General features: G+C 39.9%; 2 protein-coding genes and 1 long non-coding RNA gene across 7 annotated transcripts in view; 2 read left to right on the top strand and 1 right to left on the bottom strand.

The window, feature by feature from the left end:
• Nucleotides 1–16748: 16748 nt before the first annotated feature.
• On the top strand, nucleotides 16749–17134 carry LOC116960743. Its single transcript, XR_004406540.2, has 2 exons — nucleotides 16749–16859; nucleotides 16970–17134. It is a non-coding gene; the product is annotated as an uncharacterized LOC116960743 (long non-coding RNA).
• An 876-nt stretch (nucleotides 17135–18010) lies between these two features.
• Nucleotides 18011–131408, top strand: USP22 (ubiquitin specific peptidase 22). 4 transcript variants are annotated; one of them, XM_032989043.2, is made up of 14 exons: nucleotides 18014–19061; nucleotides 60505–60637; nucleotides 73858–73971; nucleotides 74519–74563; nucleotides 79421–79522; nucleotides 103682–103851; nucleotides 110804–110951; nucleotides 118043–118148; nucleotides 119847–120005; nucleotides 122185–122311; nucleotides 125186–125277; nucleotides 126764–126826; nucleotides 128777–128926; nucleotides 130795–131408. In XM_032989043.2, the coding sequence occupies exons 1-14, from the start codon at nucleotides 18936–18938 to the stop codon at nucleotides 130835–130837; spliced, it is 1578 nt and encodes a 525-aa protein (XP_032844934.2). In that variant the 5' UTR covers nucleotides 18014–18935; the 3' UTR covers nucleotides 130838–131408. The 4 variants fall into 4 exon arrangements, with proteins under 4 accessions (XP_042654353.1, XP_032844936.2, XP_032844934.2 ...); XM_032989044.2 differs by lacking the exon at nucleotides 18014–19061 and adding an exon at nucleotides 59323–59414; XM_032989045.2 differs by lacking the exon at nucleotides 74519–74563 and having other exon boundaries at nucleotides 18013–19061.
• Nucleotides 131409–136686: 5278 nt separating this feature from the next.
• TNFRSF13B (TNF receptor superfamily member 13B) overlaps nucleotides 136687–137272 on the bottom strand; it is a 7697-nt gene continuing 7111 nt past the window's right edge. For both annotated transcript variants that reach the window (XM_042798697.1, XM_042798698.1), the window contains exon 5: nucleotides 136687–137272. This exon is cut by the window's right edge and continues 1188 nt beyond it. The gene's annotated coding sequence lies outside the window, so the exon portion shown is untranslated.

Here is a 137272-nt window from a genome sequence, read left to right as displayed (position 1 = left end):
CAATGTGACCTCCAGACAGGATCTCTGATGAGCTTGGAAGGCTCCCCGTTTGCGATGGTCGTTATTTTCTCTGTGTGTTGCAGGCTGCATTGACCTATGTTCTGTTCTCTCCCCTGATACCTCCACATGAAAACTGAAGATGGAGAAACTGGATGTGACAGGACTGTGTGCCATGCGTGACTGTGAGGAACAATGGGTGAATAGCTGTAGAAGGAGAAAAAGAGACATTTCTGCAGAGTCCCTTTCAAAGCCATGATCGGGGGAAGTCTGATCTCTCTGCTCTGAAATGAGCTCTCTGCAGTGATGCTCCCAGACTGCAGCAGGGGTATGGAAGCGTTTCAGTTTGTGATTAAACGGGGCCTGAATGTGCTAAAAGTTCTGTAGCTTTACATCTCCTCGTTGAGGTAATGGCAATGGCAAAGGGCCACAGAGCAATGCCAGGCTGTGGCAAAAATCTGACGGGGCTTTTGGAAACATGAGGCCCGGGTTGATCCCAAAATCCAAATGGACTCAGTGGTGGAAGGAGCTTTTGACCTGAGGAAGGAAAGGGTGCATGGCTTCCTCCCAGGACAGGGAGCTTTTCCACCTACTTGTTATGGTGTGTGTGAACAGAAGATAGATACATTTGCAGAGGCAGTCAGAAATACTTTAGCATTATCCAAAGACAAAGGCAGTTAATCCTAGATGTCTTTCCCTGTGAACAGCAGCGAGATAAAGGATAGCTTTTTATGACAGCTTTTTGAAAGACAGTTTTATCATAAGTTTTTATGATAACGGTGTTTTCTGTTCCTCTCTTCTAATAAGGAAAATACACTCACACAGTGAATTAATTTCAGTAAGTTTGCCATTAGTAAGGGATCAGTGTTTCAAGAAAAGGAGTAAAACATTTGATATCTTCCTAAAAAATCACATTCTGAAATGTCTGATTGTAATGCACTTTTCTGGCTTCAGGACCAATGCAAAATGAATGGATAGAAGCAATAATTTTATTTACACAAATGCTACTGAAAAACAAAACCCAAACGAAAATAATTTATGTCATGGCTACTTTAGTGGAAGCTGTAGTCTGTTCAGTCTTCTGAAAATCAGAGCTGGAAAAAGTCATTTCAGACCACCTTTCCCATCAAAGCGGCGCATGATCAGCTGTAGCCTAATGCACTCTCTTTCTTACAGGACAGCGGTTGCCCAAGAGCTCTGTCCAAGCTCCTGTGGTCAGTTACGTGGTATCTGCTAGCCTATTTATTTTAACAGGGAATAGTCTGTCACCAGACTGGCAAAGTAGCTTGAAACCAAGTGCTCTGCAGTGATTGTACAAGTGGCAAGTCATAGAGCAAAGGGTTAGACTGGATTTGCAATTAGAGAAGGAAATTCACCGAACTAAGGCTTGACTTTGTTGCTTTGATTGGGATTTTCTATTTTCTTAGCTTAACCTAGTATAATTAGTAACAAATTCACCATTGATTTAAACCTGCTGATTCACACATTGCACACGGGGTGGCGGTTAGGTGACTTATTTATGTTGACATGCCTTTGTTTACAGAAACGTTAGAGGGGAGTATATCCTGAATTGAGGATGTTTTGGAGACCATACAGGCCTGACTGGTAAATGTTGGTATAGTCCTCTAAAACTATGCCTGTTGTTTTAATTAGCATTCAGTCTTTTCTTTCTCACTGTGTCAAGCCAGAACTGCAAAGGGATGGAATCCTTTTAGCATTTTAACACTTCCTTGACAAACATCCTGCTGTTCTGTCGCTGCCCTCCTGAAGTGTAAGAGCTCTTTTCTGAGGAGAAAAGAAATCTCCAAACTCAAGGAACTATTTGCACTTGTGTTTGGTGACATCTGCTTTGCTGAAAGCATCACTGAATGCAGATCTACAGCCTTTTAACCCTATTCTCTAGGGCAACAATTTTGTGCTCTAGTTCTTCCAGGCTCTTATTTGTCACCTGTTTTTCAAGGAGTATAAGATATAGCTTCTCTCTTAAGAAAAGCTTTGGTTGCTTACCCTAAGAGCAAAGAGCTGTGCAGAAGTCCCCACAGGATAAAAAAACCTTCCCTAGGGAAAACATCCTTGAACTAGTTTGAACTGAAAGCTCCCAATTTCACAGTGCCTTTGGCTGGAAAATGTGAATGTTCAAAGGGCTGTGGCATGATTAAAGATTTTCTTGTCTCAGCCTCTGATGCAAGAGTACAGACCCTCCTCCTCTCTTCCCTGCTTGCATAGTTTGGGTTTATAGGAGTGAATGAAAACAGACTAGGGTGATACGGGAGGAAACGGAGACCAAAGGTGGAAAACAGAGAAGAAAGGGCATCTTGGGGCTTTTCCATTCTTTGCCCCTGCAGCTCTGTGCAGATCAGTTCTTTGTGCCCCTTCCAGGCAGTGGACCCAAGAAGATGGTTTTGATTTTTGCACCAGTTCTGGTTTGGAACTGGGCTCTGACTCAAGAACATCAGACTCCTTTTGGAGACCTCTTGCTGGACACCTGGTCACTAGTCTCTTAGCTCTTTCCTCTGGGAGGATTTTGCTCTAGGTTCAGTTCACAGCACTCACAGGGGTTTGCACCACCCGAGTCTTTTTTTTGTTTGTTTTAAATTAGTTTCTATGAGGTTTGGTTCTACTTGTTTATAATTACCGTCTTCTTCAGACCCTGCACTGCAGCATTTCCAAGCTCAGTATGAAAACAGTGTAGACTTAGTGAGACTGCATTTCTGATGTATTATCGTGCTGCAAATCCCTGATCTTTGCAGCTAACCCAAAAGCAGGGGAAGAGGGAGCAATATCCTCTCCTCCTGCTTCTAAAGATCCTCAAACATATACCACAACCATTTTAACCCAGTTGAGCACCTTCAGGGGAGATGGTGATATTTTGTCACATACAGAAATAGAGATGTGGCAAAGCTGAGGTACCATTTCCATTGGTTTAATTGCTGAGAGGACAGCTCAGGCCTGGAGTATAAAAGTATCTCCTACCTGCAGCTTTGCTGATCTTAGGATACCCAACCCCGTCTTTCCCTGCTGCCTTCTCTCTTTGGTTTAGAGTGGTAAAAGCAGGTAAGGTCTGAGAGCTGGGCCCCCAAGAGCTGTAAGGCAACAGGCACATATACAGGGAAGTGTATGGCTTATTCCCCTTCTGCTTTTCGGTGAGTTAGGAAAGAGTTAAGTGACAACAGAGGGAGAGGCTGTGCTATTGTTCAGGCATCCCTGGGTCCAGGGTGGCTGATCTCTATTCCCGGATCTGCCTCTGGCTTCCTGCATGACCTTGGACCGGTCACTTACCTTTTCTTTTCCTTAGCTTCCAAATTGTAACATGGAAATCATTCTCTTCCTGTGGTGCCTCATTCCCTGCTGGTTTCAGGGTGGCTGAGATTCTCTGGTGGGAGATGATGGGAGGAGGAGAACACATTTCCAATAGAGAAATATTTACACGGAGGGTTGCAATTTTTGGACATGTTCTTGTTCACTCAGATGCAGCGCGGGCTGTGCATATGGTGATATTTGTTTTTTTTAGTAGGCAAACCTGTGGTAAAAGTCAAATTCCATTTGTCGTTGATGCAGCTGCCCGAGAGCAATGCCAGCTGCAGTGATTCTTTTCTTCACTAGATGGTGCTTTTGATCAAAGATTTGATTAACAGCAGTTCTTTTCTGCACAGAATTTCCTAATTTTTCTTCCCTGGTCTCCATTCCTTCCCTTCTTCTTTCTGTGCTTTAACACTACGGGGGACACTTAATGATGCTGGATATGGAGCAAGACTAATCTGGTGGTAAAACAGGCTCCAAGCCACCCGCACCCACCAGCCTGCTTGTATACTGGGCTTTGGTTTCTGAAGCGTGTATCAGTGCTGCTGGGCTGTGGCAGAGAATTGAATTCTTTCCGTGTTTTCTATTCCCATAAGGAAAAAGCTTCAAAGAGCAGGTCCCCTCCCCCTCTCTGCTGGTGAAGGGCATTTAGGGAAGCTGGGAAAAAAAAAAAATCCAGCTCTGACAGACGCATTTATTTAACAAACCACTGCCTTTCCCTACCTCAGCAGAAGATTGGTTGTTTCTTAAAAAGGGAATTGCTGCTTTTATATCCATCTTTGTATTCAGGAGATGGTTACCTAGCCAAGGTCATTGCTGCTGCATGCCGGTATCAAGCAGCGAGCCAGCCTCCTCTTCCTTGAACGAGCACTGATTTCAGCAAGGTAGAGAATGGGAACAGGCTTGAATCTGCCAGTGCAAGGTCCCAAGCCGCTGCTGGGTAGAGGAAGCCACAAGAACAGCCTTTCCTTTTATAAAGGCAGCAGAGGAGATGAATGAAATTGTAATCAAACGTTTCCTGTGCAGACATGCACGGGGATGGGTTATGAGCTCGTACAGCATGAGGCACAGCGGGGCGGGGTGTGTGGCGGTGTGCTGTCATCATCCATGACAGCGGGTGCGGGGTAAATCGGGCTGCCTGCCCCCAGCACCCCAGTCTAGCACCCCAAGTCGATAACTGTCCTGCAGTGGGGCCCCCTCGGAGTCTGCCTTGAGGCTCTCACCCCTCCGGCACCCGCCTGCAGCGAAGACGTTTGCGGGTTTGTTCCCATTCCGGCGCTCGCAGGGCTACCTGGAGCCTGCTGCGCCCTGCGCCGTCGTGCCAGGCTGCCTCGCACGCTGCAGACGTGCGTCCGGACACTCCCATCGGGGAGGCTGCGAGGTTGCATCACTTACAGCTCCCTCCCCGTGGAATTTTACAAACATTAATGAATGGGGCTGGATGGCAGCGATGACGCCAATCAGCCATGCACAGATTTATAGTCTGAGGCCAGGAGAGATTATGCTTCTGCCTCTGGCACTGCACGAGTGACAGCAATTTCATGTGTGTGCTGACAACCCACAAGGCCAGTGCCCGCAGCAGCCCTGTCCTCACGTGCTGGATGTTTTGCTTATGGCAGTGACGTCCCCACAGCAGGGACACCAGCGATGCTAAACTGCAATGTGACACAAAACCCCTCTCGGGACTGGGAGCCGACAGTCATTTCTTTGTCATTCCCCTGTTGTCTTCCCATTGCACATACATTTGTTCATCATTAGTAAGATATTGCTGATGACTAAATGCTGGGTCTGCATCACAGAGAAACTGTTTGAAGGAGCAGCCCAGAACTGCAGGGTCCAAACTCGTTAGAAGAGTGAGAAGTGGGGACAGTGCATTTCCTCACATCTATTAGATCTGCAGAGCAAACCACTCTCCCAGTCCCTCCTGGCTGACAGGGAATTGCATCACTGGCATGTACAGATTTTTTTTTTTTCCTGAAATGTGCTTGTTTTTTTGTTTTCCTCCAGTTAAATTTGCCAGCACGTTCCAAATTATATGGTTCTGAAATTTAAAAGCAACATACCTGTGTGGGGGAGAGAACGAGTGGTTTTCACTTTGCAATCTGGCTCTTCCCTCCCTCCTCCCTTTTCCCCACATCCCCATGTGTTGTGGAGCCAGCTGCTCCCGGAATAGTTTGGGAATGAAATGTCACCGTTTGAAACTGGTGAGTCACACTTTTTGAGGGGAGGAGGGGGGGAGAATATGAAATCTTGCAGTGTGGCAAAGCATCTCCTGGTGAGTACAGAGAGAATTTTAAAACCACAGACTCCCTGATGATGGAGTTGAGGGGCTTTGAATAAAGGCTGCTGGGTGTGTCCATGCTGCTTTTTACAGGAGGATCTCAAAACCCTCCGCAAACTTTGTCTTCCTTAACATGCTTACTGAAGCTGGATCCTAGTGCCTCCTCCAGCAGGACTAGGCTGTGTCAGTCTGACAACACACCTACAGTGACTCTCTTAATTAAGTCTCCCCGCACTGCTGTGAGGTATGTAATTACAGTGAGACCTGACTTAAGCAACCACTCCAGGGACTAACAAAAAAAAAAAAAAATTCTTTACGGGAGCATGGAGGAACAGAATTTTACTGAATGCATTTTTGGGGGAAGTTTATTAAACAAAGGGGGGTTAATTATTCTGGCTTCTCAGTGTATCCCAATATTGGGATGATGCCTTTAATATACTGGGTGTTAACATAATCAGGGTTTTTTTCCTTCCAAAAGGATATTTGAGATCTTTTGTCTTTTAACAGAGATTGCTATAAAAAAGTGTCAATTAGTGCGAATGGTGGCAATGGTCTTGTGAAATGAACTATTGTTTATCAGAAGCTGAGTATTTGTCCCTCCCTGCCCAACCCCTGCCCAGCGGTAAAAATTTTCAAAAAGGGCAACATTCAGGATTCCTGCTCTAGGGTGTTATAACCACCTATTTTCACGACTCTACATGGCAGCTCTGCTTAGTAGGTACTGAGAATTGTGTATACTATATTGAACCAAAGTAGCACAGTAGTTGCAAAACTAACGGTGTCTCCCAAAGAACTGTAGCAGTTCCAGGCAGACTGATTTTCGCAGTCACTGCCCCAGCCCGCTGTCGGAGGTCTCTGTCCCAGTACTCGAGGTGGCAGGCGGGACTGTGCGTCACCATTCACAGCCCAGTGTATTAATTTAAACTGCCAACTATTTCAGGTTGCATTACTATTCCAGGCACTGAACGGTGGTGGCCACAGAGAAGATACGCCACCCATTTTGCAGCCTCTGCTTTAACAGTAATGATCTCCAGCTGAAGGACAGGAAGAAGCTGGAAATAGTAATATCATAAATAGTCCCGGTATGGGCTGGCAGCCCTCCCCTCGAGTCCCACCTTCAGCGGCATTCTGCATACGTGCTGTGAGTAAAACTCCCAAATTGCAAGCCAAGCTATGCAGCTAACTTGGTGGGGATTTTGCAAGCATAAGCCCTTGGGGGTTTGGTGCCATCGCCGTCTATTTTATTAGGAAGACTGAGCTAGTAGCAAGGTTTTATGAAGTGTGCATTTCTATCTCAAATTTTAGATCGCGTTAACTAGAAACCTACATACTCTATCGTCACTAGATTTGACAAAAATAATCTCTGACTGCAGAAATTTGCTGCAGAGCCTAAGCTTTTGTTTGATACAAAATGAAACAACCTCCGAGAGAACCTTGAGAAGTCAAATCTGGGTGCCATTCCATATGCCTTTTTCTCAGCAGCAAAGCCTACTTATCTGCCCCACTCTTTTCTCTTTTGTGCATCATTGTTGCCCTTTTTTTCTTAACTCAGACTGTTTGAGTGGTTTGGCTTACACTGTGAGTCTGCAAAGAGTTGAACCAGCATCACTGCAGGAGCTGGAAGTTGCAGCAGTGATGGAGGAGTGAGCCAAGAAACCAAGTAAGGAGGGTGCTCCGATGGGTACTTGCTACACCATCAAGTTTGAACTTTCAGATATTCCAAACCAGTAAGAGATATGAATGACAGTGGGTCCTCAGTTCTGAAGCACCGTGACATTATTTTAGTGCTTAATATTGTCTTCTTAGCCTCTGTTTCTTCTAGCAGAGGTGTCTGCCTGGTATATTAACCTCCCCAGATCCCTAATGGGGATTCCCATTAGCTTGCAGTTTCCTGCAGGTAACTCCCAAGATAATGCTGGGCATGATCAGTACAAATACTCCCTATTGAGAAGTAACTTACTTCTTAAAGCAAGGCTAGTGTAATTTTGAATTGAGTAACAAAAGATTAATTTACTGAGTATACAACTCACTGAAGTACTGAATCCAGTAAGCATTTGAAATCTCAAAGATAGGTGATAATTTCTTTAAAACTGAATGGATTTTTGCCTGAATCAAAGGATTTTGCCTCATCACCTACAGTGGGAGTTCCCAGGGTGCCTGAGACCACACATCCTCAGCCTCTTATACCTTGGCAAAACTGATATATAATGTGTCAAAGTTTTTCTAACACGAACAAGCATTTCAGTTCATTCTGAAAGGCCAAGATTACTACTGATTTGTTTTTTTGGTGGGGGGAAAAAAAGAAAAAATGACAACCAAAATGACGTTGGACATTCATTAGCAAAGCATTGTCAGAACACAATAGAAGAACAGACAAAAGCCAGTCCAGATTCTGTGGTATTTCCTAAAGGGCTCCCTCTGGCACATGGCTATTCCCTGCCAATCCTTTGGTATTGTTTTTGATAATGAATAGAAGCTGAACAGATGATTGTTGCATTGTCCACTAAGTGATTCATTTACATTAAATAGTGCTCCAAAAGTAGGCTTTGGGTGGACTTTTTTAGTCACTTCAGTTATTTGTACAGTTTAATTACCATCTTTTAACTCTCCACTGTACATCACTGTTTCCTGGTTGCTTCTGCTAAATTGCACGAGGTGTAACTCCTCTAAAGTCAGTGGTCCAACAAGCCCAGACATAAGCAGCAGCATATCTACATTTTCAGAGATGCTTCATTTTGAATAGCCACCTCTAGAAAACTGCTCCTGATTTGGGAAGGTGCTGAGGTCCCTGGTGTCCCTGGTCCCCATCTCTGCAAGTTGGGCTATGAAGCACAAACTTTGCTGCATAAACTGTCACAGTTCCATTGATTTCCTCGTTAATCTCACAACTCCTGCTGCATGTCTGCACCAAGGTTTCTTTATTAACCCAGGTCTTCCATTACAATTTCAGGCTTTTCTTACAGAGGTCAAAAGTTTTGTATTGTTTTGTTCTGGTTTGGTTTATTTTGCTTTGTTTTGCAGGGTGTGACAGATGTTACGTGCCTGAGGGCATACTGACAATATCACAGTTAGAAGAACTTCAGTGTAAGAAGCTATTTAGCCCCAAATCCACATCCAGAACTGCAGGTCCACTAATTTGGATGTACTAATGGGTGGGGGAGAATGACAGGTACTGAAGGGCATTTTTGATGGTTGAAGAATCAAAGGAAATCAACACCCTAGGCCATCTCCCCTTGTCTGAGAAGTTGCACGACTTTGTATTTGTTGAATAGCTACAGTTACATCTCAAAACTCCTGATTTCCTAGTTATTCTCTGTTCCCCATCTAATGTACCACAAGGAGAGGTTCCCTGTGGGCTTTTGGTTCTGCCTGTGTGAAAAGTAGAGTCTGGGGCAAGGCAGCCAAATAGCGATGCAGAGAGGGGAAGGGAGCAGTCCTAATAGTGTTGAGTTGTTTGTGTAATAGGGCCTAGGTATAAATCTCTCAGGGCAGAACAAAGCAGCCTCTGCAGTATTTTCTGAGATTTTTCTCAGACCCTTCTCCATTCATTTAGGAAAAACAAAATCACCCATCCTGTGTCTAGATATAAAAGAAAGAACAGAAGTTTGAAGAGTTTATATGCCTGTACCTGCTGAAATGAGGCAAGAAAAAGATTGACTTTTTGCAACCAGTTTCCTAACAACTCATAAAGCCAAATTAACAGGGAGGACAAGTATGCTGCTGTACCACTGTAGCCTTCCAACTGTGAAAGACATGGCACTACAGCTCCTTGCCATTCTCAACTGCCCTAGCTACAGATCCTGGGCAGAAGCTAAGGTTTAGGCTTTGTGTGTGTTACGTTTCTGTTACCCTGCTTCAGAAATTGGCTTTTCATGGTCTGTGATTAAAGCAAACTATCCACCCCTTAGGATCTCCCTGCGCGTTAGCTTTCTTTTGGGTTATATGGCATCCTCATAAACCCAGATGAAACTCAGCAGACAAACAAACAAAACCAGCCCTCCCTCTGCATAAAATCACAAAATATTGCTAGGGTTTCCCCCACTGCCTTCCACTTTAACCCTCCAGCATTGCTCTCCTTGTATTCTTGCTCTCCCAGGAGCCCACATTGCTCTGTGTTTAGTGGCAGGCGATGAAATCAAACTGTGCATTAGCAGCTCCATAATAGCTTTGCTCAGTGGAACCCAGCTTCCTTCATTAATCCAGAAAATGAGAGTTGTTTTCGTACATTTGAGAAGCTAATTATTTAAGTGCTGGGAATTAAGGCTCATCAGATATTGGAGACTGATTTTGGTTTTGCTTCCCAGGGGATGGAATGAGATGGAAGGAAGCTGGTTTTGCACAGGTGTGCAGTATGGTAACTCACCAGTACTTCGAGCAGGGAACAAGAGTGTGCAGATCCTTGTCTACCATAAGCATAAAAGCCACTCTCTTTGTACATGTCTTTTCTCCCAGACTTCATCCGATGATTCTTCCAATTCAAATAGATTTTTTAAGTCGCCACTGATCAAATAACTCTATAGCATCGGTTTTTCTCTACCATGAAAAGATGTACCCGCCTTGTGGTTCACCTAGCCTGAATATTTTGCAGTAAGACAATAATGCCTTGTCTCAGCTGGGTTTTTAGAGAGGGAAACCAGCTTGCATCAGTTGTCCTTCTATAATCAGTTATCCTTCAGCCTTACCTTTGATCACCATACCCAGAGAAGAGTTTAGATAGATCAGCTGCTATCTAACCTAGCAAGGGACCTTCCAGTGGCTTGGGAAACAGAAGACAAGTTGGGTGAAAACCCCCCATGTCTGTGGGAAACCACAGACGAGGACAGATCTGTTGTTATAAACGAAGTTTTTACAACAAAATTACTTTCAACAGTAGATGGATGCTTTTGACAATCTGCCCGGAAAATGCCAGAGAATCCATTGATGCTGTTGCCAATAACTATATGCTACAGAACAGGGATTTGGTTCCGATAGTGTCACTGGACGGATCCACTCTTTATTACAAGCAGCTTGCCAGGAACAGATTTTTCATTTTTATTGAGATAGCCAATGTCCTGTGTTGTCTTCAGAGACTAAGGGAGTGAACTTTTCTGTGTGTTCAGTTGAAGCCAGATGTTAAAGTATTGTCTGGATGTAATTGACTTGACAAATAGCAGGAGTGACATTTTAGCTCCATTTAAGTCAGTGGCAAAATTCCTGTTGAGTTCAACTGGGGCCAAGACTTCATCCTATGACAGCGCTGATGGGAAATCTAACAAATGATCTTCAGAAAAATAAGCACAGGCATTCTGCTTTTCTAGGACTCTTTTCAACCTATGGGCCATGATTTCTTGGAATTCTGTGCACTACTTTGAAGAGATCTGCAAAAGATCACAAAGACAAGGAAGCTTACTGTTAGTAGAGTTAAATTAGCTATACAGGGGTCCATGATTCCAAGGGAAAACTTGAGGAATCGATTACAAATCTCTAAGTCTGCTTGATCAGTTGAAATCCACCTATCTTTGCATTCCTTGGACTAACAAGAATCCTTCTGGCAGGACCAGTGCAGCTGAACTAATCTTTTGCCACTGAATACTGTGGAATCAAGAATCCGCCTTGTCCCCTATACTAGGACTGAGCCATGTGGAAACCTCCAATCTGGCACCTTTCAGGTGTTGTCACCAATGGATTGGGTTGAAAATCAAAACTTTGTTTTAGATAAGTTGGTATAGCTGGGACTGTACAACCAATTCAGTTCTGTATTAAGATCAGGGTACTTGGTCCCTGAGATAAATGAGCAGGTACATAACATTCTCCCAACAGATTGTCAGGTGTTTGAAGTAACTCCGATGAACTTTATTGGGAACTAAAGGCAATCAGCTTCAGGCAGAGTCTATCTATGATATCTCCAGAGCTTTAAGTCCAGTGGTCAGAGATAGAGCCTGATGTTCTTTAAAGGCTTTGGATTAAGTAATGGTAATACTGCTTGGATGGAAGTTCATAATGCTTAGATGAAAAAAGGCTTGAGCTAAGAAAAAAAAAATCACTAGAGATTTAAAAATAAAGTAATTTGAAAATGTTAAAAGTGTTCTGTTTAGGGTTTCATAAATTTTTCCATGTGGGTTTTGGTAAGCGAAGTTGTTCTGTAAGTTCTTTTCGACTGTAGGAGAACTTGTCTTTTTTAGAGTGCCTGAAAAAAAGCGGGAGAGGTACTAAGAAATCTGCCTGTATTATGTATCAGTTATCAGCATGGAGAATCCTTGTGCTTGCAGGAGCAAATAGACTCCTTGTGACAAGAACAAGATGCCATAACTTGACCTAGCATTTTAGCCATATGCACACAAGCTAACTTCTCTCTTGCTGGAAGACGAAATGGGGTTCACATCTGGAGACCTGGGTCCAGGGGAAGCCAAAAAGGAGTGAGTGCTAAAGTCCAGCATCTACCACAGAATACCCAAGCTGTGCTTCTCTCTTCTTATATGGAGGAGTGCCTACCTAGGAGTCTGCTTTGATTGTTCTACCAGAAGCAGGATGACACTTAACAAATACTACTTTGTGGCAACATATTCCTGAGTTCCTTTCTCTGTTCTACCAAGCATGTGAAGAATTCAGAACTTTGCAAGCTATTCGGTCCTTGAGTTTCAAACTGGCAAGCAATGCAAGCACCTGAATAGCCCCCTTCAAATCCACTTTTGGAGCCAGGGTCTTCAGCCTCTTGTAGGTTCAAACTTAAAACAGCTTCACTGGTCATACAAGTTTATGTGAGGAATCCTAGCTAAATCTTTGATGTTGCTCGTACATCTGATCAGAGGGAAAGGTTCCTGTTTACCTGAGAATTAAATTTTAACATATTATGTGGAAAAGCATGCCCAAGTGATAAAGTAACAATTGATTCATGGCTACCCAGCAGAGTCTAGAAGTGCCACCTTGGGATGACATGGATTGAAGATACAGTTACTTTGCTTTTCCATGTGAAGAATGCTGCTTCTTCCCAGCTAAGCTATCATGTAATGTAGATGACTCTCTGGAGGAAAAGTTTGCTGCACATTTGCGGTATGTTTTAGCTACTATCAACATTTATATTCCATTGGCATTTGAGGGTAAGCACTAATTAGCATAATCATCAATGCTTTAAAATTAAAAATTCCTCCAAGAGACACAGGAGGGATTGAAACCGTTTCCTGCCCCCAGAGGCAAATCCTTTCCCAAGCTGTCTCCTGCACCAAAAGGCTTTATTCTAGAAACATTCCCAAGCTATGCCCAAGAGTAAATTAAACTACAGCAAGCTTGTAAACTCTGTGTGTGTCTGTGTCTATATGTGTGTGTGTGTGTGTGTGTGTGTGTAGCAAGCAGGCCCTGATTTGACAATTACTAAGTGACAAAATGTTGTCACTATTTTTCACTCCTATTTTGTTTTGACTGTTGCCCTGTGCTGCTGTGTCACCTTTACTGTGTGGGCTGGAACAATCAAGAAACAAGCGTTTGTAGAGTCTGAAGTTTACTTCACAGGAAAGATTCTGGTGTCTTCACAAGACAGAAAGCAAGAGGTTTAATGACCCTGCCCCCTTCCAGAGCTTGCCTCCAGCTCCCTATGTGAGGAGCTGGCCTCAAAAAATCTTAAGAGCCATCTTTACTACACTATTTTAGAGTGGATTTTTACTCTTGTTCCAAAATTATTCATTGACAGCAAGAACCTCAGATTGAATTTCTGGCTTAGAGACCCCTATTTGTGGAGAATAAGGTACCAGGAAAACCTTGGGGGAAGTTTGTTTGAAAGGTAATGTCCCTATCTTTGAAATGTCCCCTAAGGGTTGATCTTTAAATTTCTACATTTCTGCCTTTGGGAGGTGACACCTCCCATTGATAGTAGGTGTGGTCAAGGATGGGTGTCCTACAGGGTGAATCCCTTGTGTCTCAAAGAATGCTTCTCACATCCTCAGCAGGTCTTGAAGTGGTGGGCCATGAAACCTTAGGGAGCAGGACTAGTTAAATGTTGTAATTGTTTTTGAGCTGGCCAGGGAGAAAAATTAGTGTTTTCCCAATGGAAATATTTCTTTGAGAGGAAAACACTAACAAATGCAGGTGCTCCTTCAAAGAAAACAATTGTGTTTATAAACTCACCATTCTTGTTATTTCTGCGTAAGACAAACACCACCACACCCTGCATTGAGTAAACATGGGGACTCTGCAAGAAAGAGTGTCACAGAAATCTCGCAGAATCTGCAGGGCACTGAACATATGTATTGTCTTTTTGGTGTTCTATTTTTTCACAGAGATGGACTTAAATTTCATTGGCAGAAATTCTCTCTTTTATCTTTATCTCCTGTTTTGATGCGGTAGCCATGGAGAAAAGCCCAAGATTAGTAACAGTAGGTTGTTGCAGAATAAGAGTAACTCTCTACTTGGATTTAGACTGTAGTAATATTGGGGGGTTTCTTTAACTGGAAATACTCAGATTGCATAGAATAAATACTAGATGCTGTTAGGATATTAATCACCCATCCCATTCACTTCTATGCACCTTGAACTAAATACTGGTAATCTTTAACTTCCATCTGTTCTGAGGGATATTTAGGTGTCTTTCACAGGGGAGGGGGTGGTGCTCTGACTAATGCTTTTGAAAACAATGGTTAGTTCTCCTGAAGGTCAATGTGTTTATACTTTTGCCCTGCTACAGACATCAGGGCACTTGGACCCTTGGAACTTGACTCACTTTAGCTAATAATGAATGAAGTGGGCCATATTCTGAAGCTGAGATGCCTTGAGCTCCACAAGAAAGCCAAATTCAAAAGTACTATTTTAACAGCAGTGTCTAGCAATGAGTTTCCAGATTCCCTCTGGAAGCCTGTAGTGAGAAACTTTGAAGAAAGGAAGGGGGTGGTGAATCTTTCCTCAGAGAACCTAGGAACAGACTGAACTCAACACCTTTGGCAGTGACGTGGGCTAATAAGGCGGGACAATGGTGGGAACAAAGACACCACACCTTGCTCTTGTTTGCTATTGGCAAAGCAGGCTATGGGTGGGACTAGGGAATGTTTGACCATAAAGTTTTATTTTCCCTAGCACAGCTGGTATCTGTGCTGTCTGATATGTTACTTGATTTGCCTCTCCTCAGCATCTCTGCACGTAGCCTCATGCACATTTTGCAACTTTTCTTTAGAAAACTATTTTGCATTTTACAGCCACATACAAACCAGAGCTCTTGCAGCATACTGAGGAAGAAAGGAATTTACACTGCTTTTGCTGGGATGATGTTCTAGGATGAGAGAGACTCATAGTTACCCATAGAGATAATATCATGTATTGTTAAGTTCATGTCCGGGTTTGATTCATGGTGATGGGAACTAGGCGTGGATGACTAGCTAATATTAAGGCTCCAGAGAAAAGGCTGATTATCTGAGACCAGGGTCTGCCTGAAGATTGGCTTCTGAATGCAAACTAAGCAGTCACTTCCTTTGATGGCCCTTTTGTATTTGGATGAGAAAGATCCAAGAGAACTCATTTTTTTTATTTATTTCCCTCCTTAATTTTAGCAGATGATGTCAGAAGGCCATCATGACTTATGTACTTTTTTTTTTTTTTGCGAACATAAGAGTTGTTTGATTAGTAAAAGATCTATATTTTCTGCTGGTTCTTCATTGCTAAAGATCTGGTAGATCTTAAGATCAATGCTGTTAAAAACAGTTTATGACATTTCTTAGGTCAGACACTGTTTTGGATACGTCTACTGTAGGTTTCGTGTTAAAACCAGAGTGATATTAAACAGTGTCTGATCACAGCATGTAAGAAGTTTCTTTGGTATTGTCTTTGTGACAGCATTTAGAATACAATTCTGTTACAACTGAAGTCAGTAAGGAATATTAATAGTGACTTAATGGAAATAGAAAATGATCATCACCAAATTCATGAGGCTGTTTTTTAACACCAGGAGGGCCTACTCACATCTAAAAAGGTTTCACTTTAGTACAGTTATTACTTTTTATTATAACACCTCATAACCCCCACCAATCCTCCCTGGACAAATGCAGAAAAAAAAGAAAAAAATCGAAAAAATCCCTGCTCCAAACATGTTAGGAGCTAGGACAAAATAAGAAAGAGATTTTGAGAGTTCAGGGAAACAATCTACTAACCATCAGGTAAACATTGGTATCGATATCCAAGTTGTTTAGTGAGACTCAGCTTCTTTGTGTGTGCTGCAAGCAAAGGGTCCTAATAAGCAGTTCAAAGGAAGGAAAGAGGAAGCTACCTAGGTATCATCAGGGAGCTTGTCCCAAGCATGGGAGAAAACAGAGCTTAATTGGTTCGTACTGCTTCTTATGTTTATAAAAGAGCCAGTCAGAGTGTGGGGAACGACTGTCTTAGCAAGACGTCCAGCCATTCCTTGATGTTGGAAATGCTTAACACTGGGGTCATTAAGCTGTATTCATTAGCATCAGGAAGGTGTCACGCATGTGCAGAGACCTTCTCATGCATAAAGGATGAGGGCTGAGAAGTCCTGTTACGGCTCCTAGTCTCTCTGGTGCATTAGGGTGAGTAGGTGGTGTCAGAGCTGCAGCACTGGAATGGCTGTGGTTGGAAGTGTTACGCTGCAGTGCCTCTGAGGCTGACAGGTTAACATGTGGGAAGTATGTGCAGCACCAGTCCTTGTTCCCTTTTCGAGAAGCGGTGTAGGTTGCATACTCACTATGATGATGATGTAGGGTCAAAGAGAGGGTAGAGCCTCACTCCAAATTTCACACGCCATGTTCTGAAACATTTAGTGCAGCTAGCAACTTCTACCAGCCTGCGTACCCAGTGGGATAATCGGACCCCTTCTTGTCTCTTGGCATCCTTTTTTTTTTTTTTTTTTTCCTCCTGTGGGGTAATTCTAGTTTTATTGCTGGAGCCGTAATCCCCAAACTGCACAGAAGAGGGATTTCAGTGAGAGGCTAACAAGCAGCACAAGCCAGGCAGACTGAACAATCCATGTTACCATTACAGGAGGTCTCCCATATGGCACACAGCTATGCTGGCAGGACAGCGTGGCCTGCTGCTGCTTCACAATCTGATGGAATAAGCTCTGGTCTTTTGCTAGCCCTGTATTCCCCAGTTGCTTTGCCACCAAACCTTATAGTTGTACATGAATCCTGAAAAAAAACATCTCTTACTACCAGATGCCTTTTTTTTTTTTTTTTGTTAATGGCAGCACCTCTAAAGAAAATGGAAAGTGATTCTATCCTCAGACAGTAGTTGCAATTGTCTTTGGTTTCTGCAACTTGCAGCAGTGGACCAGGGAGCTGGAGAGGGCCTCATAAAAATCTGCCAGGTAAAGGAGTCAAGGTTATAGCTCCTGAGAAAGAATGTAAATAGCATGTACTGAAAAATGGATTGATAAAATAATGCAGTGGTACTTAACCAATACCTTTCTTGTTGCAGTCCTTCCATGGCCTGTGTAAGAACCTGGTTGCTGCAAAGCCTCCTGACTCTTTTCACAAATAATGGCAGAATTCCCATCCTTTTCCTCTTGTCTCACTCCACCGTTATGTAATCCTATAGTGTGTGTGGCACACAAGCTAAGAACTATGAACAGATTGAAAATTTTTTCACTGTCTTCTCATTTCCTTCTATAGTCATTTATAGGAAAAAGCTGAAATAATACCAGTTCTGGCTATACACTACTTCAGTTTCTTCCCTGTGGAAACACCAGGAGAGGAGGACGGCTGTATAGAGGGACCATATATGGTCCTCATGGCAAATCGGAGTATTGCACCGATCTTCTCCCCAGACCCCAACGATCTCGCTGCTCGACGAGGCCTGTTAAACCCAGACCCGCCCCCACAAAGCCGCAGTCGGCTTTTTGAACCTGCGAACGACAAGGAGGGGGAAGGGCCTGCCTCTCGTGTTGATTTTTGTCGCGCAATACCGGCTGAGCAAAACCGGGGCCGGCTGCGGCATTACCGGAGCCACGGCCGGGGGAGAGCCCTGTGAGGCGCGGAGGCCGTTAACAGCACAGCCGCCCGGCGCTGGCTGCCAGGCAGAGCCGCTGCCGAGCTCAGAGGGGCACGGGCGGGGAGGCAGCCGTGCTCCGAGAGCGGGAGCCCTGCCCTGGGGAGCGGCCCGGCCGCCGCCGCCGCCCCTCTCCCCTCAGGAAATCACTGAGGGAGCAGCGAAACAGCCCGGACCAGCGGATGTGACAGCAGCGCTGCCCCCACGGCGCAGGCTGCTGCCGGGAGGGACCGCCCCCTCAGCCGCCCGACGCCAATCCGCTGTCGTCCTGGCGCGTGACTGACGGCCGTCCTGACCATTCATGCAGCAACCTTCGCCACCCGGGCCCCGCCTCCTTCTCCTCGTTGGGCGAATGTCCCGTCAATCGGCCTAGCCCTTCCCGCCCCTTTCCGGCAGGGGGAAATGCTAGGTAGGAAGGGTGGAGGGGGAGAAGAAAGGCAAAGAAACCAATGAGACGCTAGAGAGGAACACCTCAGCGGCGGAGTGACAGGCAAAGGGACCAATTGCCGCGCTGCTTCCCGCTCCGGCTCCCTCCCCCAAGGGTGGCGGGGCAGAGGAGGGGGAGCGCCTACCGCCCCTTCCCCGTTGGTCTGTCCCACTCCGGGCCTGGCGGGCTAGGTTGAGTTAGCGGCTCGGACCATTGCTCACGGCGGGCGGAGGGGGGTGCGGGCGAGGAGGAGGAGGAAGGAGACGAGGAAGGAGGCGCGCAGGGCGGGGGGGCGGTGGGGGGGGGGGGGGCGGTTTAAAGAGACAAGAGCCGAGCGGGCGGCCGGCTGGGGGAGCAGGAGCGGCGGCGGGCGGAGACTCGCCCCCTTTCCCCGCACACCCTCGCTCACACCGCGGCCAGGGTCGCCGCCGCCAGCGCCCCCCCCCCCACCCCCCCCCCCCTCCTTCCCTCCCTCCCCTTCCCCTCCGCCCGCCGCTTCCACAGCGGCCTCTATGAGGTAGAAGGGAGCGGCGGCCACTCCGGGGGCGGCAGCGGCCGCTCCAGCCGCCGCCTCCTCCTCCTCCTCGCCTCAGAGAGCCCCATCTTTGTGTGTGAGGGAGAAGGGCGGGCGAGGAGGGAGTGCGCGCTGCCCGCCCGCCGCCGCCGCCGCGCTTTGTTCGGAGCCGGGGGGCCGTGGCGGCGCGGAGCCCCGGCTCTATGTGCCAGCCGCTCCCCGCGCCCCCACAGCAGCCGGCGGGGGCGGCGGAGGCCGCGGGGCAGGCGGCGGCGTGAGGGGCCGGAGCCCCGGAGGGCGGGAGCGCGGCGGGGGGGCGGCGGGGGGGGCGGGCGGCCGCCCCGGCCCGTGCCCGCGGCCGTGTCCGTGCGGTTGCTGCGGAGGGGGGGAAGGGGCCGGCTCGCTGCCCGCCGGCCCGGCCCGTCTGCGGGCGGATTGATGTGGGGGGGTCTGACATGAGTCCGCCGGCGGCCGGGTGCTGCCATGTGACCGGCTTCAAGGTGGAGAACTGGAAGCAGAACCTGCGGGCGATTTACCAGTGCTTCGTGTGGAGCGGCTCGGCCGAGACCAGGAAGCGCAAGGTACCGGGGGCGGCTCGCACCCACCCCCCTTCCCTTCCCCGCCGTTCCCTTCCCTTCCCTCCACCGACCCACCCGCCGCTCACACGCCGCCGCCTCGGCCTGGCCGCGGGGAGGGGATGGCTCCCCCGCCCGCCCTCCCTCCCTCCCCCCCTCCCTCCCTCCCCCCCTCCCCACGGGGCAGGTGGGCCCGAGCCTGCCCCATCCCCGCCCCGCCGTCCGGGAAGGGGGCCCGGGCTCCGGCATGCGGTCGTGAGGGGGAAAGGAGGAGAGGAGGAAGCGGTCCGTGCCTCCGGAGGTGGGGGGGGGGCGGGGGGGGGGGGAATACAGAGGAGCCGGTCACCGGGATGGAGGAGGCAGCCCGCCGGTGGGGCCTCCCTCCTTTGCCACCTGCCCCGGCGGTGGGGACGGCTCTCCGCAGCGAGGCTGTTCCGCAGCGCTTCCTCCTCCTCCTCCTCCTCCCGGGGGTGCGGGAGGCAGCGAGGGTTTCCCGGAATACGGTGGAGGGGGGCGGGGGGAGGGGAGGCCCGGGGCAACGGGCACGTCCGGCCTGCGGCGGAGCTTTGTGCCGCCGGGGCGCGGCGGGGGAGCCCCGGGGGGGGGGGGGGGGGGGGGGGCTGCGTTGGGGCCGCCCGGGGCGTGGGGCGGGTGCGTGGGGGAAAGCGGGGAGGCACAATGGCTGGGAGCGTGTCTGGGCGTCCTGCAGGCCGGGATACACACACACACACACACAACGACACACAGTGGTTTATTTATTTTTTTTTTCCGTAAGAAAAAAAAAAAAAAAAAAAGCTGCTCGTGCTGATAATCCACTTGGAAAAGGGAATTCCTGCTGTGGTGGGGCAGGGGGGAGAAAAGGAAGCGACTGGGTCTGGAGGGCACGGAAGGGAAGAGGGGAGTTTGCTCTCGGAATGTGTTGGTGCTTGGGGCATGCACTGCGCAGGCAAACAGCAGGAAAAAAAAAATCTCTTAATGAGGCAGAATGTGAGAGGAAGAACACTTTTCCCCACCTATCTTATGAAATCCCATCCCTGTCCACATGTGTGTTTCTGGAGGACTTCTCTCTTCACTATGCAACTAAATGCTGTTTTTCTCTAGAATCAACTAGTTTTTACTTCAAAGTGACTTGGCAGATTTCTATCAGTCATCATATTCGTGACTGAGGAGGGGAGTGCAACAGCTACACGTAGTAAAACTTGGGTTTTGGGACAGCACAGATTGTGTTTATGGTGAGGCAACCCATTGAAAACTTTCTGATCCCGGCTGCTTTGCATTAAGCTGCTCAGTTTATTATTCATCATAGAACTAGAATATGAAAGATGTACTCCAGGGGTGAGGTGGCTAAGCATTTTTCTGTGTTCCATTTATGTTCTTGGGACAATCCAGCTCTCCAGTTTTTTACTTAAAGAGGAAGAAATGGAATCTGAGAAGAAACATGTTTTAAATGTATTTAGTCATTTGATAGCCCTGCAAAATGTAGTCAAACTTGTTTTCAGTATTTATAATCCCCTACAAGTCAATATTACGAAGTATATGAGTCAAAAACTGGTTTTATTTAGCCTTTAGTGTGTCAAAATACAAATTGGTATATAATACATGGTAGTTATGGCTTAAATGGAAGAAAAAAATTATACGTGTGCTGTGGAAGAACAATACAAGCGAGGGAAGATGTCTTAGACAAATCAAGTGTTACATGGAAGACTGAAAATAAAATTTCATTAGCAAAATTACCACTTCAGCTTTTTTTTAAATTTTATTTTTAAATGTGGAGCATCCTTTGTAACCTGCATACCATTTGTATGCTGCAAGAGTTTGTGTTTTTTCTTCTGAAATCTAATGGTAGTGATGTGTTCATCATTGCTTGAAAAAACAGCTGGATATAAATAATATTCCATTGTAATCAATCTGTTCTCACTTCCTCTTTGCACATCCAGGCTCATAAAGCAGAACAGGATTGTTTCAAAATTATCTATCGTCTCATGGGAAACATCAGTTTTCCAAATACATGCTAAAAATGTTTGTTTTTTTTCCCCCACTTTTTTTAAGCAGGTTACCAATCTGAAAATAGTTGGATTCATCCAACATAAAATTTGTGGGAGTACATGATCACATATAGGGAAACATTTTGGCTAGCTGAATTTGGGGTTCAATTCCAAGACTATATTCATAAAGACTGAAGAAAGTATATAAAGGACAGTTACGGTACTTACCTCTTCTGCATATGGACACGAGACCTTCTATGGAATTTTTCTTTACTGGAATTCTCTGTTTGTACGTATGCCTTACAGTTTTACATGTAAAATTTAATAAATGGTATTTTCTGTTTGGAGGCATGTTTATAGTCTAATAACTAGAAAACAATCCTTTGTCCTTTAATATTTTATATACACATATATTATGTATGTGTGTATATATATTTTAGGAGCATAGCTCTGACTGCTTAAGAGTACCTATTTATTGGTGAGGATCCTTGTTCTTAATCCTAATCAGAATGATGAAGTCAGATTAAAGGTTTGGTAAAAGGTGGGTTCTTTCCTGTTGCAAAATCAAGGACAGTCGCATCATTCATTTATTACAGAAAACATTCGACATATGTGGTTGATCGTTAATGGGAAGCACTGGTCAGTTTAACTGTTAGTCAGATGAACCTAGCTGTAAAAAATGCTTTGGCTGTCTGGTGATAGCCAGATGTAAATTGTTGGGTTTCTAGAATGGCAATGTACTATCCCTCCTAAGGCTGTCTTAAAAATCTAGATAGCAGTGGAAACTGCAGGGGGCAGAAAGTGTCCATTCCTCCTGCTTTACTTACACTGCCTACTGCATTATGCTTTGGAAGACCATTTTAATGCTGCTTGCTGTTTGCTATTCGTTTTTAATACGTACCTTTTCTGCAAATAAGCTTTTATGAGCTTCAGCTCTCGGTTCAGTATGCTTTACAGCCAGCGTTTTGAATAGAATGGCTGTAAAGCACAGTTTGTAGTTGTAAAGCTATCACCTGAACATATATTTGAATTCTCAGTCAGAAGCGAGAGGTAATTATGTATATATCTTTGTAGATACTGGAATTCTGGTGAAGGTTTTAGGAGTATGTTTGCTTCTGAAGCGTTGTCTATGCTGGGATTTGAGCTGTCATCATGGTGCATCGTTGTATCGACGAGAAGGAGCAAAGCAGTAGCTTGCCTCACCTCTCTGCATCTCAGCCAAACTAGTAAAGTGCAGCAGTCGTAGTGCATGCTGTTCTAGGCAAAGGCTTTGCCCTGGTGTAACTGCGTTGTTGATGGTAAAGCCTAAGTGAAGACAAAACCTGGCTGGCACACTGTTTGAAGAGTGGAACAGGAGAAGGAGTAGAGGAAGAGATCTGAAGAATGGTTCTTGAAATTGTCATAATTGCGATTGAAAGTTGGAACTAGGTTTCAGGGCTTAAGTTACATGTAATGTGGCACGAATCAGGGTTGACTGTCTTGCCTGCAGGACTTTGACCTGTAATTCTTGGGTTTTAATTTGTGATAGTTAGAATCTGTTTAATAAGCTGATGGCAGAGCTCATGTTTCTGTAGGCCATGGTCTTCACCTTGAATATTTTGATGTGGAAATTACCTCACAATTAAGTAGCACTGTATAAGAGGTCCTTAAATTTGACACCACTACCCCCCATTCAGGAATTACGGAACAGACAGAAGATGCTAAGAAGACTTATGCCAGCCCTTCGTGTCAGCTTTTTCCATTTTTCTGTAGGGTCACACTTCAGACACTTTGCTTATTACTTTAGAATTACAGATGAGAAAAATCTGTTTTGCAGTGCTGAATGTAGTTTTTGGTCCCCATCAGTGAGCAGTTGGACATGTAGATGCATCTTTGTGTCTAGAAGTTGGTAAGTAATCGTGTTTCTGTGCTTGATGGGCAGCTGAATTTACAATTAAATTCTGTCTTACTGGCCTATACACCTTGAAGGAAAACTCTTTCTCATTCTGGATGGTTCTTACTGTCACTGCTCTGAAAAGGCTCTTGATGATGATGAAAGAAAACTGCCCATCATGATGACCACAGTGATGATCTGCACAAGGTCCTATCTGGAATTTCAGAATGTTTGTTCTGTGCTTCTGCCAATAGATCAAAGAATAATTGCCTGTCAGGGGTTGTATGCTCCCATTGACATCGGGTGAATTCTAGCATATTTCTTCCTGTTGAGAATTTCTGTTGTTTTTTCCGTTATTCTCTCTTTATGTGGACTCTCCAGACTGATTGGTGCTTTCTGATATGAAGAAACATTTTCTTTCATAGGTGATGACCTTTCTTCAGGTATCCTTCTCCCCATGTACTTGTGACTTCAGTCCTTCATTCCTTATAATATTTGACAGATAATTGATTCATTGGTACTTAAAACTGAAATTACTTTGGTTCATTTCCTGATTTTCAAAGAAAAAGTTTAATATTATCTTAGCAAATAAATGCTATGTCATGTTTTCAGTACCATTGTGGTTCACAGTCTAAAATCAACATGTTAAGTTCTTGCCAAAATGACCTTGCAGTCACAGGGTAAGCTAATGGTGGAACTTTTTGGCTCATGCCTGTTGAGGCATGCTTGCTCACTTGCTTGCTCCCTTACAGCCTTGCCCCGTCTACCTGTCTAGGAACAGGGAAGTGTGGCTTAGGTGTTTTGCCTTGTACCATAACAGATGGGCAAGGAGTCTTACCAGGCAGCCGCCTTCTCGGGCTCGGTGTTTTGATTGCTTAAATTAATAAGGAAATCTCAGCTTGTTTTTCTTTAACGTTTTTAGCATATGCACCAAACTTCTGGATTACAAATCCTGTGGAGAATTTGAAAGAGGAGTCCAGGATTCAAGAAGCATGTCTCTTTTTCAGCTGCATACTCCGCATTGGCTGCTGATGTGACCTGTCTGATTCATGCAGGAAGGATGATGTTCTTTGCCATGTGTTGTGGGGACTACCTTCTCCCTGAAAGCCCATCAGAAGTGTCAAAATCAACTGCAAGCTTCATTTTTCAGGAGGTCTCTAGTTTCAAACTTGAACAATCTTCCTTAGTTCTTAATGTCTAAGGAGTAAAAAGGTCCTTAGACCTGCTGAAGGTAATGTTTTATTTCCTCTTGATGTGAAGACACAATCTTTGGTGTGAGAGATACCCAGGCATGAGATTTTTAGCTCCATATGCAGCGGAACCCTGCATAGGTGGGACAAGGCAGGTTTAGAATGCTCCACTGAACTTCTGTCTCTGGGTCTGACGAAAAATATAACACAAGAACCTCCTCTTCCTAGTGGTGTTAATCCCTATTTTGTATCCTCTACGATGTTTTTGAAATAAATTATTGGTTTCTGGGCCAAATGTTAGGAATTAGTCCTGCGCCATGAACTCTAAGGTGGTGAATAGCAGGTCTTGAGTTGTGGGGTCTGAACTGTCAGGACTTACCTAAACACTTGTTCATATCTCTCTCAGGTCAACACTTGGTCTGATTCAAAGGTTATACAGGTCTCTGTCATTGAAGCTGACTCATGCATAGTAGTTATATTGGAACAATTTCCTCCTCTGTTTTTTTTTTTAATATGGATGGAGAGACAAATAAGCATACTAAATGCACTTTTCCCCACACTTCTATTTGTTCCCTGTTGCAGAGAAAGAAGATGGATCTGTGCAGGCTGATAAAGGAAAAAAATAGGGATATGCTGGACAAGAAGGCTACTTTTTTTTTCTGTAGTCTTACCAGCAATCAAGGTTTGGTAATAGCCAGGCTGTTTGTTGGGAGCAGTTGTAGCATCTCTTTAATTTTGTCTGCAGCCAATGACCTTATTTCCTTGATGTTGAAAATATTGAAAGCTTTTCAAACTAGGTTGGCAGCTAGTAGTGTGAAGGTGAGCAGAGTGGAATGGCTTTGTCTGATTTGTTGAACTATCTGTTGAGCTTTATTTTAAGCCATCAAAGCTTTAAACCCCAAACAAAGGTTAGCTGATATCCTCATTTTTGTTTCAGGCCTTAATCTGTAGCGTTAACATGAAACTGGAGCTGCAAATCAGTTTCAAACCTTCTACTCTCATTTGAGGATTTACGTCTTAGTAACTGGAGTAACAAATCAATGGGTAAATGGTACTGACTGATAGTAGAAGTTGCTTGCTTGTGAATTGCTGACTCCCCTTCTCCTGACTGACTACTACATGAGTCTGAGCAAAAAAAAAAAAAGTATGTTTTCCTTTGGGACGTACTCTGGGGATCCTGCTTTGTAATAAATGCTGTTGCAACAATTAGTTTGATTCCCAACAGTGGCTGTGGTAGCTTATTTGTTTTAAGCCAGAGAAAGATTAACTCAGTTTAAAAGCTTGTGTTTCTCACATTAAACCTTGCACCCATAGTTTTTCCAGTTTATGTGTGATTGACTTGGAGCTATGGTTTCTTGACACCTTTTTCCTGGTACACGAAGGGCTTTTTTTATCAGCCATACTTTTCCATTTCATTTGACTGATACCTAGTTGAAAACATTGGGTTTAGTGTTTTAATTCTTGTATTCCCATGGTTCTCCAAGTATTTATAATGTGTCCGTAGCACATGGCAGCATCTGAGGTGAGGAGATACATATGTACTCGTATATCAATTATGGTGGCATCACAAGAAAGGCAGTCCCAAGGTGGCAGATGTGTTTTCCTGGATTTACTAGAACTATATCATAAAAAAGTAATCAACTTTTTTTTTTTTTTCACCATGCAAAGAGCCATTGTTCTTAGAGCCTTTCTAGACTTGGACAGAAAGATGCCTAGAGCAGCTATCTCCGATCTCTTCTTAACCTATGGGCAGTGGAGCTAAGTGAGAGAAATGCCATGATGACATTACAGTTTATTATGTTATCCTGGACCGTGTTGTCAGCAAGCAGTGCTGGAGCGTAGGGAGAGCCATATGTTATCCGAGAGGCTTGAACTGGGAACCTTTTCGTAGCGGAAGCAGTTCTAGAAGCTGATAGATCTGTCCTGACTGGATGAAAGCTCTGTCTTGGTGGTTGTATTCTTTTACATATTGATTTGGCAGTCCTTTATGTACACTCTGCTTAATTCAAGATAACAACTTAGCTGCATTAGCTAGTAATATAATCGATGTTGTAAAGAGTTACTCAGTGCAAAATTAACCTGCATTCTGTTTGGTTCAAAACGCATTTTTTTCAAGCAGTGGAACAACATTAATGCAACTTGCATAGCAACTCCAGAACAATCTGTGGCTTTAGTGCTAGGACAGCTTCCACCATACTGATCTCTCTCATTTAAGAAAAACAATCATTTTTATCTATTTCAAGACCTATTTGATGATCAGTAAAGTGAACTGTTACCAGACACCAGTTGACTCAGAGTAACCTGAGATTCACTTTGTCAGTTGGTAACTGATTAGCAGCAAGCAGTCTATCTTGTCACATTCTTTTGTGTGTGAAATACAGCAAATGCTCAACTTTTTTTCAGTTGTCTATTTCAGTAGAATGTTACTCAAGTTTGATTTTCTGTTTTTTTGTTTTGTTTTGTTTTTTTGTGTTGTTGTTTTGTTGGTGTTTTTTTTTTTTTTAAACCTCTCAGTTATATATAACACTAATTTAAAATTCTTAATTTTTTTCTGTCTGCTGCTTTTCCAAGTCAGTAAAGATAACTTTTTTCCCCCTTCTCATTCTTTCCTTCCTATGTTTAATGGAGCTTGAAATTAACGTGGCTGCTCTTGTCTACCTTTATAGTACCACTGGTGATGTCAGCATATCCCTGGGAAATATTTCTGTGAAGGTCTACAGTGTATTAAATTTGTCATTAAATTTAAAAATTGGGTACTAGACAAGGTGAAACTAAGAAAAAAAAAAAAGGGGGAGAAAAAAGTGGACACGGTAACAAAAGTTGCTTTTAACACACTTAAAATGTAGTGTCTTTTCAGCATAAATATTGGGGCTAGTGCCAAGTTCTCATGTCCTGTAACAAATCCTGACATTAAATGTCACATATATTAAATATCCTTGTATTAAAAGTATTGGTGAGAAGCAGCTCACTAAATGTGACACTGCCTTAGTAGTAAGTCTGAAAAGAGAGCTGAGGTTTAACTACGCTTACATGGTCTTGTTCTTACACTGTGCTGTTTTTGCAGTGTGATGGTTGGTTTGCACACACAGCCAAGCTCTTCTGCACATAGATGTGAGATGTAAAAATAAAACTATTCATAAGTTCAGTGAGTTATATTTATGTAGAATTCAATTGTAGAGATGATTAATCTACATTTCAGTTAAGACATCAGAATATATCTTCTTTTTCATTAATGTCTTAATCTGGAGTTCTGTAGTGTAACTTTTGCCTTAGTATATTAAACCAGGTTTTCATCTATATAAGTATATATATTAATCCACAATTTAAAAAGTAGTATTTATAAATCCAAAGAGTAAAAGTTACAAAATTAGTAGTAACTTTCTTTTTGCCTAAACACATGGAAGACTCTGCAGTATTTGAATATAGTTAAGTGATGGGGATGAGGGAGTATCAAACACTGCTGTGGCACTGAGTTCCATTTGTGGCGATTGCCTCGCTTGTCACTCAGAAGTTCATGCATCCAAGTAGCCTTTTTTAAATAGGATTTGGCTTTGGATTCTTCTTACTGAATTTACTGCCAGGGCTTTTATATGTATGTTTTGTTTCTGTTTTTAAAGGGCTTTTGTTTTGCATAAAGTACAGACTTGAATTGTATTCCCTCAGTGTGTGTTAGCACAAGGAGAGAAAGCAGCAGTTTATAACCTTTATTTTTGCCTCTTCCCTGCCCCAATTTCTGGGGTGTGTTTTTTTTGTTTTGTTTTGTTTTTTAAAAAATCCTTTCCTCTTTGTGTCTTTGGACCACCTCGTGTTATCTTACAAAGTTTGTCGAATTAAAATTTGTGCTTCTGTCCTGTTCGTTCAGACTTACTATTGCATGCAAGTGAGATTTTAAGGGACCTTCTTTAGAATACACTTGGTAAATAAAGGTAAGATTTATTGCACAGCAGATGTATGACGACTTCATAAGTGAAGACAGCTGAGATAGCTGACTGATTTCAGTACCTCATTTATGTTAGGTGAGCCGTTGTGACCCTGTGCTGTCCAGTGACAAATGCAAAATTTGTCTTAAGGTTTTATGTCTCCCTTTGCTGTGCTTTGTTATTTTCATATTACTGCCCAGTTTTGCTCTTAAACTGGATCACTGTCCTGTGTGGCAGCTAGTGGTCTGGGTGAAATTCTCTTATAATCTTGTTTTCTGTACATTGCTGACTTCTGCCATGCTCTCTTAGCAAGTGTTCGCCCAAAAAGCTTAATATTGGATATGTTTATCTGAATCATTAACACTCAATTCTTTGGTCATTTGTGACTGCATTTTGTGGTTTTGGTCGTGGGATGATCTTAACAGTGATGTGGAGAACAGAATGAGGGAAGCAGGGAAAATAGTTTTAAGAGTTATTGCAGTTATGTGCATAAAGAGGAGCAAGGGTCTCTTCTGTCATTATGAGGCTGTTCCTGAGGAAATTGATCTTACACTTTGTTCAGTGTAATTTTATATTGCTACCCTTAGTGATGTGTTTCCTTGTCATGTAGTAATTCGGCTTCTAAGAACTTTTCTTCATGTCTAAGTTCCAGAGTTGCCCCAATAAATTAATTTTCTTCTCTTCATCTCTGTAATTTTTCTGTGTTGATACAGTTACCAGAATTGATTCAAACTTGCACATGTAGAAGAGTTGCTCTCAACCACTCGTTTGCTAATTGAAGGGGCTGAATCACAAAGTGCAGTGGAGTGATACCAAAGTTCATCATTATATGGAGTATATCACTGTATATTTGTGATATAGTGCTGAGTGTGAAAATGAAAAATATACATGGAGCATTAGAGAAATTGCTTTATGATGCTTAGTAAATCTTTTGTTCATCCATGTGGTTAAGTGTTTTACGAAAAGAAAACTTGAGAGATTCTGGTATGTTTGAGGTCACAGGCACATCTCATAATTGGAATGCAAGTTTTCAGGCACTTATTGAAAGATTTCGGGCAGTAGGAGGTGGGAGGGTTTTGTCTGTGTTAGGCTGCTTACTACAAAAGTCTGACTTGGAAAACAGAACTCCAGTTTAGGGGTAACCTGAAGAATTACTTTATTATAGCAATTCTTTATAAAGTAAGCATTTTAACTGTGTAAGCACGTTGTAACCTGTAGGTTGAAACTGTTTTACAGATAAGTTGTTTTAAGCAGTGGTAAAAAGAACATGAGTGACATTAAAGAAGAAGGTGGCAAGTTAGCAAATCCGACAGATTTTAAAAGCTTGAAATAAAATTTAAAAATGGGTTATATATGTGGGTATTAGTGAGACACAAGTGTATGACGGAATCTGCAAATGGTTTGGATGAGAAAAATGCCATGCAGATACAGGCCAGGGCAATACTTGATTTACTAGAGGAGAGCAAGAGATACGAAACTGGGACCTCACCGTGCATTACCACCGAAGACTAGTGAGTTGGAAACATGAAATCCAACTCTTTAGCTGTGGGTCTATGTGTGTCTTTCCTTAACAGTCTAAGGAACTGCCAGCTCTTGGCTCCATGTTCTTGCTGTCATACCATTCGCTGCATTGTGTTGGTGCAACTGTGCTGTGAACCAGAAAGAACAGCTAAAGATGAAAAAGATTTTATTCTCCTCTAATAATATTTCACCTGAATTGGCTCTGTGTTATGTGTCAACTTAGGGTTGAACAAACAGCTGTAGCATTGGTAGCTTGAGGGGAGGAGTGCCTGAGTGATGGGAGAGGACCTGAGTGGTGCTTGGAGGCTGCATACAGCAGCCTGAGTAACAACTCCTGCCTTCCTCCGGACTTTGCCACTGACAGATTGACTCTGTTTGAATGTTCTCCACATACTAAAGGTTTCTTCTGTAAAATGTGGCTAATATTAACTTAATTTGAAAGGTTCCATGAAGTAACCTCTGTTACTGCTACAGTTGTGTGGTTGTACCCGCTATTGTAAGTACTTCAGGCTTTCACAGATGTGCTAGTGTGTGCTGAGCCTGATACATGAAACTTGTCTTATGCTTGCAGTCATTAGAACTTATTCCTGTATGCAAATAATTTGCTTCTACTCCAGTTTCCTTGTGAAAAATAAATGAACCAGGGAGTGTAGAATGCCTTGTAATCTGTGATCAGCTATTACAGAAAATCCACTTTTCATATTGCATTTAATTTAATGAAATGAATAATGTTCTTCTAAGTAATCAAGTTATAAGCCACTTGTTACCCTCTTAAACAGGCCTATCTCTACATTCAGATTTCTGTCTTTTATAATCAAACTCTGTTAAGATGTGTTAAATTTTTGTTGTTGGTGGTGGTGGTTTAAAGCTTCTGGTCACAGGGCATGTGCCTAGCTCATGCTCATGCTGCATGTAGTTGAGGATGATGGGATAATGGGATTCTAAATTACCTCTTTATGGTACTGGCTTTCCTCTGGCCTACTCCCTTGTGTAGTCTAGAGCAGCCCCAAGGCTGTTCTGAGCTCTGCCAGCTGGCTGTAGCCCTGCAGGACTGGTGTGCCAGGTATTCCAGAATAGCAGCACTCCAGTAAAACCCAAACGTGCTTCCTAGGGTTGAGGAGAGGTGCTAGCCCTGCAACCCCATCAGGGCATCCTTGGGCAAGTGGTTGTGCTGGTACTTAGCTGCTCTTGTATTGGTGCAGCCATGGAAAGGACTGGACTAGGAGGTTTGGGGGATCTTTTTTTTTGAGGAGATGCATGATACAGGATTCAGCTTTTGAAATATTTTGAGTGTGTTACCATCTGCTCTCTCCTAGCTTTAGACTTCCTTACTTTATCTGTGAAATGTTAAATTCCATAGCTTGTACAAATAATCAAATTGAAAAAAATACATCTTAATGTTCAGCAAGTGTGGTGTTTCCAGATGTGTTGTTCTGTTTCTTGTGTTTTGTTTTTTTTTTTTTTTTTTTTTTCTGATGACTGAAAAATGCTGTTATGTGTAGGATATCCAGACAAGAAAAAGCTTCTTAATGCTTCTGGGTTGTGTGTGTGTGTTTGTTTTTGTTGGTTATTTATTTATTTATTAAAATGAAACAAACCCCAAACCCTTAATTTTACTGGCAGAGAATGACAACTTTAAACATGCTCAAAATGAAAGATATCAGAAGTTTTATTCCCTTCATTTGGTGAGCTGACTTTATAGTTTTTACCGAAAGGAGTTTATTTCTTGGAATACCAGTGAAATCTGTTGTTGGTATTACTGCATTATATTCAGGAAGGCCTGCTGGTCTACCTCAGCCGTGGGGCTTTGTGTTCAAGAACAAGCTTAGTCAGAGTAGTCTTCCAGCAGCAGCAGAATAGCCTCATCTGCAGAAGTACCACACTGCAAAAACCATGGAGATAAGGACAGTAAATGGGTGAAACTCCTCGAAGAATTGTATTACCTGATGGCTGCTCAAACAGTAGATGTTTTCTAGAGGAGCTCAGATACACCAACTTAGCCAGTGTTTCACTCTTTTGACACAGAAGACTTTGTTCTCATTGCCCCATTAATGCAGTTAACACTTCTAATCCAGCAGCCCAAAATAGCTGTCAAGCCTGGATTTTACTCTGGTGGCATTTGCTTCACAGATAGTTGATATAACCTAACATGCTGAACTGTAGCTGAAAAAAAAAAAACAAAAAACCACCCAACCCTTACTGAGGCACGTAAGCCTATTTTGGTCAGTTATTTTGAGCGTCTGATTTAAATAAGCTAATAAACTCAACATGATAGTATGTAGAAAGGCCCTTCTCAGAAGAACAATTTATTTTGAGACAAAAAACCCCTCTGTCAACCTCCAGAACTGTATGGAAACTAGTGGGAGTAGGCAAGGAAGAATGTGCCATGTAGCTTCCTTATTCCACTGACTATCTGTGCTGGAGGACTGGCCTAGGTGAATGGACCACAGAAAGTGATGGTTTATCACATTCCAACCTAAATAATATTTATCTGTGATCTTGAAGACAGAATGCTGGTATTTTTGTGATCCTGTAGGACATTACATAGATTTGGAAGTCATCATTTTGTCTTTGTTAGCAAAGATGAGCGATTTAAGGCTAGGTCTATGATGAAAGATATACTAGTTTAAAGTAACGAACTACTGGGAAGAAAAGAATGATGAGAAATAATTTGCAAGCTGCTCTGGGGGAATTAAAACCAGAACGTCGTACTTTAGCCCCCTTGTGATTTCATGGGAATTTGGAGTAATATGTTTTTGTTAGGACTGATTTAGTTTGTTTTTTGTTTTCCTGAGTGATCAACCATAGTCAGCAGCAGTAAGTGTGATCTCTATGTATAGTATGAATTAATTAGTATTTCAGATCAGTCCAGTGGAGCTTAAGTGGTAGCACTCCGCTCCTGGAGACTGGAGTCCTGTCTGTGGACACTTCACACTAAACTGTGCCCCTTGGATGAAGATTGCTCTTCCCAGCCAATACCACATTAATTTTATTGTTACAAGCCAGTTCTAAAAAGCTTTAGATGCACTTCCCTGATTTCTTCACAAAGTAGATTTTTCCAAACCGACTTCAGTAATAGGATCTGCTTCAACTCCGTGTTTATTCCTCCTTGCTAGACAATGTGTTTGCTACCTTTCTACTTAGAGTGGCTTCTAATCTGAGGGAATCGGAGCTCATTTCCTAGCAAGATAGTAGATGAGTTGTAATCAATTCCTTACAAAATTCTCAACCCACATTGCTCTTTTAATTCTCTCTCATGCTGTCATATTTGAGAGTTTGGAGGTTTGTTATATTTACTTATGTGTTTGAAATAAAGCTTTTTAAGGAAATTTGTAAAATTTTCCTTTTCTCATGCAGAAAGATGTGTTCTATGTAACCATGCTGCTTGTGATGCCTGCAAGATTGTTCCTGTCTCTTTAACGTACTTCTAAATCCAGCTACTACTAATAATTTGTGAATTAGGTTTTTTTTTTTTTTGTCTTTAGGAGGTGAAATCAGTTTGTCCTGGTTCTCCTCAGTGCTGAATCCCTTAACCTCACCTATTCGTATGCTTCAATTCATACTGCTTAACTTCTTAAAGTATTTTATTCAAGTTAAGATCTTGGACATAGAATGCATAATCTGTGAAATCAATTCTATCAGCATCAATATGATACCTTTCTTCTGGTTCATGAAGCAAAGTAAAGTTGCGTTAGAGGTGAAGCTGGTGATTGATGGAATCTCCTAACTGCATTAATAGAAAAACTTCTAGCAAATCAGATCAAAGAGCAGAAGTCATGCTTTATAGTTCTATCAATTCTGCAAAGCAAAAGACAGTCTGTGGTAAATGCTCAAGAAGGAAGGAGATGCCACCATTTTCTCTTCAGCATCATGGCTTTCTTCACTTCCCTCTGCAGTTTTTGTTTTAAGAAACTTGTGGTAAGGAGCTTTGTTTTCAGGTTTCTTCTCTTGGTGGTCAGCTGGAAAAGTGGAATGGATGACCATGAATCTGCCAAACAGAACTCCTTAGTAGAGTAGGTTTTGATGTAATGTCACCTCTGACCTTTCAGTGAGGCCAGAGCTGTTTTTGAGTCTGCACTTAACTCACAGGTAATGGCATGTGCTGTTGTAGAACACACAGGGTTTGACAAACCCAGTAACTGGGCATGAGTAACGTCCTACGTTGGACTCAGTTATTGCTTTTTTTCTACAGTTATTACCTAGCTTTCAGAGTAGCTTCTTTAATGTGAAGTTGGTTTGGATATTTCAATGCTGTTACGTTAAGCAGGAGAAATCTGGTGGACTGTTTTCTAGTATTTGTTCTTGTTCTGTAACTGTTCTTTGGAGCATGTCCTCTATCATAGGTAGTACCTTGTCTCAATGGCTCCTGCTACTTTTCTTCTTTTTTTTCTTCCATACCTTGAGTTTCTCTTGGTGTTCCTACTTCTTTGGCTGTACGCTGTCTTTTCCTCCAGAAATTTTCTGTTTGTTTACAGTTTAGGCAAATGTCTGCATTTCTGTGCTCTTAATTTCTTAACGTGAGCCCACCCTTTCAAGTCTGATCATGGAGCACTACTTCTGACACACTGAGCAGACTGCTCTTCATGCCAAGGTTGTAAGTGTTAATCTTGCTGCAGACTGGGGTGATAATTCATTGCTGTCACAGCAACACATGTTTAAAGTTGCTTCTTGCCAGATTTGTTGGCTATATGCTACACTAGAGAAAATTATTTCAAGAGTCTTATTGCATAGCCAGATGCTGTAGAACTAGTGCAATCAACCTCCCCTCCCCCTTTTTTATGACTGTTCTGACTTCAGGGAGGAAAAACTATTATATAGTGAAACACATTCCTGTGGAGCACTAGTAAAGAGGTAGAGGAACTTCTGATCATGGCTAATTTTTCTGGTTTTGCTTGTAGGGAAGTTCTGTTTTGTGTTCAGGTTAAAAAGGAAGAAGGGTTTTTAAGAGAGGGTAAGGGGAATTTGAAAAGGAATTAAAGAGTGTCCTCCTTGCTGGTTTAGTTGTGTTCTCTGTTATAGCTGGGTGCTGTGGATGTTTTATCTTTTATTTAAGAACATGTGCTAATGACTGGATCAGCTTGGTTCTGAAGAACTGTAACAATTTCTGCCACCTGTGTCCTTAACCATCTTTCAAATGGAGGAGAAACTTTGTGAACTCGTGTTTGATAATGACCACGGTGTCTAGGCACTGGCTTGTAAGATGCTACAACTACTTTAGCTAGGTTAGGTGGTTATAATTTTGTCTCACTTGGATTTTTATTCTATGCTGCTCTAAATGCCCAAGGATACATATCCTGTTCCTGGAATTTATGGCTATAATTTATAAGCTCCATTTAATTTGGGCTCACTGGAAGCCAGATCACAGACTACAGGTCACCACTATTACTTGGTGACATCTGTTCCTTGGAAGGTTTCTAGAAGCCCTAACATCAGTAGCTGCTCCGTCTCTGAGATGTTGTAGAGCTCTGAGGAGGAAAATTGGTGGCTTTTTGGTACAGACTCTTGAGTCTTCCATAGCAACTTAACATTTGCCCTCATATACATGCTGTAGAAGAATGCAAGTGATGTAATGCTTATGAACAAGCTTCTGAGGAAACTATATTTTGTTTATGGTGGTGTTTGAGTACCAGGGAAGTGAGATTTACCGATTGTTTAGTCGGACATAAATTTGCATAAATCCAGCATAAATCTCGTAATGTCCAGTGACTAGGCACTGCGTCACCAATAACTTTATCCTCTAGTATTTTAAGAGACGTTTCCATAGAAGTTACATTATTATAAATGTGTTCCCATAGGTCAAGATCCAGGCAAAAATGTGGTGTTGGAAAGTTTGCTCTAGTATCACACAAACTGGGTGTCATGTAGCCCTCCCTACTTTTAATTCTTTGTGCCTCAGTTATTTGCACTACCAGATTATAGGAAACACTATCTTGAAAATCAGAACTAGGAAGGACTCCTTTTAGACCTGAGTAAACCACCTCTTTATTTGCCAGGGATAGCTTTTAAGCAACTTGAGGTACGTTCAAGAAGGCTGGAGGCAGTACTCTGAAATTTTTTAATCCTGCTGTAAACCTTAAAGACCATGTATTTGTCTGCAAAACACTGCACATGTTTATAACCATAGAAACAGAGCAACAGATCAGAATGAGAAATCTGTATGGGATCTCATGTAATACTTCTATGTGAGATTACAGGTGATTTGCAATTGTAATACTTTCCTCAAGAATACCCTGGTTTTGCTTCAAGGTCTTAACTGGTTTTTCAAGTGAAGTAAGCCAAGGCAGTTCTGGTTTTCACTCAGGTAAAATTCACATTCTCCCCCACTCCCATGTTTTCCCTTGTCACCCCCATCCCAATGATGTGGTTTGTGTGTATGTATTAGCCTTTCATTTTTCTGTGTATGAGGGCTTTATGAGCCCAGACAACTGTAGCCTGCACAGCTCTTCAGAGCTGGATGGAGAAAGGTTGAGTTCTCTGTCATAGTTCTGGCCTCCACTGACATGTCTGACTAAATGACAGACTGAGGCTGAATCTGTCTTGCCCTGTGTCTTACAGATGTCAAATATATTGCTGGTACCATTTCTGTGAGTGTAGAAACCGGGATTTGTTTAGAAGAAATTTGAAGATGAGTCCTCTGTTCTTACCAAAATGCGGATTGCACTGTGGTTATTTTTAACAGCAAATAAAACTTTTTTTTTTTTTTTTAACCAATGCCAAGCATGTGCAAACTTCTGCTATTGTTAACTTTAGTAGGGGTCTGGAGCTTTAATGAGCAGTTAGTATACCAGCTAATGCCCTAACCAGCAAAAAGTGTTGGTAAGTCTAGCTTAGTTTTGGAAACGGATGAGCTAGATCGAAGGAAGAGTCTACTAAAAAGTACTTCTCATATGGCAAGGAATATTTGTTAGTATGTTGGGAGCAATAAATAATTAAGAGTTTCTGAAAACTGTTAATGTTGCTGTGGTATGGGGAAGAACACGGGAAGCAAATAATGATAAATACCCTAGTTCTCTCTTTCCCAGTGAGACTGCAGTTTCAGATCTTCAAGTCCAAAGCAGCTGTTCTGCCCTCTCAAATTCAATTGTTCAGTTGGGAGATAAGAAGCATTAAGCTTATCTATTAGCTAGAACTGATTGATTTCAGACCTGGGTCATTTGCAGCTTTGGGGCAGAGCTTGTGGAGTCCTACCTTTTGATGATGTTTCCTTGTTGGAATGCAATGTGATAATTTTGAGATTGCATCAGATGGATTCCCTACTTAAGGGGAAGCTGTGGATACCAGCAGACCGTCCATGTTGATTTGGGGAGAGAACTGAAATTCAGAAGGAAAGGCAGGACACACAGAACCCGTGCCATCTGTCCTTTGTCTTGTTCAGACTTACCTGCAGTTCAGTCTTCTGCTTATATCCACTTAATACAAATTATTACCTTCTAGCACAACAACAACAACAAAAAAATCAGTTTCTATATGGGAAGTAAGCAAACTGAAAATAATGAGTGATAGAAGCCCGTAGAAGATGTAATAAAAAGTGAGGAAAGGTAGAAGAGTTGGAAGCAAAGCCTCTTGTTTTGGATGGGGAGATGATGGGGGAAGAGGGTGTCATAATATGGATGGTTCAGGAAACCGCTGGTTTAAGCACTGAGGATACACCAGGGAAGTAACTAGTGACTTGCTACCCAAGCAGCTCAGAACAAGCCAGAGTGCTGTTCAAGTGTAACTATCCCTTTATATCTCAAAGGTGAAATCCTGTTTTAGTTTGATTGTCTGAGTGGTTTTTGGTGGTATATCTGATTCTGTCTATCCCAGCAATGTGTTCTCTCATACACGATTGCCAACGTGAGTCTTTGGTGCAGACGCCGTTGGCCAAGTTTCATTTCCCCAAAGGATGCTGTAATGTCAGCAGAAATTATTGTGTAGACTTGGCCTCCCTGTTTGCATGAACACGGCTTTTTCATGTGGATGAACCTTCTTGGGTTTTTTGACTGTCTTTTAAATGCTTAAATTCTGTGCAAAGTCTGTGTAGTTGCATGTTAAACATAACTGTTGGCTTTTTCCATTGGTGCATGCATGTGTTGAAATTCAAATTTAAAACCATTTAACAAAAGAAATTTTTTCTATCAGTCTGAAAACCAAGAACCTGTCAATTTTGAGCTGTAGTAGCGTGTAAGATTTCTTGATTCTACCGCCATTCCTTGTTCTTAGAGAGAATCTTGAAGTAAAATTATATAGGCTGATGGGAAGCCAGTTGGAAATGATAACTTTTTCTTGTTTAAATTGGAAAACTGAGTATATTCTTAAGTCCCTCAAAAGCACTGCTCATGGTATCTAATGTCTGTTAATCATTTCTTAGCAGAAATTATGGAAATACTACTCAATGCACTAATTTTCTACAGCTTTTTTAATTACTCTGATTTTTTGAAGCGGAGATTTGTGCCAAGGTACACTGGGGTATATTTGAACAAAATACAGAGTAATAAAACTGTAATTGTAATTCATGTATGATCAACAAACAAAGCACTAATGTTATTAGTTTTGCTAGCAGTCTCTGTGTTTGAAGTGTGTGGCTGGTTCTTAAGCCTGTGCTTCATTAAACTTCTTGCACCATTCTGTCTCGTCCAACAGGCAGTGTTTCACATTGATTTGCTGTTTTATATGTAGAGGTATGTGTGCCTGTAGGTAATTGATTTAAAAAAAAAAAAAGTCTGAAAGTGTATGTAAAGGCTGGCTTAGCATTTACTTTTGGTAAAGCTTTCCTGTTCTCCATGGTAACCATAAAAAAACAAAAAATGCCACTTAGATTGTTCCAGTCAGTCTACAATCAGTTATTAAGTACCAGTAAACTGAACAGTCACTGTTCAGTTGTATTTGTGTTAATCAGTGATTTAATCTATATTGTTTTACTAAAAATGCAAATAATTATTGTAAATAACTTAAAAGCTTCTAGTTTTAATCCCAGTGTTTCATGGAAGACTTATTGAACTTTATCTAATATCATGAGACACCAAATCTGTGTGATGAGAAAATATGTTTTGATATTCAGAAGTCTGTAAGAACACTTACCTTTTTTTTTTTTTTTTTTTTTTTTTTGGGTGGTGGTGCTGTTGGGTAGAGCTTATGGGTGGTTTTGGCCAATACAAATGTGTTTCCAAATACTAACTTTTTAAAGTCTCAATTTGAATTTTGAGGTTTTATTACTTCATTTCACTGCACAGAATACCATTGCCGTGATTTTTTTATTTTAATTAAGTTTTGTGTGTGTGTAGATATTAAAGAAGCACACATATATAGTTAATGATAATTTGCTTAACCTTGAGAAGGAAAAGTGGAGAATGGTAATATGAGATAGTTCAAGGTGTGTGGTATCCAGTATATTTCAGAATCTGTTTCTTCTCTGCCTTTTAAGGATCAGGTTCACTAATTTAATGATCAATTAAAGAGGATTCAAGGTCTGCTGTGTTTTCCCAGAGCAGCAGAGCTAGACCATATGCATAACTTTTTTTTTTTTCCTCCTTTATATTTTTGGTAATTTCTTTGCATGTGTATGTCTATCAGTGTTCCTGTTTTCTCTTGTTTGATTAAAAGAGGAATTTAGTAGTTTTTTAAATTATGTACACTATTAATAGTTATTCTGAATTTTTCCCCCTGTTTTCTAAGAGAATACTTGGCAGCAAAAGAGCTGCATAAAACCTTTGGAATAAAGAACTGCTATCCCTTGAAATAGCTGCTATTTCTGACTTTTTTTACCTCGGTAGAAGTAGAATCTAGCTGCTCAAGGAGAAAGAGTATCTTCTTTTGGTATAAAGGTGGAAAGATTAAACTGCTGCAAAGAACAGGTGAATGGAGACAGTAGTGTTGTAAATGCATACACCTCAGCTCTCTCCCCAAGAGTCTCACTGAAGAATGATGGAAATAGTGGCCACTTTTGAAAGATTGTCACTACTGTAGAGCGCTGCTCTTCAGTCTCATTCAAAACCATGTTAGAAAAAAGCCCCAAAGGAGGTAGGCAATCTTCCCAGGCTTGTTCCTGTAATATTTTAGTCAACTTTAAGCTTGCAAAACCTTCATTATTATGTTGACTCTCAGAGGTGAAGTCTGACCAGCATGTCAGATATGAAAGGACCCACTTTTTCAGTTAATTTGTGACTAAATTAATGGCGGATTTGTTGTAAATTCTCCAAACCCATGTTTTATACTGTATGTGCAGTGTAATGGCTATGAGGATGGACTGTATTTTGAATGTTTATCAAAGATAGCAAATCTGTATTTTAAGGTGTTGCAGCTGACCATCCTGTAATGCTTGCAAATCCTGAGTGGTAATAATCCCTTTTCTGAATAACTGCAGAATGATTTCTTATCTCTAAATGGACTTCTGGTTATTTCAACCTATTACCTGCTTGCCCAGCAGTCTTAGGTAACTGGGATTCATCTGTATAGGACTGCTTTCTCATCCTCCTCTATACCTAGCATCCTCCACCATCCCCCCCTGCAAAGAAGCAGGATTTCGCCTACCTCTTTTGTTTACATATTGACCTGCAGGTTTGAACTTTTGATGTTCAAAGAGCTATGCCTTAGGGAGAAGTGTTGAGCTAGTCCAGGAATAATTTTTGTATGAACTGTAAAGGCCCTTCTGTTTCAGATGATCACCTTACATTCTAAACCAAATAACAGAACAACTTGTTTGCACAGTAGATCGTGAGAATTTATAGCTACTGCCTTTTTTTCTAATAATACTTTTTGAGTTTTTGGTGTTGTTTTGGCTTGGTCTGTGTTTTTTTTTTGTTGTTGTTTTTGGTTGGTTGGTTGGGGTGGTTTTTCATTTGTTTTTTAAATTTCTCTAGCTGTGTCTCAAGTTTTTGATTAAATCTTTTAATAAAATCTCATACTGCAGACGGTTTTACGTTGTTACTCAGAATAGTTACACTGATATTGGTGTAAATGTCTCCACACGTGCACAAGCATCGTATTTTAGGTTTATCATCAAGATGTCAGTATTTTCTACCGCAGACATGGCACTAGTCTTTTTCCAGGTACGTGAATGTTGGAGCCTCTTTTTCCCATCCATTTTGAATGATTGTGTCATATCTGAAGCTGTACTTGGAAAGGTGCTTGGATATTGATTTCCTATCCTGTTTTCAGACCAAGCAGGTACTTCCTTCACTGCTCTGAGTAACCTCTGGTGTCCTTGAGCAAGTGTCCTGAGGAACAGTAGGCTCCACTTCATTATTAGACAGGCTATAGGAGTTTAGCTGACAAAGAGGAGACTTCCTTTCCTTGTATCTTGTTTGAATCGTGGCAGCCATGTTGAAGTGAGATTCCATTAAACAGAATTATGAGGTCACTGACTACGGCCCAGTCTGGCTTTGTAGATGCCAGAGACACCCAGTCTCCGTTTGGGTGATCAAAAACGATGATTTGACTTTGTCACAGTTGTTGCTTGCAAATAGCTCAATCATGTTTGCCACAGAACTTAAAAAGGCAATTTGTTCCACCAGTGCATGTTCCAATTTTGAGTTGTGTCTATTTTTCAGCTGGGAGTCCTCAGATTTATTATTTTTGCTTTCCAAGTGGATTATTTAAATCACAGTGTTATATTTATACAACTGAAGTTGTTTCTTGTGTTCTGCTTTACATGAAAATGCATCTACCAAGTACCATTAAACTCTCCTGATAAACTGTAAATTACATCTGACTAATTTTTGTCTGAAAGCAGTCTGCAGCTTTACTGTACAGATGTTCTCCTGATAAATGAAACACAACTTAATTATTAGTGTTAATGGACATGCTGTGGACCCCGTATTTGCTAATGTCAGGTAGAATCTAAGTTATATCTTTTTATGCTTGACAAATGTGACAGTAACTGTAGTTCTGACTATCTTGTCTGAATGAATCAATGGCATGTGCACAAGTAGTTGCTGACAATCAGCTGTAATGCATAAGCAGATTATCATCTTCCATTCTTTCAAGCATCATCTGCAGGCACTATTATTACTAAAATGCCACATGCTACTAATTTGTCAGGTGCATGTGCTCCAGAACGCCCCCTGACTGATGAGTGTCTTGTAGTTTCTCATTGTGCCTTTCTCTTTTTAAAGGTCTCTCTGCTCTTACAGAAAGTGATACGCTTCTGTCCAAGTGTGTGACACTAACCACTGAATGTCTGTGGCATTAATATAAGTAGACATAAACAGAGCAAGGCTTCTACAAAAAACATCTTTTCCCATCATGCAAGCTATACCTGTGTTCAGATACTATTTTTGAAATGAAAATTTGCAGTGGCTTCCTGGAGCTCAATATGTACTCAGTGTTAAGAGTTCATAAAGTACATCCTGAAACCATCTCTACAGGAAATTGACAGTCAAATTCCATTTTCTTTCTTCTAAGTAGAGAATAGTTACACTTTTTAAACACATATGTATGTGTATATATATATATATATGTATATAACTTGTATTTTCATTTGACAAGGAAGATTCATATATATGGGATGGTTCTTTTTAGAATGTAGAGTTGCCCAGGAGCCATTGAAGGAAAAGGGAGGCATGAATGAAGTGGGCTGAAACAGTTTTGTTCTTATTTGCAATACTCCTGTTTTGCAATATATAGAGGAAAATCATGGGGTTTTTTTATTGAAACAAACACTGAGATGGTTTACAGAATTTGAAGGGATAAATACAAATAGCTATTCATGCTTACTTGTTATCATAGATATTATTTGGGATGTTACTGTCTCTGCTTTGTTGAAATAGTTTATTTGGAGGACAAAGTGTATGTCTTATGTAAAACTGAAGGTGAATCTTTGCCTGAATGGTGAAATGAACTTTTAACTGCACTAAATGCTTGTGTATTTAAGTGTTCTAGTAGTTGGATATTGCACAGAACATCATTTATATATACTTCACGTTCCCTGTACCAAGTGCTAAAGAGCTGCCTGCAATAGTGATACCTAAGGTGGTGTGACATTCACGGGAGTTTTGTTTTCCCCTTTTCTTAGTAATGTTCCTGACCCATATGTGAGTTTTGTTTTCCTGTCTCTTTTTAGTGTCATCATTTGACTTTTCTCTAGCAAAACTATAGTAATGAGTTTGCTGTGAAAAAACACTTGTCCAAAGGATCATGTGGAGTATGAATAGATTTGATAAATCTTTTCTTTGTTGTTTTTTTTTTTTTTTTTTTTTTGTGTGTGTGTGTGGGTTTTGTTGTTGTTGTTGTTGTTTTGGTTTTTTTTAGGAGGTAAGTTTTACTTATGCATCTAGGTAGTACTGTTTCCCCATTTCCCTCATCAGTTACCACTGCTATCACTTGATTATCAGAAATGGAATGTCAGGAAATCCTGCTCTGATTAAGTCTTTTGGCACTTTTATTTCAAGAATTATTTCATTACTGAGAAAGAAATCACAGTACTGATGAAAAACACTTGAACTTGCCTGCAAACTTTCTGAAAAATTTCCCCTCTCTTAGAGAACCTTTCCTTTGCATTCTTAATTTCTGTGTGATTAATCAAAGAATAACTGGAGTAATTTATTAACTTTGACAGGAAAATTGTCTTTACATCAAAGTACTGTTCTTCTAGCTCTCCGGAAGTGGACAAAACTGAATATTTAATAGAAATCTTAATGTCTTCACCAAAAAAGAAGTGGAAAATGTGATGTATTATGTAGCATATTACTTACTCTTACTTACAGGGCACAGGCATAATGGCTAGTAGAGCATCTGAAAAGTGAGAGTATTGTGTTTTGAATACTTTTACTGATCTGACCTGTATAATGGCGGTAGTTAAAACAGCTGAAGGTGAATCCATTTGCATTTCTTTTTAAAATCAGGTCTCTGTCTTTTGCTGAGATTTATAAGGATTATTTGGATAAAGTTTTAAGATGTTCTTCAGTGCCTTTGAACATTTTTCTTTGCTGCCTCATAACTGGAGTTCCAGTATTTGAATTTAAAGATCATTCTGTTGTAAGAATGTGAAGCAGTGTGCATATTACATGTTCTGAAGTATTGTCAAAAAGATGCATGGTGAATTGAAACAATGGCATTGTGTCAAAAGCATTCTGTCTTGATGGTTCCTGTTCTGCAGAACTCTGAATAGTTTCAAGAACTGGCATAGTTTTAGGGTTTTTTTTAAGTTGTTAGCCTCATTTTTTCAATTACTTAAGTAAAAGCTGTGTTCCCTTCAGAAGGTCACTAATAATTTTTTGGAACTGTCTACCAGAAATGGTTCTCAGAACTCCCCATTTGCTTTGTAAGATAAGTCTTTACCCTGTAAAAGTGTTGTGGTGTTCTTATGTTTTTTTGTTTTGGGTATGTCAATGTTGAGTTGGTTGTTTTTGTTGTCGTTTGTTTTGTTTGTTTGTTTGGGTTTTTTTACTTTTCAATCTCTTCAGAAGGTACATAAAAGGAGGCTTAGCATTTGCTGTATTGGTAGCATGAGGATGGATTGTTTTTTTTATCTCAGCAGGATTGGGTAATGCTTTGGCTGAAATGTCTTCTTTCTATCTTTCATATTTTAATAGTGGTATTAGAATTTTATGAAACCTAATTAATTCAGAAACAAACTGAAGTTTACACAGACAGATTGTATAATGCTTATGCCCTCATGCTTGATACCAATGACGGAGGGGATGATTTAGGTCCTGAAAGTAATACTGTCTGTGCTTAATTGTATTTTCACCCTTTCTTCTGCAGCCCTTCCAACATCTTCCTTTGGAACAGTAGAGGGTAGGTGAAGCTCTTCTAGAGAGACAGGCTTCTCTTTAAAACACGGCTAGCAAAATGGCAGAAATGGAGGTGCCTTGTTTTTGCTTTATTTTGTCCGTTAAAGAGCAGGGAAAATAGGAAGAAAGATCTGTTGTTGATATTATGAAATAGGCCTTCACTGTAATTAACAGCCTGGGAATTTTTCTGCTTGCTTTTCTTATCCCGGTGTTGCGAAAGCTTGCTGTCCTGCTGGGATTTCTTTTTGGAATGCAGAGGTGTGTTCTAGCTAAAAGCATGTGCTTTGCCTAATAAGCTTTCCTAGCTATTGAGCCCAGCTGGCTGCTGTAGTCTGTATTTGTTTGTCTTAACTAATTTTTATATCCATGCTTTAAATTAAACTAACACTTTTTGCATTAAATGACAAACCAAGCACAATGTCCATAAATGAAACCAAACACTATAATCTGCTAATTTTTGTTTTCAGTGTGCAGCATTATGTAATCAAGCAGCCTACTAAAAAGGGAGATGTGGAAATAATACTGGTGGCATGTAAATGGTGCTAAAGTGATCAGCCTTTGTTGAAGGGAAAATTTGTAAGAGTTAAAGGTTTAGCACTTCCTCTCATAAATATAGAAGACAAATGAAGAGAGCAGGGTCTGGCTGGTCAGCACAAAATACTATTGTCAAATCTTCAAATCTTTTGCTGTAGGAGATTATGTATGCCATCAACATGTAGCTTTTAGCTGGACTCTACTGATAGATTAATTTTCAGGGTTGCTGCAGTCTTGCAGCTACCCCTGAAGCTGTTAAAAGTTCCAAATACTCAAACTCTGAAATTCAGCCACGTGTCTCTCTGGTTTGGTCCAACTATGAATGAACAGGATAAATGTTAGAAGATGAAGCATGGAATTGAAATTGTATTTCAAAATAGTAATGAATTGCTGTTTAGGAGACTACGACAGTGACACTGGAATTGTTGCTGCAAGATTGTTCTTCATGTATTTGCGAAAATTAAAAATGCTTTCATTCTTATGCCCCTTTTTTTTCATGTGTCAGTTTTTGTAGTTGGATGATGTGTGTTCTTCTTAGGAAGACATTTGCCAGTGGGAAAAGGAATACTTCTTTGTATCTTCTGTGATTGCTCACATATTTTGAGACTCTTGGATCATATGTCCTTAGCTGTAGACAAAGACAAGACTTACTGTGGCTGATACCTGTAATAGATGCATTATTGTAATGTGGGCTTCAGTCTCAAGAGATGCAGAGCCGTGGCTACGAGGCCAATGCTGTGTCAGATTTAGTGCTCCTTCAGGTAGTGCTGCGTCTCTACTTCTGCCTCTCTGGCCTTGTTGGTGACAGCAGGAGTTGGGGTTCTGGCACAGTGCCCCTCACCTCCTCGGCCCCCTTCACTGTCAGTTTGGGCTGTGCACCCTTTTTCCTTCTCTCCTCCAGATTGTCCATACCTGCACCTGGTTTACAGCTGCAGTTGCCACACTCAGTGCAGTTGTAAGCATGGATGAGAGACATAAGCTGGCCTCTTCACTGGCTTTATTGCTGAAGTTGAAAATTTTTCATATAGTACCAGTCAAATATACAAAACTCTGGACACTTGCCACGCTGCTGTTAGGTGCCAGAAGAGATTTTTTTTTTTTAGTAAGATGCAACAACTGCATGGAAGTTAAATGAAAAAGCTCCTCAACAACAATAATAAAAAACAACAGAAATACCTATCTTTAACCCTGTTTGGGCATTTATCCTCAGATTAGTAAGGACAGACTTTTCTAGTGAATTAATGTAGTTTTTAAAGCTCCTATGAGTAGAAGCTTTTTCCCCTTGCTACTAGGGTGAGTGGCATCTGACCTGCATATAAATGCTCTCCTATTTTCATATTCATTGTAGGCAAGCAGTCTGAGCTGGGTCAAGATGAAGATTTGAATCCATTTGATGGTTCTTCATGTTGCTCTTCAAAGAATTGCATTGCAGTGAGGCCCTAGACCTTTTTTTTATTAACACAAATGTCAGTGGACAGATTTAGGGCCTGGATGTCAACTCCACTTACAGGTTTGCTTCATGTTTATTAAACTGTGACTGATCAGAATCAAATTAAATTTCCTGAAGTCAAAGCTACTGATGATGACACCTCAAAAAGATACAAATAACTCATTTGTAATTACACTATTAAAAAAGGGTAAACTTTTGCATGTGGCTAAATATATAAAACCCCCATTGTTTTCCTAGTAGTATTCCTTTTAGTAACATACAGAACAAACTATTGAAAATATCAGGATGAAGTTCTCTACACTCAATTCAAAAATCTCAATTCAGAAATTTGTCTGTTTAGGTCTTGTGAACAAAGCAGCGATGCTAATACAGAAAATCTGTTAATGGTTTACAGGCATCTGAGAGGAGGGAATGTATGGATTTTCACTTAATGCTATATTGTGGAGTGGTTGGATATTGCTGGAAAAAAAAATAATCAGAGGACATCTCTTTAGCTGTAGTCAACAAACCAAAAGGAGGAAAGAAATAAGAACTACTCCTGTGAGGTTGTTATGTAACACTTGTCAGGGGAAGGTTTTAGCATTATAAATGGGACTTTATTAAAAAAAAAAAAGTAGGATCTTTAACAGTTCTGCCATCAGTGATGGAAATTCAGGAAGTGCTTCACAGCCACTATAACCTTTACGGTATTAAACCTGTCCAAGAAATGCTAGCCCAGCTTCTCAGTATGACTCTGAAACCATCAAGAAATGGTGTCCCTGCTTTTTGGAATTTGCTGCCAGTGTATGCTTGAAGTTCTATAGTATGAGAGGAATAGAGATTTCAACCACAAAATACAGAGCTTGTGTATTATACTGAATCTTCAGTTTAGACACAACTAGATCAGGTTAGAGATACTTCAAATGTGACAAACTTAAAATGCTCTTTTCTGTCTTAATGAAAGGTTGGCTTTGAGATAATTAACAAGTGCTTGGTAGTATCTTAGAGGTGGGGGAAAGGAGCAGACAGCTGAAATTATGTAGTTCCATGTTTCTACGAAAAAGGCAAGTATTTGTTATGGCACCAATTTTTTCCTTATTATGTGGACAAGGTGCTCTAAACTCAGCTCCAAGAACTGAGTCTTATTAGTGAAGTGCCAAATTGAGAATGTATTGTAATGTATTTTTGTTTCGTGTTGGAGTTTGGGGGTGTTCTTTGTTTTGGGGGTGGGGGGAGTGGTGGAGAGAGGTTGGAGGGTTTTTTGGTTGCTTCTTGGTTCCACTTAGGGGACTCAAAATTTCTCTACTTGGAAACCTCCCCTTTCCCAAACTCTCATGAACAACAGGAACTAGAGTTTAATGTGCCCTGATCTTGAGAGTCAGTAACAGTTTAACTGCAACCCTCTTCTCAATTAATTCCTTTGGGAAACAGGTAAAATGCAAAACAAGTTACATGTTCAAAATGCAGTGTGAAGTGTTAAAACAGTTGGCTGTACCTCCTATGTAAAAAGACATGCTCTTCACTAAGAAACTATCACCCACCTTTCTACACACACTGTGATTAATGTTTATTCTGTGGGACTGCAGCAATTTGCAAACTCTTTAAATAGATAAAGGAAAAATTTTTTGTCATGGGAATGCTTATTTCCCACAGGTTTTTTTTCTGAAGGTGCTTTCATTCATCTTGCCAATTTTAGTGTGAGAAATCCAAACTCCTTTTCCAAAAGGTATTTCGTGTTCATACTGCTTTAATAATTTTTTCTAAGCTGACTTGCATGTCTCTAGAATTCAGAATATCCATCTATCTAAATCTTAAATCTTTTAAAGATTGAATTACAGTTCTCACCACCTCTGTCTTACCTCTATAACTTCAGGTCTGTGAGTTTGCATTAAAGTTTTCTAGTGAATGAAAGACCTCTTATTTTGCTCTAGTAAAATGAATTATTAATTTGTTTTGTACCGAGGTAGGAGGAAATAGTAAGCTCTAGCTTAATAGATATCAAAGCATGTTCTGTGCAAACATATTGAGAATTTGCTTTTATTCTCTGGATGTTCCTTGGCAGTACTCTGCTAGTTGGCTTAGAGTGTTCCTGTACATACACAGCTAGGTGAACATAAATATGCCCTCAGATGCTGGTGTCTTAGTATTATAAGTGGAACTAGACAAGCAAAATTTTTAGTTTGTCTGTTATAGTTCCATTTTATGCTTCATGCTCATGAAAGCACTGTTTGAGACCCCGTGAATGTTCTGTCTTACATTCTCCAAAAGCCTTACTGTGTAATTTTAGAGGATGCACTTGTTCTGTGATGAAGACTAGTTAGTGTGAATGGGTTAATGGTGTTTTCTGTATCAGCACATTTTTCTGGCATGTTTTTTAGGGGGAATGTGCTGCTTGGGAATGGTTTGTGGTGCTTTGGGCAAATCGGTTTTTGGAAGGAGAATTGGCAAATGTTCTGTATAGCTCTTGTAAAATCAAAAGGGAAGTTTATTTTCTTGTTTTGTAATGTTTTTTCTTGTAGGCCCTGTGAGGGGACTGGAATTTGTTGTCAGCTCCTATTAGACAAAGAGGAAGTTTTATTCTTACGGCAAGAAGAGAGTTTGGCTTGTATGCCTTATTTGTTTGTTGTATGCATCATCACTGAAACCCACAATTGTCAGAAAAGTTGTAAGCAGTGGGGTTAATTTCTGTACTACCAGTTGGCTTGCTTTGCTACAGTAAATATAAAAATGTCATGTATAATAACTCTTACAGTCTTGACAGAATGGTGCATAACTCCTAGGAAGCTTTTAAAAGGAGAAATGTTTTCTACCAGGCTAATGCTTTTTTGTTAGGCTCAACAATGGATCTACCCTATTTAGTGCAGCATTGGTTTGTGTTGTTTGTTTGGTTGTTTTTTTTTAAATAAAACAAATAGTGGCTAATAGATGCACTATGTCACTCTATGGCTGCTCGTTTTCTACTAGTCTCCTTTTTTGCTAAGGGTATTTGTCCCATAAATAAGTTATGCCACAGAGAATCAGTGCTGTAGTATCATCCCGTCCATCTTTCCTACCAGCAGAATTGATTTCACTTTGATGTGAACTAATTAAGTTCACATATTTTTATGGACATCTTAGAGTAGTTAAAGAATAAGATAGCTGAAATATCTGTGCTTTTCTAAATGAGGCTGTAGGACTTGTTAGGGCTTTGATCCTACATAACCTGAAGTTTCTTTTTTCTTTTCTTTCTGAAAGGATGCTATCTAGAGCGTTCCCATCAAAGTAGTATGGCAAACTTCCCAAGAGCATACCTGTTTTCATATGAAGAATCCCGATTTCTTAGTTTTATGTAGAGCAAAATAAGATCTCTGCAGCACGGGCAGGGTTTAATAAGACTTCGCACAGCAGCAGGCAGGTTTGTCGGTTTAGCTTGCTCCCTGAATTGCTTCCCGAGTCACATGTTCACAGATTAGATCAATACATTACCAAATAGGATGTTTAAAAACATTTCCATGATTTGCTGATGTCGGGGAATGGTGAGGTAAAGTAATAGATTTTGTACTAGATCTTAGAATACACTACTGCGGTATTGGCAAGCCCCTTGTTCTCATGTGAAATTCGCTACTGCAGTGGTGCATTGCAGGAAATAGATAAAAATCAACACACAGAACATATCCATGCATCATATATATTCAAGGGAAGAGACATGCATTTGAACCTTAAGCAGTTTACATGTTTTCACAAGGCAAATATGCATTCCACTTTTAAAAGAATCTGACTATAGAAGGACATGCAATTTAATTTGAACAAGATCCATTATTTAAATGGTTTAAAAACACAATAGGGTCTTAAATGCATCTTTTATGGAGTACTTGAGAAATCATTTAGATTTGTAAATGCTAGTGGTGGGGATGAGCACCCACCAAAGAAGAAGCAAATAAGCAATTTCAGCATAGTCATTTGGATTCCAGAGAATTTCTTTGTTCTTGTTGAAATACAACTTCTTACTACTGTGCCTATATATGGTAAAACCAAAAAGACATCTTTAGAGCATCTTCCTATCCTCTGATCTATCTTGTGCTGTCTATTAAATGGCGCAACTTTTTTTTTCGTCGTAAGTTTCATTTCAGTCTTGTACCTGCTGTGGAATTTCATGTGAAGCAAAAATTGGAAGAATTTGGGTTAGTTTTGTTTTTTACTAAAAAATAATTCTGATTTAATGTCCAGCTCTTGGCATGGTGTATCATCCAGAGTAAGAAGAGCAGGAAAAATTAATCTGTATGTAGAGTTTAAAAGATAACTAGTCAGATCTCTGTTTCACCTCCAAATAAAATTCTTAATTTCTTCAAAGTTCTCTGGTTTTAGATTGACTTGCACTGGTCTCTTGAGAAGATCCCTTGAATCAAAGCTGTGTTTTTGGAGTGTGGATAAACTTTGCCTACAATATTGTTCTCATTTAAGAATATGTCTTCATTGCAGAGCTGATTCTGAAAAACGTGTTCTCTCTCTTCTGAGTATTGTCCATATACTTAATCCCTTAACTTTAGTGTACTGGAGCTTTAACTGTATTTCCCTTCAGGGTACATACACTCCAATTTTAAGATAGCACAGACTGTCAATAGAAGTAACTCTCCAGCTGCATTGTCTTAATTGTTTTAGAGCACGAAGGTGTGATTACTGCACAAACAACTGCAGTTGTTCTATATACATGTGTCTGCCCATTTGGAGATGGTTCCACCTACAGCTGAGCCAGTGGAACAAAACGTGAGTGCTCCTCATCAGCATGAAGTCAGCGGTCTTAGTATAGGAAAATACATATTAGGTGCAAATTGTATGAAATGAAGCAGAACAGTTTAAACCAGTTCCTTCAGTAGGAAGGGGACAACTAAGATGAGTTTACTGCGATTTTCCATCCTGCCGTTTAGTGCAGAACCTTGTTGGAGCTTTGATCTCATTGAATGGAAGACCACATTAAAAGCAAGACATTTTTCTTGTTCTGAATCCTTGGGAAAAAATTACTCGAAGTAGCTCACTTAAGAATGGGAAAGGTTGCTTTAAGGATAGGGTGATCCTAGTGTCTAATGGCATATAATGTTAGCAACTACTAAATCAAGTTTAATAGATGAGAACTGAAGTACCTCTCTGCAAGAGGTCTGGTTCTTTTTGGAAGAAAGGCTCTAGGAAGGCTTTTCTGACTCCTATAGATCAATCTTTGTATGTATGAATCCAGTATTTGTGGATAAGAAAGGGGGGGAAAGGAGGTTGTCTTTTCTGAAATATCTTTCGGTGATTTTTTTTTTTTTTTTTTTTTTTTTTTTTCCCCTCTCTTCTCTTCCTTTACTGGTCTCAGAGCAGCTGTAGTATGTTTGGGCACAGTGGGAAATGGTCTTTAACACTATTCTCTAAATTAATGCACTCAAGAATTCAGAAAAGCATGTGGAGTCATAAGAAACCTACTATATTATCTGACACTTAGTATCTATAGAAGCATTTTTTAAAGCTTTTAATGTGGAACCAGTTTGCTGTCTGTCCTTTTTTTTTTTTTTTAATGGACTCGGCCATTTCAAACGTGCTTTTTTCAGTTCAGATCAGCGAGTCTCCTTATTTTATACTGTACCTTTTTCGAACTGCTCCTTAGTGAAGTTACCCATATTTTCCTTAATAGTGATAGGAAATGAACCTCTACCAATTTAGGGCTGGAATAGTACTTCCATGCAAATGAGCTATTAACAGAACTACTCACTGTGCTCTAGAACTGCTCAGTAATATCCATTCCCATTTTGTAGTACGATTTGGATAAGGAAAATGAATGCTCTGGCTATTGATTCATAAGTGAGTGGAGGCTGGGATATTACCTTCTTTGTGAAAGTTTCTGGGATAACTTAATCCAGATTTTCTATCCTTCAGCAGAATGAATAGTGTTATTTCAAGAGAAGTTTGTGGTCCTTTCAGACTTACTCTGAATGTTGTCGTTTCTAGCCAATGTGTCTAGAAGATGCTTTTATAGATGGCCTCCTTGCTCGTGTCTCAAAAAACAGCTCTTCTGTATTGCTTATGCCCTGTGAACTTCAGGGGTTTACCTGCATCATCTTCTTGTATCTTGTCTTTGGATCAGTGTTTTTTCTATGTTACTAACAACTCACCTTTGTATAGACTGTTTTTCTAGTGTCCCGCTAACTCTTGAAAGCATGGTACCTCTCTTATCATTGTCCTACCCTTCAAGCAGAGAATAAAAACAATTGTTTATTATGTCCACAGCCACGAGACAAAATACTGTCAGGCTTCCACAGTTACTTTTGTGGTTAATTTTACACTTCAGAAAACCTGTTCAGGAAAGGGAAACAACCTAATTGGGTTTTTTTGTGTTTTGTTTTGTTTGGTTTTTTTTTTTTTTTTCCCCCTATTTTAAAAAAACCCTCAAGTCTACCATTATTATTTCTCTGGATGGGGATCCTGGCCCAATCAAAATATTTGGCCAACTGTGCTTTGGTTCCCGGTGGGTTAGCCACACTGCTGTTGTGGCAAGCCGTCACTCCTGCAGGAGGGAGCTCAGGCTGCTTTATTAATTAGGATAAACTCTCCCATTCTCCCCAGACTCCAGAGAATTCGTCAGCCTGGCATCAGAGCACCACAGAACACTTAGCAGAGTCTTGTCATTGCCAGATGAGGAAATTGAGATAATTTGTCAAAACCAAAAAATACAACTGAAAAAGCTTTTAAAACTTGTAGACCAAAAAGTACTAATTAAGCAGATCATTCAAAGTATTCGGATATTGGCCTTAAAGAACTTCTAGTCCTATTTCCCTTGTGTGATTGCTAGTGTGTCTTCCATAAAGATAGGAGGGGAAAAAAAAAACTGGAAAAAAAAAAGTTTTAAATATGATAAATATGATTTATAAGTAAAATAAAATTTTATTTGAAAAAAATAAAAAATAACAGGGAGAGAAAAAATTGCCTTCAAAATTTGAATTGCAGAAAATATTTAATAATTCTGTGGCAGTAGGTACTGTGCAACTAATACTTTTTCAAAATCAGAGTTAAATTAAGATAAATGAATCAGAGGTTCAAACAGGTGAGTTTAATGTACATGTTACTTTGCCTTATTGAAAGACAGGTAGTTTGTGCCCTTGCTGGGATGCAGCATCTTGAGTAAGGTGTAATGGAAAAGTTTTATCAGTTTGGAAGCAAAAAACAGTTTCCTCATTGTTTTCTAGGATCTCTTGTAGCGTGTCCAATACTTCTATTTTTCCCTCTTTCACCTTTTTTTTTTTTTTTTTTTTTTCACTTATTGGCAGAAGTAGGATTTGTGACAATTGGCCATGGGTTAATCTAACCTACAGAAGGACAGCAGGCTGCTCAGATGGTCATAACGGTATGCTTTTATTTACACTCAGTTTGAGAACTGTGATGTTATTTAACAGCTTAGGCTATATTTCATCTTTAATTATAAATTGTGATATTGTTGTTTTCAAACTTGTGCTCAGATGGTCAGAGCCAAAGGTCCTGTTCACAGACTAGGAAAGCTGTGTAGACATCTCCGTGCTGCGCCCGATGGCAATATGGGAGCCAGCAAATATGTCAGTGCAGTGCAAGCACCTTGGATTTAATGTTTGCTGTTGAACAGAGCTGGAATACTTAACTGTCTTTTTCTGCTGCTGTCTAAACAAACATTTAGAATAACCCAGTTTAAGTAGTTACTTCTACTTGGCCTTTTTTTTGTTGAAAGTGGCTTTCTGAACACTTACCAAACCACAAAATTCTGTAACTAATGCACTGTTTTGCTAGTACTAATAAAATCTTTACTAGTACCCCTGACCTTACAGGGGCTGGAAACAAAATTTACACTACTGATGGCATATTCTTTTTAAAAAATAATTGACATTTCTAATTGGACAATATCATAATTAAGACTTGGTTGCAGGAACTGAGTGAACAATACTGAAGTTGATTTTAAAATTTTTTTTTAAAGCTGATGTGTCAGAAATGTGTGCTGACTCAGAGTCACTCTGAATCATCCTATCAGCATGTGGAGGAGTGATTTATATGCCATACCATGGAGAACTGTAGAATCAATTCCCTCTTTTGTTTTTTTAAAACCTAAGAATGTGGCTTTGAAGTTTTAAGTATTTAAATTTATAAAATATGCCAGCCACTATACTAATGGATGATGGGTCTGTGGCATGCCTCCCTTAGGAAGGCAGCACAGTGAATCTTGAAGGAAATGTAGGCTAAGTGATAGAAATGTCATAAGGCAGATTTGACCTAAATTTGTTACTCTTGAGGTGCAAAGAGTACTCAAGAGTAATAAATCTTGTCAGCTGTGGTTTAATATTGGCTTTCTCCTCCCACAAGGCAGAAGAAATGCTGCTGTTGGATGGCCATAGGGTCTCCATCTTCAGTGAAGAAAGAAGCAGTGGTCAGTTTTATGACCTTTAAAAACAGGCTATGGGAGGCATGCTGGTTGTCACTCAACATGCACTGCTCTGTTACATTTGGACAAGAATCGTTTGCAATACAGATGGATACAAATAAAAATTATATGAATAAAAATAGTCTGTGCCTAGGCTGTGGTCTAGACATGACAAAGTGAATAGAAGAGGCAGAAATTGACAGAGGATTGACTGTATTTAAAATGGGCGTATTAAGACCAGGCACTCTGAATATGTGAGGAAATGTTTAAGTTTCCCTTAAATGTCTTGTTCTGTGGCCCAGTGAGGGAATTTGTAGTTCATATCTGAAAAGTTTCAGTTGAGAGTCTCTGACTTTTCTGCTTTGGGGTTTTTTTTTATTTCTTTCCCTTATTCTGCCATTAAACTAATGAACACTGCAAACTTCAAATTGGTCTTTTCACTTTTGTTCATGTGTTTGTAGGGAATTAAGAATTCAAGAAAGCAGAGTTTTATTGCAGGAGCTGTTACATGTTCTTAATGCTCTGGGCAAGTGGACCCTCTTTTGTTGCTTTCTCCTACCTGCCTCTCTCACCAACGTGTGGAAGCTTCACCGGAAAAAAGGAATAGGACTTGAAAGGACGTGTTTGTTTATCTCATAGTATCTAATTATAATTCAAAGCAAGTTTAAACATAAAAACATAAAATCCTAACAGTTTGGGTTTTTTTTTTTTTTGAGAATTACAGATATTCTGCTTCCAGGCATCTCATAGCATTGTTGAAATTTACCTCTTAAGGGCTAGCAACTTCCCCCACCTAAGTGACTGCTGTGGTGGTTGTACCAAGTTGAGGTTTCTCAATTTATCACAGAAATCCTATTTCAAAATTCAGTAGCTGTGAGTGGGACTCTTCAGTGTCTCCTTGTGCCTGGAGTTCACCACCTTTTGAGTCCATTTAAGTGCTACCTTGCAAGGAATAGTTTGGGCTAAAGTAACGCTTCTGGAGCACAAGTGCTTTTGGGGAACAAAGCAGATTATGGTGACAAACTTTTATGTATGGGGGTAGAATTTCCACATACACCTGTATTTTGTAGGTAGGCATATTTAGAGCTGCACAAGCAGCATCTTAATCTGTGTAGAGTGAGATTAAAGTTCTTTTTCAAGAATTAAACTTGGTTTAGGGCTGGGAAGTAAAGCATATTGTACCCTCCAGAGACTTTCAGTAATGATAACGTATTAAAAAAATGAAAAACTTTCTCCTCTTGTTTCTGATGTGTCTAAATGTTATGTCTGTTTTACACAAAAACTTACTTTAAAAGGTGGGGAAACAGAAGTGGATTTCTATTGGGAAACTTTTACTTTCCTAATGCTAAGAATTTGTACATGATCAAAACACTTCCAGGGATCCATAGCTAGTGTATTTGCTTTAAGAGAGTACCTTAAGAATGTGCTGCTTTGAGTTACTTGTGAACACGTACAATGTGGCAACACCTTCCTTATGATCTTTTAACCTCCCAAGCCTCCCACTGTCTTATTAGTGTTACCTAGTTCATCTTTTCCTGTGAACCTTTGTGGTGAATATGGTTTGCAGACTGTGAAAGGTAGGAGGTCTTTGGCGTATAAGCTCGTAACTGACAACAGCTCTGTTCTCAAAGTGCTTTGATATATTTAGTGTGAGAATAAGAGGCAAGACTCCTTAAGTACCCTACTGAAAAACTTCTTTAAAAAAGATGTTTTCCTCTCATGTACAATTAAATAAAACATGAGCTTCTAAAGCTACTTCTGAAATAGCTGGAAATACAGAAGGTTGGTTTGCAGTAGCTAAGGTCTATTGTATGCCTCTTGCTTTTTCTGCAGAGTTTCCTTTGCAGGGATGGTGTATTGCCACTCGAAAGGGCTAGTCATTGATTTGAGGAGCCAATATTCTGTGAAGTTGAAACAGGTGTGTAGGTGTTTTGGAACAACTGATGCTTCGTGCCCAGCATGACTTTCTTGCTTTGGGTGGAGCCTGAGCTGGGCTAGGAAAGGAGAGCAGGAATGGGAACTGTTGGAGGGAGAACTGCTAGGGCAAAACAACGCCAGCTGGATGCATTAATTTTCTCCACTGCTGTTTTGATGGTAGGGTGGTAAACTAATAATAAGCTATTCTGGCATTTTGGGAAGACTTTAAGTGTCAGCAGTCTGGTTTATTTGACCTACTGATGCCTGCTGCTTTCTTTTTAACTCACTTCACATCATAGCTATTAACACTATCAAGGGCAGGTAGCACTTTAGAGATGGACTCTATTGACCTGTGTTACAGGTGATTACTAACAGTTCCCTTTTGTGTGTTGTGCACTAGTTTTTACACCCTCATTTTTTAGGCTGTTTAAACCTCCTTTACAGAAGGCACAGAACCAGTGCTGAGGGTCTGGGCATGTGAGTTACCACTCTTAGTAGCAATAAAGGAGATCAGTAGAGGGAAAAACACAGAAGGGAGAATTGGGATACCTAGTGTTGCTCACTCCTGCAGCTTTGTCAGAAATGTAGGTTACTCTGTGTGTGTGTGTGCATACATCATTTATATTGTGCAGGACCATTCTTTCCAGTTTTCTATCATTTAAAAAAACTATTATAATCTTCCAGAAAGAAAATGCTCAGGGCCTCTTCTAGTTTCTGTGTGCAGTTTGTTAGAATATCAAAGCAAAATTGAAGGGGATAGACAGACAGAGGTTCAGAATGAACTGAAAGAAGACTGGCTGGGGACCTAAGATGTGGGGCTGAGTGTGTGGGGAGAGAGAATAGGGTTAAAGATTGAGAGTGGAGTAATTGACGGCAGGGACAATAAAGGAGATAAGCAAACAGGGAGCAGAATAATGATGGGAGAGTGTGTGGAGGAAGGGGAAGACTCTACATCTATGTCTTAGGATAAGGAAGAGGTGGTCTTGTATCTAGGAGGACATGCCTGAGAAAAGGAGAAGTGACAGGTTGATCCTGAAGCCAAAATACTGGTTGACTTCCCTAAAGCATCTGGACCATAAGCAAGACCTAACTTGCTTTTTAAAGAAGTTGAGTTGTGTTTTAAAGCAAGCTTGTGACTTGATGGATCCAACTGATTTTTGATTACTCATTTGCAGTATTCTGTTTCATCTTAGACTGTAGCCTCAAGAGATGTGAGCAGGGGTGGGAGTATTATGAAACAAAGTAATTTAATTATTTGGGGTGGGGTGGGAGGGTGGCAGCTTTGTTTTATCTTAGCAAATTGTTTAAAAGCACAGACAGATGAAAAGGAGACAGCTAATCTAGTTAAGAATAGCCACTATGGTTTTTGATATTGATTTCTTTCCTCACTCTGTCTTTTAACCTTGTTTTCTCACAATTTTAGAAAAACCATCTTGAGCTATACTGAGCAAATAAAGGATATGGATAAAATAGCTTCCTTTAAATAAGTGATTGAACTTCTCTTAACTTGCCAGTAACTTTTTTTACATTCTTTGATTTCTCTTAATTGACATTGAAATAAATATTCCTAAGGTACAAATTTTCTGCCTTTTAGCCTAAAATAATTGGTTTTTACATGTTTGTTATGTCATCTGTTTACAATACATTTAATGCTAAAAGATTTATTTTTAGCTGGCTAAGTAAAATAGCTAGTTGCTAGAGTTGTTGTCATAGCAGCAATCTTAACAGATAGGCTGATCCTATTTAGCTTTTGCAGCCAAAGAGCAACCGTTAGGCAACAGTTTGACAGTTCTGCAGTATTTTTCTAAAGATGGAAATTGTGCTGGTGGTGGTGAATTTTTTTGGTCCTACTTTAAAATATTTCTTTCTGTAGGTGTGTGGAGTTTGATTCAACCAATCTATTTTCATCGAACAGAATTTAGGAGAACTTCAAATATACAACATGTGAGATTCAGGATTTAGGTCTTAATTTGTAGAAGGTTGAAAATAAATTACATGGTGCAGCATATTGCAAGCTTCTTCCTTGATTATTTTTTTAACAGCCATAAGTATTCTGAAAGAAAAATGCCAGACTGGAGAACAGGATCATGCATCATTTATTCAGCACTAATTTTAAGTTGTGACAGACTGGGCAAATATTACTGAAGAACTTTGGGAATTATTTTTGATGAAATGCACTGCCTGGATTAGATGATAGCTTGGTATGTTAGTAATTCTGATTTATTTTTTTTTTTAATAATAAGAAAGAAAAGGTGTTTCTATATTGACAAGCAAAAGAATAGTATTGTCAGATTAGTCTGTAAAATAAGGCATACATCTGTAAGTGATCTCTAGCTCTGAGCAGTTAGAGAAGTTCAGTTACACTTAAACAAATGTCTGAATTCAGTTGCTGTTGTCTGAGTTGAAAAGCGAATTTACTGTGAGGAGTTTCTCTTGTCTGTGTCTTCCAATCAGATGGTATTGGACCTGAATTTTTGTCAGTGTTGTTGAGCAAAAGACTTACAAGCTCTCTTAAGTCTCTTACTAGACAGTAATTTTTCAAAAGATTTGTTGAAGTACCTGAGTTTAATACTAAAAGAAAGTTTTGGGTGTTGTTGTGTTAAAGAGTGCTTCAAATATGATTGAGAGTCAAAAAATCTACTTAACCTTCTAACTGTCTCTTTTTTTTTTTTTTTTCTTCTCCAGGCCTGCTTGTTAAAATGTATTGTTATCATAGGAATGCAAACCATCATGTCAGGCTTAAATGCTTATTAATTTCCAATGAATCATTGTAACTTTCATCACATACCTCCCCATTCCGGGTTGCTTCAGGGAACAGCACATCGCTTTCCAAACTTGATTCAAAGCTAGTCTGAGAGTGGCAAAAGTGACTTCTGTAACTCTTTGACTGGTATGGATTTGATGTTGTGCTGCTATTTTGTGGGCTGGTAAAGAGGAATCTAATCAATGAATCTGGCAGAATCTCCCAGCAGAGAAATAAAATGCCATATACCCACAAATATTTTAATGTTCAAATTATAGTACAGCTTTTGAGTGGATTGAGGAGCTCGGTGCTGTGATAAAACAGTTTTTGCTGTGGTCCCATTACCCAAAACTCCTGCCTCTTCATCCCTTTTTACCTCCCTGCTGGGCATCTGCTTTCCCTGACCTCTGATTGTCATCCGAGTCTCCTCCGTCTTCCCCCCATCTCCCACAAACTTACTAGTTTTAGTCCAGTTTCAACTTCCAGGTTAGCAAGCTGAACCAGCTCAGCGAAGGGGCTGTTGAGCAGCAAAGCCCATTGCTTCAAGGTAGGGACTGTGGGTGGGGGGTGATTTCTGGAGAACTGAGCAAGAACAGATGCATCAAGACCTCGCTCTCCTCTCCTGGTAATCAGCATCTGTGCTGCTGTAGTGTTAAGTCTGTGCTGCACTAGCCATAAGGCCCAGGGGTTTTGCACCAGCAATGGATGTTTGTGTGGCTGATGGTGAGTTGGATGGAGGAACTGATACAGGTTAATCTCGGGGGTGGGGGGGTTGGGAGTGGCAGGTTCACTTTACAGCATCTTTCTCCTGGCTTGTACATGGCTGTGCAGGCCGTTCTGCTGGGACGTGGTACGGGAACAGAAATGCCCAGGTGGAGTGAGGGAATGGTAGGATGGATGGTGCATTTTAGGAGCAGTGCCTGCTCATCCCTGCTTGAAGTGTTCGTTAAACTGCAGATTGAGAGTTGTAAATGGGTTGACTATTGTTTCCTCTTAGATGAGACCTGCTCCCTGTCAAGACTTGGAAATGTATTGGATGAATGGGAGAGTGTTTTTCTGATAATATGTCTAATTGGTGGTTGTGTCACACGGGGACAGAACTGTTTCCTCTGCTGCCCTGCAGCGTTCAGAAGGCACCAAATGAAAGGGAGAGCGAGCAGTTAGATCTACATCCCTTTAGCTGGACTTGGAGATGTGTTTCTGTCACTCATGTTCTGTGTCTGTTTCTCTGTTTCAGGCAAAGTCGTGCATTTGTCATATGTGTGGTGCCCACCTGAACAGACTCCACTCTTGCCTCTACTGTGTCTTCTTTGGCTGTTTTACAAAGAAACATATTCACGAGCACGCAAAGACAAAGCGACACAATTTAGGTAAGCTGTCATCCTGATACACTCACTGGTGCTTTTTAACTCTATCTCTGTCAATTCCAGGCCAGTAGGGTATATTTTCTTGTAGCTACTTCACTAGACAGGGAGAAGAATTTTATTTGTGTTTTGGATTGTTTCAGTGACATTATTTTAAACTTGGTGCTTAAGCTTCCATCGCATCACAGATAAGTCTTTGCAACTTAAAATTTGAATTATTACTGTTTAGTATCTTAGTATTTATGAATTAATGTCATATGCAAGGAAAAACAATAAAAATGTGTGTGGAAATTTTTTTTTCTGCTAAGTGCCTTGAACTAGAGCATTTATTTCAGTGAACTTCTTTTTCAGGAAGTCATGCTCACTTTTTTTGTTCTTGCTAAGGAAAAAAAATCATTCCTATCACAAAGACTAATCAAGTAGCAAATCAGAATTATTTAAACTTTTGAAGTTTTGTTGTTTTTTTCTTTTTTTCTTCCTTCCTCTGTCTTGGCTTCTTGTTTCCAGTGGTGTCAATAACCTAAGAAATAAGAATACAGGTTAACTGATATGCAGTACTTTTCCCTCAACTGCCTCAGAAACGTTGGTAAAATGCCAACAAGTTTTTTTGTTCAGCTTTGGTGCTACATAAACGTTCAAAACCAAAAGCATTCAATTTTGTTTTAAATTACTGCTTATAGTTTAGAACATTATAGCGTTACAATGCAAAGTCCTGATCATTTTATATTAAAATTCTGGTTGTATCAAAATGGATACATACAATTTTGCTTGGTGTACAACACAATTTTTCTTCAATGAAAATACATTCGTGGTGGAGTGATCCAAGGAACAGGAAAGGCATTATTTCATGGAATGAATTCTCTCTTGACCAGCGTGGCCACTGTTCTCATTTAATTTATCCTAAGTGCTTGTGGAACAAACTGTCTCTATTTTCCATGAAGACAAAGATGCTCCAGAAGGCCACCACTGCTGTGTACTCCTGTGCTTAAGAAACTGGTGTGTAAGTTTCCATAAACAGTAAAAGACTATTTAAAACAGCAAATTGTTACAGTTTCTTTTTTCATACATGTCAAGAAAGAAAAAAATTACACTCCATAGTGATATAGCTTAAGTTTGTAAATGCCTTGAAAAATAGAGTACAGAAAAATAGTTGTGAATATCCATAATGTTTATGAAGTTGCTGGCCTGTGAGAATGACATGATCATCATTCCTGATGTCAAGATAGGCAGCAATATTCAGTATAAACTGAAGCACAGATAACTGTACTTTAAATGATGAGCTCAGGAGAAAAAAATGAACTGTACTAGTATGAGAAGACACCTGAAATTGGTAAGCACTGATGAGGCCACATCTGGAATCCTGTGTCCAGTTCTGGGCTGCTCAGTAAGAGAGAGATTTGAGCTACTGGAGAGTGTCTGGCAAAGGGCCACAAAGGTGATGGAGGCACTGGAACTCCTCTTGTGAGGAAAGGCTGGGAGCACTGTGACTTAGCTTACAGGAGAGATGGCTCAGGGGGATCTCATCAGTGTGTACAAATACCTGAAAGAATGGTTAAAAAAGGTGGAGCCGGGCTCTTTTCAGTGGTGTCCAGTGATAGTACAAGAGGCAGTGAGCACAGAATGGGAGACAGGAGGTTCTCTGATCATCAGGGAACATGTTTTTACTGTGAAGGTGACTGAGGACTGGAACAGGTTACCCCAAGAAGTTGTGGAGTGTCTATCCTCAGAGATATCCAGAAGCTGTATGGAGCTGCTCGAGATGGCTGTGCTTAAGCAGGAGGGTTGGACAAGGTAACCTCCAGAGGCCCTTGCCAACCTCAGTCATTCTTTGAAAATTGAAAAAGCAAAACCAACACTGTATGAAAATTTTTTTATTGCTTTTTACAGGGTGTATTCTCAAAGAGCTTTTGAAGTCAATTCATTAGGTGAAATTATTTGAGAATCCTTACCAACGCAGAAGTACAAATTACTCTAGGTAAACTCTATCTAAGGATTTCTGGTAAAGTGTATCTATGTATAAAAACCCATTTGGTGCCAATATAAGTTTATGGTGAGGTTTAAGGGTTAAAAAAATACAGTTAAAAAAATTGAGACCGTAGACAGTATTTGCTTGTTTATCTGTGGTACCATGTAAACACTGTAATACTTTCACCACTAAACTTACCATATTTATGAAGAACCTTTTTAAAAGAGCGTTGTAATTGCACATGTTGTGAGCTCCTGTTTGTCTACATATTTGGGAAGCCTAAATTCTTCAATTTAATTTTTGTGCAAGGTAAAATTTTTTTTGTGCAGGGTAAAATTTCTCTGTAGTGAAATACCTTCTATTTCCTTAAAGGAAAAACAAAACATAATAGAGAAAGGAGGTTCTTTGAAGATGCACTCTTGCTTAGACTGTTGTAGTTATTGTCATGGTAGTAGACAATTAAGAATGTGTCAGATAAGGTTCTGCCCAAAAGGAATAGCCTTTAGATAAAAGGGACAAGAGATAATTATACAAGCCAAAGTACAGAATACAGTATTGTATCATCCCAGAAAGGATTCTTTTGCAGCTAAATATAATGTACTCAGTGCACAAATACATATATGTGAAGGTTGTACAACTGACTGCTTGATTTCTAGTTTTGGAGATTCCTTTTCTCCTTTTTTTTTTTTTTTTTTTTTTTTTTAATGTATGTTTTGGTGTTTTATTTCCAGCTGCATGTGAAATGAGCTGTAAAAATATTTTTGTAGTTTTGTTAGTGCTTTTGGTTGCTTTTACTGCTGCAATTTTCGTTGGGGAAATAACATCTGATAGGCAAAAACAAGTTAAGTGCTTTGAAATTTCAAAACGAACGGGAATTATTTTAACATTTGGTGACTTTTTGCTGAGCCAACATCAGTCTCCATGGAGACTAGCAGGAACTGCACACTTAATCACAGTTGTAAGAAATAGCATAGATTTCAGCTGTAACAGCTGTCTGAGCACTGGAAGTGATGTTTTTGCAGCTAACTGCTATGTGCTTCAGGAGGCTTCAGGATCATAGTCCAGAGCGTTCTTAAAATACATCCCTTGTTATCTCTGCTTCCCTGAGCAATATAAATTAGACACTCACACTCTGACCTTATAGTGATACCTGTGCTCTTGCATCTGCTTGCCTATTCAGTGTACGTTAATAATACTGTACTTATTTTAATATATTCATTGAGTTGTGGATGTGGGTGATGGGTAGATGAAGTAAAATCCAGCTATATGAGCTTCTATTTTTTAATCTCTGTATTGCACAGTCTCTGTTAGTTGATCACCATGATAGGCTGATATTTCCACTGGGTAGGGAACTGTTAATGTAGTGTAAAATTTTTATGCAGGTGTGAGAACATTTAGAAAGAGGTAGGTAAAGCTGACCTTTCCAAGAGTTTGAAGACTCAGAACTACTCAAACTAGCCTTTTCCTGTTCTGTTTCTGTGCTGTTTCCTTACTGTGTAGGCATCCCTTATCACTCCCCCACAAGTACATGAAAGTGGTATCAGTTATAAACACCCATGGGCATGTCCTAGGACTGCTCAGACAGAGATGAGCTGTGTCAAAATATGTAGTCTGCGAAGGAGTTGTCAGGAGCAGATAAGGCAGGGCTGTCTGTCCAGACCCTCCTCAAGAATTATAAGGTACTTAATCAAAGTCACTGTAATAGGCATCTGATTATAGATGCTACAGATCTGAAATCCAGCAGCCTAAGCATAAAGTGGTATCTTGGTCTGTGGGTGTTGTTAGTTCAGGAAATAGTTTCTGCTGTTGCAATTTTAATAATATAGAATCCGTAATTTTTCCTTTTTCCTCTTCTAATTTCGTAAAACACGTTTTGCTTCTTTGAAGTGGTTGTACTGGCTGAAGCTGTGTCATAAATAGCCAGCCTTCTACCTGGTAATGGTCAGCTGAGATATCTTAGAGAATAGGCAGCAATATAGTCATTAAACATTTGTTCCCTTTTTCTACTACTCAGCTCTTCAAAAAGTTTCTGTACAGGAGACTGCTTCTAGATGCTTATGTTCCAGTAGCTTGGCCAGTGTTAAAGCCTGGTTCCTTTTTGGCACCCACAACATGCAAAGGCAGCGAGTTCCACAGTTTCTCTGAGCTAGAAAAAATGCATGTGTTTTTCTGGTTTGCTTTATAATGTGTCTTGTCACTTTGCTCTGTATTTCTTTTGTGAGCAGTTGAGAAATGGTGAGTAAAAAGTCCTCAGTGACCTCTTCTGGGATTCTTGATCTTTTTGATATTGTCAGATATTCTCCCAACCTGTAGGATCCCGAACTCTTTTGTCTTACTGAAACTGTTGTATGATCTTCGCCATACTTTTTTATTATTTATTTCTAATGTGTCCATCTGTGATGGCAACTCTTTGGATTAATACGTTTTACTATACTAATGACTTGTATTCTTAGTTTAATACTTCCATGCCTTCTACTTTGTGTTTCTTATATGCAGTTCAGCACTGAGCTGATGTTATTCAGGAATTGTACTCAATGACTCCAAAACCTCTTTCCTACTTGGTAATTGTTATTCATATACTATCTTATTTGTAGTGATTAGAGTTCCATTCTTGATGGTATTGCCCATTTGCTAAATATCTTGAAATCCTTCTAGAGCTTTTTGCAAGCTTTAGATTTGATTATTCTAAATGAATGTGTGCCATCAGCGTACTTTGTCATCTTCCTACATAATCTTTCCAAAGTGGGTTCCTGCACCTGGGGAATCTGTTGGTGGTTTCTGTCCTTGTAAAAACTGATTGGTCCCTTCCTTGTACACTTGGTCAGTGAAGGAAAAGACATAGTCCCAGAGCAGCAGGAGCAGGAAGATGACTCTGAACAGTAGCTCTAAAAGAGAAGAGAAGTTGGTCCTGTAGAGAGAGTTCATCTTGAAACCGTAGCAGTGATTCTTTTATCAGTTTCCTGGTTGGGACTGAAAAATACTAGGCAGACACCAAATTAAGTTTTACTCTTCTTTCTGAGTGAATGAGAAAACAAAATTGATGATTTTGAGAGTGGAGTATTTATGTAACCTTGCTTGGTAGTTTCCCCCACATGCTTTATATATATATATATATATATATATATACATATGTCATTTTGTTTTGTTTTTTGCCTTTTTTTTTAATACATGTGTGTATATATATGTATAGACACACACACAAACACACTTAAATGTGAGAAAAATCACTGGTATGAGGCTTAGGAAAGTCTGTTACAGATAACCATTCTGAGTTAGATTAGTTCAATTACAGTAGCAAAGCTCTGTGTAGACCTATTTAAACTCCTTGGTAAGGAGCCAACTCATGCATTTCCATGCTATGCTTCTGTCTGTTAGAGAGGCACTCTTAACACATGTGCTGTTTCAGAGATACTATTCATAATGCAGTTTTTGGTTGAAATCTTGGTCTGCTGTAAGGCCCTGTTCTGGAGTTAAAGAATAGAGGTAGGTGAAACAGCAGGACTGAGGTTAAGTGGTTAAAAGACTAAACAGGAAACAAACAGTTGCAAGACTGAAGTACCATTCCATTTCTAAACAGACTGTCGAGCAGTTCTTTTCAGAATTAGAGTACATTCATTAATTATTAGATCACAAACTGCTGAGGAACTGTTTTTTCTAAGTATATGCTGAGGTAAGGCTCAGTCCAATAAATACATTTGTGGTGAGAGGAACTGGGTGGGTGAGCATAATAGTAATGCTCATGGATTAAGTTGAGGATTTTTTGGTAGAGTTAAAAAATCTTCTACTTCCCCTAGAAAACAAATAACTATTTTTTTTCATCTGATTCAGAGGAAACATAACAAAAAGCTAAAGCGGGTTTCTATACTTGAAGTTTGTCAAAGGAAAAAATCTATTTCCTACTGTTAATGCATACCTGTCTGAAATTTAATATGTAGAAACAGAACACTTACATAAGGGAATGACAGTAAAAGTTGTTTAATTTTCATTTGAGTTGGAAGGTATTGACTGCTCTGTTAATTCTGCATGATGGCAGGAGAGTTGAGTTCTTACGTAAACAGCTAAGACCTTCATTATACTCTGTCTGGAAGGGGCAATTAAAGCAGTTCTCAGCACAGTGTATTGCAGTGCTAGAGTAGCAGTTTGGTTTTTCCTTTTGCATCTAGGCTCAGAGTGGGTAGAAAAGGTCATCTGGGCATTTTACCAGCCTCTTGGTTTGACTTCTAATGTTTTGCTTGGTGATGGTGTGGAGAAAAGTCTGTTAAGGAGATGAAGGCAAATGGAAAACAGCGTACAGTGTTTTATAGTTCTGTCAGAGGTGGATTGTGTCAGACTAATAGGTCCTTTTGATAATATAACTGATTTTCTTAGGAAAAGGAAATGCACGGGACCTAATTTGTCTAGATCAAGTGAAAAATTTGACGTTTTGCTACCTTGGAAATTACTACTTGGGGTAGAAGTTGCAGGGATTAATATAAGAATTGTGATGTATATGAAGCAGGATAAAGGCAGACTGATGATGAATAAACTGAAAGCAGAGTGTGTAGTGCTCACGGACTTCACTAGCAGAACCAGTCCTGGTTTACTGCTATTTTCTAGTAATTGAATAGAAGGAATTATATCTGTGTGTGAAATTGATGACGGTCACAAAGTTCAGAGGTGGTTCATACTGAGGGGGGCTAGGTAGTGCTGTGATAAGAATTAAATAATCTCATTGACTACAGTAATAAAAGTGAGATGAAATTTGATAGTAGAAAGTACAACCTCTTTGTATTTCAATGTAATAATATCCTTGTGATGTCAACCAGGTAATCACTGATTGGAAGTGGAGGAAGAGGAGGAAAGTGTCTTGGATATACGCAGGTCAGCCGAAGGGTATGGCTTTGAACCTCCAACACTTCTCGTAGCCATTAAAAATTCCTGCTGGTTTAGGGTGTATTGTGCAAAGTATTGCAGGCAAATTCTCATTTGCTTATGTGATGCACATTCCAGCATAGCATTTCCATAGTTTAGCTCAAACTTTGAAGCAGACTGAACTCGTAGGAAGGCAGCAGGCATTTGTTCATCACAATTGTCTTCTGCTAGGAGCTGCTTTGGTAAGTGCAGATAGGGATAAGCTCCTGCAAACCATCTCTCAAAAGCTCCTCTTAGTATCAGAAATGACTCCTGAAGTGTTCTCTGTACACATGGAAAATATTCTTAGCCCTCAGAAAGACAGCCCCCTGAACGTTTACCTGCATATTGCCAGCTCTGTATGCATCTGCTTGCCTCAGACCCCTGTGCAGTTCTGGATCTTACTGCTGCTTTTATTGAAAATAGTGTTTTGAGGTAAGTCTCCGTTGTTGATCAAATGAGACCATGCAGATGAGTATAAGCAATTTGCATCATATCATATGGAGCAGCACAAAACTTGGTGGCTATGATTAGGGGATTCTGCCCCTAAATTTCTGAGAAAATTCTCAGCAAGATTAAGTAGGTAGTGTTAAGCAGTTTCTCTCCTTTAAACCTGAATACTATTTTGGGGGAACCAAGAAAAGGTTCTTTAGTCAGGAGGATTTAATTCTTTTCAGTTTTCAAAGGTTTGCTGCAAGCAGGGGAACTGCTGAAGGTTGTAGGGTCAGAGAAGGGCAGAGAGAAGACTGACAAAAAGCAAGATACATTTTATAATAGGAAGTGCAGGGCAATGTTAGTGTAGGCATGCCACAGACTCCTCTGTAGTATTACTGGGTGCACGCACACATATGTAAGTAGTGTGTGTGTGTGTATGATACTTGTATTTCTGAATGAGGTCAAGGAACTGGAGTTAATATTCTGCTGATAATAAATTAACATAAAATGTTTTGACAGACCATGGTTCATCTAAATTAACAGTGAAAAACATTTTTGGTATCTAGATTTCACAGGCATACTAGGACATTTTTTCTTCATCTTTTCTGGCTTGAATTCACACGCTGATAGAGGATGATACTCTAAACCATCACGGAGGCAAGTGTACAGTGTAGAGGCTAGCCATTTGGGTTCCTAGTTTTATTTAAATGGTTTGCAGGATAGTGTTGGCTACTTGCCATGTTTGGATTGCAGGCAAATTAATTGATCTCTTAAGACATTACAATTCTAGATCCGTGTGGGGTCAGTAAGCATCTTGGAGACTTTAGAGAAAAGCAGATAGTGTTCTGGCTACTGGTTGAAAAAAAGAAAAAGTAGTACCCAAAGAACAGAATGGTTTTGTCTCAAGTATTAGGAGGAGAAAATACCCTTTCTCTTAAATGTTGAATGGGAGAGGGAAGGGTAATGCTTAACTGTGGCCATCATTTTTAATGTATATTAAAAGATGGGGTATCTGATGCTGCATTTTTGACAACAAAAGGAAGCTTGGGTTTGGGTTTTGTTATTGTTTCCCACCCCCCATCTCCCCCTCTCCCGAAAGTACATACCTGTAATTCTCAGTGGTTTCAGTGGAAGCTAGGTTGGATCACCATTTAGCAGGACCAGACTTTTTCAGTCTGTGACTAGGAAAGCTGATAAGGCTGTGATCATCTTGGTATAGACTGAGAGGATAAGGGAAAAGAATGTGTCTGCTTTTAATGTGTCTGCTCACTAGTTTCTGGCAAAAACTCAAATATGTAAGTTGATTGATGCATCAGATGAGTCTGTTAGTGTGTTTTGGCCTCTTTTTGGGGGGGGCGTGTGTGTGTGGTTTATGTTCTGGGTGTTTTGGAGGTCTGGTGGTTTTTTTTTTTTTTTTTGTTTGTTTGTTTGTTGCTTATTGAGGTTAGTAGGATTTTCTTACTCACATCAGTAAACCTTAATATCTTAAAAGTTTAGGAACTCTCACCTGTGCTGCAGGTTTCATGTGCCAGGAAAACAGGAGGAAGACAATCAGATGCTTGTTCTGTGCTAATATGAGATGCAAGAACAAGTGGAGAGCGGGCTGAAGTTTAGCAAATCACTTCTTGTGAATTTCAGACTATTTTCTGAAACTGATTTAATGATTAACACATAATGTGAGAAATTAGGGATTATAAATTAGTTTAGGATATTGATTTGGAATACTGTCTAAAAGAACTAACAACTTAGTCTCCTTTGTTACTGAAGTTGATCAGAATGTGACTTGCATAGAGGATGAATGTGTGTTGACTTCAGGTTGCTAACATGCCATGATTGAGTCACAGAAATTCACAGTGGAATTAATTACAATACAGGTAAAAATTGATCTAAACACTGAGTTGCTGTATGTTTTGTTATACTTGAATGCAACCAGTGTTTCCAGGAAGATGATACCAAAACATGATTCACAAATATGTCATACCTGATGTTGAAGGCTGTCATATATTATGGCGAAGTATCCCGTTTTCAACTGAGCAACATTAGTTCTGTTCACCTGGGTGTTTCAAAAACTGAACATACAAGTTTCTTAACTGGATGAGACGTGCGTGCGTGCACATGCACACTCTGGATGTGGCATGCTTCCCTGCTTTTTTATATATTGTTGTTATGTTCCCTCATCTCTGGTCTCTTAACATTTTCACAAGGACGTCAGTGGATATATTTGGCAAAGTAAAGCACTCGGGCTTAAACAAAACACTTTACTTGGCTCCCAGATGGAGATTCTGAAGACCTTTTGCTGCTTAAATTTAAACTCTCACCCCTGAGCTGTTGTCTTTTGAAACTTACTGTCACTTACAACAGCAGATAAAGTTTCTCTCATTCCTGCATGATCGTCTGTGATGCCTCATTGTTTCTCCAGGCTGATAGCTTTATTTTTAAATGAAAAATGAGATATCTTTGGACTTTCTCTCTTGTGTTGCAGCTGCTTAGAATTTTGTGTATGAAAGGGTACGAGGAGATCCAACTTTAAAATAAGGGTAGCCCGTTGTCAGCATTAAAGGTATAAAAAGCAAAGGAAAATGTTACATTCCAAGAGGCCTCTTCATTCTTAAATTACTTTGTCTGTGATCCACAAGTAGTTATTTTGAATTCTTGAAGCAGGAAACTAGACTGATCAAATTTAATAAAAATGACATTATGATTCTTTGAAATTTCTTCTGGTTCTTGCCTATGAAAGAAAAAAGTATATTTCTTCTGAATGCATATTGTATTTTTCCTGTAATCAATTCTCTGTGTGTATTAAGATAAAATTGAATTAAAGTACAGTGATTTTACCCCCCACTCCCTCCTGAGAGGGGTATTAAGATACTGGAAGGTAGAAGTAGCAGCTATTCTGGCAGAACCTCCTCAAAGAGATGTTCATTGTGAGGAATGTGGGGCATCATGACTGAGTTTGCAGGGGATTAATTTAAAACATCCAGGCATTGTTTCTAGTTTAGTAATTCCCAAACTTTTTAGGAATTTGAGACCCATTTCTCTTAGTTCTGTGATCCCAAATATTAATGCAAATGATGAAATTTGTTACATGTGCATTCTCATACTTCACTGTTGAGGTCTTTTTTTTACGGAATTTTTTACTGAATTTTCTGGCCAGGGTTTGGGGTCGAGCTTCACAGCAATTTAGTTTAAACGAGCCTGTTGCTAACAATGAGGTGAAATTTGTGTTCCATGTCCCATCCCCTCCCCACCCACATCCCCCCAATCTTTTGAGGGAGAAAGTTTTGTCTGGACTTTGTCTTTTTGATGTGGTGTAACTTCAGTTAATGCTGATGAATTTCTTGCTTTGGAAGAATTTCTGTCAGTAACACAGTCCCTTCAGTGGTTCCTCCATTGGGGACCCTCTGCCCAGCACCTGCCAGGCCCTGCAGACCAGCTCCATGGGCACAGTAGCTCATCAGAGTGACTTGGTAGTGGATATTTTTCACTGTGCCCTAAAGAAAACATTCTTTTTCACCTCAAGATGACCAGAATAAGGAAGCTAAAGTACATTTCAAGGGGGGAAAAAAAATTATACTAAACAATTAACTTTCAAACTGTACTAGTGAACTCTTTTTGTAGGATCCTGAAACTGAGCAGCCGTGTTTTGGCTTTCATGAGAAACTCCTGCCCTTCCTTTGTGCTGTAACCAGGCCTGTATGGCCGCCTTGTCACTGATGCTTGAGCTAATTTGTCCAAAACCTGTTGCAGTCTTTTTAATGACATTGAAAGTGTTGGCATATATACAACTGTATTGTTCACATAAGTGTGCTGGAGAGAGGACATTTTCTCAAGAGTCCTTAATCAGTCGCTGGACAATTACAGCTTTTATTCCACCAGCATTTCTGTTAAACTTACTGATTCTTTACACCAGGAATTCATTCTGCAATGAACAAGTGGTTTGTGTAAGGTGGTCTCTTGTTGGTTTTGGTCTTGACATCTGTACTTCATCGCTCATGCATGTAAATCCAGAAAGCTGAGAAAAGTAAGGATTCCTCTGAGCACAATGTATGGCTACCCATTCTGATGGTAGATGGAAAGTATTAGTGTGCACAGAGTTCTATTTATTCAATATTCTGCCAGCCCGGTTCAGTTATCTGGAGGGGAGGGGGCTGTTTGTCAGATCTTTAGAAAAATACATGGAGAACAATACTTGATCTTGTGTTTTGAGACCAATACTTGTGATTTTCAACAATTCTTTGTTGAAAACAGTGCATAACTGATAGTGAAATAGATAATCAAGTAAATATTATGTAGCTCTACTATGTAACTTGTGATTTCCCCCCTCCCCAGGTGCATAGTGTTTTGTTACTGATCACCACTGCAGCTAAGATTCTTAACCCTTTTTGCGATACACTGCTAAAGGAGATTATTAAGTCCTTCGGGCACCAGAGTGAAAATTCTGGTGTTTGGACATTACACAAAGTAATGCAAGCAGTCCTTAACCTTTTCCACAAACTTACTGTGCTCCAAATAGACAAAACAAAAGAGTGAAGCACATAAGCAAGATGAGAACGAGTAGATGTTATGCAAACTTCAAAGTAATTGTTCTCTGTACTAGGTAGGAGGAGAAGTAACAAACTGTTTGACATAATAATTGAAAAACTGATTTTGAAAGAGGATGAGGGGAAAAAGGGAGCACTGGACTAAAGGAGAGGGGTAGAGACTGTGAGGGATGGATGAGACGTGGTTAGAAAGAAACCTTGCCAAGCTTACCAACCTTACCAAGAAACCTCACCATGAGCACTGGACCCCTAACGGGGGTACAAAGATCTTGACCTTTGTTTGCCTGATGAGACCGACAGCGGAATTCCTGCTGCGTGGCACTCGGTTTGGCTTATTTATAACTTCAGAGTAATCCAGTGCTGTTTCTTGCAGGCCACCTAATGTGGTAATGGTTTCCTTTGTTTAAAGCAAATTTCCACTGTAGTGAGATTATTTTAATAATGCTATTTATCTGGAAATAAAAGTAATTGGAAATAAAATAAATGGAGGATATATTCTTCAGGGAGAATGGTGATGTGTTTTTCAGGTGTCTGCTAGGTGCAGATTGTATTTTAGTAGCTGGCTAAGAATTTGTTAGTGCACACTGAATGTTTTTATTTTTACTTGGCTTTGATTGTGTTTTTTTTCCATTTCTATGTACCAAAAATCAGCAATTTGCTGTGATTAGTTTGCACTTAACTCTTCCTTGGTATATGTTGAAGCAAAATGTCATTTCCCAGTTAGCTGATTTATTTAATGCCTTGGCTTTCTTTTGTTTATGGTTGTGTAAGAAAAATATTTTTAGCATTGGTCAGTGTTCATGTGGTCATTCTAAAAGGGTGTATGAAACAAGAAATTGAGACACACGTCACCTGTGGAATAAACTACTCGGAAGACCATTCCCCTGGACAAGTATCTTTGAGTTTTCATTGCTGTCTTCTTTTTGAGCCTTCATCTGGATTTTAAATAGGTGCTTTCTAATTATTTTAATAGCTTTGAATAGAAGTTACTGAAATCTTAGAAGAAGACAATTCAGACTTACATACCAAATCTTACAGTACTTGTTCTGCATGTATTCTAGTCAGTCACTGTAATTACACCTTTTGGTTACTAATGTCTTCGAAACATATATCGTGAATTACAAACAACTTCAAGGCAGCTATTGCTTTGTTGTCTTGCACAGTTTTCTTGCTGTGCCAGAAACAATTGAATAACACATACTGTACTGGAAAAATTTCTCTTTTTTTTTTTTTTTTTTTTTTTTTTCCCCTTCCAGATTCTAAGGTACAGATTTTGCTTTTTGTGGACTGCTGAGAAAAAACAGTGCCTGGCTTGGAAGCCTGCTTAAAAATGTCTTCTAGTTTATGAACTCACATCTTTTTTCCTCCTCCCCAACTCCCCTTCTGTTTTGCAGCCATAGACCTTTTGTATGGGGGTATATACTGCTTTATGTGTCAAGATTACATATACGACAAAGACATGGAACAAATTGCCAAAGAAGAACAACGAAAAGCTTGGAAATTACAAGGTTTGGTTTTCCTGCCTGAATTTCTTGTTTCTGTTTTTAATCATACCTGTCCCTACCATTTGTCAATGGCAAAAAACAGTAAGGGGAAGAAAGAGGTCTTTAGAGATAGTAGTGCAGGCCATGGGAGAGAGAGATGTCTAGCTGTTACTTTCCAGGAGTTAGACTGTTAGTTTAACATGTGCGCCACATCTAATTGTAGCAAAAATATTTTATTTTTAATTGCAAAAAATATAAAAATATCTAACATTAATCCTGCAAAACTTTCATAATATCAGTCAGATCTGTATTAGGTAGAAAATGTAACAGTCTGCTCCTTTGGGCTAATTTAGGTGATACAGGCAACAAATCTGTTCCCCTCACATGAAATGCCACCTTTGTGTGTGATTTTTATTTTTTTTTTTTTTTTTTAATAGAAACGTGCCAGCTTGCTTACACACCTGTGCTTTCATGGTACACACACAGTATCTATGTAGAAATATTTACACACAAATATATGTACACACATTTGTTTTATTCAGTTTGCTTTCCCTAATTTTTTCTTTTTTAGCCTTCACCCCAACAGTGGTTTCTCACTACCAGTGTACAATGACAGGTAAGAGGCGTGGGCTGGCGACGCACTTCACTAACAAGCGTCCCTTTGCTGATTATCCTGCCATTTTAGACATGATTCACAGTTAAGAATGCCAGTTTTATCGTGCAAATTGTTTTCCTCTTGTTTGGATATGTTCCAATGATTGAATAATTACAGCAGACTTGATTTCATATGCCCTTTCCTTGATAGAACTACTCCAAACCAAACCTTTTATCCTTTTTTTTTTTTTTTTTTTTTTTTGGAAAGGAAGTAGCATTTATCTTTAGCTGAGTAGTTTTTAAGCATCAGTTATAAAAGCTTTCCATCCTCCATTTCCAGTGGCCTCTAGGGGGTATGTTTTCTTAAAGTGGGAAAGTCTGTATTTGAAGACGGACAACTTCTGTCTAGTAATGTCTCTTACTGAATCCATGGCATCCTGTTTCAATGTGACAGCCTTAGTCAGGGCTGATATGTCTTCAAACCATTCTTAACCTCATTTTCAATTTTTAAAATAGCAGCTACCATCGTATTAACTAGAGCTTTTTCTGATGGTGTATCAGAAGTATGGCTGCTTTTACTTAGTTCCTACTAGAGATCGCAGTCTACTTTCTGCTTATTCTCTATTTTGTGGGAGTTGAGTCAGAGGAAAGGAGGATAGTGATACTGCCAGTGAGTCCTAGAACAAGAAAATACAGCTTAAAATGCTTTAGCACAAAGTGCTGGTTTTCAAAGCAAGACAAAATGGAAGCATGTTTTTAAACCTTTCATTTAGGCTATGCATGTCTTTGAGAACTCCTTCAAACCTTCCTAAACTGTGTTGTTTTGGGCACCAAATTAATGGACTACAACATAACACTTCTTCATGATGCTATAGAAGATGATCCCCCAGTTCCGTACTTTTGAATATGTAAATTCAAAGATTGGTTTCTTAATTATGTTGTCCTTTCCAAATGATACATTCATGTTTTCTGGACTGAGATGCAGCCAGTTTGTCCTCAGTGGACATCAGGCTGCTGTAGCGTATATTCTAGGGTAATTACAGCTACAGGATTGTTCATCTTGTCGTCTTGGACCACAAAGTTGTGCAATGAAGGGAAGAAGCACCAAGAGGGATGGCCAGGCAGAAAACCTTCTCTCTACTGCTTTACTGACTAATGAATGACATACTAAAAAAATACATACGTATGAGTGCACACATTGCAACTTGTGTCCCCAGAGAACAAATCTGTAATGACTGATGAAGATACAAAATGAAGGAATAGACAACGATACACTTTAAATTACTGCAGTACACAATATAGAAATTGTTCTTTGAAGTCATGGTATAGGAGCTTATGCTCTGTGGCTTTGCACCATGAAACCATGTGTGTTTCCCTGCAAATTTATCTCAGCAGTGAGAAAGGGAGATACATGGGAGAATAATGGAGAGTTATGGTTTCTTTTCTCCTTTCTCCATTGCTTCAATCCATCCTCTCCTTCCCCTAGTGAATCATGTTAATTGAACAATTATAAAGGGGGAGGGAACCCTTCTTCCTCCAGACTGAAGCTCAAAATTAGTACAAACCCTAAACTCAGTGTCCTGGTTTTATATTTCTACTACAGAGTTAGTTTACCTCAGATAGTGTTGCCAACTTAAGAAGTGAATCCAGTCTGCAAAAACTGAGACTGGCTTAAAAATTGAAGTGTCAGTGTTGTATATTTTCAAACTTCTATCTACAGTGCTTGAAGGTTATTAGTATAGACTTTAATAGATGCTCACATAACAACATGATGCCTGGAGAAAAAACTTTAAGAAAACCCCCAAATATCATGAGACTCATTTCATACTCTTGTAATATTAACTCTTAGTGTGATGAGTTCACGTGTCCAGCTGTAGTTCAGGGTTATATAATATAACTCTGAACAAGTTGCAACTCTACCATTTTCCTCCCACCCCCCCAGTACTGAATATTCTTTAATAACAAGGGAGGTGAGAATACATGGAGCCCTTCATTCCAATTAATGTTTGGATTTTGGGGAGGGGGAGAAAGGGGGATCTGCTGAAGTATAGCAAAGTAAATAATTTATATTAATGATTACTTGCAAAATTGTGACTTTTATAAACTAGAGCCTTCATCGCCTTTTCCTTCACTCATCCATATGTGCCTGATAAATTATCTGAAAAATGACAATTTGTGTATTTGACCTAATAAAATTAATTTTTGGATGGAGATTTCACATGCTGACTTGAATCTCTGGCTATTTTATAGCATCATTTTTAAAATGATGAATTTTCACTCTTAAAACGCTACTTTCCTTTAACTGTAAATGGTAACCTGTGCCTGTTTTGCAAATCTTTGTTTAAGGTGGTTTATATTGGAGTTTTTGGTATGTTTGTGGGTGTTATTAAACTTTTTTTTTTAACTTTAAACACCAAACCATTCCTAATAAATGGTTTTGTCTTTTTTTTTTTTTTCCCAAATTTTTCAAGAGTAATTAAACCTCAATATTCTTATTAAATTATGTAGCCAGAACAGAACATTTTTAAATTTCTGTCTCTGACTTAACATATGCTCTTTCTAGTGAAAAGCTTCTGTAAGAAACTTTTCTGTCTGTTTTGCTCTGTGTTTGTTGTGGCATTAACTGTATGTGGTTTTCTGTTTGGTTTAATTTCTTTTTAATTGAACAATATTTGATTCACCCAGAATTGTGCAAAGTAATCCAGTCTGCCATGTTTAACTTTACTTGAAGAGTTGCTCTTGTGAAATGATTTGGTCCCCATCCTCTATAAGCGTTTAAGCTATATAATTATATATCGATATATATAAATATATATGAATAGTCCTGCTGACATATGTGGAACTATTGCATGCCTAAAGTTGAGCGCACATGTGTTTCCAGGTGTGAATTTTGTTATATTTGATTTAAACCAGGATTTAAACGTATCCAAGGTTGTGGTGGGTTTTTTTGTGTTTGGTTTTTTGTTTTTTTTTTTTTTTTTTTTTTATTATAAGACTGCATCCCATTGTCAGATTATACTAACTGTGTCTGGCCATGTTTAAAACTACAGTGAACCCAAATATGAGAGCTCAAGTTTGAAGCTGGCCAGTGCAATAGCTGGTACTAACACGGTGTTGAAAATTATTTGGGCTTTTTTTACAAACCAATTCATATAAATTTCTAAGGGAGTATATGAAAAGGGTTGCCGAAGACATGTAATATAAAACTTGTTGCAAGCCAATGTTCTGTCATATGTGAACTGTCCATATGTGCGTCTCTAAAGTTGCTTCATCCGTTTGCCTATGTGTACTGTATAGTGTATTCAAAGCATTGCAGCTGTTTTATCTCATCAATCTGTTACACAGTAATTAGTTTCCTTTTCTGTTTTCCTGGGTGTGTAGCTTGATGCTGAACCTTGGATAAAGGAAAGGGACTATATGATTCTGGTATTCTTTCTTATGCTTCTTGCATAATCTATTGTTGAATCAAATAAAGTGAGAGATGGGTGCATCCATGTAAATAAGAATTTTCTAGTGCTCAAGAATCTGAAAATGAGACCTTTTATTATTAGAAGCTGGAGGGTCAGTAGTAACTATGAATTGAACATTTTTTGGGTGGGTAGCTTCTGACAAGCATAGCTATTTCTGAAAATGAAGATCAAAGAGCTATTAAAATTTAATGTATATTATGCAGAATGTGTAAGCCTCTAGCTATATTTTCTACTCTCCTTCTTTTCATATGTATGATTTATAATTTATTTTCTGTAGCACAGCACCGTTTCTGCTCTATGCATTCTGTGAAAAATAACTCTTAATTGACTTTAATCCTCAGTTTTAGAATAGATTGCTTGTCATCTTATTCTTTATTTTTAATACCAAGATGCTTTTGTGACTCGCTATAACTGACCTTGCATAGTAATTTCTGTGCTACGTAGAATGCTGCAGCAGTACTTAGCTGGTCAGCACATGAGTCGTCACTGTTGTGTTTTTTCTTGTATTAGATTTACAGTGAACACAACTCTGTGCTTACTTCAGATCTATTCTCTGCACTAATTACCTGACTCATTTCTACTGCGCTTTCTTTTGAACAAAATAAATGTATTGGAAATACAGTGTTGATGTTTAAAGACAATAATGATAGACTTTAGCTGCACATCATGAGAAAGGGTAGTTAAGTATTTGGAGAGTTTTGGTTGGTTGGTGGGGGGAGACTTATGTTTAAACCTACTACTAATTGCATTTTTAGGTAATGTTAGTTATGTCAGTAAAGTGAATCTCAAGTAGTAGGACTTGCTAATATCCAGTCCTACAACAGTGGTTATAAGGAGAGGTCATTTTCTGTAATGGTATATCCTAAAATATGTAGTAACTGTTCAGTATATCGAATTACTAATTCTGCTGTTCATCTGTAAAGATTAAGCCTGTATCTGTCCATTAAGTTGGGTCGGTTTTGATTTATTTAATAAGTTGTCAGAGTTCGGTGATGAGATTTCTTGGTTATCCTGTGTCTTCTCCTAAAATCCTGTGGTGGTTCTGTCATTTGACCTCCTCTGAGCACAAAGAAATGCATTTCTGAGTAATAGTGGATTTATTCTTGTGCTGGAATTTCTTTTTGACTGAAAGGAGGATTATAATCCAACAGTGGAAAATTTATTTGGGCTAGGTATTCTTTATAGGTAAAAATGTTATTTTTTTCCTTTAGTTCTTTTTTTTTGGAAGATTGGTTGGTGTCTTTCTGAACAATATTTGTTGGGAGGGGTGTAAAAAGAAATCAATCCCTTGTAGTTTTACACAGATTGAATCTAACTTAATGGACAGCATGTTGAAGGTTTTTACTTGAACAGAGTTTTTAATCCTTTCACTAAACAACTTCTTTGAAACTTTCTTTTCATCTGCTTAGGCATTGGAGAGAAGTATTCAACATGGGAGCCAACCAAACGAGAGTTAGAATTGCTACGACACAACCCCAAGCGGAGAAAAATAACCACAAACTGCACCATAGGTAAGTTGTAGAAATCTGTTCCAAAGCCAATTGTCAGCCACTTGTGTGTTCAAAGTTCTGTGTTGTTTTTCCATAAATATTTTCACCCTGAGGTAATTATAGTGGATTTCCTTAATGGTTAGGATAACAAAATAAGTTTATTTTACTCACTGTAGTAGGATACCTGCTCTGTCACTTCAGGTACTGTTCATGTTTCATCTGTGTAACAGCTACAGAACAGAACTTCTTTTTGACAACAGGCATTTAAAGACTTTAGCAGAAATCAGTGATGCTATCTCAACTCAGTCTTCATCAGAGATTCCATGCAGGTGTATGAAGAGAAATCCTGTAGTTGAGATGTAACCTAAACTATAGCAGTCTGTTAGTAAATCTGGTTTTAGCAGACAGAATGAGCACAGTGATGTCTTTCTGCTTCATGTTCTACACTCTAAATGGGGTCTCTTCAATTCCATATTGACTCTGAAAAAATATAGTTTGTTCTCCAGTGTGTGTCAAATAGCAGTTTTGAAATGCATATCAAATGTTTAATGTTGAGAGTTCAGTAGTCTGGAGCAAAGAACTCTGAAATGTGAGTATATCTACTTACAGCTGCAGAGTATTTGGATAAGGGTGATGAAAATGGACAGCATTTTCCATTTTTTTTCTGCTGTCTTTAGGTTGGGGGGGGGTAAGGGGTTAAAACCAGCTTCCTGACAAGCTCTAATGAAGATTATTGGGCATTTTCCTATACTGTTAAATGCACAGTAACATTTTAATGTTGAAGATACAAGGTTGGAAATATAGCTATAAATACTGGAAGTAAGAAACTGTTTTAAAAGTTTTTTCCTATTTTTAAAGCTATTTACTGTTTTATGACAATGTGTCACAGTTTCAGCACATTGGCTTTTGTCAAAATGCACTGAACATAATCACTAAAACTTTCTAATGTCATGTTTCTGATACAGTAAGTCGTATTGAATCCAAAATATGTGTATATCTCGTTGGAAAAATGGACTGAGAAGCACAGAGTAAGTTGTAGTAAGCTGAAAAGATGTAGAGAATGATAATTCTAAAGAAGGGACGTATGCATTTGCAGTAGTGAAACAGGAAAGACAGTTGGAAAAACATCTAGACTTTGGAAACTTCAAGCAGCCTAGGAAAAAGTAACTAGGCAAAGATTGCTTGCATTGTGTTCACACTGGGATTTGAAACTCCAGTGTATTTTGTGAAGACTGTTACAAATTACTTAAGATAACAGAACTGTGCAGGGAAAAAAAAAGTTTGATAGAATTTTGAAGGTGAATGTGACCTTTCTGAAGAATTGAAGCACATCTCTGTGTTTTTCTTTCTAATTTGAAGGAATGCTATGCCTGCTCTTAAAGGATTTTAAATTTTTCGGTCTATTTAAAAAGGACATGTCTGGTTGCATGAAATCTCATACAACGCTGCATGGGCGGGGGAGTGCTCATGAAACACAGGGGATAAGGGAAATGACTGATCTCTTTACTTCTGCAGGCATGCTTTTAATAATTTCTCCTACTGAGCCCTGGAGCTGTCTATGTGCTGAGATTTAGAAAGAGAAAAAAATCAAAGCACCCAGGAGACATAATGCAGTTTTGGGCTACAGTTAAAAGCAAAGGACTAGCTTTCTTTCACAAAAATACATTGGGGGTTTAGCTGAAGGAAGAAAAGACCTGCCATTGTCCTTGAGCCTTTTCTTTCCATCTAACCTGCTGCTAAATATATATCTGCTTCAGAGTCTTTTTCCCTTCACTTTCCTCACATTGACTTGTCTGTTTGCAGTTTCAGATCAGTGAAGAGCCTATATGCAGACTGAAATGCTGCAATTATCTGGACATTCCCATTTCTCTTTTTTTCTAATACTCAATTCTTTTGACATCAAGTTTTTATCAATCCCATAGCAGATATTAGTGAATCCTGTTTATCTTCTGAGGTAGGTAAATGGCTCAGAGAATAGGCATAACGTCCCGTTTTATTGGTTCTGAAAATGAAGATGATGTTGATAACCATCTATAATAAGCACTGCATATCTGTTGATCAGTTCTGTTTACAAAAGAGTCTGTTAAAGCCTAACCAGCTGCCTTTTATGTATAAAGTGCTCTCTGCAAAGCTGTCTTAAGAGGAAGGCCAGGGGTGTTTGCTGCTTTCTGTCTTACCTCCAGAGATACACTGATGTCAGCTGGGAGACAGCATGTTTAACTGCTCTGCGATGACCACCTGAAATCATTATTGTGCCAAAGCCTGTTTCAGCATTTGTGTAAGACAAGTGTATTAGTATTATAACTAAAGTATGTGGGACAATACTCTGAAACCTGAACAGTCATGGCCTTGAAGGGCTTGTATGTGATCTTGAGCGCTAATAATAAAATACATGAAACGATGTTATTCTTATCTAGAACATGCTTAAGTGGTAAAATAGTTTTTATTGTAGTTTCCTGTTATATCTGTCTTATTTGCATGACACCCACTTAAGTGAATGTTTTACTCCGGCAGAACCTTCACTGTACTTAAAGGGATTTTTTTTTTATTCCAGATTTGTAGCAGTCTCATGATGCTGCTCAAACAGCTGGATGTGTCTGCTACTTTTTGAGCTCTTTGAACTTTTATACAGCTGCAGGATCATTTGTCTTTCATTGGCACTATAAATTACATCTGAAGAATACTCAGTCATGAAATGAATATGTTATAAGGGAGGATTGAACTGGTAGTTCATTAGAGGAAATACTGTGCAAAACTATTAGCTCTTGATTTAGTGAAATGAAACGTTTTCCACCTAAGAGACAATTTGAAACTCATTGAAAAAGGAACTTCTTGTTCACATCCTCAAAAAAAAAAACCCAAAACTCAATGAAAAAGCAACAACAAAACCCCATAAATTTTGCTTGGTTCTCTTTTAAAACGGCGTGTGTTTCCATCTTGTAGATATTTTTCCAGCTAGTAAGAAGATAGAGTAAGTAACTTTGCTTGAATCACTATTTTGCCATTGAGCAAATTGCTTTTCAAATGAAAACTTGCATTGGGCACAACTACAGGCTATAGAAACTGTGTTGATTTCTGCCGTTCGGGATATACGCAAAGGGCTGTTCCCCGTGTTGCACGTAAGTGTCTTCAAAGTGACTTGGAACGCACTCTTAACTAAGTGGAAATGTTGAGCTACCTACATGCAAGAAGCCATCATGAAAAATCCTTGTATAGTGTGCATTTTGTGGAGCATTTCATATTCTGATGTCCTAGCAGACTTGAAATGATGGCGTTTCTGTATTTCAGGACATTCAAGAAGAGTGTATCATCTGCTCAGACCATAAACTTCCTCACTGGTAGCAATATCAGTTCAAAACATTCTCAGATCTTGTTGTGCCCAGATGCTATAGCATGATGCTTTTTTTCATTGTGCTGGTGCAGTTGTTTTCAGGTGAACTAGATCAGGCTGAAGAGATGGCATATTGTGCAGAATGCAGAGGGTGAGTGGAAAGTAGAAATTTCATAAATTACTTTATGTTCTCAGCAACTGTACTGAATTGTGGCCTCGGCTATTCCGTTCATAGAATATTTCCATTCGTAGAAATGCTCATCTTGATTTTAGGTTGAAGCTGGTGTTTCACGCATCCTATGAACACCAAAACTTTTATATGGAAAATTAGATAAGACTTAACAATTACTAAATTAAATTCTAACAGTGTAAAAGGAAAATCTAATTTTTTCAGTCTCTTCTTGTAAGAGGCTGCCCTCAGTGACCAAGCTCCAGGTTCACAAGCAAATTTTTTATTATGGAGTTGGACTAGAAGTGAAAGTGATTACAGTATCTTTTGGGAACTATTTTCCAAAGCTGGTCTTGCTCTGTTATCATTAATACCCCCAGCAGATCAGTTCTCCTGAGCACATGAAGTATTAGCTTGGGATCAGCTGGTCTCTGATTAGCATATGAAGTGACTTTGTGGCTAAAGATTGGTATATTAACAATAGGAAGAATTAGACTCCCAAGGCACATGGGTAATTAGCAGGAGCCACCTGGGATTCCCATTTGCAGTGTTGCAAAAAGGCAGAGGGGATGGCCTTTATAGGAGGCTGAGCAAATCCTTTTCAGAAAGAATGATGAGGTGTGGGGGAGGTGGCAAAAACAATAGCTACATGGGAGTAGCAGGTGGTTTTTGCAGCTGTGCAACGCTAAGCAGTATGATGTGGCAAAGAGCATCATGAGTGGAATAAATATTGCAGCAGAGCTCCCATGTAAGGGTGGCAAGGGAAGAACAGTGGCCTGGAAAATACTTCTGGTTCTCTAGACGAGCTACTGGGAGCACTCAGGCTTCTGTAGAAGTAGCAGTAACTTGAACGTATTGAAGACTACATTAGCACTTGGAAGGTTTTTGTGAAGGTACCAGCTTTCTGGTGTACTTTTTCTAGTTTAATGCTACTTAAGGTAGCTCAAATGGAAAAGTGGAATGGAAACCATGGTTTGCTACAACACCAAATATTTAACGTAAATTTAAAAATTACTGATTTGTAAGCAGTAATACTTTTATATCTGAAATAATGACCACACACAGTGTACCTTGAATAGAACTCTCTTTGATTCTTGAAAATTTTTTAAACTGCTGTGTAATGAAGGAAAGGAAGACCACCTTTAAGACTACTCAGGTGAATGTTTCCTCTGTGACTATTTTTTTTTCATCTAACTTCATAATTGGAATGGTAATCTGGTTGGAAAACTGTTTCCTACAAGGTTGGATTTGTAAAATCAAAAAATGCTACCCTTCTGTTCCTGTTTTACCTTGTCATGAGCTCTGACCACTGAACTCAGTTGTGTAATATTTTTTCTGGGTCTAAAATTGATAAACTTGATAGTAAAATTAAATAAAAAGCCCCTTTCCTCCTAAAGCTCCCAGGGAATTTTAAGAAAGAATTAGAGGGGCGTGAATCTTTTAAGAATTCTAAAATACAAGCCGTGATTTACTTGCTGAGGCTTGTAGAGGTTTGCTTTCAGAAAGTCTTGTTTGACTTGCGAAGTTTACCTCTTTAGCAATATAAAATAAAAGGCTTTCCTCTGCAAAAGACTTTTTGGAAAGAAATTCCAAATTTTATATTTCAGTAGCCTTTTTATGTATTCATTGCTGTCTGAGACCACGTCACCTAGTTTTCCAAAGCTAGTGCTAGAAAGCAATTTGTATCACTGCTGTAATGTCACTTTGTATGGCTTATCTTCACAGCAGTCATTGAGTTATCTATGATTTAATTGCTCCTGGGTAAGCTTAGGGATGACTCTGTTATCACTGAAGTCCCTGCAGTGCTTACCTGCTTGGAGTAAGCAAACTTTTGTTAGAGAAAAGTAAGTTGTGTTACCTTCACATTTGAAGAATTTACTAAATAACACTACTACTTCAGAACTCTTATTTGATCCCAGGCTACCTTCACTGAGGACTGAGGGGCGTTTTCTGCTCTCACTATCTCAATATTTGATTGAATTTTAGGCCCTCTTTCAGAAAGGTCATAAGCCCGCGTCTTTCAGCATGAGTTGTCCTGTTTATGTTTTTATTACATGTCATGGTTTTGCAGGAGCATGCTCTTTAATGAATATTATGAGAACCAAACTGTAAATTGCTTTTCTCATGAAAGCAGTAAGACTTTATTACCTTTCCCTCTCCCCTGCCTCCATGTTGATACTACACTTTAAGCAAAAGAACGAGCAGTATACTTCTTTCTAATACCTGCTAAGGATGAAGACATATGCTACAACTGAGGTAGACAGCTTTCTTCTGTCAGCGCGCAATCCTATTTTCCCTCTTCACCCTTGCGTATGCTTCCCCTTAATTCCAGCCACATGGTCCCACCCTCTCCTGGGCATTCACTCTTGTGCTGTCAAGCTGATTGCAGAGTCTGTTCAGTTCGTTAACCTGGCAGAAAACATTGTGCTTTTTGGTAGCGGTGGTTTTGCAAGAGCAATATTCTCCTGCGTTACTGCACTCAACAGCTTGACGAAGGTTCTGACACGTGCACAAAGCTGGCGTGAGGAGGGAACGGCACGGGAACAGGGAGCCAGGCTGGGAGCAAGGGGGAACCTCCTTTTCCTGACAGCAAGCAACGCTGCATCCAAGCTGTAGTTTCATTTGTCTACAGCAAAGCCAGCAAAGATGAACTACTCTTGGATTGTCACCTTAGTAGGGCTTGAAATTGGAGTAAGCCAGGAAGTCAATTCTAAACAGAATTTTAAACAGGAAACAAACTTTTCAGGCTTTTTAGGATCCTGTGTGAAGACAACTCTTTGAGAAGCTGGCATTGGTGATAATGTAGCCTATTTTATTGCATATACAACTTAATATTTTTTAAGTTTACATAGCTATGTGAATTCCTTCTTCTAAGATTCTAAGATCAGTCAGTTATCTTGTATTTATCAATTTCATTTTTAAAAGTCAATAGTAATGCTGAACTAGAAATGACTATTTTGGCTTATGCCATTTACTGTTCCTGCTGTAGTATGTGTGGATAACCTCAAAGTTTATGGTTCTTACTTTTCAGCCTTCATACACATTCCCCCTCCTCAAGATTAAAAAAAGTTTTTTGGAGGTAACTGATATAGAATGTTTGCCTGTCTTTTCTTGATGATTGAAGAATAGTTGAAACTTGCAGGGCATGTTTTTCAGCTTGTAAAGATTAATGAAAGAAAGATACCGGTTCCCTTTACAAAGAACATTTTTCCCCAAGGGTTTAGTCCTGCTTTCAAGTTAAAATGCTGTAACCAGTTGAAGTATAAACCAGTTAACATCTTTTCTCCAAGGACTATCAGTAGTGAGATAGCTTGCAAAATCAAATTATGTATTCAAGGAGATTGTGGATAGTTTTGACCCTTGTTAGGCCTCCCAGTATTTTTTAGCTTATCTTCTTGCAGTAGCGTATGGATTTTTGAAGAAACTACCAGACCTAACTTCTGTAGATCAGGAGTGGTTTTAGCAGCTCTTAGAAATAGGATACTTGTGTTTTTTGCAATATTTATGAACAGAGTAAATCCAATGCCTTTGCTTTGTTTCCAGTAAAAATTAACAAAATGTCAAAATCAATTTTGAGAAGTTACCTTGAAGCTTGAGTCTGTTGGTAGGCTGGCAGTGGAAACAGCTTTTGCAGTGATGTGCTAAATGTGTTCTGGAGGAGATTCTCAAGTTCAGGGGTCTGACTTGAAGGCTTTAATTTGCATGGCTTTATGTGGGAGCAGTTTAGTTTAAAACAGAATAGCAAGCTGAGTAGAACCTTTGGGTGTATTCGCTGTTAAAAAATTGTGAATGGTTTGACTTTCCCTTCCCTGTAAAGCTTGTTTGGCATGTTTTATTAGTGGGGAAATAAGGAGCAGAGACAGAAACCAATGTATAGGCATGTGCATAGCTGTAATAATAAGCATCATAAGCATCAAAGTTTGTAAAGCTGGAGTTCTAATCTCCAAGGATATTTACCTCAAATACAACCTCTGCAGACTGTATGAAGTTGAAACTACTTGTACGTGAAGTAAGCAGATTGTAGTTGGGGTTGAATTTTTCTCTTATTTGGTCTTAGAAATTTGGCATTCATACTACTTGCATAGAAAATACTTCAATTTTGTAACTCTAGGTGGCTCCTGGGGATTTGAGGCAAAGGAAGATACAGCGTCTGTGTCCACAGTGTGAAATTCCTTACAAGACAGCGTTCTTAATCCAGGGTTTGGGTCACGTTCCAGACTTCTAACTCAAACCTTATTTTCCTCCTCTGGACAGTGGATCCATGGTTGTTACTTATCCATACACGTAATTTTTAGTTTACAGACAGTGTTTCAGTTTGACTTTTCCAAAATTGTGTTCTGCACTTATTCAGGTGAAGCTTCATCATTTGGCTCCAGCTAGGTAGCAGCACAAAAAACCCCCTTTTCTTGTGCCCTCCTAGATGCTGATTCAACTTTCAAGTGTAAAATGTTTGCTTTTTAATTATTAGTCTTACCTGTTTCTCTCTAATTGTAGTTATTTTTTTTTCTGTGCTGTGCTTTCTTCACCAAGTTATTATAGAACTTCAATATGCAGTCAAAACACTAGGCTTCTAACATGAGTAACATTTACTATATTTTTCACTTGTCATCAACTGCTTGAACAGTTTTTTGTGGGAATGGGAGGTTTCTTATCAAGAAAAACCCAACAGCAATATATAGCCAGAATTTTATTCTGGCCCTCTGAGCAAGATACCTTTATTTAGATAAAGTATTTTTTGTTTATTTGTTTAAAATTAAAAATTATCAGGGCATTTCTTTAAGAAGTGTTTAACTGGCTTAAACCAAACCAAACAAAAAAACCCATCACCACCAAAAAACCCCCTAGAACAGCGGATGCTTACAGAAAAACCAGATGTGCTAAAAGTGCTTGGCTTTCTGGTGTCTGTCAGAACAAAGAGCAGACCATACCCTTTGACAGCAGACCCTGAGGTCAGCAGGTATGTCCCCTGTTTTCTTGACCACACTATGCCAAACTACAGACTATTGCTCTTTTTGTCACTGTCATACAGTGATACTCTAAAACCCAAAGCCTTTCTTGAAATGGAAGGTATATTTTCATTGTACAGTGGTGCGGTCAATGCAAAGATACTTTCATAATGTCTAAATCAAGAGCCAGATAAGGAAGTTCAGAATTAGCCCATGTAGCTACATTGATTACAGGCTTAACATGTGCCTGTTGTATTGTCATGGACAGAGACGCACCCTTAGCATGAGAAGGTTCTTTTTCATACCATTAAAAAAAAAGCCACTCAAACTAAAGAAACAAACTTTGGTTTACCACTGTATTTTTAACCTGATTAACTCCGTGTCATTACAGAGAGCATGGCTTTTTCAACAAGGCCAGTAATCTCCATATCAGTTTTGTTCTTTTGTGGATCACTTTTGGATTATATTTACTATGACCTTCCATTCTGCTCTTTCATATCTGCTTCTAGGGTTGGGCTTTGTATGGACAGAAGGTAGATACAGTATATACTGAAACTAGAGATATGCATAAACAGCATGTGGCATGGTTTGTGTGTTGTGGATTGTTGGAATAGCTCTGTGCCAATTCATCAACAATAATTTGTGCATATTAATATATTGGGATGCATTTAATTTCATTGGCAGTTAGCCTGCTCCTTAAGTTATTAATTTGTGAAATCTGTTTTGAAGAAGGGTAAAAACTTGTAGGCAGCATATGGTGTGATATTGGGGGGAAAGGACGGCTGCGGGTGTGAATTTTATTTTGTCAGTTTAGTGGGAGTACCTCTTGTTCTTTAAAGATGCCATCTGCACAGGATTCTCACTGTAAGTCTTATGCTTCTGTGCAGATCATGCAAGATCTCACTGAGCTTTTAAGTTTGGCTGCTTTGGGGGAGGGCAAAGAGAATATTTTATTCTGTGCCACCTTTTGAAGTATTCTATTTTGTATAGAGGCTTTTTTTCTTTGCCATCAAGTTGCCATGTAAAAATACCTCGAAGGGTCTACAACGTAACTAGGTTTTAAAGGCTAGTTGTCATAAGACTGACCATTCAGTCATTTTGACAAACACAGTTCCTGTTCTTTGCCTACCACTGTTCTTTTTTGACACTGAATGTCTTCTACCTGTTCTCCCTGACCTTCCTGTAATTATCACATTAATCGTTATTTTCATGCTCTGGTTCATAGGACTTTAATGTCTTGAACTTTGCTTTGTAGGGTGTGAGAGACAGAGCAGCTTCTATTTCGGTTATGTGGTTGCTGTAGGAGTTTCTCCATATCTTTATTCAACTTCTTTAAATCAATTCAGGTCTGTATATCTGAGTGTACAACGAGCACCACAGTTGTACGGGGTCTGGCTTCATTGTTAAACTAAGGCATTTTGTGCAATGCATATACCTATATGTGGTATTTCATGTCATGGTTCCTGCTGTGCAGAAATAGGTGCCTTTTTGTTTCTCTAGCTCTTGATGTAAGGTGTGCTTGTAGTGCATCGTGTTTCATCATTATCCTCCAGTTGATTGATCTTCAAGTGTTACAGGGATCAGATAATCAAATCTATTACTATGTATCAAAGCATTATGTGATTATTCCCAGTGCTGTATATGAAAGATGTTTTCTTCTGTTGCGTGTTCTGAAAATTCGAGATCCAGATTGTATGTGTGCATTCCCCAATGTGTTCACTCACTGCTAAGAGATCCTGACAGAGACTGGATCAGGTTGAAGCACAACAGAAAAAATTTGTTCAGTGGGTCTTGATATGCCAAGACAGGAATTCAGGGAAGTTTGGTACAAGTTCTGCTTCAGAACTTAATGTCTTTTTCAGTCTTACTTAATTCAGCTGAGAGAATCAAATAGAAATGATTGTCATGGATGATTATGCGCTGTATAGCTTTAAGTTTTTGAGAACATGATGCATTGATTTCTTCTTGAGACACCCGAGAGATAAAAACAATTTTGTGATGCAGATGGTCAGTAGAAATGCTGAAGATAAGAAATTATGTTTATAAAAGTTGACATTTTCCATACTCTTGAAGGAAAAAAAAAAAAAAGCCTTTATTTCCAAAGTGCTCATGGGTCCTTTTCCTGCTAGGTGACTTACCAAAAGGTTCAAAACTAATCTTGCATATTGCAGAGATCCTTGGGTTTAGCTCCTCTTACCCCTCCTGCCTCGCATTTATTTTAAACTTAAGCTTGGCTGTGAGAGACACTAAATTCATATAGATGTCTGTTATATTTATAAATATTTTTAAATCAGTTTTTAGGTGTGGATTTAACTGTGTGACCTTAGTTTATGAAATCGCCTGGCTTTTTTGTTTTTAATTCAGGTTATTCTTTACACTTATAATACAGGACAGCCATTGCTTTAACAGGAAGAACAATTCAACTTCACATCCTGGCCAGGAGACATTGCTCCTGGAATATTTATTTTATCCTACCTAGATGAAAACCCAGCCCTTGTGGACTTGTGGCATGTGGTTGTATCAGGATTGTTGTCATGCTCTGCAGCTACAAGACTGCAAAATATTTAAAGGGAATTATATTTACATGTACTCTGATCTGTTCCTTTTTACTATAATTGCGATCAATTTGGGGACACATTGGCTATATTTGGCCTGCAGAAGGCTTTTGTCTAGCCATTATCTTTTCCTCCTTGTGGGGAGGCATATGGGGAAATAAAATGTCTCCTGCCATACCCACTCAGGTGCACAGAAATTTTTAGTGGAGAAAACGAGTGATACCGCAGTATCTAGGACAAGTTGTCTCCTCCCTCATGTTAGGAGCTCTTGTAGAGCTATTGCTATTTGAAGTATCAAAAAAAATGTATTTTAAGTCATAAGTTTAATACTGCTAGTAGAGGAGCTTATCTGTAGATTTCATAGTGTATGCGTATCTTCCATATTAATGTTGTTGCAGTTCTTAAACTCTGCATTAATTTATTTACCGAGATGACACTGGAACACTTCAGAATACAAGTGCATCAGGGGCTATTGCAGGATCTCATCACTGAAGAGTTTTCAGAACAGTTAGGGAAACATTTGTCAGGAATAACATAGGTAGTGTTAATTCTGCTTTGAGGTAGATGGATGGACCAGGTGACTTCTCAAGATCTTCTACAGCTATGTTTACTGTGATTTTAGTGGAAGATTCAATGCCCTTTCCAGTGGTGTGGTAAAAAACACTCATCACTTTGTTTTATTTGGAAGCATGTGTCTTAATTTAAATTCACAGGGAAGAAATATCTGCAGTCTCTTGTTTTGCTTGAAACGGCTATTTACACAGGCTATATGAAAAATTAACTTTAAGAGGTTTGTTTGTTTGTATTGCCACATATTTTAGGAATGCTGACTCACTTTACCAGGGTGAGGGTGTGCACACACGAGCTGGTTACCATGAAATCAGAAGGATGAGAACTAAAGGGCATCAAGTGCTCTTACCTCGTCTGTGTGCTTGGTCTTAACCCAGGCATACAGTTACTGCAAAGTAAATGACAGGCTGTAACCTTACAGCCTGGCTTACCCATGGCCACACCATTAGAAGAGATCACTGGCCTCGTTTGAAGTGCTTTAAGCCTGGAGAAATAGAAATAAAAATAAGCATAATTGGTCAGTACTCTTCTGGAGAATCAGAGACACGCAGTGCTTGCCCACTGCTGAACTCAGAAAGTATCTACAGGTAAATGAAACCATAGGGAGTGTGCCCTAAGGCAAAGAATGGAAACTCCTCTGGGCTGTGAAAATGGTTCATGTTTTGGCATCATTAGTTTGTGAATTGGTTCAAAGATGGATACATTTAAAGCGTAGTATAGAGAGTACCTTCTGTGTCTGGCACACTGTGTACACTCAGGAATCATTGTCTGGCTTGGGGGTTTTGTTTCATCCGTGCAATAATAATATAAAATGCTGCCCTTTCTGTGTTTGATCATATTCTTGGAAACTTGTTTGATCTATTTGCCCCAAGGATGTCACTTGCCCTTAGGTTCCTCCAACAATACATGTCTGAGTAGCATGTGTGGAAAGGCCGATCTGTTGCTCTGGGGAAGAATCTATAGTAAAGCCTTCTTTAGTAGTCATTGCTTAGAGATGCACGTTTTTCTCACAAATCTGGCAAAGTTAAGTGTAACCTTGAATCTCATCTCCATTTGTTGTTGATGATATCATTACTAGAAATTCTTACTTAAATAAATTACAAACATATATCTCATATGCTGAGCCTTTAGTCCAGTCTTGTTTAAATGTTACGTGATTGCTTTTAATTGAAGGTACAGCATGATACAGGGACACTGCAGAGCTCCTCCAGAATTGATTTATAACACTGCTGATAGCTGAAAACTTAAATTTTTCTTGAGACACGCTAGCAGGTATGACACAAAGGAAATGAACTGAAATACCAGATCCAGACAATCTCTTTGCATTATTCTGTGACTATTTTTGCATTACTCAAGTGAATGAATGATGCATTGAGCCACAAATGTGAAAGCACATACACCGAATATCTATGCAGTCTATCCCCAAAGTCATTTTTAGTTAGCAGCCCTGATTCTAGCAGCAGCTGTTACCTGTTTTTCATCCCTTCCTGAGGGGCAGCAGGGCAGTTAATTTTGGTTTCCAGAGCCCTGTGGTAGGAATAGGGATACAGGCACTAGGGGTATGGCTGTTTTGCTACCCAGCCTGTGGCTTTTAGGCAGCTCTCTGCGCTGGAAGTCTGTTACACTACGAGGGCTGGCTGTCGGAGAGACCGACAGCTCCTGCATCCCTCCCTCATTCTGGCACTGGCCTTTCGTCGTGACCCGCGATGAACTATGCGAACCTGCTCAGACGGGTCAAAGGCTTATCACTGTTGGCAAGTGCTGAGTTCATCCCCTCAAGGTGAGACTCCTTTTTCTGTCAGACAGGCAAGGTGAACCATTTCGCCGTGGATTCAAGCAGATGCCATCTCAGTGCAAGGGGAACATCCCTTTTGGCATCAGTCAACTGTTAGATGAGCTTAGCTGTTGTGTGAAAATGCCTTTACCTTCCCCCTCCCTGTCAAAGCTGGTTCCTGTGTTTTGTATCACACCATAATAATAATCTGGATGTGTGAACAGTCATGGGATGAAAAAGTGGAAGGGGCGTTACACACCGCTTCTGAGTCAGGGTCAGTGTACTGGGCTGTTTCTGATGGCTGACAGAGCTGCTTTTGGAACCACTCCAACAACTGGGAGTCCCAAACTCCCTTGTTGCAATGTTTTCTAACTGTGAGAATTATTTTAAATATCTAATTAAATTAAACGTCTTGTGAGCTCAGTCTTTTTTTATTATAGCTTTGGTAGGCCACAGGAGTTAATTACAGTCCTCTTTGCAGTGGCCTGTAACATACTTGGAAATTGTCAGCCTGGTTGTTCCTCCATCAGCACTAGCTTTTTTAATTAACTCAACCAGTGGGTTATTCAGTTGTTTCTCCAGTCTCAAATATTAATTTCATGCAAATTTTCACTCATGTTTTTAACTTCTTCCCAGTTTGCATAGATTTCTTTTAAAATGGGTGCTCAATTCCAGACATCATCCAGCTGAGGTTCTTCCTGTCACCAGGGCAGCATAATTACCTCCCAGGCATTTTTGTATTCCTGTTAAGTTTTAAAATGCTGTTTGTCTCAAAACTACAGCCTAGTATTAAGTCATTTAGGTTGAGTTGCTGTAGCCACTGCTCCTTATTTTGTGTTTGTCCACTTAATTTTTCTTGTTTCCTTCTTCACAATTGTTTTTATTGAATTTAATTGATTTCAGATAGTTTCTCCCATTTAACAAGTTGCTCTTGAATTATTGTTCTGTCTTCCAATTACGTCTGCACTATCTTGATGTACTTTGTCCCTTCTGTAAGCATATGTGATGTCACTGAAGCTATTGAAGAAAAATAGTGAATGCAATCAATTCCCCATTAACTAAGAGGGGTGGGGACAAACTAAATGCTGGAAAAACATTATTGGTGTCTCGATCCACAGTAAGTCAATGCAAATTGAGCTTAGGCTCCGAGCAGCATGAATGTGCGCAGTGTCAGCGTGGGTCTGTAAACAGCAAGAACATGTTCACATGGCGCTGTGCCCAAGGTAATGAGCCTTCCAAGAAGTACTGGGGAATGCAGTGCAGAGGCACTAAATCTGGTTGCATAAAGAATGTAACCACATTTGCTTGGTCTGGACTACTTAATCTTGCCTGTACAGAACGAGTGCTGTTTGTTTTTACATTGTGGTGTGGATGAACTAGATCGTCCTCATAGACATGCTAGAAAATATGTTCATCTTTACTGCTGAACAGATGCTACAAACATTGCTGTGCATATATCCTGACAATTTAATGTAGGTAGGTTGTTACCTGTTGATAACTTTTAATGTTGGTTTGTTTGTTGTGTTTTGTTTTGGTTTGTTTTTTTTTTTTGTTTTTTTTTTTTTGTATTTTAAGGGGGGGGTAAGGGGAAGAGTAAAAACAGTGACTTTCGAGTGGCAATCCTAACACAACATAAAAAAGGGTAAGTCTGGAAAGTCTCCTGTGAATGTTGAGGTCACTCCAGAACTGCCCGGTTGCACACAAATATGTCAGAAATTTAAAAAAAAAAAAAAAAAAAAAAAAAAAAAAAAGACTTCAAGTTGTCATGCGAACCCAAATGAAGTACTTAAGCATGCATTTAATTGTTGCATTTAAGTCATAACACTTAACATGAGATTTTTCTTACAGGCAGCAAAACTGGGAAATACAAACTGACATGTTGTTTGGGGGTTTTTTGAACCATTCGGTAATCTGAAAGGTGGCAAAGTGACTCTCTTTTCTAAAAGAAAACCACCCTTGGCCACTAATGAGTACCTTAAGAAAAATAAGTAAATTGCAGAGCATCTAGTTAAGGTCACAACTTGCATTCAGTGCACGGGGTACGTTTCCTGGGGTTTTCTGAATTGTCAGTTACTCACCTATAGAGCAAATTGTGTCTAGTTAATTTTTTTTAATGGGCTGACCAACTCATCTTTGTCTCTGGGTAAAATTGTGTTAATAGGTAAACAGGATCAGTAATGAGGATGAATTCCACTTACTCTGTACAGCAGTAACATACTGAAACAGAGAACTTTCTGGGTTTGAGTGATTCATCCATCTAAATAGTCTTTGTCTTCTGGTGCAGGTCATACATACAAGGAGGAATACCTACTGTATTCTCTTTCTTTCAACAAAAAATGATTTTGCTATACACGTGCCATTCATGGCATATAGTTCTCTCCTCCACTGTACCATCTTTTGTAGCTGGACTCCAGGATTTTCAACTGGAAACAAACTCAAGGACAGTTTCCTTTTGTACACATAAACAAACTTTTTGCTATTGAGCAATCTGTTACTTTAATAGTAATGGAAAAAATGCAGTGATCTAGAATCCTTTTGCCAGAAATTGAAGGTTAAAGATGGATTTTCGTTTAGAATGCAAATATTTCTTTTTCCTAAGATACTTTTTTTTTTCCTCTTCCAGAAAGCCTTTTCTGATGTAATTGCCTTTCTGTCTGTGTAGGCATGGGTAAACTTGTAGTTTATGGTGCAATGCATAATGCAGTGTATCTAAAATAGTCCTGTAATTTACTTTCTATTAACAGGGGTTGTTCTTCATAGTCTTATACTGACTGTTCCTGGTTTCAGTGTCTTCCATGTTTTCAATTAATTTTCTTATATACCTTGGTTCTTATGTTAGAGCTCCCAGAAGAGGGGGTGGGGGAGGGAAACATGCCAATATTAAGTCATATGTGTAAGGGGAAAAAAAAGCCACTTCATTCTTCATGTGTGTTTGGATATGGTAAGCAATAAATACAGATAAATTTACTTCCTGTTTTAATCCCAGTACTCTACAGAACGGACTTAATTTATGATTCCTCCAAATGATGTGTGTGCAGATCTGATATTTAAACTGAAGAATGTGTCCTCCAACTGCACTGGAGTGCATGTGTGTGTCTATTAGGGCTTCTGGATGAAAGGGACTGGCTTTTTATTTGACTCCTGCTAGTGCCAAATGAAAATATCTGTTTGTAATTAAAACAGGAAAAATAGATCCAAATTTTTATAAAAATATTACATAAATGCAATGTACTCTGTCATCCTCCCAGCCTCCCAAAACTGAAGGATTCAGTATAGCCTAAGAAGCTTAATGTACACACACATATACACATGATATTTAATAGGTATTTTCAGATAATGCAATAATATAATATCGTGAAAATATTTATATATATTAATATAGCATATATAGAAAAAGTGAAAACATGTATCACATCTCTTTTTTTGTATGTTAAGAAATACTGCTCTAGAAATCTCCTCTGACTTGTGATTTAAAAGGCTTCGCTTAAAAGTCAGGTAGAGCAGAAGGGTGAGTGAAGTTCTCCAGGTTGTGCCTCTTGGTGATTGAATAGCTTGAGGGGGCTGGGAGAGCGGGTGGGTGGTGGTAGTGGTATAGCTCAAGAGGTGGTTTCAGAAGGGATTTAGAATGATTCAAAATGAGCAGTGACTAACCTGTCAACCTTGAATAACTGGAGAAAAGTAAACACGGGGGAACTTCAGTGCATTTTCACCTGGTTCAGCAGTAACCCGAAGAGGAAGGATTATTGCCCTGAGTGTTCATCTTGATTTCTTTGATCCGTCCTGTAATCCCTTGCTAGCTGTTTGTGTCAGAAATACTCTGTTTAAGAAAGATTCACTGATTACCCAATCTGAATCAATGAATCAGTTTGGAGAGCACTTACTCAAGCAGTTGCCCCAACTTACCTGCTGGGGATCCTTAAGTACCGAGGAAAAGGGTGGTAAAGAAGCAGTCTAGTTTGTAACTGCCTGATGCTGCTCGGCTGCAGGACAGAGCAGGATGCACTTGGTGAGGAAGAGCCCATGATGACTCGGGAGGGTGGTTTTGGTGGGCAGTTGGGGTGATAAGCCTGCTAGATAAGAGGGTCAGAACAACTAAGAGATGTAGTGGCAAAGAAATCCGGAGTTGCAGCCTGAGTGTCCTGGATCTTGCTGCTCAGTATTACTCAGAGGGGGTGGTCTCGTAATCTTTGTGGTGTTCTCTAATGTTGCTGGGTTTGCCCTTGTTAGGGGACTAGAACATTTGTGTGCTTCATTCATTATGTTTTATGTGTCTGGATCTCACCACATATTTTTCATTCAAGTGAATTGTTTTAGTCTAGTCTTCCAAAACTACATATCCATTTTACCTTCCTAGTACTTTTTCTATAGATTGCTGGTTATATAAAGCCTAGAAAGGTTCAGTGTTAGGGATGCACAGTGTTTTCAAGCTTAGCCTCTTGCAAATGTCTGTTGTCTTGCTTGCAACTCAGCAGTTTATAATGGCTTAGCATCTTGAGTGATTCATGTTATTTCAGCATTATGCATTTTCTTTATCAAGTTTCTTCTGTGTTTTGTATCTCCTAAATTTTTACCCTTTCTGGAAAATCTTTTGGATTGACAGAATAGTTTTGTCATTGTGCAGGCTTTTTCTTGAATATAAGCTACATTAACCAGCACTGCGGTAACTTACTCCTGTTGTAGGTATTTGGCAGACCCACTATTAACTGATTGGGGGGTGGGCAGGAGGGGGCTGGGTGTCAAAAGTGTGTCAAAAAACCCCTTAACATCTGGCAAAAATAACTATTGACTTGAAGGAACTCTGTTCAGGGTTTTAGGTTGTTGAAGTATCCTCTCACCAGCAGAAGGGCCGCAAGGCCGCTTAGGACTGCCCGAGAGCCTCACCGCAAAGCTGAGAGTTCTCTGCATTGCTGTCGCTGACTGTATGGTCTTAGACCTGCAGTCATGAGAGACCACCTTTGTTCCACTTCAACAGCAAATTGTGTGCAAGTGTGTAACTTGCTGGTGAAATCATTGCTCTGAGGATGTAGCCCTTAACATGCTTCTAGGCAGTGCGTATTCATTTCAGGGTTATTTTTAGTAGGTTTTGACCATACTCTGAATTCTATAGATGTTTCGAAGTTTGTACTTGCAGAGCTCTTTAGCTTAAATTGTTTTCTCAAATTCTCTGCATCTTCCTGTGGTGGTACTGCTCATGAGGCCTAAAAACCAACAGGATATTATTAATTCTATTAGCTCTTGAAATATATGTGAAAAGGGATGGGGAAATCCCCAAACATTTCATACACCTCTGTATATGCTCCTCTAGCAGGCACTGGAACCAAAGCCCATAGCAAAGCCTCCCGGTTGCTGCAGGCTTCCTCCCAGCAAAGCATTACAGTATAGTTGCTGACGGGTGTTTCAGTTCAGCCCTGTCCCAGGTCACGTAAATGTTTTCCATCCTTCTGTGTTCTTCATCAAAGCTCTTTGGGGTCTGTGTTATTTTTTAATAGTTTTGAATATTATTTTTGCAGTGTTTAAAACCCAACCAAGCAAAAAACCCAGTTTCTGTCTTGATAACTCCCTGCAATATAAAAAAGGCATAATACCTGAATATGGTGGTATTAAAGGAATATAAGGAATAAATTCATACTTTTGCCTTATATCTTAGAAGTGGTGGAAAAAGTACAAGATGTGGTCAGCAGGACTCAGGTGAAATTCCAAGATAAATTTTGAGAATTTTACACCAAATTTTCCTATTTAAATACGAACTTAACATGGTCAAACTGTGCCCTTTAGGAATAAACAAAGGAAAATAAATTAATTATTTACAAATTCTAAGGCGAAGCTATAAAACTGTTTAGAGAATACAATTTATGCATTTTCAGAAACTCAGATTGTGCTCAAACACCTTTTCTTTTTTCCTACCCTCCTCCCCCCGATTATTTTTTTTCTTCTATGGTAGGTTGCATACTGTGTGTTTGCTGGAGGTAGAGATGTTGAATTGCTAAGTTTAATTTTTAAGAACATGTGGTTGAAATTTTTTCATTTAATTTGGCTGCAGCAAAAGTTGATGTAGCTTTGTCTTAAAGTGTTGTCAAAGTAATTTAATACCTAAGTGTGTAATTGGTAAGTTTGTAAAAAATGTGCTGTAAAAGCCTCTGAAAAAACCTTTTCTAATACATTAGACTCAGTATTCCTGCTTCTGCAGTTACCTGTGGGTTTCATGCAGCCACTGGGAAGGGATGCTTCAGCTGAAGTGGTGTAGAATAAATTCACTAAAACTGCATGGTTATTTGTTTTGATAACTCACATGATAACTACTTTCACAGAATGTCATGCATTTTCCTGTGAAGACCTGTAATTTCACGTATCTGCATACTGCTGCTTTCTGAAATGGCTACTTTTTAAAATATTATTTCAAAAGGACTTATCTTTTGAGAATAATTGCTGTCACTAACCCTATTAGCAAAACTATGCTGCTTCTGGCATGCAAATGGGGCAGTAGTGTATTGGCCTGGCTGGGGTCAGTGTTTGTAACAGATACATTCTGGTCGTGTGGTATGGTCTGCACCTGAAACTTGAGAGCTGAGAGAGAATTTGGTTTTTGTTTTAGGTGCTAAGAAATAGGGCAGTTCTCCCTTGAAATACGTTTTCAGAAAGATGCTCTTGAATGATGTTGCAATTCCCATTGTATGAGCATAGGATGAAAACCCAAAGTTGTTCTCAAAATCGTCATTGCCATGCTATGCTGTTTGCTTCCAAGGGTTATGTTGAACTCTCTTTAAATATTTCAGTGAGCACTTCCTCAGCTTGCACTGACTTCTGATACTGTCTGATGGAGCTTCAGGGAAACATCAACACCAGATGGGGAACTGGGAGGGCTGGGGGTAGGGGACAAAAAATTCCTCTAAGGTGTTGCCAACCTGTGTTTAATGTAAAATGGATCTCAAGCTGGTTATGCTTTTGTGCATCTGAATGATTTCCTGATTGTCTCATGAAATTGCGTTTTATAGTGACCTATGTTCTTGCTTCCAGAACCTTCATTCAAATAAATCACAGGTTTCTGTGTGGTAATGTTTGTTCAGACTGGTTTGTCTGCTCTCTTTCCTATTCCAGCATGACACTTAGGTTTAGAGGCAAACAGAACCTCTTGCAGGAAAGCAAGATAGGCACCTGATTGGTTTTTCTGTATTTTGTATTCATGTGTGGTCCTCTCATTTCCCCACTTCCCCACCTTTAATAGCTGTACAGTTGCATTTCACAGAGAAGTGGAATTTCCTTATCTTGTTTTGATTTTTTCATCTCGCCTGCGTGGGTGGACTTGCAGAACCAGTGTTCTAGATCTCCCTGCATCACAACAAGCGCTGTTGCCCAGTATTGCAGATCTATTACTTTGAGCATTTGAAAAAAACAAAACCCGTTACCAGAAGAAGATTGAAGAACTGAAGCTGACAAAGGTAAGACAGCTGCTTAGAACCTCGTTTTGTGACCAAATGTAAAATGAATTTCCCAGATGGGTTTACCTGTGTTCAGGGCATTGCAGAAGTAGATTTATTGCTTCTTTGCTTACGCCCTGCCTGTCCAGCATGTGACAGAATGAGAATAGTGATCATACACCATGCATGATGATTAAAGGATATTTTCTTTTCTATGGTACATGACAATTTGGTCTTGACAGCAATATTAATTTATTCCAATATTTACATTTACATCAGCAAGGTTCAGAAGTAAACCAGTGCTTTTCCCTTAACTACACTTAACACAAGAGCCCACATCTGCATGTAGAATGTATTGTGTATTTCACTGGTTACTCTTGCTCATTTCAGAAACAGTTCATAAAAAAACAGAAATAAAGATAACACTGTGAAGCACAGCAGAAGTCTGCAAAGTAGCACAGCTTTATTACTAGAGGTTGGATCCTGTTGGCAATCCTTAGACAGTTAGCCCACTCCTCTGTACAAATACTGTTCGCTGATTAAATGCTAGTGGAGACAACTGTTGATGCTAGCAAAAGTGGACTGCTGAATTTGAGGTTTTGGAACGTTATTTTTCTGTTAATTTATGACCCACATGTTGCAATGCTGACTATTCCCGTTAAATATTGCCAGGCTTTGTTAGTGTGGAGGGAATAGGTGTGGCAGACACAAGTGGTTTACATTCTTATTATTTTATTGACCAGAATGCTGTATAGGCTTTAATGTTTAGCTGTTTTTCTTTCCAGCAAAACTCATTTTTTTTTCCGTAAAAGTTAAGCACAGGAGAATGTGGCGTTCTGTCAGTTCTTTAGTTTACATACATCAAATTTTGATGTTTTCCAAGATGCTGCAATTAGTTACTCAGTATCTTAGCTGTAGTTCAGTGCAACATCCCTATTTCATATCATCCCTGTTTCATTGGAAACATCAGTTTGAGACAGTATAGCAGCTGCAGTTATTGCTCCCTGAAGAATAAGATTGATGTATGCTCCTTTATGTTTTTTCCCTTTTCAGCCAAGTAAGTTCTCATGTCTTGCTACATTCACCATTTTCTGATTTTTATTAGGGTTTGGAGTTATTCACGTTTCAGCCTTGTCTGTTTTGCAGGTTACTTTGTCTTGGTTCATTCAAGTGAAGTCATAGCGCATGAAGCACTCCATTTAGACCCATGAGAAACTGACACCAAGAGGCTGAGCAACTAGAGTAAAGCAAGAGAGCCTTCTGAGTCTGGCGCCTGTAACTAGTCTTCTGGTGGCAACTTTGAGGAAGATTTGATTCTTGTGGTCACAGGGAAAGAAGGTCCAGCCACAGGCATGTAATAAATGATGCTTAATAAATGATTCCAAAAAGCTGCCTTTATGTGTTTGCTTTCACTTGTGATTGCTCAATTAGCTATCAAAAAGCGATAGGGCGAGTCTCTAGATGTAGTGCTGGTTTTCCACCAGTCTTCTGTGCTGTGCAGGCTGACTTTGAATTCTGGCACTAACCAGAGGCACTGAGTTTCACAGGGAGAAATAGGGAGAGGCTCATCGGCTTCTCAAAATACTCCGGTGCATCTCAGGAATGTCCAGGGAGCCTTACAGGCTTCCATTTGCACAGTCCATGATTTAAAAAAATCCAGTGAGTTTTAAATGGAAAATACAGGAGAGAGAGAGGTAGGCAAGAAGTACTGACCAAACATTCCTCCACTTGCACGGCATGAACGCCTTTCTGTTGCGACACTGTTTGCACAGACATTGTAGACTGGGGATTGAAATAGGATTGTGTACAGGGTTGAAGCATCACACCGTACTTCAAGCTGCTACAACAAATTAACTATTTAACACTTTGCTAATGTTGTGCGTACACTTGTTGCCTCCCAGCATGAAAATAAAGCAAATAATTGCAGTAAGCTTTCTGCCCAGTAGAAGTTACTATAATATAATGAGAAACTTTGTCCTGCACTTTGAGTAAACAGAAACAACAGGAAGCTGTTGGAAGGAGGACGGTGTTGCATTAGATACAGGGGGGGAAAAAAATTAAGAGGGCTCTGTGTCCATCGCCTGCAGCTCAGTATGCAGTTCAAGCTGATGTAGTGCCGTTTCTCTCTGGTAACGTAGCAACTGGACCACACCTCCTCCTGCTGAAAGATGCTAAAGAGCCCTTTGAGCACTATCTGGTGTACTGCAAGGGAACTGCACCATTTTTAATTACCACAGCATTGCCAGCTGATACTCCCCCCCCCCCCCCCATGGAATGGCAAGGAAATTCTTCGTTCTCTATCAAGTAATGGCTGGGTTTTTTTGTTCACTGGTTGTGTAGAAATCCCATTTATATTGCAGAAGAGGACTATGTTAATTTTAAATTAATACCGGAATTGTATCTATCAGTACATTTTTATCTTGTTTCAAAGTAAGTTTTTGATTAAAAATAAGCATTCTTGTCCACCTGATGCTTTCCTCGTTTAGCACTCCTCTATGGTGGTATTATGTTAACATTTTGGAAGAATACTCAAGGATTTGAGCATGTTTTTCTTCTCACTTAGACTTTGCAAATGACTGAAAAGCTTTCCCCACTCCTAACCTCTCTTCTGTTGTGCTACAAAAGAGCTTTCCTTTAAGCATCTTGGTTTCCAAGCACAAGAAATCGTCTCTGGGCATTACTGAACGTTTGACTTAAGGTGTGATGAATCCTCTTATGCCAAGTTGAATTTTTTGATGTATACTGTAGATTAATGCTTGACTTAGCTAAAATGAGTGTGGAACTAGTATTGTTCAGAGTTTCTCTTTTAAGGTTTTGTTTGAATCTTGGGTTTTGTACAAAAAAAAAAAAAGGGATATGCTAAGTCTGCATTGGATGTCACAGCCTGACTTTGTTTTGTCAAGGCTGTTCCCTTTGCTGCTTGTCTTAGAAAGATGATTGTTGCACTATAACAGTAAAAAAACGTTATTCTGGCTTCGTGACCTGCATGAGGGAAAGCCTTTTAAACTGTCGGAAAATTTATTTTTTGATTTATTTAAGTGTATTGGTTTCTTACTGTAGTGACTTACCAGTTGTTGTCATTGCACTTTGGTTTCAGCCTGGGGAGGGGACATGTTTTGGTGATGCATGGCAAAATAGCCATTGCAAAATAATGCTATTGGTGGTGTTGTACTTTGAGGTTTCCTCTTTTCTGAGAATTTAAAAACCAGATACTAGTGTAATTCAGAAAGCTTGCGGCAGCTTGTGACTTGAGTACATCAAAACCAATAGCCTACCTAAAACAATGTAAAACTCTCTACTTGGAGCTGTACATATACAGTAAATCTTTGTCAATATTGTGAAAACTATATAAAAATGCAAATATACCATTTTGTTAACTTGATAATGCTTATGCATCCCCTCCCCCTTCTGTCTTTATAGGTCTACGAGGGCTCATCAATCTTGGGAACACATGTTTTATGAACTGTATTGTCCAGGCACTTACCCACACTCCACTGCTGCGAGATTTCTTCCTCTCCGACAGGCACAAATGTGAAATGCAAAGCCCCAGCTCATGTCTGGTCTGTGAAATGTCTACGCTTTTTCAGGAGGTGAGTGCTGTTTGCCACAGTTGCATCGCCTTTCCACAGATGCTGGCTGTTTCTTACCCTAAAAGAAGTTGTGTGCTATTTGCAAGTATAAAGGGAATGCAAATTTTGTTTCCTCTCAAGGTGTGGCACAACAGAGCAGTAAAGATTGAGACCCTACTGTCAGAAATAACAAACTGCTGAGAAGGAAACTATCGGCCTTTTAAGTCTTACTCTTAAGTTACCCTTGTTTAGACAAAGCTGATATTGGAAATAATTACAGTGCTGCCTGCTCTTCTGAGACTGATCTGCAAGTCTTTAGTCTTAAAAGCTGAATGTGTGCTTTAATTAAAGGTGCAAGTTGTAACTGGAAAATATGTCACAGGCTCTTTGGGTGATAATGGGAGTGAGAATAAAGCAATAGTATATAGCCTTGTGGTTTAAGGCCCCGGATTGCATAGGTCTGTGTAAATATTTTAAAGATTTCGATTCAGTGCTTTCTAAGGGAGAGAAACATCTTTGCTGTCATCTCTTACGTGGAAACCCATTAATGGCCAGGAAGATGTAGAAAAGTAAATGTGTTGGTACTGTTTGTACCTTCCGTGTACCATGTTCCTCTTCTTTCCCTTTCTCACTCAGGTGACTGGCTTTGCAATGTGCCTTTCTCTGTAAGTCTAGTCTGTGCTGTATGACACAAGCAAAGTCTTTTCTTTAATAGTCATAGAACTTTATTAACTATCTTATTTCTACATCAGTAATGTAAGGACTATGGCTAGACATGGGCTTCTAGTTTTAAGATGAGTCTTTAAAAGCAAGCAAACAAACAAATCCAGTTCTGTGCCTTTCCCTCAGTGATAGATCTGCTTTCTTGGTAAATAAAAAAACGAAAACAATGAACCAGACAAAAAAAAGCTATAGTATGTGTTGTCACAGAGCATTTAAGATAGCTGGAGATGTCGGTACGCAGAGCACATCTTTTGTGTATATCCTGTCACAGAAGTTCATTCAAACTGAGACCAACCTCAAATGACTTTACCTTTATCTTGCGATTTTTCAATTTGATTTTGCTTCTCTGCCTTTTTCACCAGAGGTGATTCTTTTTGGTTACTGAAGGTGAGTTAAACATATATGGAAGGTAAAGTCCCCCCTAGCCATTCCAGTACAAAGTCGTTTTCAGCTCATACTCAGCACTTGCATGAATTTGCAACCTTTCATGCTGCTTATCAGTCATTAGTTGTATGTTATACTTCTTATCTTTTGATTTATTTTTCAATTATTCCTGAGTCTGTCAGGAAAGGAGGTAAAAACAAAAGGCAGGCATACCAATAGGTAGCAGCTGCAGGATTATTGAAACCAGATGTGCAGTTAAATGGAGAAATACCACTCTGCCTAGATAAAAAAATCAGTCATGGTATAGAAATACCAGTTTCTGTATGCTGCTAATATAGAAACCTATTTGCTTATTTAAAAAAAAGGTACTATTATAATCTTGATATTCTTTCATCAAACTGTGGTATAAAGTCTTAATTCAAATGAGTATTACCACATTCTGTTTAGACACATGTGTTTTTTTTAAAAAAAAAACCTTGGGAAAGGGGAAATGAGTATTACGTTACAGATTGAGAGGCTGGAGGAAAGATGAAGACTGTCTAGGTAATTATTTTTATTTCTATTTGTGTATGTGGAGCCCTGTTGATGGCCTGGGATGCCTTTTGCTAGACCGTGTATAAGCATGTAACAAAGGAACAGGCTGTTACTCAAAATGGGGCTTAAATGCAGCATTCGCATTAGTTTCAATTGTAATCAAGTTTAATTTCACACACAACTTTGGGAATCTCAGCCTTCATCTTCCCCGATCAAAATTCATGCCTATGCTTGCATTGGTTCTAATAATTAATGTTCTGCGACATGAGGATATTTGAATGAGTGAAGAGCCATATCTATGATACAGACTGTGAAGACAGCAGTTACAGTAGTCTCTGTCCTTATTTCATGTTGAAATACTGCAGCTGTGTGCTGTGGGAGGGCAACTAAAAGTGACTCAACCACCTTGAAGTAAAACTAGACCATAGTCCGCCACAAACAAAACTGTAGTGTCTGTAACCAACTCAGTATATTTTAACTTGCAAGCAGCATATACCATGTTACTTTTATAGCTCTGTCAGCACTCATTGTAAAATTCTGTTTCCCAGTGAGATTTAACTTCTCTACGTTCAGAATTAAAACCAAAATCTTGCATTTTTGGAGCAGACTGGTTATCTTTCATGTCCCAACTATATGCAGTGGTTATGATGAAGATTCCTACACTGTCTTTGCAGAGATTAGGTCTGAATGAAGGAGTGCTAACCTGTGGAGATTTCAGTGCTATGGTTAAGAATTCCTGTGTAATTGAATTACTGGGGAAACTTTGGTTCAGGTTCTGTCTTGTTTTTACATAGCTTTCCCACCGGGATTAACTGATGTAGTTATCCCAAGGCATTTTACCCAGTGACAAATGATCAGGGCAAGGGTTAACTTCATCTCCCCTCCACCCTTCTTTTCTGAAGGTGTGATCTTAGGCAAATGGAATGCCACAGGAGCTGGTGAATGCAAGCCAGTAAGAACTCTCCAGGAGAAAAAGAGACTGTTTTGAACATTAAATGAAACTTAGTACACACAAATAACCAAGTTTTGCTATTTTGCTTCTTAAGCAGAAAACACTTGTCCCCCTTTTTTTTTTTTTTTTTGATCATTTAGTTATATAGGTTGTGTGATTTCTCTGTGATAAATAGAAAGCTACAAAGTACTTCCACCTTGAAGTAGGTTGGTGGTGAGTAATGACTATCAGATGGTTCTCAGAATTGAGTTTTTTCCTGGTAGCTTTTCTTGCAAATATGCCAAGCATTGATCTCTGTTTGTTTTAAAAATATCTGACTGCATCAATTAACATTCTCATTTGTGCTACTTGAAACCTATTTCTCAATAGAATCATGACATGAATTACACTGCATAAGAAAAGGAATGAAAAGGAATTGGGAATAACAGATAGTGTGAAACTGGATGGAGGGAAGATAGAACACACAGAATCCGTTCATTGAGCCTTTTGGCTGAAAGGGTTTGTGCACTACTTTTTACCTACTGGTATTTGTGTTTTAGTTTTGCCTCACCAATGAAAATTAATTTCAAGATGGTCCACACCCTAAGGTTTATCTAAATCCTTTATAGAATGACCATTCAAAATGGTAGAATTAGCAGATCTGTATCTCTGTGTACTCTGTGACTGGAATAACAGAAACACTTGGGAATATCGCAGAAGGCAGTGCATCCCCTCAGAGATGTAAAGAGCAAAGCCGCCTTTATTCCCATCATTACTCATCCTCATGAGCCAATCAAGGTGCACAGCACAACTACATACAGAGTTGAGAAGTGAGGACAAAAAGGAAGAAGAATGAGATGATTTATGGCTTTGATATCTTAAGATGGTACACTGTCGAAATGGCTTATGTATAAAATAAGTTCCAACGGAGGTACAAGGGAGACAACGTAGTTAAGGCTCTTTACGTAGACAGAGGCCTTGCATTTTGTCATGGAAAATAGGGAGTTTGTGCTGATTTGGTAAAATTGTTTCTCTGAAATAAGTATAGAACATACAGAGTGTGTGCAAGCAAAATGTTTTTTCTGATTCTTGAACCTTTGCTGTTTTTTGGGAAACCTGGTACGTGTTCTCTTATTCTGAAAGGCACATGCATTACCCACTCCCTTTATCCATTGTAAATTTTCAGAACATTTAAAGTCTTAATTGAGAACCAGTTTCAAATTGGACTGGAGCCTGGTGCAGGATTTATGCCTATAAATTCTTCATTACAAAGCTCAGAGGCAGTTTAGTTGATACGTACACAGGATAGATCAAATGTATGTTTGTTCACATAATTGGGAAACTTCTGTGCATGTGTTTTTGGCAGGAGGAAAAACAAGTACAGATGTGTGTGGTGGTGATGTTTGGTTTTGGTTTTTCTTAAACCTGACTGATATCTGTATATTTTTGGTAACAATAATGCAAAATTACAAGCCTAGAATCCTTTAAATCCCTTATATAGATTCTTCCTTTCAGAATCCAAGAGCAAGTGTTCTAAGTACAAAAAAGAAAAGTTAATGTCACTTAGGTTGTGTGTAAGAATGGGGGCTTTGAATCCTGGCTTGGGGTTGTTTTCTTTTTTTTTTTTTTTTTTTTTTCCTTTTAATTTTTTTTATTATTATTTTTCCTGGAACAGCAATTTGACACTGTATTACCAAGCATTTTCCAGTTGCTTGAACCTAGTTCTTTCCAACACAAACAACTGATACTGCTGAATTGAAAACAAATTTAAATGAAAATTTGTTTAAAATAATGTTTGGGAGAGTTGTGCCATTGAAGTGTTTTAAAGGTGACTTGGGAATAAATCATTATTTATATTTGCACACTTTAATGAAGAGGTTTGTGTAATAGTGGTTGAATAAGACTTTACATGGACTTTTTTCCTTTTTGTGGATTGGAACGGCTCTGATAGGCTGCTCTTCCCAGCAACGAGGAAATGACAGAGATGGGATGATTGTTTCATACATTCCAGTTAAAATATTGCTATTGAATGCACTCAGATTCTTTTGTTTCATTTTTGATTTATTAGAGTAGTAAAGCTTTCCTCCACCCTCATGTATATCCAACAGCATTCTTACTAGGTGTGTTTCTAGTTTCGGTGTGATAAAAGCTAATAATTCGATAAAGCTTCTTGTTAGAGTCTTCTAATCCTAATGAAGCACCAGAGAATGTAAAAATCTGCTGGCAGGTCTAGTGTCTGCAGTGGAGTAATTACGGAGAGTGCTGTTGGTTAAAATGACCGGAGAGCTCTGGGACTAATTGTAAGGAGTGACAGAACAGAGAAGTTTTATTGCTGCAGTTCCCTGAATTATGTTGAGCAGCAGCTGCGTCAGCAGATTTCAATTACCATACTACTGCTCCAGTCCCTTGGTGTCATTCTTGTTGGCATCAGAGTTAACTATTGATCCTTTTATTTATAGAAGCATTTGTGTTGTTTGGCTGCAGAGGTATATCTTCTTGTTTGGAAAAAGCGGAGCTTGCAAAGAAGAAATTTATTTGCAAGAAAATAAAACCATTTAGAAAACCCTACACATACGAGGACTAGATGAGAACATTTTACTACCTTTTGCATACGTGTCCCTTAAAATACTGTATGTTTTATCTAGGCTTGTCCTTGCACTGACACAAAATGCTGTCAGACTGGGCAGGAAGAAACTTAGGGCTGGGGAAGGAGGCCTGCTTTTCCAATAAGAGTGAGAAATTACATACTGCTGGGGTTTTAAATCTTATTTTTGTTCTGTGTATTTGCTGCTTACTGTCTTCTGTTTGGGAAGAGTAACGGAAAATAAGCCACCATGGATTTGATAGGATCTTGGCAAAACATAATTGTGGTGCTGCAGGCACCCTTTACTGGCAAATAACTTTTCCAAGTGTTAGGGAAGGCAAAATGACTTACACATTTTCACTTATTAAAAATAAAATGCTACTTCATTAAATACAATCTGAAAGCCAAGTGAATAAACTCTCCTGGGCCTTTTCTGGCTCCCTGCAGGGACACCACAAGCATCTCTGCTTTGCTTTTGGAGCTGGTATCATGGTGCACGGTGAACAGACACAGAAGTCAGCTTGCTCAAGAGGGGACTGTTAGCTTTAGTCTCAGACTCTGGATGCCAGAATTGGCAGCAGCAGAAGTGAGGACCCAGGAAGATGAAAGTAGAAGAGTTGCAGCTGTAGCACTTGGATAGAAATGAAGAGGGTAAAGGAGGGAGTTGAGCCTTAACCCAGGGAAACATGGACCCTTAGTATGGGCGGGGGGGTTGTTTGGTTGGGTGGTTGTGGGTGTTTGTTTGTTTGGGGGTTTTGTGTTGTTTTTTTTAAGTGAGACCTGGCTGCTTTTGGGTTTTTTTGGTTTTTTTTTTTGTTTTGTTTTGTTTTTTTTTTTTAAAAAAAAAAAAGGCAGCATGATTTTCTGTAGGCAGTTCTCTGTCCTCCTCTTCTGTGCTGATTTACCTCCCCAGCTGTGTGTCACCACTCAGAAGTGGTGTTTCACATCATGGTTTTGCTGACTGAATAATTTGTCTGTGCACTCTCTAATATGCTTCTGGCAAAATCACCTGGGGCAATTTCAGTCACTACTGTAGCCAGCTCATCAGATTCTGACTGAAGCAGATTAAGAAGCAGATGCAGGAGCTGGTCCAGGACCAGATCTCTGGGCAGTGACAGCCCTGCAGGAGCAGTAACAGGCAGCTGATTTTGGGGATAGGTGAATGAAGTGGTACCTTCGGCTCTGCAAACAGCTGTGCTGCATAAAGTATCTTCTAAAGCCTTGTGCTGTTACAGCTACACAGTGAAAGGCCCATACTGGCATGAGGCTGCTATCCCCCCATAGAAATTTTTCCATAAGATAGGACTGTTCACAGCCATTGGATGAAGTGTGTTACCGTGGCTTGGTTCAGGGGTCGGCTGACAGTTGGCATCTAATATTCTCATCTTCGTTGTCTCTCCTGATTTTGGGGGGCATGTAATTTGTGAACAAATTGCTGATCTCTTGCAAATGTAGGATCCACCCCCCTCGACTATTTTTATTAGAAGCCAGTGGTATCAGTAAGGTGCTTGAGTGTTGCTTACACACCACCTCCACTCCCTCCACACACCCCCCCTTTTTTTTTTTTTTTTTAATTTTAGGCTAATCCATCACAAAATGAAATAATTTCAAGGGAGAAAATTGAGGTGCTCAGTTCTGAGATCACTTCTTCAGTAATCTGTGATAAAATACTGTCTTTGTGTTTTATTATTAAGGCCAGCAGAATTAAATGGTTTAAATTTATTTGACTAATTGAACTCATTTAAGTTTTTAATAATTAAATGAACTGAGGCTGTGTAACATGTTAACAGTCATGTCCTTTTCTTTGCTTTGAGCAGTTTTACTCTGGGCACCGATCTCCTCACATTCCATATAGGTTATTGCACCTGGTATGGACTCATGCACGGCATTTAGCAGGGTACGAGCAACAAGATGCACACGAGTTCCTCATTGCTGCATTAGATGTGCTACACAGACACTGCAAAGGTAAGGCTTGTACTCTTGAGTCTTCAATCAACAAGGAATATTGGATCAAAAGGAGGTAGAACAATCTCTTCTTAAATCAAGTGTAGTGTCTTCCAGTACAGCAGTCTTAGCAAATTCCTTTTAAAATGTTTGGTAGCCTTAAAGGAAAAGATGTACAAATAAATAAACCATGCCCACTGTCAAAAGTTACCTAGAGTTAGAAGCAGACAAGCCTGTACATTGGTTTGAATCACCATCATGTTCTTCTCTTATTGGTTGTGAGTCACTGTCTTTTCTTTTAAATTTATTTCTATTTATACCTGAGGTAGTTAGAACTCTTACTCAGTGTGTCATGAGACTGATGAAAATAACACAGAGGAGTCTATGGCTGTTCTGCTTGCATATTATCCTACTGTATTTATGATGCCAAATTGCTTACAGAAATGGGAATAAGGAAAAAAATGAGTATTTGGTTTTGGTATCTTGTTTTATTAGTCTGTATATAAAAATACATAATTGTATAATACAGTAAAATTATTCATTGCCATGCTTCTGGAGATTAAGTCTTTAAGTCTTGAACCGATTTGGTAGATGATATGAAATTATGTATTTCGTGTTAGTTAGCTGAACTAAACCTGAACTGAAAATTTCCTAGTCTGCCAATGTTTAATCTAGCTTGATTCACTTAAGCAGAGAAATTTTTACTATTCTTGTAAGTGGAAAAATAGTAGGGTTGATACTAGAAAAATAAACAAAAAAATCCTTAGTCACTAAAAATAAGCTTTAAAGCACTCAACTTTCCTCTAGTGCTCTTAGAAAAGCCACTTAGAGGTTATTTTTTTGTCTATCAAAGGACTATCAAAGGGAAGGCTGCTACTGCTTCTTTGAAACATTTCAAAGTCTTGCTTTTATCTTTGAGATTGTCTTACATGGTAGCAGATGTGCTTGTTCAGATTCGTAATAGGTGTCCTCCAAAAGAGTCTTCTCCAAAAAGATTACTTCGAAGGACAGGAGTACATAGAACAGTTCTTTTGCAATTATTAGTATCTGCCATTTGACAGTCACTAACTGAAATTCAATAAGCCTAATGAAACTAGTGTTAAAGTGCTGTACAGAACAGTGTCTACCCAAATACTGACCTCTCCTTATCACTGAATAAACTCAGCTGCAAACAGAAATACTTCTTGGTTCCTGTAAAGTTTCTGAACTGTTGATCTAACAAATCTTGAAGCTTTTTTATCATCTTTGATATAAAATGATGTTCATATTTCTTCTATACTTCCCAGTTAGTTCATGAAGTGGTAGTATTTTCTTCTCAGAATTGTAAAGAAAATACTTGGAGCAATAAAGGTCCCTGCGCTCCTTTGAAATTGATAAAGAATCTGAAAAGACAAGGGTTTTGTTTTGTTTTGTTTTTTTTAAAGTGTGGTTTGGCTTTAAATGAAGATTATGATGTATCTTCTGGAATTACCAACAAAACCAAGCTTTCTCAACAGTTTCTTTACTCTTGGTTCTGCCTGGCCTTTCCATCTGGAATGAAAATGAAACTGTACTGTCCTAAAACTTTGAAAAAAATACGTTGGACATCCTTTGTTGGAAAGAGTATGTGTGTGTGTGTGTGGATTCTTTTACTAATTGTTGGGTATCACAGATGTGTTGAAAACACTTTCTGAATTTGTATCAAGTTTTGTAATGGTTTCAGCCAGCTTGGGTTGAATTAGGGGGCTTTACAGCTTTAGTACTGAACTTTTGGGGTTGTGGGAAAGGTACATTCAATACAAGGACTGAAATTCAGTTATTTAATGGATATCTTTAAGTTTGAGCCTGCTTGCATGGACATAAATAAGCTGTTACAGTGCTACTGGTGGGAAGGCATTAGCAGTAGATCCTTGACATCTGTGTACCTGGGTTTTAAAATTTCTGTTTCTGAAGAAATGAAGAGACTTTTATTAAACTATGGTAAATAATCTATACCACATCAAGGTAAATTTAAAGAAGTGTTTGAGCAGTTGTGTGGGAACCAAACAAGTTAATCTAAACCAGAATTTCAAGTATGGTCATGATAAACCACTTTTGGAATGAACTAGTTTGCTATGTAATGAGAAAGTTTTCCCACTTACTTATGTATGCACACACACACATGTGAAGTATACATATGTAAAAATATTATTACTGAGAATATATCCTAAAGCTACAATACGTAAATAATGCCTCCCCAGCCATTATTAAATATTTATTTTTACTGAATCAAAAAAGCTTTTAAAGCTTCCAGTCAGTAGTAATCAAGTTCTACAATTAAGTGAACACAGTAAAGTAAAGTCACGGTGAAAATTCATGATCACCAAGACTTCAGCCACCAAAACGAATGAAAGTGTTCCTTATCCTAAGAACTGTATAAATATCCAGTGGTACTTGCTTGGCTGACATTGGTCATTTATCCCCTTTCCATTCCAGTTACTCAACTTCCTGGGAAGTGTCCTAATGCAAGTCAGAGAAAGCTGTAAATGCTTGTCGTTGATAGCTGGCATTGCCTAAACTAGGCAAAATATATGATTTTGATGTGCATTTAAGTTTTGTAATACTGCATCCTAGGAAGCATAAATTTAACTGCCCTTAGACTGTTATATGGGCTGGCTGGCCCAGGTAGTTGTTTAATTTGGTTGGGTTTTTTAATATTGGTTGAATATATACCTTGTTTTAGTGGCATCTGTGAAGTTTGGGAAGCCTGGGATACCTGTGTGATCACACATGTAAATCCTGTCTCGGGATGATGGCTCTTCTTGTGCCAGCACTGCTGTGTTGAGCTGTGGCATCTGTTCAGGGCATATTGCTAACACTTAGCAGGGCTCCTCTATGCTGCTGGAGCAATTTAAAATGTTTCTGAATAAAAGACATCGAATCTGTCATGCCTATGCATCACTATTTTTCATTCCAACAGCTGGAGAAAGATAGTCTAACGGGAAAGTAGTATCTTGGTGGAAAAAAAAATGCTAAGCTATTATTTACTCCTCTTTCTCTACCATTCACCCAGAGTGTATACAAGGTCTGTCCTTAAATGCATACTCCAACTAAAAAAGCAAGAGCTTTCTTGAATCTGAATTCTTTTTCCAACATTGCTGCTATAAATGACATTTAAAGTTGTACCTGCATTTTGTGCTATTCCAGTCTTTCTTGCTGGTTCAATAGTGCTCACAGTCCTGCACTGTCATTGTACATGGGTATTTGTGGTCCTTCTCACCACAAAAGCTTCCAGATGAGATACAAAGCTTACTCTATATCAGATAGTAGCGTCTTCACCAGGGTAATGCTATAGCCAGCCTTCCTGTGGAGGTAATGGCCACCTTCTTTGTACTAAAGTCTAACCATTCACCTTGACTTTTGGCATGTGTTGCCCTAGATGTTTAAATGCTTAAGTTTGATTTTTAGTCTCTGAATATGTTTGGATTATAGAAGATGCTGAAAATGATCAGACATTGATCTGTTGCTTCTTGCATGTTTTCTTAGACTCTTCTATGAAGGACAAATACAGAGTATACCTCACTCTTCATGTGGGATACATCAGGAGTTCCAGAGCTCTTCATTTGTTAGAGGAATGTAAATAATAGGTATTTCTGCTCAGTCTGCAAAGCATTAGGTCAAATTTTAGTCAACACGACAGATATATCTTAATTAACAGTGCTCTGGAAGAAGATCAGGGTTCTAATTCTGCAAACTCCCATGACAGTGAGGTTCCAGTAAACTTTATTGTTTACTAACTTTGTCTCAGACATATTCAAACTTGGAGAAACTTAGACCAGAATTGCAATTTTCTTACATGGAGCAAGACTGCAATTCAAAAGTTAATGTTCAGCCCAGTGAAATCACTGGCTGTGTTTGGGGGTTTTTTTGTTTAATTTATTTATTGCAAGAGCAGCAACAGTCAGGCAGCAGAGAGTGGCAGAGATGGGCATTTGTACACAGAGATACAAAAAGCAAGAAGTAATCCTATATTTTTATCCCAAACTTTATTCAGTGAATGTTTTTCAGTTGTCTAACAAAGAGTAGTGCTTTAAAGCTGGTTATTCCTCATTTATCTGGTTTTCATGAAGCATTTTGCACTCATCTTTAACAAGGACGGCTATAAATCAAATCTGAAGCCTGGTGCTAGGTATCATGACAGAAAAAGAATGCTCTGCTGAGATTTGGGAGTAAAACACTACCCTGCTCTGTGAATTCTGCGTGATATTCTTAGGAACTGATAAAGCATATGCTTGCGAAACATGTCATCTGCTATGTTCTATATAAATTTTTGTGTACACTGCTTGGTCATAAAGAGTAACAAGCACATGTTCTGAACACTGGGGGCCGAAGTAAAGTAGAAAAGTTAATATTAATGTCTTGTTTTGATAAACGTCCCTTTTAAAATCTGGCAATTTTAAAATTCTTTTTTCTCATTTAAGATACATAATGGAAGTTGGAGGCAAAACTTTTTTATTTTTATTTCAAAACCAAAAGGAATGTTAAAAAGTAATCTATAGCTGTTCTTAAAGTTATGTGTGATTTACCTTTAGTAGTATATTAAATGTCTGTATATTTGAACACAATGTGCTTAATTATTGCACAGATGCAGTAGTGACTTCTGTGTGGGTTTTTTTGTTGTTGTTTTGTTTTTTGAGTTTGTTTTTTAAAGAGTTGCATTTAATTTGAATCCAAACTTTTAAACTCAATTTTCTGCCATTCTCATATTTACATTATTGTATACATTGATGTATTTTTGAGTTTGGGTTTAGCTTTGTGCTGACCAGTCTCTTACAAGAAGCTGCTGATTTCCCCAGTAGGAATTATGACCAGCTTTAAAAACAAAAATGTATGAAACTAAAGCCTACTTGGTAAGACAGAAATGTTGAAGAGAACCTTAGCTTGAGCACAACAATCTAGCAGCTTCTAGTTCTCAGCTGCATAATATACCTCCTCTCAGCATCTGTTACATATTGACAAGTGTGAGTAGGTGGTTATCTTACTTTTTTTTTCCTTCCTCTCCAACCAAATGTCATGGGAAATAATGTTGAGTGGGTAATGCCATTCTGTTTTGCTGGGAACAAGCTCACAGAATATTCTTTTGAGACCCTCTTGTCACTGATCCTAATTGACTTGTATAATTGAAAAGGGAGTATTCATTCTCTCCCGTAGGTGGAAATGACTGTCTATTAAAGCTGTCCAACAGGGATATTACCTGTAGTCCAGTGAAGAATCTCTAGACACTGTTTCTCTGTTTATGTTCCACCCCCCAGCCCCCCAAGCCCAAAAAGAAGAACAAAACAGAGGGAGATAATGTTTCAAATGGTGAGATTACAAGGACGTGGCAGTTGCATGTTGTTCCTTTAAAAAGGAAAAGCGGAACTTTAAAAACAAGGATAAAGAACATTAAATTCTTTTTTGAAAATCCGCATGTAGTCTTTAAAGCTTATAAGTGATCTTTTTTTTAAAGGTGAAAAAGGTCATGGAGAGTCTCTATACTGTAGGCTCTATTCATTAGCTTAGCATAATTGAGACCTTAGAAAGATCTTAAATTCAGTAAGATTTAGCTGAAGTTCCCACCAAGAAATGCCTGAGATTGAGTCTGATAACCTCCAACTTGAACCTCGTATGTTTGAAATATAATTTTAGAGCGTTTTGTTCAAGAGCCATTTTAAGGAAACAATATGCTTTTCTTCACAATTCCAACAAAAGTTTCTAAAGCAGGGAGCTGAAGTGAGAGCTTTTCTGAGGCATTTAGGTTCTAATTAACTGAAGTGGCCTTTTGCAGTTTAGCAGGTATCACCTATGTCAGCTTTTCCACACCTAATATCAGGTGGCATATTTGGCAGTTTTATATAATACTTTTCAACAAACTTACAAAGCTTCATTGGAAAAAAAAAAAAAAAAACAACCTTATTTCTTCCTGCTGCAAGAAGACTTCTGCTAGAGCACCTTAGACACCAGAAAAGTGGTGGGGTTTTGCCCTATGCTTTTACTTTCTTCAGGTGTTTTTTTTAACATACTTGACTAGAAATCAATTGGATGTGAGTCTCTGTTTACAGAGCAAAATCACTTGCATCTATCCTGCCCAAGGAAAATAAGCAGTAGAGTATTGGAAATCAAAGAAAAAGTGTATCACTCCTAGTTCACCTATGGGGAATGGAAGGAGTATGCTTCCGAGCTGAAAACTGTGACAAAAACTTTTTGGTTGTTTAATACTCTGGTTAGTCTAAGAAAGCTGAATTAGCCTTATCTCAACACTCAAATCATAAAAATGAATTGCTGCGCTCCTGAGACCTGCAATGACAGTTTATAATGCCTAAAAGATGGGTATGTGTTCATTGTGCCTCTTGGGAACTTAGAGGATTGCTGTGCCTCTGAAGAAGGTGGAGGAAGACACAGTACTTATCTTCCCACTTCAGATAAGGACATCTTTCATTTTCTCACTGGTGAAAACTTTGAACAGGACATACACATCTGTGTTGAAAGGAGAGGATGCAGACAGCAGGCTGGAGGTTAATGGGTCTTAACAAACTCTTCCCCTCACTCTATTCTCAGAAGTTGACTGGGATAGAAGTAAAAGGTAGCATTTCTCCTCTGTTCATTTAGAAAAATAATGTGTTATTGAATACTCTGCCTAAGCAGAAACGAGTGTTTCTGTGGTAAAGAGCTGGACATTTGTTTAGACACAGATGTTGCACAGTGGCTCTCTAAGTGAAGTTTAAATACTAATTTTCATGAACCACCTGGGCAACTCCTTGTCTTAGGAACTGATCTTTATACCAGATAGTGCAAAGCAAATCTCTGTAAAGGGAGATTGGATGATACCCTGAAAAAGCATTTGGCCAACAGCAGATATGGCTTAAAGCTTCAGCTCTACAGGAATTAACTGCATTTAGTCACCTTCTGATTATCTTTTATATTTTTCTAGGAGTTCTCTTTTTGTTTCCTTGCTTTTTCTTCAACACACAACATTTTCAGAGTTCTGTATTGTCTATGTGAACTTGCAGTATGTTTCAGTTTGCATTATAAAGAGTTACTGGAGACACAGTCCAAGACAAATCACTTTCCTCATAGGATTTTTGACTTCTGAGCCTCTGTTTGCATTCCTCCAGGTGATGATAATGGGAAGAAGGCCAACAACCCCAACCACTGTAACTGCATCATAGACCAAATCTTCACAGGCGGACTGCAGTCTGATGTTACCTGTCAAGTCTGCCAGTAAGTAATGTTTTTCTGATTCTGCACTCTGATTTGAATCTCTACACCTCCCAGTGCAACAGTGTACTGAATCTTTTCTTTCCTGAATACCAATAAAACACCAACAAAATTCCAGCAAGACAATAACTGTTTAAATACAGCATCAGCTAAATGAAGTCAATTACCAGGTAACTGTCATGCATTAAGACATACCAAAAAAGCTACCTGGAAAGTACCACAGGCCTACAGACATAAACCTTTACTACTCTGTAAAAAATCATTTTTTGACAAGTTCATGAGGAGAGGACTTCCAAGATGTCTTTGTTTTTGAAAGTATGTGGTTACCACCTTGTTTGAAGAAAAATTCTGATCTGCAACCATATTTTCCTTCAGTTAGGAGCCTCATGTATCATCAGGAGAGGTTTCAAAGAGGCTGATACCTAGTGTAATCTCAGGTACCAGCAAGTGAATGTTTTACAAAAGTAAGGAAAAATGTATTTGTTGTTTTACTCTCTGTACTGGAGCAAGTTGACTTCTCTTTCAAGATGTTTGGTGTTGCCATAGTGCAGAAGTCAGAGTTCTTGTTTTTTGTTCTGTCCTGCATTCTTATAATTATGCACACTGTCCTGCAGATGGACTATTTTGCTTGATTGAATCTGCTTTTACTCTCAGTTTCCTGGAGAGATTTACAGAAGATTTACTGTAAGGAAAACACATGAAATTTTGTTCTTTGCTTGGTAGAGCCACAGAATCCTTTTATGATAATGAAAAACTTGATGTATTATGACACAATATTAGCATTGATAAAACTTTAACAAAAGAAGTTTTCTTTGGAAAATTGATAACTTTTGCACAAATGAAGCTGGAAAAAAAGCAGAATATTGTAGGCTTAATGAGATTGCGGAGTGAGATGCTAGTTTTAGAGGAAGAGAGAACTCAAAAAAAATACAAGTATAATGAGTACAAACAGAAAATGCTTCCAAACTAGGATCTTAGACCCCTGAAGTTCTGGAGTTCTCTTAAAAATGTAAATGCTGGAAGAAAAGATTTGAGTCTGTACAAGTTACAATTTTGAGAAGCTTTTTCTGTAGTCTAGCTCTTGGCTTGTCTTCAGCTGTCTTGTAGAGAAATCTGATTGAGAACATACGCTACTTCTTGATGCAGTTATTCTTTGGCCTCTCAATTCCAAATGCTGTAGGAGATGCTAATATGAACTGCAAAGCTTAACTCAGTGCACCACTGTATAGCAAAAGTATTTGGTGCTCTCTTTAGCAAAATAGCCTTAAGCAGCATCTCCCATGTCTTGACCAGAGAACCATGCTTCTAAACTAGGTGGATTGCATGTAGCTATCCTCATAGGTGTTAGCTGGTTTATAGTGGTCAGTAGTATGACCAGTACCTCTATCTCTGAGTAACCCTGCTTGTTCACTTTGAGTCACAGGGCTCCAGTGAGTGGGAGAATGTATTAAATCTATACATCTTGCATTTAGTACATCACATACAGTTCCTAAAACACAGGGCTTTTAAATACTCAAAAAAACAATTGGTTGTGGGAAAACACTCTGGAGCAAGTGTTATTTTCTGTCATCTTTGAGTGCCCTCTAGGGGTGATGTAGTTCCCATAGTTCTTAAAAATAAGTATCTGGTGTGCACACTAAAGTGAGCGAGACTTAACTGTACTTCCTTTAAACGTGTATTAAACTGCTTTCTTTTTCATAGTGGCGTTTCCACAACGATAGACCCATTTTGGGACATCAGTTTGGATTTGCCAGGCTCCTCCACCCCGTTCTGGCCACTGAGTCCAGGGAGTGATGGCAGTGTCGTAAATGGGGAAAGCCATGTATCAGGCACCACCACTCTCACAGACTGCTTGCGAAGGTATGAAATGAGACAAATACAATTTTGCTGGGGTAAAAAGAATTTGGCTTCATTCTGTTCTCCAGGTGGCACTGAACAATGGGAGTAAGTGATGCTTTGTCATGGCATTATCCCCAAACAGGATTTTTATACATATTTTAGCTTTTTGCATAAGAGGAAGAAGGCAAAGAAGGCTCAGAGCAACAGTAGGCCTAACAATAAGCAATCAAAACAAGTTGCCACATGATGCAAGAGGAAAACAAATTTTACATTGGCTGCTGCCAGGCAATGTGGTTTTAAATGACTGAAACCACTAGGATCTGTCTCCCTGTTCTTGGTTGTGTCAGCTAAGCGAGCACATAAAAAGAGTTTACAATGCATTTAATATTTGTCTAAATTAGAACACCAAGTATGAAACTAATTTTGCTCTAAGCACAACTGAGGGTCAGCTACTGCCAGCTTAGTTGTGGGGATGGCATTAAGAATTAAAGGAGTGGAGCTTTCAAAAAGAAGAGATAATTCTGAGCAGGAAATTTAGGCATCTTGGAAACAGGTAACTGGAGAGAATGTTATAGCTTCATATACAGTTAATTTGGATCTTTTAGCAGATCTGAAAGTCATTCTCTTGTGGCACATGCAGCTGCTTGTCTGTGGAAGAGGTTACCTGTAGCCTGTGTCAAAGCTAATCCTCCTGAAATAAAAATTCATAGCCTCTGACATCTGATTTCTAACCTTGATACCTTTAAGATCAATATTTTTAAGAAAACAAGGGAATTAGTACAAATGAGAAATTGCTGATGCAGAAGTGCATCAGGAGGCAAAACCAGTTGCATTGTGGTGATTTTTCTTCAACATGAGGATTAGTAGAATTAGAGAGAAATGATGATAGGAAAGGAAAAACATCCAGGTTCAAAGATATTCTCAGAGAGTATGGATTTTGGAAAGAAGTTGAACTCTAATGGATAAAGAGGATGGGTCTGGGTTTTCACCCAGAAGTTAGCAAGCAGGTTGACTATTAGATTGAAACAAGGAAGGCACATAACTTCGTATCAACCAGTGTGGCCATGCAACTTAAAGTTAGCTTGAAGAAGGAAGGATTGATCAGGAATATGACAGAAATCAGAAAAACATAGGCGCTTCGAACAATAACAAATTTATAAGCCTTTTTACAGACTTGCGGGAGTCAAAAATATCAAAAACCAAAACCACAGGCTAGGTAAAAGAAATATTACTAATCAAACAAGAGGGGAAACCAGGAAGCTGTGATGATTATTTAATGCTGGAGGCTGCATTGGCTGTAAACAAAATGAGGCAAGGTAGGGTTAGTGATGAGCTGATACCATGTTGCCCTCACGTGCTTAGTGTGTGCATTAATGTAAAATGTTTGATTATATTTCAAAATATTTTATCTCAAAAATCTGAGTTGTAAAGCAGCTTCTGAGGAGACGATTTATTTGCCCTGTGGAAGTCTAAACTTGGAGGAAAAGACTGACCAGCCCATCCTCCTAGCCTTTTCTGTGCTGACAGTTTCTGAAGAAGTGAGAGAGATTTTGCTTTAGTGTGTTGTGAGAACGTAGAGGTAGTATATTTTCTCTATGCAGTTCACTGTTCTGTAATGGTCTCTTCCTGTAGCTCCCTTGAGCAGTTCTGTCAGAAAATTTTGAAAGAGATTTTTCTAGTTGTCAACACTTGGGTTTTCTTGGAAGATATCTGTATTTTGAAAAGGACTTTTTGTTTACAGCCCTTTCCATCTCAGAGCTTTGATCCTAGCCCTGGAGGGCTACAAGCTCAAAGAGTGTCCTGCAGATTGCATGCAGCTGGGCACAGAAGTCGTGTCATCTCGCTTCAGAACTTCCATATTGATGTTTTGGGGTTTGAAAACAAAAGACCTTCACTTTCTATATGAAAATTAGCTGTCCTGTTGTAGGAGATTAACTAACATTTAGCTTCTTTCTCAGACACTGGTGCATTTCAGTGCAATGTTCCCAAGTAGAGCAATGATAAATGTCAGATTTGGATACCTGAACCGTAGCGCTTTACGTTATTATAGGTGTTGGGTTTTTTCAAAATGTCACTTAAAAGCCATGAACTCTGTCTCTGGTGGTGCCAGTGACCCACAAGTAAAAGTAAAAGAAGTGTTTTCAGCATGTGTGGAAAATTGTCTGATCGATCCCTTTGCTTTTTTTTAATATTTTTTCAGGTTTACAAGGCCAGAACATCTAGGAAGCAGTGCCAAAATCAAATGTAGTGGTTGCCATAGCTACCAGGAATCTACCAAACAACTCACTATGAAGAAGTTACCCATAGTGGCCTGTTTTCATCTCAAAGTAAGTTCACAGGGGACAGACAGAGCAGAGGGACATGTATTCCTCTCTTGAGAGAATGAGCTTAATTCCTGGACATGCTTCTGGCTTTCACTGACTAATCTTTTAGTGATATAAATTAATATAAAGAACAGCTTGCATGCCCAGCTAGACTTTTTATTAAGATAGTATTACATTATCTATAATGTAGCTTCACAGGATGTCTGTGGGAAGCTAACTAATCAAACTCTAGAAACAAAATGGAAGGCTAGTACAATACCTGAACCAGCATAGAAACCAATCTTCAATAGCACTTACCCATCCTGCATGGTAAAATTTTTATCCTACACTTCTAGTGGAAGAATGCCACACGGGAACTCTGTGTTGAAGGAAAAGCATGAAAAAGTTACCAGTTGCAAAGGAGAAGGTGTCTTGTATCTTCCCAACTGTGATGTAGTTTTCAGCATTTCCAATCTAGATTCTCAGATGCAGTGATGGAAGATAATGTCATAGTTAGTGCCCTCAGATAGTTTAGTCCTGTACCATTTGTCTTAAAGAGTATGGCTGTGGTGCAAGGTAAGCAGCGATCTTAGATGAAGGTTGTTCTGTGTCAAGAGGCAAAGGGTGCTTGAAAAGTGATACCACAGGCCTTTTGTAGAAGCAGCCACCATAGTAATTTAACTGCATCTGAGATCTACTTGAGCTTTTCAGATGCAGATCTCTAAGGTCTTGAGTGTCTCCTGGGACAGAATGGCAATGTCCTCTCATTGCTAGGCAGCAACTGATGATCACTGGTCTCACCTCTTACTATGACCAGTAATTCAAGAAACTTCTTATTTGATGATGATACTAATGTCACGTAAGCTATATAGAGAAAAACAGCATTTTACCTACCACTGTGATGACTGGAAACAGATTTTAAAATGGCAGCCTATGCGCCCTGTACAAATGAAGGCTTGTATTGCTTCTGTTTCCAGTTGGAGAATGGTGAATTGAAATAACACGTGCACCAGCCTTTTACTTCAGAGGCTTCCTTCCATTGTTCAATTCTTACATGGTTTCTAAGCTTTGAACTTTGGTAAAACACCTGGGTAACTTTTAATAGTGTTAGAATTAGACCTTTATCTTGTAGCTTTCATGGCAAACTGCATACCAAACTTTGCAGCAGCATGCAGGCAGTTTTTCTGGTTTATTTTCCAGTAGCCCTCTAAGCTAGGTCAGTATGTTCATACTGGAAAATCTAATAATCTGTGTAACTATAGTGTCATGGTCTCACTAAGCAAGTCACAGACTGTATTCAGAAATGATTGTAGTTTGGAATTGTTAAATTACATAGCAACTCTGTATCCAGCGTAGCAGCAATTTAAAATTTATTTTCAAAATCTGGCTTGTGCAGAAGCTTGTTAATGAAATGCAGAGGTCTTGACTTGAAAACAGAATGCCATAGGAAGGTCTTTATTTGTGAGAAAAGATTGATTCTGCTTTCTACTGGAAAAAGGTGCTACCAGTGGAAAGAATTTCCTCTTCTGTACTTTACAGGCCTTTTCAGATTATTTGAGACAATCATGCCTTCAGATACTCACCCCTTATACCAGCAGTTCTTCAGTTGCATCTTGAGTATTAACCAAGATGATATGAGAATGTTATATGCCAAAGATATTAGCCTGACTGGAATAGATAGTAGCTCACAGTTCCTTTGTTCTTTGGCTGTTTGTGGTCCTCCTGAAGAGCATTCCTGCGTGGCTGACCTGAGGTTTCCAGAGTGCTTGGCTGGCTGCTTGGTGTTTGGGGGGGAGTTTTGGGGGTGTTAGGCTCTTGTTTTTATTTTATTTTTATTTTCATTTTATTACTGCAGAGTAGTTGGCAAGATATACTTAGGTGATTCTGCTCTTTTGGCAAGGCAATGTGAATGTGCTCAACCCTTTTTCTACACTCAGTTCGGTATTCATGTTATCTAGAATGATTGAAGGTTTTGAGTTGGTTTGGGTTGGGGTTTTGGTTTTGGTTTTTTTATTTTTTGAAAATAAATGACTTTTCCTAAGTGATTGTGTTGTCCTGTCCATGCAAAATGCAAATTTTCTTTCCTGTGTTAGAGAAAAAAAGAAACGCAAAAGATAAGAATTACAGTCTCAGCTTTTCACGTCTGGATCTGTTGCTAGGGAATTGTTATGGCACCACGATTGGAAAATAATTAACTTGAAGTGTAAATAGAGCAGAATTTCTGAGAACTGGGGAGAGAAGCTGCCTTTAAATAGAAACTCATTCATCTCTTTCTGGTATTTGTTCCTATTTCCATTTAACGTTCAATCGAGAAGATGAGGAGAGGATGGTGGGTATTGCAGGCTCCCTTTGGCGGAGGGACAAGGCTTTTTTATTATCATATTCCATTTTTGCCTTCATTTGAATTGGTACTCCTGTGTAGGCTTGACTCCTGTCACTTGGGATGATTGGATGGGTGGATTAAGTATGTGAATCTGATGGCAAGTTCTCGTTGTCACCAGTTCTGTGTGCCTAGGCAGCAGCCATGTATTTGAATAGCGCGTAGTACAAATGAACACTGGTTTGGTAAAGGCTGTGTGTGTTCTCTCCATTTAATATTTTTTTTCTTAATATCAGTTGGGAATAAGTTTGAATGTATAGATATTAAGGTAAACAATCTAATTAGTACTGTGTTTTTACCCCACAAATTCTGGTTAATTTTCCTGGTAGAAATGTGTTAGCATTTACACAAGGGTTCTCAGCCCACATTGGTAGAAAAAAAATCTGGAGATATCCCTGGATACTGCCTGCCTGCTAATATGATTTTATGTTATTGTTCCTAAGCTTAGGACATTTATAAAAGACAGAAAACTTAGCCTTTCTCTAAAGAAAAAAAAAATTCTTCCACTTTGTCTCCAGCGGTTTGAACACTCAGCCAAACTGAGGCGAAAGATCACTACGTATGTCTCATTTCCGCTGGAGCTGGACATGACACCATTCATGGCTTCCAGGTGTGTACCAAGTTCAAAATCCCCCAAAGACCTGGACAGAACTGTTTAGCAGTTCATACATGTGCATCATGAAACATGGAATATCCTTGAATCAAGGTTCTAGAACAGTATGTATGATGATACTTCTGCTGTAAGCTTCTCCTTGAAATGTGCATCTTTTCTAAACTAATTTTTAGATAAACTATTAAGTTTTGTGTGCCAAAAAAGGCTTTTTTTTTTTTTTTTTTTTTCTTAATATGTGTTATGTTTCTGGTTGCATGTTAAATTTATAGGCTGAGATCCACCATGCCTTTACATCTCTGCTTTGGTCCCATCACCTGAGTGCACACCCACCAGTCATCTTGTGTAATTAGGCAGATTAGACATAACCTAATGCCTAACCTAGTGTTTCTGAAGTTATAAAAATCCTTCCTCTTTATTCCTGCACACATCCAAATCTGGATTTTTTAATTTTTTTTTTTAATGGTACCTTCAACTTCTGTTTAGAGAGTGCTGCAAGAATCAAAACCATAGTCCAGATTAAAATAAGTATTTATAATTGGTATTTAAACAGAAACAGTTAAGGATTCTCCCACCTCCCAGGTTTGTGAAAGACATGACGCTTATATAAATATACCCTTATGAAAAGAACTTAATCAGCTAGTTAACAAGTATTTGTCAGGTATTCCATTCAAATATACAAGAGGATGTTCAGATTTAATTTCTATCCGAAGCAATGCAGAGAGCCCCAAAAGATGGCATCTCTTAACACAGGGGCTCTATTTGATGCTAAAATTTTACTACTAATTTCAGGCTTCGCCCACCCCACCCCCCTGGAGAAAAGTAGATGCTTCTGCCTTGAGAGAAAGGAGAGCCCTGAAGCTCTGTTAAATCGTGTTATATTAAGAATATAGGGTTTATTCCATTATATTCTGGAGATTTTGAGACTTCCCTGTTCTATCCAGGGAGAACTCACCACAGAGGAACTGGCTCTGCTGATGAAAGGTATCAAGCATAATGGAATAGTGATGGGATAATCAGCAGGCATAACTCAGTAATCTGAATTTCATCGGCTATGAAATCAACAGCATAATCCTATCGCTGCTGTCAAAACACAAAATGAATTTACAAGTCAGAGCCAGGATGATTGACCCATCACAGGATAAAGGATTGATGTAATTAGATATTTTCCCAGGTTTAAATACAAATCTTTTCTTAACCTGTTTTTAAGCTTTTTGGATAGGACATTTGATGCAAACAGATCTGTATTTGCAGCACTGAAGCCTTGGCCAGGAGGAGAAATGGTGTTTCTTATGTAGCATTGCTGTGAGAACAAATGAAGCATCTTTAGCATCCTAATCAGCAGCCCTTCTCTGCTGCTAAGCAGCATTGTGCTTTTGAATAAGGACCTGGATTTGGCAAACAGGCTGTGTCATGTAAAACCTATTTCCTTGGTTTGGGAAGCCACTGCTTTAAGTGACTGGATTTTTGTGTGTGTGTGTTGCAGTAAAGAGAGCAGAATGAACGGGCAATACCAGCAGCCGACGGATAGTCTAAACAATGATAATAAGTAAGTGGTACATTCCATGACTCCTATTGTGAAAGGTAGTTGGCTTCTAGGAGATATACAGTCTGCTGTATATCCTGCAGTGCAAAGTGCATTACCATATTTGACAGCACAGTAAGTCTGAACTGTTGCAAAATAAAGCTTCATTCACTACAATTGCCTACCCTTTCCTGGGTTTGTGGCAGCTGACATTCAGATCTGAAGGTGATAATCCCAGTCATGTGTCTATGAGCAAAATTAAAAGCTATGGTTACACTATTAAAAGGGATGGGTGTTTCCTTTAAATAATCTTATCTTTATTGCAATAGCAAAAGGAATTCCAGAGGACCAGAAGAAAGTTTATCAAACACTGACACTCAAAGGCCCAAGTAGATGACCCCCAGTAATTCTGGGGTCTCTTGGTCAGGTATTGATTCCAGTCAGAATAAATGATGGGCTGATACAGGACTTGCTCACGAATGCAAAGGAAGTCTAATTGAAACCAGTATCCATAGCTTCATGGGCAAAGAGATGGTCACAAAAACCTTATCTTTTAATAAGATTACAAGTTTGGTTGCTACAGTCGTGCTGATGTTGTGTATTTAAATTCTTCAAGGCACTTCATTTGGCACTAAAAGTTTCATTAAGAAACTGTAACCTCACAATAGGTAGATGAAAAAACTAGCTAACCATGCCTTAGTGCAGTTGTCATACAGGCAGACACCACTGGTGTCCTGTATGCGATTGATTCATTAGATGTATGGTGTTTAATAGTGGTCCTGTAGCGATTGATTCATTAGATGTGTGGTGTTTAATAGTGTTAGCAAAGATCTGAAAGAAAACTCAACTGATCACTGCTGAGGTTTACACATGACTTAAGTTGGAGAAGTTGTTAACGGTGAAGAGGATCAGTTAATGAAAGCAGAGGCATCTGCTCTTTGAATCCTCCATCTAGGTCTAAAGAGTGGTGTCCATCCTAGCTGGATTAAAGGACTCCACTAGGAAGGAGGTGACTTCATAAATCCGTGGCTCTGTAAACAGTCAACTGAATAGGTCCCTTGTTGCAGCACCGCTGTGTCAAAAGAGCTCTGTGAATTTTGAACATAAGTAGGGCAATATCAAAATTACAGAGATTATTTTACCATTATGCAGCTGTGTTTGTATCCCAGTTTGAGGATAGAATTTTAAGAAAGAGTTAGAGCTGAGAACATTTGGAAAAGAGCTGCAAACATATTTAAGACTGAAAACAAAATTTTACCTTAGAACAAAAGAGCTAAGGAATTCAGTCTTCTACTTTTTAAGAAAAGAAAATGAAAAAAAAAAAAAAAAAAAAACAACCAAATAACAACAACAACAAAAAAAAAAACACACATTAAGAGCAACTTGGTTAGTCTATCACTATCTTTCTTTGGAACAGAGATGTGTCTGCTAGTTTTCAGGCTAGCAGGCAAATGCACAACAGCATCTGAAAGCTGGAAGTTGAGGCTGAATATATCCAGTATTTCAAAATAGATACAGACTTTCCAGATTAAGGACAATTAATCAGTACAGCAGTTTATCACTAGAAATATTTAAGATTAGCTATATTTAAGATTACCTCCATCCCGATTCCTCAAATGCATTTTTCTGGCTCACTAGAGTAACTAATTCAGGGAAATAGGAGATCAGACTAGATAATCAGTGGTCCTCTTCAGTAATGCATCAATATTGAACTATTTTAGAAGAAGAATCTTTGGTAGCCAATATTGGTAAAGCTGACAGCTGTCATCAGACTGGAGCATTGCAGTAATAGCAAAACAGAAAAAGAAAAATGTGGTTCTTTTCCCAGTTAATGTTAAGAGCTGGTGTTTTATTGATGGATCAGAGCCTTTACTATTGCTATATGTGTTTATGAACACAAGCTTCTGCCTGTCTAAAACGTCAGTTGTTTTTTCCCTTTTGATCCACATATTCACGAACTCTTTTCTGTACCAGGTATTCCTTGTTTGCAGTAGTTAATCACCAGGGAACCTTGGAGAGTGGGCACTATACCAGCTTCATCCGGCAGCACAAGGACCAGTGGTTCAAGTGTGATGATGCCATTATCACAAAGGCTAGCATTAAGGATGTGCTAGACAGTGAAGGGTAAGTTGGGAACTGGAAAGGGGAAAGGAAGGGAAGCTTTGACCTTTGGGTTTTCCTTACTTTCAGTTAAAAGACCCTTTCATCATAGAGAAGACTTAATCTCTCTCTGACTATCTAATGTATCTCTCTGTGTATATATCAGTGCTTCAGGATGTTGCTTTATATCCTGGATTTGTTGAAGGAAGAAGAGGGGAAGGATAAGAGACATCAGCTGACTCTGCAGTGTCTGTAACTGATGCTCATGTCCAAATTCTTGCTTGGTAACAGAAGGGACTCTGCAAACAAAAGTGATATGATCATCCAGTGTAGGAGCAGTATTTATCTGCATGTCGCAATCCAATCTTTGTCTGCAGAACCTTTGGATTACTGTGACTGTAAAAGATTTGAAGAAAAGCCATTAAGAAAATACCACGAACCAGAGTGGGAAGGCTATATGGGAGCCAGGTACAGAACATGAGCTGTTTCTTAGCTCATGTCTTTAAACTGATTTCAGATTGACATTATGGTGTCAGATATTTGCATTAGACAAGTATTGGGAGTGCAGAACAGTAGTTTGCAAGGGACGCATCTTGGTGTTGCTTATTTGAGGGAAGCATTGGGGACTGGTATATGTTCTAAGAATAAGGTAACTTAAAATCTGAAGTCTTCGTTTTGCATTTTCAACAATGGCTTTGGTACTGGAAAGATGAGCCTTTATTATTCTTGTTTTAATTATTCCTGACACTTCCATGGATTGCAGCAGGCACAGATGTTCAGTTTGTAATTTTTTTTAATGTATTTTCCCATTTTTTCATTTTTGGAACTTCAACCAGGAAGTTAAAGAAAAAATCTATCCTATAATATCTGAATTTTAATGTTAAATGATTTGACAAGGTAACGTGCTTTGAGGTCAGCAGAGCGACGAGTTTGTTTTTCTTCAAGAACAAGTGGCTAGCTCTGGTCCTCAGGTGGGGTGTTTGTGGCAGAAACTGCCATAGGGAAGGAGGGGAGGAAACGCGCCGCAACTGCTGCCCATCCATCTCATTAACGGCTGGTTTGAGCTCTGATCCATTTTCCCTGGTTCAGATAAAAGGCTGACACTAAGTAGATCTGCATTGTATAAAGGAAGCTCCATAGGGTGTGACATGGAACGACAATAATTGGAAAATCTCCAAAGTGCGTTGAAGCATTTTAAGAGAGTCATGCGGTGACCCTGTCAGTGTGTGTCCTGTCAAGGGTGTGTAGAGATGAGTCCACTTGGCTCTGACATGTAACTGCTCAAGGGCTGGACTCAGTTACGTAGCAGTACACATAAAGTAATTAAGGACAGGAGGAATTTCATCCTATTAAAACACCAGATTTGAGTACAGATTGAGACATGAGGTATTTGAGTTCGATTTGACTGGGACATGAGTTTTCACCCACATTCCTGGTTCTTCGTTTTGCTTCCCTAACAGTAAATGGCAGACAGTTTGCAGTAATCCCAAGTGTCTGATGCTTAGTTAATGCGACTCTAAAGCACCAGTTGCATCTTAAAGCACCTCTGTTGTATTTTGTGTCATGATAGTGTTAAAGGGATGCTGCCTGTCTGGGCACCAACACAGTCTAATCTTCCAGAGCTTTCGGGTTCTAAGTAGATTGTACAAGAAAGTTTGGCTGTTTGATGTACGACTGTTCAGTTTCCCGAGTTGCTGATAAAATTATGTCTGGTGGCTTCCCTCCTTCTCATCCATGGTTACTGTAGGGAACTGGCACGTCCCTGGAATCGCTTCAAATTGAAAAGGAAAACAAAATTAATAGTCCTCATTTTTTATGATCTCATCAATGGAAATACTAATCTGCTCCGACGCATAACAGAAAGCTGAAACTGTACCTCTGCTTTCTTGCAGATATTTGCTGTTCTATCACAAACAGTTCCTGGAGTATGAATAGCCTTATCCAGCAGCTTGTCAGATATAAGCAAGGAGGAAAACAAGCAAGCCTTCTGAATCGACACACAAACCTACCTGAAATGAAAAGACCCATTAAAAAACAACTAGCACTGAGCTGTAACAGGACCTACTTGACACTGACTCAAAGCCTGGCGGAGTAAGAAATGAACAATGTCCAACGTGTATGCAGTCCCGCAAGGACAGAAAGGGGGAAAAAAAGAGGCTACAGTCAGTCACTTAACAGAGGAAATATAAAATGAAAGGAATGCTCTGGGTGGGGGAAATGGGAGCAGAGGAGTCCGGGCACTGGTACATCTCCTATGTTCCTCCAAAATGTGTGTGGGAAGGCAAGGGGCTATACCCTCATCTCCATAAAGCATCTTCTCCATTTGGTGCTTCAGCTCCAACGACCAATCATATAACAGTTAAAATTAAAAATCCAAGCCCATTTTTTATGCATATGGGTCTGAAAGCAGTAGAGTGGAGGAGGAGGGGATGACACAACTAAAGGACTTTGCAAGTATCTTTTTATTTGTGAATTTTAGTTATTAAATAAATACAGTATGAAACTATTAGGCTCTTTTTTTTCAACAACCATAAAAGAAATCCTGGATTGTGGAACTGAAGCTACAGTACTAAAACAGGTTTTCAAGCATGCCTGCTTGCACAGGTAATGTTTAATGCCATCGGACTGCTCATCAAAAGCATCAGCACAGATTCTTTTCTGTTTGAGCCCTTTTTTGTTTTGTTTTCTATAAATAGCTATTTTCTTAATTTTTTTCCTTTTATTCCCTTTTTTCACGAGAATGAAATTCATAAATGCAACCATCAGTAAAAATGAATGAATTGGCGTGTTTATACTGTAAGAGTGGTCTTGGTTCTTTTTTTAAATCTTGTGAATAAGTTTGAATTTCTCAAAATTGCTTGTTTTGTTGTTGCTGTTTTTGGTTTGGTTTTTTCCCCTGCTGCCTTCCAAAGGCATATCTGTGACACTCGAGAGAACCTCAGCATTGAAAAATGTACCATCTGTTAGAAACGGTTGCTGCTGGGGGCAGCATCGAGCGATAGATCTGCTGCTATTGAGCACTTCTGCAGTGCACTGGGTTTTTAAGTAAACAACACATTTTCCTGGTATGTGCTAGGCTGGTATTGGTTCCTTGTATCCTCCCACATGTATTAACTCCTCACGTACTCTTCTCCTCCTTGCAGAATCGCAGCCTCTGTCTCGGTGTCCTTAGCTTGCAGCACTTGGTGCACCAGCGTACTCCTGCTTTGTCACAAAATGCAGTTTTGCTCCTTTTCTCCCGCTCCGCCGTGGTGTTGGCTGGTCGAGGTTCCAGCAGTAGCTGCTTGTGTGCTGTGTCTTGCTCTCGGGAGGCTGGGCTGTGGGTTTGAACTGCAGCCTGCGAGGGAAACCATTCAGAACATAGAGCTTAAATGAGCAAAAATAACTTTGTTCTCCCTTCCTTATGGAACCTATAGGGAGCTACGTGTAAGAGGCGCTGTGTAAATTGGTGTAAGAGCCACCCCAAAAAGCTCATTAAGCTCTGCATGTGCATCCAGACAGCTATTCTTTGACTTTACCAGTGTGGTCAAAACCATGGATGGGTCTAACCTTTTAGATTCTGTGCTCTAGAAACGAGTTACAGGTGTCTAACCTGCCTGAGACAGAGGTGAAAAACGGTCTGATGGACAGAAGAAATAGGAGGGAAATAAGGGAAGCGGGTCGGTTTGTTTTTTAAATTAGCATCTTACAAGAGCAGCTGAACAAAAGGACGGTGGAATTGCATTTGCTTTGTACACAAACTGGAAGAGAGTACGAGGCAGATTTGTACGTCGGGAGATTTCTGCAATAGCTTGCAACATGGAAGGAAGAAGGCACAACTAATAGAAGCACCTTGACTACTGAATCAGACATAGAAAATGTACCGTACAGCGTAGGAGTTACCTAGGCAGCCTGATTTCTGCAGAAGTGATAGTGTACTCTGGTTTTGTAACCTGTCTTTCCCTATCGTCATGCTTGAAATAATTTCCAGTTGTAATTGGGTGCTGCAGGATTCAACCTGAGCATTCTTGTCACGGATGAAAAATTGCTGGGGAAATGCAGATGAATGGTGCCCCCGGAGGAAAGGGGGCCCCTCCCTGCCCGAATCGGGCACGGTAGCGTGCAGATGCTCGACGACGCTCTCTGCTACCTTTTAATAATGCAGCAAGCTTGCAGAGGAAGACAAGAATCAGCCTTTCATTATTCCCAGGGCTGCTGCAGTTGGCGTCCCCACCTTGTCCTGTGCTGGAGGAGCAGTGCCACCGTGCGGCCGATGGCTTTTGGGTGCGGAGATGCCTCTGCTTTGTGACGCCCAGGTCTGAGCCTTTGGCTGCTTTTTTTTTGATGCTGGAGCCTGAATAAATGAATTCTGTTTTCCACTAGCACGCGCTTGGCCACCGGAGCTAATGCAGTCTGCTTTGTTAATCCTTTAGAAACAAATTGTTTAGGGATGAGGCCAGCCATATAAATCAACCTTCGTTTTGTTTTTTTGTTTCCCCCCCCCCCCCCACCCTCTAAGGCTGGTGAAGAGGGCTGTGCTCTGTGCAACTGCATCAGCGCAGATGGTTGTCGGTGGGAGATTTCGGCGCTCTGTTTCTGGTTTCAAAAGCAGAATTCCTGGTGTATTGAAAGCTCTTACTCTTTTTTTTCCCCCCTGCCATCCCGCCCCCTGTGTCCCTCCCTGAATTGTACCAGGCATGTTTCTATTTCCAGCAATAGTAAATCAGTGCAGGTTGCCAGAGGAGGAGAGAGCATTTTCCCTCTTCCTATAAAAATGGAAGAACAGCTGCTGTCATACAAGCAGCACAAACCCCTCACGATGCTTTTCCTCTAACACAGCCTTCTCTTTATCTCTTCAGAAGCAGCCACGCAGCTCCTGCACTGGGTTTATTCCCTACAGAACAAGGAGCTTTCTCTGTACACAACTCTCTTAACGTCACCTGTAGGAAAACGCCGAACCGCACAATGCCTTGCTGTGCAGCCAGGTGCTAACGAACGGCTGATGAAGTTATGACTCCCTGAGTGATGACTGCACTGCTTCAGCTGCTCACCCTCTTCATTTCAGGGAGCAGTTTGGGGTCGACTTGCTTATTGTGAGGTACAGTATCATATCGGCACAGCTTGGTCTGTTGTGAGGAAGCATCTGCAGAAATAACTGAAAACGAAGATTGATATGGTGATGCAGGTTCACGCTGGAGTGTGTATTCTGTTACCTACCAGCAATGAACACAGCTCTACACAGGGCACAAAAATAGCCAGAAAGTGACTTCAGGTATAATATTTTCTTGTCCCTCAGCAACTCGACTAGAGCTAAAGCTTTAGTTGATGCTGGTGCGTAATGAAAAACTGGGCAAAAGCAAAAATGTGAGAACTGGTTAAACCCCCGGGTGGATGCTCTTGCTCAAAGTCAGTGCCCTTAATTCCATGTGGTGCAATTAGTCCCAGCTGGTCCCTGCTTGGGTCCCATACTAACCATGTCCCTCTGGTATTGCAAGGGATGTCTCCAGGTATGCACCATCAGAGCTATGGGCCAGTGGCTGCAAACATGATGCCAAATCCATTGACTCCTCTTGGTTCTCCAGCATCAACAAGTTGTAGCTGAGACCCTGTATATCATTCTCACTACTGCTTTGTTTAAGTTTCTCCTTGTCACATTTTCTTTTAAATGCTGATAACTGTAGCTACATTCCCTGAAGCGGGGTGGGGGACATGTCTGAGGGTGAGGAGTGCTCCCCTCTTGTGTATGGGGGCTGGAGACAAGGGCTTGGCTTCTGGTGAGTACCTTCCCTGGTTTTTGGGACACCAGGCCCCGTGGTGACAGGAGGGACAGCCCCAGCCCAGCATGGGCTTTGCCTGGGACCAAGAAGGCGAGTGGCCTCCTGGGCCAGCTGGAGCAGGAGCCGCCGCTTGCCAACGCCAGGCAGAGCGAGCTCTTGCGCTGGCTGGCATAAACGCTTTCCGAAAAGCTTTCTCATTCAAATAATTGATGCCTCTTGATCCTCAAGAGATGCCCTAATTGCAAAACGGGAGGCGCACGTTCAGTTATTGCTATCCTATTTTTAAATAAGGTACCGAGTCTCCTTGCACACGTAGTATGGCCAGGGGTTCCCATAGGTGACGCTTGAAAGTTCGCAGGGCACCGGAGCCGGGCTGAAGCCGCGTGGCCCCAGCATTGCCCGCAGGAGCTCTGTGCTGGGAAGGGGCCGTGTCTGCTTACGAGGGGTTTCCTTCTGGAGCCCCCATCCACACTGGGAAGCGCTGGGGCTGGGGGCTTTCCCCACCCTGGTGCCGGGGGGGCCTGCTGGTGCTGCCCCAGGGTAATTCACCAGGAGTGCTGTGTCTGCTCTAGGGCCCCCAACAGCAGAAGGACACGGAGCCGCTCGAGCGGGGCCAGAGGAGGCCTCGAAGATGCTGGGGGGGCTGGAGCAGCTCCCCTGGGGGGCCGGGCTGAGAGAGTTGGGGGGGTTCAGCCTGGAGAAGAGAAGGCTCCGGGGAGCCCTTCGAGTGGCCTCCCAGGGCTTAAAGGGGGGGTAGGAAAGGTGGGGAGGGACTCTGGATCAGGGGGTGGGGGTAGGACGAGGTGTAACTGTTTTAAACTGGAAGAGGGGAGATTTAGATGAGATCTAAGGCAGAAATTGTTCCCTGGGGGGGGGGGTGAGGCACTGGCCCAGGGTGCCCAGAGCAGCTGTGGGTGCCCCCTCCCTGGAAGGGTTCAAGGCCAGGTTGGACGGGGCTGGGAGCCCCCTGGGCTGGGGGAAGGGGGCCCTGCCCGGGGCAGGGGGGTTGGGACTGGATGGGCTTTAAGGTCCCCTCCAACCTAAACCATCCTGTGATTCACCCTGCAGAGGCTGAGAGGGGGAGGCGAAACCAAGAAAAAGAAGAAAGGCGGCACTTCCAGTGCTGGGGAGGCCCAGTTTAAGTGGGGGGGTCAGACTGGTGGGAAGGCTGGGCGGGAGTGGGAGGCCCAGTGAGAGTAGAAGATGCGATGCTGGAGGAGGCCATGGAGGGAGCAGGACACAGAGCAGGAATGGAAGCAGAGGAGAGGCCAAGAGCGAGCAGGAACAGGAGCCTGGTGGAGAACAGGGGCAGGGCTGAGGGAGGTGGAAGAGTTGATGCCAAAGGGGGTGGGAGAGACTGTGAAAGAGTTGAGGCTGAGCAGTGGTGGGAGGCCAGAGGTGGGTGAGGAAGACTTGAGGCTGAGCGCGCACGTAGGCGGAGGTGGCTTTGGTGGCTGAAAGACTGAGGGAGGTTTAGAGGAACTGGGATGCTAATGATGCCACAGAATTTGGGGTCATGGTGTCAGAGGCTGCGGGAGCCGAGGTGGGGGGGAAGGAGGCCGCAGGAAGTCCTGCTGCGAGACCAGAGGCCGTTGGAGCAGAGCCCACAGGAGGGAAAGGACAGGAGCTGAGGCCGTGGAAGATGATGTTACGGAGTTGGGAGTGCCCGGGGTGGGTGGCTGTGCGAGAGGAGGTGCAAAGAGGGAGTGGGAGACAGAGCTGGCGGGGAGGCCAAGAGGAGCTTCAGGTTGAGAGAGTGGGAGGGAGGGGAGGTATGGAGGGTGAGAGTGTAGGAGATCAAGGAAGGATAGGAGGCCCGTGGACTGAGGGTGGGAGGTGGTAAGAGGCTCAGCGGGTGGAAGCTGCCGCTGTCACCGTCCCCCACCAGCAGCTTGGTCATGGCCAGGGCCTGTGTTTTGCTCTCCTGGCACAGGGGCAAGCCCTTGCTCTGCCCATTGCACCATGAGGTGGTGACCTCGGGGCTCACCCATTGTGCTTAGGAGACCCATCTGAAGAAAACGAAATTTCGGTTTTGGAAAAGGCTTGTTTGGTCCCTTCAGCTGCAGATGCAGCACAATACAAAACTCATCCCTCGTGCTACTGTGGGATAAGGACTTTGCTAAACAGGGAAGAGATGACAGGCAATACGCAAGGATAACGAGACGAAGAATTGCCAGGTTGGTTCCTGGAGCAATTCAAGACAGCAAAACTTTTCCCCATGTACCAGCTGTTGGACCAACACATGGGCTCTTAGTCCTCACCTTAAACCACCTCTTGCGCTTTCTCATTCTAATGGGTTTTATGTGGCCCTAACACCTTTCTGCTCTGTGACCAGACATCACTCAATGGCACTGGCTTTGTCATGGTCACCCCCCAGGTGGTGCCTCCTTTACTGATAAGAAGACATTGACATTTGAAGAAATACATAGTATGGAGGGGACAGAGTCTGTTATAACTATCTGCTCATGTTTTCTCCAGCCATCTACTTTCCCAGCAAGTTGTGCATATGTTGACTTGTATTTATCCTTCCAAGTTTGAAGCTCTAGTCCTAGAAAGTGAAGAGGATGAACAACTACCAGGAGTGATTTCTCATCAAGCGCAAAATTTTTACATT

The sequence above is a fragment of the Tyto alba genome, unplaced genomic scaffold (genome assembly GCF_018691265.1).
Source record: "Tyto alba isolate M040663 unplaced genomic scaffold, T.alba_DEE_v4.0 Super-Scaffold_28, whole genome shotgun sequence".
Lineage (NCBI taxonomy): Eukaryota > Metazoa > Chordata > Aves > Strigiformes > Tytonidae > Tyto > Tyto alba.
Note: the sequence above shows the minus strand (reverse complement) of the source record. Positions and strands in the feature narration are given on the sequence as shown.

What these genes read in the sequence shown, in the direction of transcription:
- USP22 (XM_032989043.2), top strand. Translation starts at nt 18,936, where the DNA reads ATGAGTCCGCCGGCGGCCGGGTGCTGCCATGTGACCGGCTTCAAGGTG. An exon ending in GCTACACAGACACTGCAAAG is followed by an intron (nt 110,952 to 118,042) that starts GTAAGGCTTGTA and finishes GCATTCCTCCAG; the next exon opens with GTGATGATAATGGGAAGAAG. An exon ending in CTCACAGACTGCTTGCGAAG is followed by an intron (nt 120,006 to 122,184) that starts GTATGAAATGAG and finishes ATATTTTTTCAG; the next exon opens with GTTTACAAGGCCAGAACATC.